This window comes from Alnus glutinosa, chromosome 7, assembly GCF_958979055.1.
Source record: "Alnus glutinosa chromosome 7, dhAlnGlut1.1, whole genome shotgun sequence".
Classification (NCBI taxonomy): Eukaryota; Viridiplantae; Streptophyta; class Magnoliopsida; order Fagales; family Betulaceae; genus Alnus; species Alnus glutinosa.
Window position 1 is genome coordinate 7,862,198 of NC_084892.1, and position 117,297 is coordinate 7,979,494.

General features: G+C 37.3%; 7 protein-coding genes and 1 non-coding gene across 8 annotated transcripts; 6 read left to right on the forward strand and 2 right to left on the reverse strand.

Annotated features, from left to right (window-relative positions):
* Positions 1-5,729: 5,729 nt before the first annotated feature.
* Positions 5,730-8,002, forward strand: LOC133874218 (peroxidase A2-like). Its single transcript, XM_062312087.1, has 4 exons — positions 5,730-6,015; positions 6,104-6,298; positions 6,389-6,554; positions 7,396-8,002. The coding sequence occupies exons 1-4, from the start codon at positions 5,806-5,808 to the stop codon at positions 7,812-7,814; spliced, it is 990 nt and encodes a 329-aa protein (XP_062168071.1). The 5' UTR covers positions 5,730-5,805; the 3' UTR covers positions 7,815-8,002.
* Positions 8,003-35,361: 27,359 nt separating this feature from the next.
* Positions 35,362-36,025, forward strand: LOC133873979 (11 kDa late embryogenesis abundant protein-like). The gene is made up of 2 exons (XM_062311792.1): positions 35,362-35,539; positions 35,639-36,025. The coding sequence occupies exons 1-2, from the start codon at positions 35,444-35,446 to the stop codon at positions 35,801-35,803; spliced, it is 261 nt and encodes an 86-aa protein (XP_062167776.1). The 5' UTR covers positions 35,362-35,443; the 3' UTR covers positions 35,804-36,025.
* Positions 36,026-63,140: 27,115 nt separating this feature from the next.
* LOC133873505 (uncharacterized) lies at positions 63,141-65,540 on the forward strand. Its single transcript, XM_062311213.1, has one exon. The coding sequence runs from the start codon at positions 63,894-63,896 to the stop codon at positions 65,157-65,159; it is 1,266 nt and encodes a 421-aa protein (XP_062167197.1). The 5' UTR covers positions 63,141-63,893; the 3' UTR covers positions 65,160-65,540.
* A 12,845-nt stretch (positions 65,541-78,385) lies between these two features.
* On the forward strand, positions 78,386-80,293 carry LOC133874064 (homeobox-leucine zipper protein HOX11). The gene is made up of 4 exons (XM_062311897.1): positions 78,386-78,809; positions 79,115-79,434; positions 79,532-79,611; positions 79,712-80,293. The coding sequence occupies exons 1-4, from the start codon at positions 78,506-78,508 to the stop codon at positions 80,064-80,066; spliced, it is 1,059 nt and encodes a 352-aa protein (XP_062167881.1). The 5' UTR covers positions 78,386-78,505; the 3' UTR covers positions 80,067-80,293.
* A 3,802-nt stretch (positions 80,294-84,095) lies between these two features.
* LOC133873557 (protein trichome birefringence-like) lies at positions 84,096-88,044 on the reverse strand. The gene is made up of 5 exons (XM_062311279.1): positions 86,897-88,044; positions 85,989-86,181; positions 85,674-85,867; positions 85,400-85,558; positions 84,096-84,863 (listed from the first exon to the last, which is right to left on the reverse strand). Exons 1-5 carry the CDS (start codon positions 87,904-87,906, stop codon positions 84,503-84,505), a joined length of 1,917 nt encoding a protein of 638 aa, XP_062167263.1. The 5' UTR covers positions 87,907-88,044; the 3' UTR covers positions 84,096-84,502.
* Positions 88,045-105,391: 17,347 nt separating this feature from the next.
* LOC133873118 (thioredoxin-like 3-1, chloroplastic) lies at positions 105,392-108,034 on the forward strand. Its single transcript, XM_062310840.1, has 5 exons — positions 105,392-105,850; positions 106,101-106,175; positions 107,415-107,481; positions 107,582-107,599; positions 107,691-108,034. The coding sequence occupies exons 1-5, from the start codon at positions 105,549-105,551 to the stop codon at positions 107,787-107,789; spliced, it is 561 nt and encodes a 186-aa protein (XP_062166824.1). The 5' UTR covers positions 105,392-105,548; the 3' UTR covers positions 107,790-108,034.
* A 146-nt stretch (positions 108,035-108,180) lies between these two features.
* On the forward strand, positions 108,181-108,262 carry TRNAS-GCU (transfer RNA serine (anticodon GCU)). Its single transcript has one exon. It is a non-coding gene; the product is annotated as a tRNA-Ser (tRNA).
* Positions 108,263-111,911: 3,649 nt separating this feature from the next.
* Positions 111,912-113,476, reverse strand: LOC133873772 (uncharacterized). The gene is made up of 3 exons (XM_062311526.1): positions 112,376-113,476; positions 112,219-112,298; positions 111,912-112,097 (listed from the first exon to the last, which is right to left on the reverse strand). The coding sequence occupies exons 1-3, from the start codon at positions 113,249-113,251 to the stop codon at positions 112,004-112,006; spliced, it is 1,050 nt and encodes a 349-aa protein (XP_062167510.1). The 5' UTR covers positions 113,252-113,476; the 3' UTR covers positions 111,912-112,003.
* Positions 113,477-117,297: the final 3,821 nt, after the last annotated feature.

Consider the following 117,297-nt stretch of genomic DNA (forward strand, 5'->3'; position numbering starts at 1 on the left):
AAAGCCAAAATCTTCCATCCAACCCAAATATGTAGAACCCATTACAATTTCCATCCAAAATCAACCGAAAAATTGCTTAAGATCCAAAACTCAAGAAAGCAACCCAAAATCGAACTTATCTCCCTCTACACAGACACAAAAATCACCGAAAATCTCTCTCTTCTCTCCAGCCAAACAACCCACACACCTGAGCTTGACCAACTTGGGCATGCCTGTCTCGGCGATTGAGCTAGAGTTCACCGGAGCTGGTGCAGTGGTGTTCGTAACTGCCATTTTGGTGCTTGCTCTTTACATTAGAGAAGAGACAAGCAGCAGGGAAAGGAAAAGAAAAGAAGAAGGAGAAGAGTATGAGAGAGAGATTTGCAGAGAAAGAAATAAATTAAATAATGATACATCTGTGAACAGTGCAACGCCACATGTGGAGTTGCACTGTTCACAGATGTAAGGAAACTCTATTGTAGCTTTGCTTTACATAAGCTGATGGAGGATGATTTTAAGAGTTTTGTTACCTATTCTAGCCAAAAGTGGGTTTTACATAACCCACTGTGAATGCTCTTATCGAACTCCACAATCTAGTCAAATCCATAACCTTTGAGATTCACAATATAGATGACTCACTCTCATAGGGTGATGTTGATTTTATTTATGTTGCCAAATTTCATTTGGGGAAAATTGTACCATTGGTCCATGTGGTTGGCGTAAATTATAAATTGTTCATTCTGGTATCAAAATTAATTCAGATATTCATGTGGTTGGTTTAATTTATAAATCACTATCTGGAGTCAAATTTCGTTAAAATTTTTTACAAATTTTGTTAGGCGCCACGTTAGCGCTAATAAGATGGTGACACGTGTCGATCATAATAAAATATATATAAATCTATTGAAAATATAAATAAATAAAAATTTAAAAAATTATTTAAAAAAATTGAAAAGAAAAAAAGGGGGTGGCTGCCCAACTTTGGGAGTGGCGTACGTGGCCCGAAGGCCACCCCTAGATGCATTTCGAGGTGGCCCGAAGGCCATTCACATTGGTTAGGGGTGACTGCCCAACCCATTTTTTTCTATTCAATTTTTCTTTTAAATAACTTTTTAAGTTTTATTTATTATTTTTTAATAGATTTAGTATTTTTTATTATGATCAACATGTGTCGTCATCTTATTTACGCTGACGTGGCATTTAACAGAATCTATTAAAATTTTTAACGAAATTAGACTCTAGGGAGCGAATTGTAAATTAAGCCAACTACATGGATCTCTGAATTAATTTTGACACAAGAGAGAGCGATTTGTAATTTAGGCCAACCACATATACCAATAGTGCAATTTTTAGTTTCATTTATTACCTCATTTTTGTTTTGGTGGTTTGTATTTTGGTGAAATTATTACAAACAAGAACGCTCTTAATTAAGAGTAAATTAGAAATTAAAAAAAAAAAAAAAAAAAGATTAGTGATTTCCGTGTCTGCCTCTGACTGTATTTGAAAAAGTTGAGAAATTACAACAGTTGGGCGTTCCCGCAATTGGGGAAAATGTGAATTTCGACTAGATGCAAACTGCTTTTTTCACTGGTTTAGACTTTAGACACGGTGCAAATGTTTCGTCCAAACAAATACAAATCTATGGCACTAAACCAAGTCTTGGATTCCTTAGTAACCAATCCTCAATGAAGTCTATCCCACTCTCGAAATCGGATCCTCTCCAGTTCAATTAATCGGCTCGAATCCTCAACGAGCCGATTTGCTCTTTTTTTTTTGAAGAACCGATTCCTCTCCCGTTCAAATCAATCGAAAAACAATCCCGTTCCCCCTCTCTCTCTTTCTCTCCTATTCTTTGTCAAGCCACTCAAACACAGAAGGTGTACATAGCACTGTGTAGCATGGGAAGGTCGATCGTGCGGCTGAGCTTGCACCGTTTTGGGGGATAATCTGGTACGTAGGAAATTGTTACGGACGGTGCTGGATTGGAGAATCGAATGCAAGAAAATTTATTGCTTTATCCTTTTGTTTTAACTTTTCTAGAAGCTAGGGCGGTCTCTTTCTTTCTAGATCCAATATTTTAGCTTCTCCAAATATGCTTTTTCTTAAACAAACAAAGTAAGATTGCTACGGATATTTCAACGAAATTTCTACTACATGGCACATACATAGCTGTTCTCAAAAAAAGAAGCATCGACTAGCTTGAATTGTCAAAACACACAACGTGCCTAACTAATTGCCTCACTTTTATTTTGGGGAAATAATCGTTTGGCTGCTTGTGAGATTTGTCTCTCAAGTATGGTCTGGAAACATCATGTAAGAAAAGAAAAAGAAAAAGAACATCAATCAAAACTCTATTTATGACACACAAAATTGTGTCTTTAGTTATGGTATGAGCGGTTAAATTCGCATTCCACTTGACATGTTCAATTCTCCACGATCTCAGTTGGCTCAGTCTAGATTTGATGCGATCCACAATGTGTACGTCCAAATTTGCTGCAATTGTTGCAACTGCATTTACAATCTGTAAAACATCCTCTTCCAAAATGACATCAGTAAATCCCATCTCATTACAGGACTCCACGGCATGATAAGCTGTCAAAGCTCCAGCAAACCACATGCAGGAGCGACCAAAAAATTATTCGTGGTGCTTCATACAGCTACAACTGCTCCCTCAAAGTCTCCGAGACTTGGTTCACAGCTGCATCCCAATTAACATTGTCATGGTCGTAGAATTGGTCATAAGAATTAAGCAGGAAATTGATCCTCTTATCATTGTCATGGCCATATAATTTATTCCCAATGGATAATTTCGGATAAAATATCAAGGTCTACACTTAACTACCATGGCAGACGGCACTGCACGGCACATATATATATGATCGATACATGTTATGATCCATTTGATTTGCCCATTTGTGGTCCGCCCAGCCTAATTATATATATATATATATATTCAAAGTTGTTGTAAAGCATCAACTACTCCTCACCGAACCCATGTGTGTCTTTCTAAGTGAAAGCGAATAGCATTAATTTGAGAGAGAGATATACGGCATACATTTTGTGAAAATTATTACAAAAATCAAATTTATTTTGACTTCTCTATTTATATTTGAGATCTCTTGTTATTGAGCTGGTAGAATTATTCAACAGTCCAAAAACAACAAAGACATTATACCGTCCATCTGTCTTGAGTACACCTAAACAGGTGTACTCGACACCCTAAACTATCCGGAACAAGTAAATCTCGCAACCTTTTCTATTAAGCTACGACTAATAACAAAAAATTAATTCATCCGCAGTAAACATTACTCACTAATCAATTTTCTTTGTCCAAAGTCCCTAATTCTATTGTAGAAAAAGTAGTAGGGAAATTTCTTTAAAAGTGAAATATCTATGGCATGTGATCTTGTCGGTGTGGAGTGGCCCAAGACTTTCTTATTTTTTTTAAAACAAGTGCGGACAGACATTGTCACTCGACATCCTAAACTGTCCGGAACAAGTAGATCTCGCACCCTTCTCTATTAAGCTGCGCCTAATAACAAAAAAAAATTTCATCCGCAGTAAATATTAATTACTCACTAATCAATTTTCTTTTTCGGCAATTTTCACTGGCAAAGTCCCTAATCGTATTGAAGAAGATAAAGCAGAAGGAAAATTTCTTGGAAAGTGAAATATTTATAGCGTGTGAGCTTGTCGGTGTGGACTGGCCCAGGACATTCTTTTTTTTACTAGTGCGGATAGATATTGTCACGGCAGAAATAACACTGTCACATCAATAAAATAAGATCGTAGAATAAAAATATAACATTTAACATTTCTATATTATTGCAGTTCAACTTCAGTAATCAACCTTCTAATTTCAGTGCAATTGTCTAATCAACAACATTGATATTGTAATTTCAGATAAAGTAGAGTTTACGACTTTGCTTGCCACACTATTGGCCGCTGCTTTGTGGACAACGTAAGTTTGATTGAAAAGAAAGGCAAATAATAATAAAAGCACTAAATACCATAAAAGATGATTGATACCCTTCACCTTCTATCAAACATATATATGATTCTAGGGAATCTCATCGTCATCATCACAGCCCCATGCATGGTAACAATATGTTAATCATGAAAATACTTATAATTATATGAATTTCCCAAAGGATGATATCCATGGACGTCGACCCATCAAACGCTGCCGGCCTCCCTCTGATTGCGGAAAAATATTGGAGAATTATCAACGCTATATTGGGCAGAATTATCAACGATAATTTGGTAGTGTAGAGCACTAGTACCCCCTCCTAGCTATAATGATTATGAAAGTGATTATTCGTGGAAATCATATTTGTGTATTGATTATATATTGTCAAACGAGTATTTCATGGGATTGAAAATTGCTAGAGCTCGAAATATTAATTGGAGTGATTAGTGGAGTACTACTAGGCTTGTATTACACTCTTTAAGTGTCCTACACAAAGACGGCAATTGAAGACTGATAAGTGAGTGAAGTCGGAAAAAGAGAAATAGTTACCATCGAGTCAATGTCAATAAAATGTCTTGCAAGCAGACAGTTTTTAATGGTAAGTTATATACAGATTCCATAATCTCCCAAATTAATTATATTCGTAATTCATTTTCATGTATAATTAATCTCTTCTTATATTTGTTAACGGTGTACTACAACTTTTACTATAATTTTCTTATAAATTCGTGCGGCCGTTCATATTTTATGAAAATGAATGTTGCACGTACATACATGACTCCCACATCAACTTGTAAATGTGATAATTAAGTATTATGTGAACTGTCACGTGTCAGTCCACAATTTAGTGGCTGACATGATAAATGTCACATAGACTACTACGTTAATTTATGAAAAAAATAATAATAATTAATAAAATCTGTAACATTTCTAATAACAGTACTCCCGGTGATATTTTAACCTTGGGAGAAAGCGAATTGATCTAATTAATAGTGAATATTCATTGAACAACGGTAATAAGCCAATGTAAAAATAGTGAATGTTCATCGAACAACGGAAATAAACCAATATATTTGAATTAATTTGCTTCTTAATTTCTTTCTTTACCTTGAGAGAAACCGAATCGGTCCAAATGTTCAATCAACAAAGGGGGTTCCAACTTCCAATGAAATCTCTCTACTCTGAATTTTTTACTCTTCCGCTGCACCTAATATGCTTAATATAAAGTTTGAACTTTATAATAAAACAAGATATGGGGATAAAGAAATTAAAGAGGCCCCATGAATTTTGAAATTAATTAGTGAAGAAGCAATCAAACTTTAATTTGTTGACTATTATGCTTATGCATGAGCTCATGTTCTGGCTGGCTTTTCGCTGTCTGAGTGACAACGTACAGATTGTTAAATTAATTTAGCCTCTAGACTGACATCGAGTTTTTATAAAGTATTATGAGCAAAATACTTAGCTTATTTCGTTAGTCTTGGTAGTTATGTTGGATGAAAAATAAAATTTGAGTAAAATATTTCGAAAATACCCTTATTTTGATCATTGAAATACCAAAATCACCCTTTGTCTTTTTCTACTAATTAATAAATAAAAAGGGTAATTTTGATTTTTCAATGGTCAAAATAAGGGTATTTTCAAAATATTTTGGTCAATTTTGATCTATTCATTACCTAATGCTTTATAAAAGAAAACTGTTAATTAATTAAGGAAGCTAAATAATATTTAACCATTTCTATGTGTATATATATATATATATATATATATTGGCCACACAAGTCATCACCAGTGCCACATATCAGAAAATTGGAGACCCCCACTTTTCTCACTAGTTAAGTAGAGAAATTAAAACAATGTGTTCTACCACTTCCTTGGCAGTGGCCACCATTTTTTTAGCTCTATTTCTTTATGAATCGAAAGCTCAATTGAACGCCACCTTTTATGGTGACACATGCGCAAATGCATCCACCATTGTGCGTAACGCAGTTCAGCAGGCTTTGCAATCTGATTCCAGGATTGGCGCCAGCCTCATCCGACTCCATTTTCATGACTGCTTTGTTAATGTAAGATCCAGCTCTTAAATTTGTCAAAACTTAATTGCTTTCCTGTTTCGATCATCTGTGAAAATTTCTGTGTTCGGTTTTGTTTTAGGGATGCGATGGTTCAATCTTGCTAGACAGGGGTGGAAGCATTACTCAGAGTGAGAAAGACGCTGCTCCCAATGCTAACTCCACTCGAGGCTTTGACGTTGTCGACAACATCAAGGCTGCTCTGGAAAGTTCTTGCCCTGCTGTTGTTTCTTGTGCTGACATTCTAGCCCTTGCTGCGGAAGCTTCTGTTTCTTTGGTAAGTCTCTGTATATATTATATATATTCTCAGGGAGAAAAGAAGAAACGTAGGACTGATCATCATATATATATATATATATATATGCAGTCAGGAGGTCCAACATGGACTGTATTATTAGGGAGAAGAGACAGTCTAACTGCAAACCAGGCTGGAGCAAACACCTCCATTCCCTCTCCTGTCGAAGGCTTATCAAACATTACATCCAAGTTTTCTGCAGTTGGTCTAGACACCAATGATCTTGTTGCTTTATCGGGTAATTATTCTTTCTAGCTCTCTAGTTTTTTCAACGAGAGGGTTAGCTCGAATTGTCGATTCGCTTGCTTAATTAATATTAAGAGATCGGCTGTTTGAGTCCGATAAACGATTCTTGTAGGTGGAATCGTGTATCCGGAGTTTATCCTATAGAAAAGGGTCATGCTTTGAAGAGTTGCGTGTCAGTTAAAATGATATTATACGTTACTTTTTATATAATTAATTGTAATTAGGTTTAATGGTAAAACAATATGTATAATATCATTTTAATTTACCCTTTACAATTTCTAATTTTTTCTCACTTTTGCAATTATACCCTCAAAATTTAAAAAATGTCAATTTAGGGTCACTATATTTATATTTTTTGTAATGTCAATCCTCACATCCAAATTCAACGTTAAATCAAATGGTTGACAAGTAAAATGTCCCTTATACACCTAAGATGTTTATAAAATTACAAAAACACATTGATTTAATAATAATAAAAAAAAAAAAATGAAGTGTGGCCCAAGTGACACAAGATGGGTCACAAACTGACCCACCGGTGGGTATTTTTTTTAAGAATGAATGGTATTTTGGGAATTTCATTTTTTTCATTAGGATTTAACGTTGAATTTGCACGGGAGGGTTGACATTGCAAAACATTGAAAGATGGTGAACGTAAATTAATGCTTTTTAAAGCTTAAGAGTATGATTGAAAAATGATAAAAAAATAAAAATAAAAATAATTAAGAACGGTAAGTGTAGTTTTTCAAAAAAATAAAATAAAAAAGGGTAATTTGAAAGTTTCTTTCTCTGCACTAGTTACAGATTTTATTCACAAGGTTTGATAACTTTCACAGGTGCTCACACATTTGGACGAGCTCAGTGTCGCACATTCATCGGTCGGCTGTACAATTTCAATGGCACGGGCAACCCAGACCCAACAATAAACTCGTCATACTTGACCACTCTGCAGCAAACATGTCCACAAAATGGGGATGGAACTGTTCTTGCCAATCTTGATCCCACAACCCCAGATAATTTCGATAATAGCTACTTTTCTAACCTTCAAAACAATCAAGGCCTTCTCCAATCCGATCAAGAGCTGTTTTCCACCACCGGCTCTTCCACGGTTTCCATTGTTAATAGCTTCAGCAGCAACCAAAGCGCTTTCTTTGAAAGGTTTGCTCAGTCCATGATAAACATGGGAAATATTAGCCCCCTCACGGGAAGCAATGGGGAGATTAGGTCCGACTGTAAGAAGGTTAATGGAGGTTAAGCTACCTCAGTTGTTGGATCATTTGGGAAGCACATATATCTTCTGAGTTATAAAAAATAACCAAAAGTAAAACAGTTTTTGATTCACTTTACAATAGTATTTCTTTTAATGCTATAATATAAGTTGGTGGTTATTCCCTTTAGAACAAGAATCAATAATCATTAAAGGGAGAGATTATGATGGTGAAATGGTGTTCATATTTACCTTTGTGTGAAATCTTATTCCTTGCATCCTATGAATATATGGTGTTCATATATGCCATCCTCTTAATGTTGAGAATGTTCTAATTTACCTTCTTTTCTTCTTCCTTTTTTTTTTGTTAATTTTTAATTTTTAATTTTTATGAATGGTTCTAATTTACCTTTAGCTCCCCCAAAAAAATAATGTAATTAAAATAACATATGGCATCTTATGCATATGCATGGTGGCGGATTACTTGTGGGTAAAAGGATAGAATCATAGAAACCCAAGATTAACATAATACAACAAAGTCAAAACAGTACAATATTAATGTCACATCAAAAACAGCTTTTTTCACATCTTTGTTAGGCACTTGGGGAAATTGATGTGATCGAGACCATTATGATTGGTTGTAATAGGTTTTTCGTATGGTAAGAGTATTAACATCATATTTTTTTAAATTTAAGAAATTGATGTGAGGCAGAATTAAGATTATTTTGATAACACATGATAGCAGCAGAACCTGTGAATTGAAAATTGAAAATAAGATTTAGAAAGAGAAAAAAATAACAAATAAGAAAGATAAGGACTCTAGTTGCCTCAAATAAGCAAACAGAAAAATAACTTTGAAATACTAATATTTAATTAATACTTCAAAATTTTCTTGTGCCACTGAGTGTGTATCCATTATATATGAAAAAAAAATAAACAAATCCTAGTTTAAAAAGAAAAACCCAATCCTTAATGGAAAAGGAAAACACAATCCTTATTGAAAATCAAAATTAAAACACACATGTATAATTGGAAAAGTAAAACTACAACACCATGCATAAATAAAATAACATTAATGTCAATTTTCTCCTGCATCAGTTTTTCTGAGTTGGAAAGAACTTGCCCTCAAGTTCAAGTTGTCTTTGCCTCAATCTTTTGAATATCCAATATTCAATCCAACCCATCACAACCTGATTCTGAATACTGAATTTTCTCGCACCAACTTGAGACAAAATATTCTTTACAAACTCTTGATTGGTTGTCATAAACTCATTCTCTGTAAAAAAAATTTCAAAAATGATCAGTTCTTTCTTGACCATGAAAAACCAAATTTTCCTCCAACATGCAAAAACCAACGTTAAGATTTTGTTTAGGAAAATGAGACAGAAAATTTTCAATCCTAAGAAAATCAACATAATTAATTTTCTCAAGACACCACTGAGATATTTCACAAACTCCAAAGACAAGTTAGCATAAACGTATGTGCGAGAGATAGTAAGGCTACATGGAGTGCCCATTTCCATTGTGTCGAACCATGACCCACCGTTCACTTCAAAGTTTTGGGATAGATTGCACGGTGCAATGGGAACAATGCTGAATTTTAGCACGGTGTACTATTCGTAAACCAACGGCTAATCCGAGAGAACTATTCAAACCCGAGAGAATATACTTAGGTTGTGCGTGTTGGATTTCAAGGGCAGCTGGATACGATACTTGTCTTTAGTTGAATTTGCTTACAATAACAGCTTTCAGGCAACTATTGGTATGGCACCGTACGAAGATTTGAAAGGGCGCAAGTGTAAATCGCCATTGTATTGGGATAAATTTGGTTAAAGACAACTATTAGGCCCAGAAATGGTGCAGCACACGAAAGAGAAAGTTGCAATCATCCGGAAGCGGATGCTCTGCGCCCAAAGCCAACAGAAAAGTTATGCGGATAAGCATCGCCACAAGCTTGAGTTCGAGATTGGCGACCTTGTGTACCTCAAGGTGTCGCCAATGCAGGGCGTATGATGCTTTGGAAATAAGGGCAAGCTTAGTCAAAGGTATGTTGGACCATTCCAAGTGTTGAAGCGTGTGAACCCTCAAGCGTACAAAGTCAAATTGCCTCTTAACTTGGCGAGCATTCACGACGTCTTCCATGTCTCTCAGTTGCGAAAGTGTGCTCATGATCCCTCACATGTTATAAGCTACGAGCCTTTTGATATTCAAGCAAATTTGACATATAAAGAGCTTCTAGTGCAAGTTTTGAATCGCAAGAAACATCAATTGAGGACCAAAACCATACCGTTAATGAATATTCTATGGCAAAATCACGGAGTAGAATAAGCTTCATGGGAGCTTGAGCAAGAGATGTCGGATCGATATCCTCATTTGTTCAAGTAAAACCAGGTATGATTATTTTGTCATACCGCTTTAACACATTCATTTAGATAAAATGCGTACTTGTAAGCTTGTAAAATGGCTTAAAATTTAAATTTCGAGGACGAAATTCTTATAAGGAGGGAGGGATGTAATGTCCAAGTGATTAATTAGGCATTAAAGTCGTGAATTTGACTAATTAAGTAAGAAATTAAGAGAAAACATGGGAAAAACACTTAGAAAATGCTTAAAAGAGACTTTTTGAGTAGTTCGTCCAGACAGACCCATTTGGTGTCCAAACAGGCTTGGCAAAAACTTGGTGTCCGCTACTGTGTCTGGAAGGACCTGCAGACGAGATTCCCTGTCACGCCCCAATTTTGGGATATAAGGGGATACACGAACTTGAGCATAAAATAAATGAAATCAACCACAAAACAACTAAATATAGCAATGGACACAAGAACATAGCTTTAAAACTTACATTCTCATTTCTTTTACATATATATATATATATATATATATAGTGTTAGTATTTTATGTTGGGTACATTCTAAATGACAAAAACACTTTATGTAACGGTTGCTTTTTAACAAGATTATCGGTTCTATTCAGAGTCTTCAAGTAATATGAACAATGTCTCATTTCATGCCATGTGTATGGTCACAAGTTTCTAGAAGATGTCCATGAAGATTCCTTACAAATTCCAAGCCAAATCAATCGATTCCTATGCAATCGTCCGGACGAGCCTTTGAAGGCGTCCAGACACCCCGTAGTGTCTAGCAGATTACGTCGAAGACGTCCGAACGACAGAGCAACACCGTCCGGACGCTAGGTCAATCATTATTCTACACTGAGTTAGATTTCAGATGTTGACATTGTTAGGGAAGTCTCTACGACGTGGCAACACGTCCGGACACTGTCCAGCATTTCAGAATATTCCAGTGTTCCGTTTGAATACGAAAAGGAGTTATAGCGAAGACCGTCCGAACGCTCGGCCAAGTTGTCCGGACGTGGACCTGATAAGGATAGAATTGCTCTGTTTCTGAAAGGCAATCGCAGAAGACCGTGGGTTGAGCGGTCACATTCGACCCAAGTGCCCCCATGTACTTGTTCAGAGGTCTAAAGTGAAGAAGGAGTTGCCAAAGAAAGATTCTGCTAGCACCAGACCTCCTAGGAAGCATCAGGCTCAGAGGAAATTATCATGGTATGCTCCACCAGTGCATAAAACTCTCATATGTCACCAATGTGGAGTTAATAGTCATGCCAGACCTAGGGGTCTTCAACCTCAGAAATACCCACCTAGAAAGTCTGGACCTCATGCAAGATATCATGCTCCAAGGCATCATTGACAACAGCAGAAGTTTGTTTCTTTAAAACAGGCCTGGTTGCCAAAGAAGAACAAATCTCAGCATCATGAGGAAAAGCTGCAAAAGCTTAAAAAGGATCCATCCTATGAAGAATTGCCCATTGCTGGCAGCTTTATGCGGAGCTTGATCAGATATATGGATCTGCAGCCAAAGGATGAAGGTCAGGATAGGGACATTCACTTCCCTAGGGGGAGCAGACCCACCTGGTAGGTGAGGTCACACATGCCTAGGAATGAGGTTCCTAAATCCTAGGGCATGTCAGGTACACTTGCATTGCATCTTTTATATTGTCATATCTTGTGCATGCTATGGAACCATTTTTTTTTATCCCTATATAGTTTCTTTTGTTGCCTTGAGAAATATCTGCAGGTATTTCACAGGGATGACAGACAAAGCACGTCGGGCAACTGTTGTTCTGTCTTGGTACAAGTAAACCTCTCTCCCTGAGGTCACGTTTGTCCTTACCTTACATGCTTGGACTGATTGTCTTTTATTTTCCTTTTATGCATGTTGATTTGTTTTTAATAAAAAAATAGGGATTTGATGCAAGGTTTCTTCTAAAGTTTTCAGCTATCTCATGTATATTTATCTGTTTTGACAGTTCTCTGTGCCTTGATAGAATATACATTCATATGGTTAAGACTCTAAATATGATATGTGCTGAGTTTTCCTACTGCATCTTTACTAGATAGTTGTTTTTCTCATGCGATGAAAAATGTGCACTATCCAAGGCTCTCCTATGGTACATTTTTTTCCTCTCTGACTTTTAGCTTCTGGAAATTCTAAATGAGAGAGATTTTTGTTGTTAAGATTGTCAAATTGACCAACTCGCTAGTTGAACATAAAACACATAAATTCTGGCATTCTTTCTAGGTTGCAGTACCAAGTGATAAAAAGCATTCAAATCTGAATAAATATGGATAAATAAAAAGATCCATTGCTTTTGTGCTATAAATCTGTTCTTGAACTTGTCCCTATAGAAATAGTCAGTGACCAAATCATTGCGGAAATAGACGGTCACTAAAGGACGAAGTTAAAGAAAAGTGCTGCACTTTAGGGGGAGTGCATCAGATAAGGGTGGCTAGGCCCTAGTAAAATAAGGTTTGACCTTTGACTGATCTAACATTGATTTCCTCTCTTATTTAGAAAATTCGGGTGATTTAAGTCATATCAGTGAACTTCATACCTTATTGAGAAAGTCTTCACACACACACACGCATTGCATGAGTTTAGTTGACTATTGAAAAATTTCCGTCTGCAAGGAAATTTATGTTCATTGATTATTGGACTCTTCTTTATATGTTTGCATATTTTTGACGAGCTATCTGACTGTTTTCTTAGGTTTAGATACATGTGTGTGCTGATTTCTTGTTGAAGACCTAACCTTGTTCTTTTCTCTTTTTTGTTTTATGTATGGTTTTTCTTTATACTTTGTTTACCCTTTGTCCGTTTGTGACAAAAAGGGGGAGTATTTTTTGTTCTTGGACCGGGAATGTATTTCGAAACCGATCAAGTGTTTTTTGTCCTAGAATGGCCAAAGGGGGAGTTTGTTAGTATTTTATGTTGGCTACATTCTGGATGACAAAAAAACTTTATGTAACGGTTGCATTTTAACAGGATTATCGGTTCTATTCAAACTCTTCAAGTAATATGGACAATGTCTCATTTCATGCCATATGTATGGTCACAAGTTTCTAGAAGATGTCCATGAAGATTCCTTACAAATTCCAAGCCAAATTAACCAGTTCCTATGCCACCGTCCGGACGAGCCTTTGAAGGCGTCCAGACGCCCCACAGTATCTAGCAGATTACGTCAAAGACGTCCAGACGACAGAGCAACACCGTCCGGACGCTAGGTCAATCATTATTCTACACTGAGTTGGATTTCAGATGTTAACACTGTTAGGGAAGTCTCTACATGTCGTCCGGACGATGTGGCAACACGTCCGGATGCTGTCCATCATTTCAGAATATTCTAGTGTTCCGTTCGAATACGGAAAAGAGTTACAGCGAAGACCATCCGGATGCTTGGCCAAGCCGTCCGGACGTGGACCTGATAAGGATAGAATTGCGCTGTTTTTGAAAGGCGATCGCTGAAGACCGTCCAGACGTGGCTATCTTCCGTCCGGACATTCGACAGCCAGAGTCCGAATCTCAACAGATTTAGGTTTTCTGTAAGCCTATAAATAGAGGGCCCTAGGCTTTTCAATTGTAAGAATTCTGTAACGAAATCTATAGTGCTTAGAGAGGGTGTTTAGGGAGAATTGAAGATCCACTAACTCTCAAGCCGTTGCTGGTGTGTGCTCAATAGTTCGTGTGCTCAAAAGCTCGTGTGAAGTCTGTCTTAGGGATCGGCCCTAAGGTAAAGGAATCCATTGAAGACCCTTTCAAGTAGGAGACTTAGTTGGGAAGCGTTCACGATGGGCTTCGTGTCAGAGTTAAAGGTATGACTACTGCATAAGGGTATGTGAATATGAGTGTCTTGTAACTAGCTTTGTTTTCAGTATAGTGGATATCCTGGGTTTGGCTGCCTCGGAGTGGTTTTTCTCTTCACAGAGTTTTCACTTCGTAACAAATATCTTGTCTTCTTTATATTCCACATTTAAGATATTTTATTGCACACAAACACACACACACTTGGCTGTTAGAAGTCAATATTTATTTTCATATATCATTAGCAGTTAGTACATGGTAGGCCAGGGATTACAGGATTACAAAACTGAATAGTTACAAAAGTAGGCTTGGTTCACGCTCTAATACATGGGGGTCTTTCCCCCTCCTTCTATGGTCGTCCATCCCTGTAGTGTTCTACATTACACATAAATACATAACAAAAGGGTATATAACAAAAATGAATCCTTGGCCATCAGTTATTATATATCAATAAATACAAGGACCCATTGGTCCACACTAGCTGACCAATACTCCGGATCATCATATGTGATCACCCTCAGGGGTACTTTGCCCAAAAGCACGATAATAAAGAGGGCTATCTGTAAGATTTGTAAGGGTAAGGGGTGAGTTCGACAACTCAGCAAGGGACACAACTTAACACAAGGCAGCATAAAAATCACAATTTGGTATTTTTTTAGAATTTAAATTTATATATAGAAAATATTGAAACAAAACAGATAAGTGTATATGCATTCATCAATCATAGTGTGTATGTTTTATAAACCACTGGTCCAGCCACCTCATTTTAACCATGAGTGGCACACATTGGGCACGTCCAAAGGACCAGTCGTGTAGGACTCATACGCTTATCTTGTGGCCACAGGGGAGAGCTGCTGGGTTGGAAAGCTCCCTAGGTGAGGAACCCCCGCCTATAGCCCCACTACCCACCTCATCATAAGAAGATTCGGATTACCATTATGGCTTGGCGTTGTGGGATAAAACTTGTGTGGTGTACACAAAATATACATCCAAGTAAAAGAATTATAATCTCATCATATACGTAAGTTAATCATATAGGTGTTCGATCACATTTCATAAGAGAATCATCATAAAAGAGCAAATGATATTAAAGTGAAAGAATCATTTGAAAATTTTTGACAATTTTTTTTTTTTTTTAAAAAAAAAAGAAAGTTTTTAAAAAAAATTGGTTGAGGTTTTTAAAGTTGTGTTCCCTTACCTAGTGCTTTTTTTTCTTTTTCTTTTTTTTTTTTTTTTTTTTAAGTGTGACTAGTACCTCCTACCTAGTTTGGATCACAGAAATAGATTTTTTTAGAGGATATCCAAGAGATAATCAAATTTTAAAAATCAAGGTAAAGACATATATCCAAAATATAGCTTAAAATTTCTAATCTATCACACATGGGGTCATCGCATATTCATGCAGAAATAAAATTTCAGAACCACAAAACTTTTAACATAAGACTTTTCTTGTATTAAAAACCAATATACAACAGAAACTCTTAAATGAAGTAATTGCGTAGTCCTCTTGCATAAGAAAGGGTTAAATAGAGAAGTTTGAAAAACAAATGAAGCATACAAAATGAATATAATTTACAGATTACCCAAAAAAAAAACATGGTCATTATTTTAATTATGTATGAACCGAAACTATGCAAGGCTAACAGGTTTGTAATTATCCCTTCTATTGCAACATGTAATGTAAGGCTAAAAGGTAACTTAATGCATCCTTTCTCTTGGGTTTCCAGAATGAATAAGAGCTTAATAATACTTATTGGAACTTCAATTTAGCAAGACATTACTCTCATAATCAGCATATTCTGGATAAGTTAACCCCTACTGTATGATTTCCAGAATTAATTCAACAGAGAAATTGCATGATAACCAAGAAATAATGGATCTGTACAGAATTACTCTAAAGAATTAAAAGGATATAATCTGAGTATAATCATAGTTCCAACAGTAATCTATTCACGGGAACTTTCTCAAATTTGTGTGAAATCCTCCTAGACGTATGATCAAACAAATCCAAAGAAATCAACACTCAACCAGAATCAGTCTAATAATCACAGTATTGCCTTAGTTGTCTACAAACTTTTCTCCAACAATTCAACCCAGGATAATTTTTTTCAACATAGTAAAGCTAAAAACAAACACCAACAATTAACAGAAAGAAATCAGACCGGAAAGGAAGAATTATACCTGATAAATTTTTTCCAAAGTCAAAATTCTTTCTAAATCAGTTAACCCAAAAGAAATTTCAACCCCTTCTAATAAGAATCCGTAAATTGGATTCCATGAAATCACCCTACTAAAACCTTAATTTTTCCCCAATTAACTAACCTAAACCTAGAAAAGATCAGAACCCATAAATTATTACTTACAAGAGGGTGGATTTTTCTCTGTTTTGGGAACCCAAAAACCACCGGAAATCTATTCTCTGGTGGCATCATTGGCGCGAGGCTGTGGCCTATCGACCGGGCGTCGTCGTCCACCTAGTCTGGTGGCTAGTCCACCGATTGGGTCTTCTCCCTCCCTCACTCACTCGGTCTCTCCTTCATCTCTGTCTCTCTTGTTCAGGTAGCACAGGGTAGGAAAGGAAAGAAAAAGAAAAAGAAATGGAAGGGAAGAAGAAGAGAAGAGAGATGCCTGGTAAACTCGCGTGATAAACCTTGTGATTGTTGGTTTGTAATTGGCTGCATTCTGTTGCACAAAATCACTTCCATGTAATGATGCTTTGAAACAAGGATTCAATTATTTTCAGAATCTTTATATTCAGAGTTATACTTCTAGAAGATTCTGCACAGATTCCAAGTCAGAGAAATTGGATCCCTTGCATCCGTCCGAACGACGTGATATTCTGTCCGAACGCTCAACTGTCCAAGCATCATCCGTCCGAACGACGAGAACTTTCCATCCGGACCTTCCTCTGTGTCGAGAACCTTCGAACTGTTCCTGGTTACATCTGTCTGGACGTCTCAGCAACACGGCCGAACGCCTTTTAGTGTTCGACAGGGAAAAGGACTTTGTTCCAAAACACAGATATCGGAAGACAACTGCAACCGTCCTAACGATGTGTGTTCCCGCTCGGACGCTATCCTTGATAAGGCAAGGTATGTATACAAAGTTCAACCGCCCGAACAACAGTATCCATGGTCCGGACGCTTATGCCTTAATATGAAAATTGCGTGCAGTTGAAGTGCAACCGTCAGGACGCTAGGGCAACATTGTCCGGACGCTAGGGCAACACCATCTGGACGCGGCTCTATTCTGGAAAGAATTTCAAGCAAATTTAGAAAGCCAATCGTACAGTTGTCCGTCCGGACGTCGCCTAGCTAAATCGCATCAAACGCAATTTAGGTTTCTGTGGCCTAGAAATAGAGATCCTTAGGCATGTTGGCAAGAATTCGGTAATGAATTTTGTAGTGCTTAGAGAGTTTATTTTTAGAGATATTGTGATGATCCGCTCACTCTCAAGCCGTTGCCAAGTGTTGTTGCTGTACTGAACTGAAGTCCATCTTAGGGGTTGGTCCTAAGTTAAAGGATTCCATTGAAGACCCCTTCAAGTAGGTGACTTGGTTAGGAGACGTTCGTGTTGGGTTACACATGAGAGTGCTAGATACGATCGCTGCATCGGGTATGTGAGTGTTACTGTCTATGTACTAGCTTTGTCTTCTAAATAGTGGATAACCTGGGTTTGGCTGCCCCGAAGTAGTTTTTTTCTTAATTGATTTTCCACTTCGTCAACAAAATATCTATCTCTTTATTTTCTGCATTGTGATATTTTGTTGCACACTATTGCACACACTTGATAAATTAGAAGTCATATTAATTTTCAATTGGTATCAAAGCTTGGTGCACTCTATTTAAGATTTAATTCTTGAGTGTTATCTTCCCTTTTGACTTCTAGTTTTATTTCAATGTCTCAAAATCTTAATATTGTTCCTGCCTTTGATGGTACGAACTATGGCTATTGAAAAGCTCGTATGCGATTCTTTTAAAAATCCATTGACTGTAGGAAAATTGTTGAAACTGGTTGGACTAAACCAGCGGATGTAACTCACGAACCAGTCACTAAGAAAAACGCACGACTTACCAACGATAAAGCCCTCCATGCTCTATGTCAAACACTTTCACCGCCTGAATTTGCAAGAATCTCAAACAGTGAATCTGCTAAAGAAGCATGAGAAATCTTAGAAACAACATATGAAAGCACCAAACTTGTTAAATCTACCAAACTTCAAATGTTGATTTCTAGATTTGAAGAAATTAAGATGTTGGAAGATGAGACATTCGGAGAGTTTTAGTCCAAAATGAGCGACCTAAGAAACTCAATGGTGAGTATTGGGAAAACTGTCTCGGATGTAAAACTCATCCATAAAATTTTAAGACCTTTGCTTGAGCATTTCAAAATCAAGGTAACTACAATTGAAGAAAGCAAAGACTTGGAAGAAATGAAGATTGAAGAGTTAGTGGGTTCTCTTCAAACTTATGAGCTGTCCCTACCCCTGGTCAAAAAGGTGAAGACCATTGCCCTTAAAGCTTCCAAGAAGAAAGTCGAAGTCTCTTCTGAAAACGACTCTGAGGATGAAGAAAAAGTTGTGGCAATGCTGGCCAAATTTTTTGAAAGATTAATGAGGAATAATCAGTTCAAGAAGAAATTTTTCAATAGACTGAAGAAGGCCCTAGAGAGTCTAAACCTGAGGAAGCTGAGAAGAAAGATCCCCGAGGCCCAAGATGTTTTGAATGCTTGGGGTTTAGGCATATGCGGGCTGACTGTAGGAACCTCAAGCAGGGAAAAGGGAAGGCATACAATGTGACTCTTAGTGAAGAGTCCGAAGAAGAAGAAGCTCTTGAGTAAGAGAAATTTCTAGCCTTTGTGGCTCCACATGTAGAAGAGGAGGATTTTTACTACTCAAATTACAGTGATAAAGATGGAGAAGAACTCAAGGAGGATTGTGTAGAGTTCGTGAAGTTGAGGGGGGCTAGCAAGCAACACATTCATTAGCTGAATAGCTTACAAACTGAGAAGAGTTCGTTGCTACTAAAGATAAAGGGACTAGAGGATAAGCTACTGGAGACACAGCTACAATTGGAGAGGGTCACCATTGAGAAACTAACTCATATGCTGTCAATCCAGAAAAGCCCAACAGACAAGACTGGACTCGGGTATGTAGCTCCTCCCTCTAACATTCCCTCTACTTCTATGACTGTCTTTGTTAAGCCCACAGTCCCCGAGTCTCCACCCATAGTTTTGGATAAAGGGAAGGATATGATCAATGGAGATCTACTGGTCACTCAAAAGCTCCCTACTACTAAAAGATCTCCCATATGCCATCACTACGGATTAAGCGAGCATGTTCGACCCCAGTGCTCCCTTCTCAAGGCTCAAAGAGCGAAGGTCAAGAAAGAGGTGCTCAGACAAGCAAATTTCAGAACAAGATCTCTGGCCCAGTATCAGACCCCATGGAATCAAGCTCCGAGGCATCAAGCTCCCCATTAGGCTTAATGGAATCAAACTCCAAAGCATTAGGCTCCCCAATATCAAGCCCCATGGCAATAAGTCTCAGGGCATCATGACCCACGACACCAGGCTCTCCAGCACCAGCAGCCTCAGCAGAGATTTGTTCCTGCCAATGAAAATGGCAAATCCAAGACTAACAAATCCAAGCACTTAAAAAAGCTGTAGAAGGTGGAAGATGATCAATACTGCAAGGAGCTACCTATTTGGATGCAGAACATGATACAATGGATGGATCATTAGATGAAATCCTGCCAACAACCACCACCAGGAAGGCAGGCATGGGTCAGGAAGAAGGAAGACATTCACCCCTTGAGGGGGAATGGACTCACCTAGTTGGTGAGGATATTCATGTCTAGGATTTGGTTCCTAATCCTAGAGCATCAGGTTTGATTGCATTGCATGATCTTCTACTTTTTATATCTTCTGTTTGCTTTGCAATTTAGGAACCACTGTAATTTGCCCCCTATTTCTCTTGAGAGAACTTTGCAGGTACTGTTTGGGGAAGACTGAAAAAGCATGACGGGCGACTACTTTTCTGTATTGGTAATTTTGATCCTTCTCAGGTTTGATCTTGCCTTACATGCTAGTCTTATGATATTTTTTTCCATATAGTATGTTTTTATTTTTTTAGTAAAAAATTAAAAAAAAAAAAAAAAAAATTGGGGGAGAAAATGCAACAAAATTTTTATTTTTTCTTTTCTTGGCTATTAGATATTGCATGTATTTTTGTCTGATATCTCAGTTCATTGCGCATTAATTGACTATGCTTATATATGATTGGGAGTTTATGCCTAATATCTACCAAGTTTTTCCTGTGCATCTAAAATGATAGATAGTTACTTTCTTCATGCAATGAAAATGTGCACTATCCAAGGCTCCCCTAATGTACATTTTTTCTCTCTCTAACTTTTGGTTTCTGGAAATTCTGATGACAGAGATTTTTTTTTGATAAAATGGTCAAATTGACCAATATGCTAGTTGAACCTAGAACCTAAAAATTCTAGCATTCTCTATAGGTTGCAGCACCAAAAAGAAACAACCAATTGTTTTTCTGAATTCCTTGTTATATGCTTATATTCACTGCTTCTGTGCTGAATTAGCTTTATATCTTGTCCTTCATGTTGCAAGTAAAAATTTTATCTTGTCATTCATTGAACAAGTAAAACAATTAGGTGCTGCGTCTTAGGGGGAGTGTATCTGATGAAAGTGGCTAGGCCCTAGTAAATAATAAGGTTCGACTTTTGACTGATCTTTCATTGATTTTCTCTCCTGTTCAGAAAATCTGGTTGCTTTAAGTCATATCAGTGAACTTCATATCTTATTGAGAAAGTCTTCACACACACACGCATTGCATGAGTTGAGTAATCTATGTAAAATTTCTATCTACGAGGAATTTTTGTGCTGATTGAACTCTGAAATCTCTTTTATTTCTCTGCATATTTTTGAGATGCTATCTGACTGCTTTATCAGTTGATTATACATGTGTGTTCTGAAGCTGACATTAGGGAAAAAAAAAAAATTTGTAAATTTTCCATCAGTTTCTGTTTTCTTAGTGTGAAGCGTCTGGACGGTCTCCTCTTGCATCCGAACGAGTGCGGCTCAGACAGCCGGACGGTCAGGTGACATGCTGGACGTGCGAGGCCTTGTCATATGCTTATGCAGCAACGCGCATCCGGACGGGTTTGTGATATGTCTAGACGGGGACCCCACAAGGTTAAAAATCGCTTTCTCCCCTAGCCGCCGCACCTCTTTGGCTTTTCTTCTCCTATTTTGTCTCGTTTGGTGCGATTTTCTAGGGATCTCTCACGATTTCTTGGTGTTTTTTGTCCGTTTGTGCATTTTTCTCTTCATTCCAGGTACTTTTCCTGTTCCTTTTATTCTTTTCAGTGTTTTATTAACTGTTAGAATATTGAATCTTTTGGGGAATATGTTTTGAGATTAAAATTGCATATTTGTGATATCTGCTATGTTGAGATTATCTGTTTTGGCATTCTTGTGGACTGTATTGGGTTATTTACTATTTGTAATTTTTGAAAAAGTTCATTTTACTACCATTATAATGTCGGATTTTTTTTTTGGAAATAACAAGAACCTAATTGCATACCTTGTTGGTTATTTTTGCAGAATCTTTTCTACTAACAGTCTACAGCGCAGAGTCCGACAGAGGACAGAGGAGGATGTGGCAGCCTCCAGAGCCAAGATTATGAACAGGCCTGTCATTCCTGAGAGGAATGTTGTTCGAGCAGACATTATGGTTGCTCCATGATGAGTGCCAAAAAGCGTATATTTGGACCCCCTTAATTTACATTAGTTAAACCTTTAGCTTTGTTATTTTCTGATGTTTTGGTTAGTTTTGGTGTTTTTGCAGGACATTAAGAGAAAAATGGTAATTTTCAAGTGAAAATACATAAAAAGCTGGAAATTTAGAATTGCTAGGAAGTCGATCGATCGAATCTCAAGTCGATCGATCGAAAATTGCCCGAAGTCAATCGTTCGATTATAAAATCGATTGATCGAATTTATGCGGAGCTGGAATTTCAGAAACCCTAGCTAACTCTATAAATACCATTATTTTCTCATTTTTGAAAGAGGAGGCCGCTTGGGAGCACCCTAGGCGCTGTTCTCACTGTAATTTAGGGCTTTTGGGTTGATTTTGACCTAGAACTTCAATTCTTTGTAAGTTTCTTTAATTTTTAATGCATTCTTGTTGTTTATTTATGCTTTCTTTAGTTATGTGTTGCTGAAATTTCGTCTAGGGGTGAGGATGAAACCTCACCATTGAAGAGAAACTGAGTTTCCATGCTTGTTTATGCTATTTGAGTTTATGGGTTTTCATTGTTCTACTTCGATTATTGAGATTATTGTTGGATATCTCTTGTGATTTCCAGATACAAGTGATAATTTGATATAGTTTCATTAAATTGATGGCTTGGGTTTTCATTTATCAAAATGTTGGATATTCGTTGTGTTTCATTCCATGGATACAATTGATGATTTAGTCAAAACTAGATATCTTTTGTGATTTGTTCAAGTATGGATTCATCGAATGATTTAAACAACTTTTGAAGCAAAGTAGAGCATACCTAAGTTTTGCATGTGAAAACTTCAAATATATGTGATGAGCATGAGAATAAGTTGCTATGATTTGGTGAGTGTGGATTCCAAAACCCTAGACCCCTTTATTTTCATTTTTTTTTTTTTTATGTTTTCTTTTGTTAAAAATCACTAAATTTGGAACTAGGTTAAAATAGAATTAGTTTGAATAGAGATTAATTTTTGCAACACAATTCCCTGTGGGATCAACCTCGCACTTACAAAACGCTATATTGCAAACGATTCGTGCACTTGCGAGTATTATAATTTGCACAACACTCCACTGGATAGTATCCATAAGATTATCTAGACCTATCACTGGGGATACCTCCACAACTGCGCTTGCATTGTGCTCACCACACTAGTCAGGCAGTTCTATGCCCATCTCGAGGTAGTGCAGAATGATGACCATGGCATTGTTCTACAGTCCTGCATTGCAAGGCATGTTATCATGGTTGATCCTCAGGTCATCAGCTAGATCATCGGAGTGCCAGTGCTTCAGATTTCGGCCAGTCCATTCAATGACGTTGTTTTGGCTCCGTCTTTGGATGAGCTCCATGTGTTCTTTCATGCCGTCCCATAGGGCGAGGACCGAGCCTCTACCATCAGGATTGGTGTCCTGCCTCCTTCGCATCGCATGCTTACGAAGATCGTCCAGCACAATCTCTGGCCTATTGTTAAGCGGAGTATTCTGATTCTGAAGAAGGCACAGTTTGTATATGCCATCTGTCTGTGCTTGCCCTTTTACCTATGCAAGTATATTATGGGTGTTATGCTAGAGGCTCAAGATGAGAATAATACTGGTCTCCCTTTTGGCTGCCTACTTACTCAAATCATCTTGCAGTCTGGCATTGATGTGGCTGTAGAGCCGAAGATGAAGACCCAGGATCCCTTCAGCAAACAGACCCCGATGAAGTCCAATGCACAACTGAGGCGTGATGATCAGGATGACGACCTTCCGCCGCCTCCTATTCATGTTGAGATGCCAGACATTGCTCCTTCATCTCAGACTGCTCCACTGCCTCTACAACAGGATGCCAGTTATACACAGATTTTGGAGGCTTTGGCTTCTCTACAGGGGGCCATGAGCATTATGCAGCTGATTGTCTCTTCTATGTAGCAGACGATGTCATCTATGCAGCAGGAGGTTCACTCTATTAACCTCCATGTGGACCAGAGCCAGCTAGACATCCAGGAGTGTCTCAAGCACCATCATTCGTCTAGCGGTAGCAATGATGACGAGGATGATGCGCATATGGCTGAGGCTATTTGAGCTTACTTTGGTGCTTGGTTTTGCTTTATTTTGAGACGTTTTATATTTCTATTTTTGGATAATTTGTAAAACTTTATAACGCTTGGATATTCTTTACTTTGTTTACCCTTGTCCTGCTGAAACATTTAGGAGGAGTAATTATTTTGTGATTTCTCTTAATACTCTGTTTTACCATTTGTCCTTTGTGACAAAAAGGGGGACTATTTTTTTTATATGGACCGGGATTGTATTTTTAACCGGTCAAGTGATTTTTGTCCCAGAATGGCCAAAGAAAAAGTTTGTTGGTTTGTAATTGACTGTATTCTGTTGGACAAAATCACTTCCATTAATGATGCTTTTAAACAGGGATTCGGTTATTTCTAGAGTCTTCATATTCAGAGTTATACTTCTAGAAGATTTTGCACAAATTCCAAGTCAGAGAAATCAGATCCCTTGCGTCCATGGACAACATGATATTCCGTCCAGACGCTCACCTGTTCAACCATCATCTATCCACACGACGAGAACTTTTCGTCCGAACCTTCCTTTTTGTTGAAATCCTTCGAACCGTTCCTGTTAGTAACCATCCGAACGTCTCAGCAACACGGCCGGACTCCTTTTAGTGTTCGACAAGGAAAAGGACTTCGTTCCAAAACACAAATATGGGAAGACAGCTACAATCGTCTGGACAATTTGTGTTCCCGTCCGGACGCTATCCTTGATAAGGCAAGTCATGCATACAAAGTTCAACCGTCCAGACAACAGTATCCATTATCCGGAAGCTCAAGCCTTAATATGGAAATTGTGTGCAGCTGAAGTGCAACCGTCCGGACGCTAGGGCACCACCGTTCGGATGCGGCTCTATTCAGGTAAGAATTTCAAGTGAATTTAGAAAGCCGATGGCATAGTTGTCCGGCCGGATGGCCTCATCTACTGTCTGGACGCCACCTAGCAAAATTGCATTAGACGCAATTTAGGTTTCACTGGCCTATAAATAGAGACCCCTAGGCATGTTGTTGGTAAGAATTCAGTAGTGAATTCCGTAGTGCTATTGTTGATCCGCTCACTCTCAAGCCATTGCCAAGTGCTATTGTTGTGCTGAACTGAAGTCTATCTTAGGGGTTAGCTCTAAGGTAAAGGATTTCATTGAAGACTCCTTCAAGTAGGTGACTTGGTTGGGAGGCGTTCGTATTGGGTTACACGTCAGAGTGCTAGATACGATCCCTGCATCGGGTATGTGAGTGTTACTGTCTATGTACTAGCTTTGTCTTCTGAATAGTGGATATCCTGGGTTTGGTTGTCCCGAAGTGGTTTTTCTCTTAATTGAGTTTTCACTTCGTCAACAAAATATTTGTCTCTTTATTTTCCGCATTATGATATTTTGTTGCACACTATTGCACACACTTGATAAATTAGAAGTCATATTAATTTTCAAAGATTGTCTGAGAGTGTGATGAAAAAACTGCAAAAACGCTGGTTAAATAAAGGAAGAAGATAGTATCATGGTTGTAAGGCTTCGGGCATGACTTCAACGGGTCGTGCCTAATCTGAGATGTGGCAAGAGTTTTGCAAATGTATGTAGCTTATTTTCTGCAATGTGTAGGTGAAGGTAATACAATTTGTCGCGAAAGAGAAGAAGAGTGGAGGGAGTCGTAAGGGTTTCTTATTCTTCACTAAAACAACCCTGTTTCAGGCTTTGTGTTTTATTAATACCACGTGTTGTTCTACATATACATGTTATTTTTTTTTTTGTATTTTTTTTATTCTCTTTAAATAAAATATGCCAAAACTCATATAAACATAAAAATTTACCCAAAAAAAAAAAATCTTTTTAAATAATAATTCTAAGGAGACCAAAAAATATCCTAAATTTTTCTGGGGTGTTATATTCTCAGTGAGTCCCGATTCCTTTGCATGTCCAGACGGACCAATGTTGCGTCCGGACAAGCCTTATAGAAAGTTCCTATTGCGATTCCTCATGCATGAGTTCGGACAGGCCTGTGTTAAAATTGCTGAATGGCGATTTTGAGCTCATTTTCTCTGGATCTTTCTCCCCCTTACGCCATTCTCTCTCACTTTCTTAGGGTTTTGCCCCCAAAACTCTAGATCCTAGTAGATTGAAGCCTTCAGTCTCAAATCCGACTCTGAAAACATGATCCTTGAAGCAAGATCTACGTTTTTACCGATTGATTTGAGGTAAATCCAAAAATCCTAACTTTGCTAGATTTGGAGTAAATCCTTAGATGTTTGAGCTTGATATCTCAAATCTCTTTAGGTATTTGGTGTTATCGAAGCATTCTAGAAAGCATTGGGTTTTATTTTGGTGAGAAATCAAGGTAAATCCCTAAGCCCTAACTTTTGTCTAAGTGGTTTAAATTATGATTTTTCGTGTCCAACCCTCAAAATAATCTTATGAGTTAGCATTGTTAGTTGATGAGTTGTCAAATGGAACCTAGGAAATTCTATATGTTTTTCATGGGTTTTAGTTATTGATCAATTCAAGGGCTGAGTTGGGATTTGAAGTTAGAAATGCTATATGTTAAGTTTTAATGTGTCATGCAATGTGTTAATGCAGAGGTACATTGCAAAGCTTTGGTTGGGGATCCATCATTAAGCCATATTCTGAGCAGCCAAAATGAGTATTTTACTGACTAAGAACTTGTTGTGTTCTATGAGAATGTTTTGATAATCTCGAACCAATAATAGTTTGTACAATATACGCATGTGAAATGCTTTTATTATGTTAAATTGATGATTTGAGGAGTTATGAGCTTTCTAGTTATATTTGAGAACATGTGGGTTAAGAAATGTTGTATGATCCATGTATTGATGAAAGTTTATGAAAAAGTATGAGATGAGATGAGTTGCATGTGTAATAGCATGAACATATAACACATATAGTGTTGAAGCACTAGAATAAAGAAATCATGAACATTGAACGTTAAGTCGTGGATTGAAGCCTTGCAGGCAGAGCAAGTGTAAGACCAGTGACTTGAAGCTCATGGCATCAAAAACAAGTCATGGAGTTGAAGCCTTGTAGGCAAAGAAACTAAGAAAACAAAACAAGAACTTGCATAGCATAACATGATGATGTGTGGCATGTTTTAGAAAAGGATTTCGTTTTACACGTATTAATATGAATATGTTTCTTGGTATGGGACGGAAAGCATATGTATAGTGATATTCGACTATAGTGCATTCACGTTCTATGAAGTGTCGTATATTTGAAGATAACCACTTTTGCTCCCATAGATTTAGGATACAACTTTTGATTCCCTCAGTTTGGGGAACAACAAGACAATCTGTTTCAATGGGTCTTTTTAGGATTTTTCCCAACATTTAAGGAAGTAAATGAGTTTTTAAGGAAACTGTTGTTAGTACTCTAATATAATAGGGCAATTTATGTGAGAGCAAGGGGCGGGTTTCACTTGTTTGGACAAGCGTTCAAACAACTTAGGTTTCACCTGCTCGAACGGTTTAAACAATTGTCTGAATTGAAAAAATGTATTGCAATAATTTAATTTAGGGTTAATTACAAAAAAGCCCCCTGAACTACCAGGCACACCACTCGAGCCCTACAAACTAGAAAAGAGTACCAAAAATACCCATTTTGTCGAAATATTCATATAATACCTTTACCACGTGTCATATTTTCAACTTAGAAATTAATAAATTAATTTTTTTTTTAAAAAAATAAGTCAATAAAATAAAATAAAATATGAAGGGGTGGCTGAGGCCACCCCCATTTTGGCCAAGGGGGGTGGTTCGACCACCTCTATGGCCCATGGTGCTGATTCGGCCACCTCTAAAGAACAAAATGGGGAGCCCCACCCCTAAGAGCCTTTAGGGTGGCTCGGCCATCCCCATTTGGCTTGGGGATGGTTCGGTCACCCCCAAGGCCAAAAAAAGAAAAAAGAAAGGAAAAATTACACTTAACTCTCTAAAGTTGACACCAATTCACAATTTTGGTACCAACGTCTCAATTGCATGAATTGCTACCCATAAAGTTGAAAAGATTTTGAAGTTACCCCCATCCGTCCAAAATTGACGATCGAAAATACTCTTATTTGTATTTAAAATGCCGCGTTTGACTAAAACACTTTGTCCACATCCACGCCGTCGTCTTTTTCCCAACTGTTTCAAAGCTAGCATCAACGAAAACTGCCTTCAAGTCTTGGGGGTTTCCTTGCAGTGCGATAGGAACCTTCACGACGCCGTCCTCATCCAACTAACACCATTACTCTGTTATCATATCCTCGCTTCAAAAACCAGTATAAATAACTGTTTATGCACTTTCTCTTGTGTGTGGTTCTGAAAATTCCTTTCAAGATAAGGCTGTGAATAAAAAAAAGCTTCAAAGAATCATATTTCAAATCCCTTTGCTTCTACATACGTTGCTCTGCTTTTGTTGTTTTTTGTCTTCTCTTTTAAGTGAATGTGTTTTTTGTCTACTCACCCAATTTTTTAGCGTTTGGAGCTACACAGATTTCTCTTCCTTCACCGTCACTGTAAAGCAGAAGAACCCCTCCATTACAACACTTTTCTCCATATGGGTTGGTAGGGAAGACTCTTCAACCTTCTTTTCAATGATAAACCAGTCCTTTTAACTTTCTTGCACTTTCTCTCTTCAACTTTCTTACTCTCCAAATGCTAAGCTAAGCTCCAGCTCTGCTGCCATGGACGGCAGTGACGACGAGCCCCTGTGGTGTATCCTTCGAGGGTACACGTAAAAGTTATAAAACTTTCATGTGTGGATCCGCAAGACTTGCTGATAAATCAAACACTGAGAACGGACACCCGTGTGCACGTACACCACTGAGAACGGACTCTCCCCTAAGTTGACGAAAGTCTTCTCCTCCAAATACGTCCTCATTGTGAGGAAGAGAGATGGGAGGAAGAAGAAAGAGGACAAATGAAGTTGTGGAAAATATATAGTGTTGAGAACTTTCAGACTTTGGGTAGGTGATGCAACGAAAAAAGAAATAAAAAAGAGATGAAGTTGTTCGTTGGGAAGAGACGAAGTTGTTCACCTCTGTTTTAGAACTTGAAAACAGAGGTGAACAGAGGAGCAACAACTAGAACTACAACAAGAACAAAACTCTTCATTCTTGCTGGATGCTCCGTACTGTGAGGAAGAGAGATGGGACGAAGAAGATGAGGAACAAGGAGAGGTTGTACAAGGGGAGAGTGAGATAGAATCTGCTATTTGTGGAAACAGAATCTGCTATTTATGCGGCTCGTCGGGAGGCTATGGAGTGGATGCTCAAGGTCAATGCCCATTACAGATTCTCATCTCTTGCAGCAATCCTATCCATTAACTATCTTGATAGGTTCCTCACAAGCCACCATTTTTAGAAAGACAACAAGCCATGGATGATCCATCTTGTGCCTGTGGGTTGTCTCTCTCTGGCTGCAAAAGTGGAAGAGACCCAAGTGCCCATTCACTTTTGGCTGCAAAAGTGGGCATGGGCATGGGCAGTCGCTGCATTTCAAGATTTAAACTCAGCATCTTTGCCTTACTAGAATACAATTTTTTCAGGTTCAATTTTCGATCCTGTAGCAACCTCACTAGACTTCTATTTGCATTTGCTCTGAACGGACAATTCGACGCCATGAAACAATGCGGATAAAAAGATCTCTGACATGTAACAATTGATTTGTTGGCTATCTATATTTGACTAAGCCTGTGAATTTGCTCCTATAAAATACAATGCAAAGAGGAAGCACGCCCTATGTGACCATGTCTGAATTTAGGTCAATACTATACAAAATCATCCTATATACCTTGTTTCATTGTTATATGAAGCTTGAAAGATTTTGAAGCTCTCTCTGACATGTAACAGTTGATTTGTTGCCATCGTCAAGGTTGTACACCGAACATTCTTATTCAGATAGGAATGATATCAAAGCAGTCATGAAAATACTACTCCGGCATTTCACATAGAGGTAGAGAGGTAAAGACCATGCTCTGTTTTAGAACCCCCAAAACAGAGCACAAAGTAGTGGTAGTGGCAATAGTGGTGAACTGCTGGTACTAGTGGCGGTTGCAATGATGGTGAACTGAGTCGAGGTGGACTCACCCGGTTCTGCTCAACTCTGGACACATGGTTAGAAGCACTTCTTGAGGGAGTTTCTTGGATGACCTCGACGTCCGTCTCGGCCTTGTCGAACTCGATGAGGAGCGAGATTGCATGGGGAGGGAGGGGGAGAGAGGAGAAGGACGGAGGCCAGGGGAACGTGTGAAAATACATGAGGGTATTTTAGTCTTAATTTCTCACTAAAAGTCACCTGCCGCGCATTTGGTTGGACTTCCATGACTTAAGACGGCGATTTTGGACGAATGGGGGTAACTTGAAATTGATGCAATTGAAGCATTGGTTCCAAAATTGCGAATTAGTGTTAACTTTAGGGGATAAAGTGTAATTTTTTCAAAAAAAAAAAAAAAAATGAGGATTTGGCCTTTAGGGGTGGTCGAACCATGCCTAGATTGACCAGTCTAGGGGTGCCCGAACCACTCCTAGGGCCAAAAATAAAAATAAAAAAAGTTTAAGGTTTGGCCCTTAGAAGTGGCCTAACCCACCCCTAACCCAAATGAGAGTGGCCAAACTGCTCCCAATGCTCTTAAGGGTGGTTTCGGCCACCCCAAAGGCCAAGGGCCATGGTCCAGTTAGGGGTGGTCGTAATATGTGAACCGTGTCGCTACGTACTGTCTGCTTGCCAAAGGGACTCATCTGCGTCTCGATGGGCTCACTGGGCATTCGCAGTACCAAAGACTTGCCTGCGAGAAGGGTGATGAGAGTCCAGAGTAGAGGAGTGATAATTTGCTCGACATCTCATAAAAGACTCCCCTCATGGCATCCTTCCAAAGTCAACATGTGTGAACGTGCACAAAACATAAAGGAGTCGTGCTCTCAAAGTGTTCACAATGGCTTAGTGGGAGATAGGCAATAATAAAATTATCATTTGTAATAGTACGAATTCTTATAGGATATGGTTATATTAAGAGTGTCGAACCTTAAGGACTGCGTATGTATTTTTATTATGCTTTTCGAAATTAAATATAACTTAATTTAATATATGTTTGATTTGATTTTATTTATAACTAAGTTAAATGCATAAAACTAAAGATATAAAAATAAACTGGAGGTTGCCGAACTACCCCCATGGCCCTTGGGGTGGTCAAACCGCCCCCAAGGGCCAAAAACCTCACAATTTTTTTTTTTTTTTTTCTCTTTGGCCATAGGAGTAGCCGAACCACCCCCATGCCGGCCAAGGGGATGGCTAAGCCACCCCTTTTTAAAAAAAAAAAAAAAAATGTCTAAGTTTAAATTTTTTTTTTGTAAAGTTTTATTAATTTTAATTTTTAAAATTATATATATATTGTGCTATGTGTCAACCCTCAGGGGTTGACACATGACAGACCGTTAAATTAATATTGGACGGAAAAATAGATGGGAGTATCAATTCCATTTTTTCCCAAGATCCACGTACTATTTGTGATGCGAATTAAAATTGAGGTACCAAAAACTAAAGTTTTGAAACTACATGTACCAAATATGTATTTAACCCAAAAATTTATTGGATACTTGTCTTCCCTATGGGTTCAATTGTTCATATCCTATTTATCACAAAAAAATAAAAATAAAAAATTGAAAGCCTAAAAGGCGATAAGGGCCAACTTAAACAATGACCATCCAAACGAATCGACACGACATGCGTAGCAACTTCCCACTTCACGGGGATCTGGACCCTCTTCAGTTCTAATGAATTGGAGAGGAGTCGGTTGATGGCCTGAATCTCTTTAAAGAGATCCAAGGCCAAAAACCGGCCATGTTCTCAAGAAAATAAAAAACAAAAACAAATTTAAACTATCTAGCATTCCAGCCTGGTGCTATCACCCAAAACTTCTGCGAAAAACCCAAAATACACTAGAAAATCCTCACCTCTCTCCAGACCGCCATCTCCCTGAAACCCATCTTCCTCGGCTCTCTCCAACAGACCCACAAACACCGGTAGGTTTAGGAATCGAGTGGGGATCATGAAACGCTTGCGATCCTGGCCAACATACACAACGAGATTAGGGCCGGCAATTTTGACACGACACGAGAACCCGACACGAACACGACACGAAATTAGAGGATTTGGGTCTACCTTAAACGGGTTTAGGTCATAAACGGGTCCGTTTATGACCCGTTCATCTCAGTTAAACGGGTCGTGTCACGGGTCACCCGTGGGTGACTCGCCAGACACGATTAACCCATTTTTTTTTTCTTTTATTCTTTTTTTCTTGGGGGATTTGATAATGGGCCATGGCTGAATGGGCTTATAAGTTATAGCTTATTAGTAATTTAGTTATTTAAATTATATTATTTTAGTAATTCTGATTGTCTGATTTTATGTTTTAACTTTTAAGCTTTAATCACAAAACAAATGTTCAAAAATCACAAAACAATGAAAAGACAAAAGTTCAAAAATCAAATTTCAAAAGACGACTAAAGCTATCAAATTGAAAACCCTAATCTTTTCCACAGTTCCACGATCTTCCACTTCACCGCCCTCCAGCAGTTCAGCCCCTTCTCGATCTTCTTCTTTCATCTAATCATCTAAATATCTAATCATCAGTTCAGCCCCTCTCTGACTCTCTCCAAGACTCCAACAAATTTCCAATGTCCAAGCAAGTTAAGCAACGTCTCTCTCCACCGGCCGACAAAATCCATCACGGTAAGAGTCCAAAATTTGTTCAGATTTCAAACAATTTTCAGATTTTCATCAAATCTATCACCGGCAAGTCTAAGATTTTCTCTGTGGTTTCAGAGCATGACTTTTGTGGGTTGTGGGTTTCGGTCCTTCGGAGCATGATTTTTATTTTTTACTCTTTGAGTCTTTGCTATGGCCTATGGGGTTGTGGACCGTCGACGCTCTCTCTCTCAGTCTCTCTAGTCTCTGATCTCCGGCTCTCCGCTCACTGCCAACTGCCGAAGGCCAACGCTCGCTGCTAACTGCCAACGCTCTCCCCATCTCTCTGCCGCTCTCTCTCTCTCTCTCTCTCTCTTCCGCCGATGTCGCATCAGGTACCGCCGGTATGTTAATAGTTAATTTCCATTTTTAGAGCATTTTGATTTGTTTCGGGAAATGGATTGTCATCTTAGATTCTCAGTGGTGTTCTTACTTGTTAGTGTGAAACTGTGAATAAAGGCCCCTTCACTGCCTTTTCCAAATACAAGGGGATCTCTTTTTCTTTTCTTTTATTTTTCTTCTCTTCTTCGGAGTTCAAAAAGGCAAAATTGCTTGGATTAACATTAACTGATTAAGAGTCAAGTACTTCAACTGTAAGGAAAAAAAAAGGGGTTAAACGGGTCGTGTTGACCCGATATGACCCGTTATGCTTAAAGGGTCGTGTCGGGTCATGCCGACCCGATATGGCCCGTTATGCTAAACGGGTTTCACGGGTTGTGTCGGGTGACCCGTAAAATAGCCGTGTCGTGTCTGGAGCCTCGACCCGTTAACATAAATGGGTCGTGTCTGGGTCTAGCTTAAACGGCCCGCGGGTCTTAACGGGCCGTGTCGGATACCCGTTTTGCCAGCCCTAAACGAGATAGCCCTGACGAGGTGCGCCGGTTCGTACCGGAATCGAAGGATCAGGATGGGTCGGTCCAAAACTGAAGGCTCATGTGTGAGACAAAGTAGTGGCGATCGAAGTGCGACGTGGTAGCGAGACAGATCATGATGTCGGCGACGAAAAGCACTAGAAATGAGAGGATTTGGACCATTTTTTACTGACCCGTGTGCTTCTCTACGGTTTCTTCTCCATCTCCAATCCTATTGCTAATCCGACGCATTGGGTAAGTTTTTTTGTAAGTAGTCAACGAAGGACTTCCAACTTTGATTTTGGCCTCCCATATATTGGGTAAGTTCAAAATTCATAATTCAAAATTTTCAATATCCAAATATCAAACGTTATTGCACCCCCAAAGTGGTCATAATCAATGATCATTCTTGCATCAGCCCAAAAGATACTAGTAATCAACTCTTCAACATCCAATTGAAAAGCATAATAATATGAAGGATTTTATTTAAATTGACCCCTGAAATATCTTTCCAAACTTGCAGCTTCCCCAAACTTCAAGGCTCTTTGTCGCTTATTACGTAGATTGTTCTTATGATCTTGCTTGGTAAAACCAAGGTTATCACCTCCATCAACTTGTTTACTTATAAGCTGATAAGAATCCTTTAGTCTTAAATCTAATTCATATGCCAAATCAAACTTTATGATTATCTTTTCTCTGTCTTTTAGTTGGCTTGTTTCACACGTTCCCGCCCATTTTTTTCGGAAAAGCAGGCTTCAGTTCACGGCAGAGACGGAGGGAGGGGGGGGCCGGTAGGGGCCATGGCCCCCCCCCCCCCCCCAAATTTCTTGAAAAAAAAAATTATAAGGTTAAAAAAAAAAAAAAAGTCTAAAAAAAAAAAATTATTTCTAAGGAGCCAAGGAGGAAGACGAGAGCACGATCGACTACTTAGTCTGCTTTGCTGGGCACAAAAGAGCCTGGGAGAGCAAATAGGGGGAGGACAGTGTCATGGGGCGTCTCTGGAAAATGGAAAATGCCGAAGCTTGAAGAAGATGTGAGTTAGAACTAAAGAAGAAGGTGAAAGGTAGTGTCTTGAGAATAATCGAGAGAGAAAGCTAGATGTGGTGCCAGCTGCGACACGTGGCAGTGTTGTGGTACAGCTGGGCAGCAATGGGATGGTCCAAAACAGTGCATGGAGGGCTAGTTGTTCATGCGTTTTATGCTTTCAGGCTTATTGTTTTATTCCTGCGTTTTGTGTTTATTTGTCTACATTTAAGGGGGAGTCCATGTAGGCCAGTAGTATATAAGGCCATTAGGAGTTCGTTAGAAGAAAATCTTTTTCCACCTTCCAAATTAATCTCAAATTTTAAATATTGTACCCAATTACCAAATAATTTTATCAGTTAACCATATATTCATCTTAAGCTAGTTATGTTCTATTAAAAAAAAAATGATTTTTTTTTTTTTTTTTTTTTTTTTTTTTTTTTTTTTTTTTTTTTTTTTACTTCAAAAAGAGTGGAGGAAAAATAATACATAAATATTTGTAATAAATACAAGAAAGAAATTAAAAATGAGATAGCATTTAAAAAAAAAAAAACATAATTTGAAAATCAAAGTAAGTTTCGACAGCTTGGCCCCTGCCCATAATACTTTCTGACTCCGTCCCTGGTTCACAGGCGCGCCGAATCACGTTTTCAGAAAAGAGAAACTGAGTGACAGGACAGGTGCTCTTTAGAGATATTTTTCCTGTCCTTTAGAATTATTTTTTCTTTAGGACGTGGCCGGTTGATGGCCTTGGATCTCTGTTCTACTGGAGAGGATCCTATGTATTCCGCTTCACGGCAGCGAGAGAATCAAAATATGTCTCGGACGCGTGTCGAGTTGTGACGAGTCAGAAAGAAGAAGAACCCAGAACATAATTCATTACAGCTGCCACCTTGCTTTTTTTTTTTTTACCCTTGCTACGTGTCTCCACGCGAGACGGCCTGAAATCCTATTTAGTCCAGAGCCAATGAACGAGCTCTTTCATTGCTAGTGTGTGTCTATACCCAAGCAACTGAAGTGAATAACAATTATCCACAGAAGAGAAAGAAAGAGCGAAAATGGAGGCAGTGAAGAATGCAAAGGAAGCGGCAGCCAACGTAGCGGCCTCCGCTACGTGTGCCGTGGAGAAGACCAAGGCTGCTGTAGATGAGAAGGTATGTTTGTTTGTTTTTTTTCTTTTGGTTCTTTATACAGTAGAAGGAGAACGATATTCTTTTTAGTGTAATAATGGAATTTATGATGTGGTTGAGCAGGTGGAACTGGCGAAAGCCCATGACCCAGCGCAGAAAGAAGCGGCCACCAGAAAGAAAGAGGAGAGAATAATCCAGGCTGATCGCCAAGAGCAGGAGGCGCGTGCATGTAATGCAGCAGCCAAACTGCCGGGAAAGGCTGGCACAGGGGGGCAACATAATGCTTGAAGTTGGATTAGAGCATGAAAATGGAGCTAGGCACCGTGAATGTCGTGCACTTGTAACTGTTGTTGGTTTGATGTTTTTTGTACTGTTTTTCTTCTCCTGTTTATGTTTATCCCGCATTTAAGGTGGTGATTTCAGGCAAACCTTAATTGCTCTAAGCCTCTTAACTATGTAGTTCGGTGCTCCATTTGAATAAAAATACAATGCTTATGCCATTAATGTTAAGTACGTATGGGTTGTAATGCTAACTTGGTACTGTAAATTAATTCCAGAAATTACGATCTAGCCGGATAAAGTTGAACAATAATGTCATGTTTGGATCTGACTAAAACCATGGCCTGGGTAAAGTCATTAATATGTTACTGGAACTTTGACTGAAAGTTGAAAAGTTCTGTCCATAAAAAAGAGAAACCCAAAAAAGAAAAAGAAAAAGACAGACAATATGGCAGGGGATAGGAGAGTTGCAGAGATAACAAATTTTATGAGGTTTGAAGACTTTGATGCCACAAAAAACCAAAAAGAACGTCTCAGAAGGGCGTAGACATCGATAAAAAGAAAGCCAAAAGTTACAAAATACCAAACGGCCGTACGTAAATGAGCGAAATCATGTCGGTTAATATATATATATATATATATATATATATATATATATATATATATATGATAGAAGGTATTTATTTTATGGTTATATGATTATAGCGTAAAATTTGTATATATAAAATTAATGTTGATGCGTTTTTAAAAAAAATTAAAAGTAAAATGTTTTCGTTACATTTGAAATTAACAAAAAAATTTGAATGGAATTGATGAAACTAAAAAAATAATTCGAAAGATTAATATATTAAATTAAATTTTTTTTAAGTTAATGAAAATAATTATAAAAACGGCAATAATAATTTAAGAGAGTCGAGTAAAATTTTTACAAAATTAAATAATGTATACTATTATATATATTGACTTTAAATTATGATAATAAAATGGATAATATAGGATTCTTGTCCATAAACATAAGCATCAAGAATATTTATGAGTGAAATTCTGAAATTCAACCGTAGGAGCAATTGCTCCAAACATTTATTTGAGAATTTATGTAAGATTTCAGAAGAGCTAAACTTGGATGATAGCTAAATATGTGCTTTTCTCCTGTTTATTATGCCTTATTAAATATTAGTGTTACGAGATTACTTCAACAGATTACCAACAATCTCCCTTGGTGATAAGATTAGGATTAGGAAAAATAATTCAATTAGAAGAGATAATTATTTTTTTGAGTAAGGTTATAGATAGATTCAAAAGAGATCAATAAAATATGCTGAAAAATTATAATGGACAACTTCCTTCTTATGAGGCCTAAATGATTCCCATTATGCGCTTTCATACAAGCATATAACCTGATTATTTGGGTTAGGTTAAAATTTTGGGTATTAAAAATGGAAGGTCCAGATTTACTTTTTTAAAACACTGTCGTTTCACTTACTATAAAATAAAAGAAGTAAACGGTGGCTAACGTTCTTCGTTTGAGTCACATTCGGGCTCTTCTTTCACAGCTAAAGGCTGAATTTTTCTTGTCCCTGGGAACTTGGGTTCAACGACTCATCCCTTAACTTAGAGATCCTGTCGTTTCCTTGATTCTCCTTCTTCTTCGTAACCTCTTTCTCCCTCCTATTCTCCCTGTTGTTGGTCCTCTATTCCTTTCTCTACTTCATTTCTCCCAAGTCCAAATCCCATCTCAGATTTCCTCATTCTCAACCTGTTATTGGTACTTTCATCCACATCATTCAAGCACACAACCAAGAAATCATGATTTTCCCTCATTTTCCTGCATTTTCCCCCTCATATTTTCCTGCATTTTCTCCGCAGCCAAACGAACCCTCAAAGAAAAAGAAAAAGCAATGGTGTAAAGCTTACAGCAAATTCCACCGCAACAGAATGCCGACACCAAAGCTCTCCTTCAGGATTGAGCGTACCACCATGTTCGTGTTTTGTAGAAACATTTTCGAGTCTACTATAGTGGGCATCAATTAAAATTGACTTTTTCTCACCAGTTGCTGAAAAATTTCCACCGAAAGTAGATAATGTCTGAACAATAACTGATCTAAGACCCAAATGGAGGGAGGATTCATTGAACTGGAAATGGGTCTCTTGGCGAACTGATGGTGTGGATTTGATGACCCAGATGGTAAAGAAGGTGAGAAGACGACAGAGGAAATGATTGTGAAGGAAAATACCAGTAATCTTGTGGGTTTCAAGGAGAAACTTCGTTGCTTCTCCATCTCTGCTTGGGTGTCGAGACAGAGAAGAACGCTTTAACAAAGAGTCAAAGACAGATAGTATAGATTTGGTGCCACGGCCGACTAGAGCTCGGGAGTGATGGCTGGCTGGCGAGATCTACTGGAGAGAGAGAGTGCCCGAGATGAAGAGAGAGAGAGAGGGGGGGCTACCAGATGTGACTCAAACGAAAAACGTTAGCCACCGTTTGTTGTTTTATTTTTCAGTTTTGTTTACATAAATTACATATAAGTGAAACGATGTGTTTTGAAAAAATAAATGTGGACCCTTTATTTTTTTACAGCACATCTAGTTTTAAACTATAGCACTGAAGCTGGATCCGAGCAAGACAAACTGGCACGGGAAGAGAGTTGCAGAGATAACGCATTTGATGAGTTTTGAAAACTTTGAAGCACTCTTGCTGCACAACTTGTACACTCATACCAGACACAAGAGAGAGTTGCAACAACCACTCCTCTAAAAAGAAAGCCAAAAGTTACAAAATACCAAATGGCCGTACGTAAATGAACGAAATCATGTCGGTTAATATATATATATATATATATATATATAAAATTTATTTTATGGTTATATGATTATGACCTAAAATTTGGGTATCTAATTGTATATATAAAATTAATGTTGATACGTTTTTTTTGAAAAATTAAAAGTGATATGTTTTCATTACATTTGAAATTAACAAAAAAATTTGAATGGGATTGATGAAACTAAAAAATAAATTGAAAGATTAATACAATAAATTAAGAATTTTTCAAGTTTATGAAAATAATTGTAAAAACGGCGATAATTTAAGAGAGTTAAGGAAAATTTTTACTAAATTAAATAACGCATACAATTATATATATTGACTTTAAATTCTAATAATAAAATGGATAATATAGGATTCTTGTCCATAAACATAAGCATCAAGAATATTTATGAGTGAAATTCTGAAATTCAACCGCAGGAGCAAAAATGCTCCAAACATTTTATTTGAAAATTTATGTAAGATTTCAGAAGAGCTAAACTTGGATGATAGCTAAATATGTGCTTTTCTCCTGTCTATTATGCCTTATTCAATATTAGTGTTACGTGCTTACTTCAACAGATCACCAATAATCTCCCTTGGTGATAAGATTAGGATTAGGAAAAATTATTCAATTAGAGATAATTACTTTTTTGAGTAAGGTTAATTATTTTATCTTGCTAGGATTTACTTAATTAGTAGGATTAATGTTATCTCACTTTACTTTGTAAGTCTATTTATAGATGAGTAATTCTTATGAGGCCTAAATGATTCCCATTAATATGCGCTTTCATACAAGCATATAACCTGATTATTTGGGTTAGGTTCTTCAAGGCCAGCAATACGTTCGCTTTGAATCAATTAAATTATAATATAATCGATGCTCGATAATAAGTCAGGCTAAAAGCATAAACTCCAACAGAGAAATCTTCAATACAGAAGCTTTGAAAATATAAGATTTTTGTACTATTTAAGCATAGGTTAAAAAAATTTATGACTGTTCAATCTCCAATCATTAGCCTGAGTTCGCCAAATTCATCATATATATATATATATATATATATATATATGTATAAGCATTAACTTTAAAAACATCTAGTTCTAGAAGGCAGATTATGGATAATAAAGCCTAGCTATGATAGTTTTCGAAATAAACAAGAATCTCAAAAACTCAGATGTCATAATCTCATCAAATCCGCTACGTACGTTGCATTGCATAACATACGACAATCCAAAACAGATCTCACTAATACAACACCGCATAACAACTAATGCCATGAACTAATCAAGGGAAGCCACAAATTAATTAACCTAACATAACTTATTATTAAGAAAATATAAGGTTTAGACTACTTAAAAATAACCTATTAGAAAAATAAAATCAAAATATACAGCTTATTATTAAGAAAATAAAAATGTAAAGTTTCTTAACATATTATTCTTATTTTCTTTGATTAGTCTCCTTCTTGTTGTTGGACTGATATTTGCTCAAATAAAAGAAAAAAAAATAATAATAGAAAAAAAAAAAATCTATATCCCCAATAATCTTAAATCGGCTTTTTAGTCTTGCAAGATAGAAGAAAATAAATAAATAAATAAATTATTGGATATGGCGGTTTGTGAGACTAATAAAAGAAGAAGAATAAAATAAAAAAGAAATTGATCCATTCAAAAAAGATTGGTTCAAAGGAGATAATTAAAGGCGGCTAACAACGACCATCCAGCGGACATGACACGTGTAGTAACTCTCCGCTTCATGTTGCCATGTAGATCTGAACATCCATAACTGTCATGTCAGAGAGAAACATGGATTCCATATGCATGGGTCTTATACCGATTGTTAGTGTGTGTACAATGTATGGGTGTACAAATATCATTTTCGAATAACTTCACAAAAGGGTATCGAATTATACGCCGTTTTGAGATAAGAGTACTAAAGTAACAAACGTCTCAAACTAGGATATCCACGTTTCCAAATGTCTCACTTAAAGGTACTCCATTAGGATTTGCTGTTAAATCCTGCCAAAATGGTGCAAGGGGATCCAAGTCAAACGATGTTGAGCTGTCAGATTGCACATTGATGGCGCTGGGTTACCTGGAGCAGGCAGATCAGTGCAAAAGTGACAAGAAATCGTAATCTGACCTAATTGAGACAATTTCTGGGTGCGCTGCTGTATTTTGGCCATAACTTTGGCTACGAGTATCCGATTCACGCATATGACCCCAATTCGGAAAGCTCTATTCAGCATGCACGTCGTGGCCACCCAAATATGCTCGGTGAGCCTCGTTTCGAGCCCAAAATCCGTTGTTTTTCTTTCTAAAACCCTAATTTTAGATATTTTTTACCATATATGGTAATTTTTCGTTTATTGTTTAGGAGGTGATTCTGAGCCCGATTTGGGCCAGATTTTTGGCAGATTGCTTATTTTATTCCGTATTTCGTTTTATTAGGGTTTTTCGGGATTTTGCTATTTTTGGAAAAATTCTGCTAAAGACCGAATTTTCAGCTATATTAGCCTGTCTTGTGGGCGTTTTCCAACAATTGTTGATTATTGATAATTTTATCAAATTCAGAGTTTGTTTCTGTTTTTCTTGGGGTAATTTTCATGTTTTCTTCCTTGCAAATTGCTTGTTGATTAGTTTGCAGAATAATCACTATTTTGTCAGGCGTCAGTTGGTATCAGAGCTTCAGCACTTCCCTGAGACGAGTTCTTCATCAGTTTTGATGGCTGGTGGTCGTCGTGGGTAGGTTCTGAATGAGGAAGCTCCGCACCGTGATTGTAATGTTCAGGATGTGATGATTGAGGATTTGCAGAGGCAAGTTGCAGAGTTAGCCCAGCACCTTGCGTTGCAGGAATTCGGCAATCGTGAGATGGAGAACTCCGATTCCAATTCCACCTTCGACAACGCGTATCACAATCTCGCTCCAACCCAGGACCACCGTGGATGGGAACGTCATCATGGAGCCCTTGGTTTCAAAGTAGACCTGCCTGAGTTTTCTAGCACATTACAAGCTGAAGGTTTTGTCGATTGGTTGAATGAGTTAGAGCGGATTTTTGAATATAAAGAAGTCCCCGATCACGACAAAGTGAAACTGGTCGCCGTCAAATTAAAGGGTAGAGATTTGCATGGTGGGAGCAGTTGAAGTGGTCAAGAGAGAGGCAAGGTAAAGCCAAGATCATCGATTGGGAGAAGATGAAGATCAAGTTGAAGAGTCACTTCCTTCCTTTTGGCTACACTCAAACCCTGTTTCAGCGACTTCACTCGTTGAGGCAAGGCATGAGATCGGTGGATGATTACACCGAGGAGTTCTATCAGTTGGTCGTACGAAACGATCTATCTGAGACAGAAGAGCAGATGGTGGCGCGGTATTTGGGAGGATTGCGACAACCCCTACAAGATGCCCTCAGCCTGCACTCATTATGGACCTTTTCTAAGGCCCATCAGCGTGCACTTGTCGCAGAGAAGCAGCAGAACAAGCGGCCAGTGGTCAGAAGCGATCAAGGCAATCGTTCGGTTCTGCCCTAAGAATCTCGTCCTGTCCAGCCCCCAACGCAGGGTAATTCTAACCCTAATATTAAATGTTATAGATGTGGTGAACAGGGGCATAGGGCAAGTGATTGCAGGAAACCTGCTAGCCAGAAGGGCAAGAACCTCCTACTTGAGGAAGACGTGGTAGATTACACATATGAGGAGACTGGAGATCCAGTGTATGACGAAGATGGAGATGAAGATGTACTGTATGGGGACGGTTAAGAGACTCTGGTCATTCGTAAGAGTCTGCTGACTCCCAATGGGGACTCTGGAGACGATTGGTTAAGAACTAATATTTTCCACACAACTTGCACAGTGGCCGACAAAGTTTGCAAGATGATCATTGACAGTGGCAGTTGCGAGAACGTAGTGTCCGACGAGGCTGTCCAGAAATTGCAGTTAAAGACAGAACGTCATCCAAAACCATACAAGCTGTCGTGGCTCAGCAAGGAGAGTGAGGTAAAAGTAGATAGACAATGCCTAGTGTCTTTTTCTGTTGGCAAGAAGTATTTTGATAATGCTTGGTGTAATGTAGTATCTATGGATGCTTGTCAGATATTGTTAGGTAAACCTTGGCAGTATGATCGCAGTGTAGTGCATGATGGCAGGAAGAATACATATTCCCTTAGCATCAAAGGGAAGAAGATTGTGTTAGCACCTCGTCGGGACGGAGTCAATCCTGCCCCGGTAGCCGATAATACTAACCTGCTTTCTATGTCTAGGTTCTTAGTCGAAGTTGAGCGTGAAGATAGAGTTTATGCTTTACTGCCTTGTGGGAATAGTGCAGTAGATGAGACTCCAAATTTGCCACCAGAGGTGCAATAGATGCTAGCAGAATTTTCTGACCTCATGCCTGAAGATTTTCCTCTTGGACTACCACCTATGCGAGATATCCAGCATCAGATTGACCTAATAGCTGGGTCGATTTTGCCTAATAGGCCAGCTTATCACCTCAGTCCCAAGGAAGCGGAAGAATTGCAGCGACAAGTGGTAGAGTTGCTGGAGCGGGGCTACATCCGTGAAAGTATGAGCCAATGTCCAGTTCCTGCCCTGTTAGTACCAAAGAAAGATGGTTCGTGGTGAATGTGCGTTGACAGCAGAGCAATCAACCGGATCACAGTAAAATACCGGTTCCCAATTCCTCGCTTGGATGATATGTTAGATCAGCTGTCCGGCTCTTAGGTCTTCTCAAAAATTGATCTTAAAAGCGGCTACTACCAGATCAGAATAAGGCTTGGAGATGAGTGGAAGACGGCATTCAAGATGCAGCATGGGTTGTACGAGTGGATGGTGATGCCTTTTGGTTTGTCCAACGCACCCAGGACTTTTATAAGGTTCATGCATCAGGATCTGAGGCCTGTTATGGGAAAATTCGTTGTGGTTTACTTCGACGATATCCTCATCTACAGTCCGACTTGGGTGTCACACTTTGAGCACCTTCGTGTTGTTTTCAGTATGTTGAGGACAGAGAGCCTCTTCGTCAATTAGAAGAAGTGTTCTTTCTTCACTACTTCTATAACTTTTCTTGGTTTTGTTGTATCTACTGATGGTGTCCATGCAGAACAATCCAAGATAGATGCAGTTTTGGAGTGGCCCCAGCCAAAGACCTTGCACGACGTCATGAGTTTCCATGGGTTTGCGTCCTTCTACTGCCGATTCATCAGGAATTTCAGCACCCTGATCACTCCCATCACAGAATGTCTCAAGGGTCGTGAGTTCCAGTGGTCTAAGGAGGCAGAGATCAGTTTCCAACTTGTCAAACAAAAGATGACCAAGGCACTAGACTTGGCACTCCCTGATTTTGAGAAGGTGTTCGAAGTAAACTGCGATGCGTCCGAAGTTGGCATTGGGGGCGTTCTCAGTCAGGAGGGGCGTCCCATAGCTTTTTTTCAGCGGGAAGCTATCGGGATCAAAGAAGAATTATTCCACTTATGACCTGGAGTTCTATGCCATCGTCTAGTCTTTGAAGCATTGGCGTCACTATCTAGTATATAAGGAATTTATTCTTATTACCAATCATGAGGCTCTGAAGTACATCAATGGTCAACACAAGCTAAGCAGACGACATGCCAAGTGGGTGGCATGCTTATAGGAATTCACCTTTGCACTAAGGCACCAAGCAGGAAGTCTAAACCGTGTCGCAGATGCCTTGAGCCGTCGTACGATGCTCCTCACCACCATGAGTACTAAAGTTGCAGGGTTCGACGCTTTTACTTTTATGTATGCAGCCAACCCTTCCTTTGGGAAGATAATTCATGAGGTAACAAATGGTCATCGTTCTAATTTTATTTTGCATAATGGTTATCTGTTTCGTGGGTTACAGTTGTGCATTCCAGATTGTTCACTAAGGCAGCAGATTATTAGTGAACTTCATAATGAAGGCCACTTCAGGCGGGACAAGACGTTGGCTTTTATCTCTTCTGAATACTATTGGCCCAAGTTGACTAGTGACGTAACTCACTTTGTGGGGCGTTGTTATGTGTGTCAGAAGTCCAAGGGTGTTCTCACCAATGCAGGCTTGTACACCCCATTAATGGTTCCTGACACTCTTTGGCTCGATGTCAGCATGGACTTTGTGTTGGGCTGGCCCCGTACCCAACGGGCTTGTGATTCCATTTTGGTTGTGGTTGATAGGTTTTCCAAGATGGCCCATTTTGTAGCTTGCAGGAAGACCATGAATGCTGTTCGGATCGCTCATCTCTACTTCAGGGAGATTGTGCGTCTCCATGGTGTCTCTCGATCCATCACTTCTGATCGGGATACCAAATTATCAATAGTTTTTGGAGGAGCCTATGGGGAAAACTAAGGACAAAGTTGAATTTTAGCAGTGTCTACCACCCCCAGACGGATGGTCAGACAGAAGTGGTGAACCGGAGTTTGGGCAACCTTTTACGGTGTTTGGCAGGGACTAAACCAAAGCAATGGGATTTGGCTCTACCTCAAGCAAAATTTGCCTACAACAGATCAAAGAGCAAGACCACAGGGATGAGCCCATTCGAGATTGTCTATGGTCAGAATCCATCCGGAGTACTGGACTTAGCTCTTGTTCCACGTGTAGGTCGTTTGAATCCTAAAGTAGATAAGCTGGCCGACCATATTTGAGGCATCCATGAGCAGGTGAAACTAGCCATTCAGGAGAGCAATGACAAGTACAAGGCTCAAGCGGACCGTCATCGTCGTTAGGTACTTTTTGATGTTGGTGATTTTGTTTGGGCAGTCTTAACTCGTGTTCAGTTCCTTGTTGGCGAGTATAATAAGCTTAAGGAGCGGAAGATTGGACCCTGTGAAATATTGTAGAAGATCAATGACAACGCGTACAGGTTGCGTCTCCTAAGTCATTTGAAGACTTCTGATGTCTTTAATGTAAAGCACTTGAGTCCTTGTTTTGTGGATTCTGATGATATTGCTGTGAACTTGAGGACGAGTTCTATCCAACACGGGGTGACTGACGCAGGGGGATCCGAGTTAGACGATGTTGAGCTGTCAGATTGCACTTTGATGGCGTTGAGTTACCTAGACCTGGAGCAGACAGATCAGCGCAAAATTGGCAAGAAATCGTAATCTGACTTAATTGGGGCAATTTCTGGGTGCGCTGTAGTATTTTGGCCATAATTTTGACTACGAGTATCTGATTTGCGCATATGACCCCAATTCGGAAAACTCTCTTTGGTGCACACGTCGTGGCCATCCAGCTAGGCTCGGTGTGCCTTGTTTCGAGCCCAAAATTTGCTGTTTTCCTTTCCAAAACCCTAATTTTAGATATTTTTTCACAATTTATGGTATTTTTCGTTTATTGTTTAGGAGGTGATTCTAAGCCCGATTTGGGCCAGATTTTTGGCAGATTGCTTATTTTATTCCGTATTTCGTTTTATTAGGGTTTTTGGGATTTTGCTATTTTTGGCAAGTTTCTGCTAAAGACTGAATTTTCAGCTATATTAGCCGGCTTGTGAGCGTTTTCCAACAGTTGCTAATTATTGATAATTTTATCAAATTCAGAGTTTGTCTTTATTTTTCTTGGGGTAATTTTCCTGTTTTCTTCCTTACAAATTGCTTGTTGATTAGTCTGCAGAATAATCGCTATTTTGTCCGGCGTCACAAAATTCCTAAAACACCCCTATGTTTTTTTTTTTTTTTTAAAAAAAAAAAAAATTATTAAAATTTTCAAATATTCAGGCATGGGTATTTTGGCAAATTCCGTTAAATTTTGACCAACACCTAAATCCTAGCAATTTTTTTTCCTTAAAAAAAAAAAGGTATTTTGGGTACTCCATTAGGATTTAGCAGCAAATCCTAATGGTGTACCCTTAAGTGAGACGTTCGGAAATGTGGATACTTCAGTTTAAGACGTTTGCTAGTTCAGTAATACCCTTATTTCAAAATGACGTATAATTCAATACTATTTTGAGAACTTAACCCTATCATTTGTCTAATATATATAAGACACGCACTACAAAAATCCACGTCATTAGCGACGTGGACTTGGCGTCGTGCATGCGGGTCATCCACGTCACTAACGGGTATTGACGTGGCGTTAGCAACGTGGACCACGCGTCGTTGATCAGGTTGTCGCGAAATGTCGGGTCGCGACGTGGTAAAAATGTCGACATTGCCATATTGTGACATGGCACTTTGTCCACGTCACGACTCGTCAGCAACGTGGTTCTGTACCACGTCGCTACAATTAACGATGTGTCTGTTGGCCACGTCGTTGCTTGTAGTGACGTGGACAAAGTTCCATGTCACTAGACTTAGTGACGTGGCTTAAATGCCATGTCACTAATGGATGACGTGGCAACTTGACCACGTCACTTGATGTTGCCAACGTGGGGAGCAAGCCACGTCACCAATATTAGTGACGTGACATTATTAAATATATTTTTTGTTTTTTGTTTTTGGCATGTATCCTATAGACAATTTGCCTTTCAAAGAATCCATCAACAATAACAACAATTTACATTTTCAAAAATTGTCAACATTATAATTACAACGATTCAAATTCAATACAGCAGTTTCAACGAACTTACATGAAATATCTGTCATAGTTATTAACAAATTATTTATAGCACTAACAAAACACAAGTTATATTGAAATTAGAAAACAACAACAAAAAATACATTCCAGCCACTTCTTCACGCTACTTGATTTTCAATACCACAATTTACCGGAACGTTTGACGGCTGCCCAGCGGGCGTCGCATTACCTGCAAATAATAAGAACAACAACATTAAGAAAATAAGCTATATGCATGATAGAATGCATATCAAGTCCAAAGCATTGAGCTACGAGAGAGTTTACACAAACGTAATCATACCTACAGAACCACTAGCAACAGACGATTTCATACATTCCAAGAGCGGGGTCCTACTTTTTGATTAAGAATATTATTGTAAATTTAAAATCTCAAAATTTGATTAAGAATATTATTGTAAATTTAAAATCTCAATTTTTTTTTTTTTTTTTTTTCAAAAATACCAAAATTCATCTACAAACATAGCACCCAAAAAATATCTCTAATCTTCTGACAGCAACAAATACAGCAAAAAAAAAAAAAAAATCCTGAAATGCTTAAACACCCATAAAAACCCAAAAAATCCCAAAAAAAAAAATCTCACAGCAACAATTTAAAAACACACACACACACACACACGCACAACACATTTAAACAACAACATCCAAAAAAATCAAGAACAGATACACGTACTGATCGAACTAAAAAAAAAAAAAAAAAAAAAAAACAAAACAAAACAAAAATTACAAAAATTAAAATACATGTAAGAGGATAGTGAGTCGGCCAGTGGAGACTCACAGTGGCATTGGTTGGGCTTTTCCGACTTCAATCAGTGAACCTGAGATGAAAAAGAGAGAGATATTCTAAGTGAGAGAGAAATCGATAGAGAGAGAGAGAGAGAGAGAGAGAGAGAGAGAGGAAACTGAGAGAGAGTGAGAGAGTTAGAGGTCGTGTTGTACCGGTTGTGTTGTTGTCCCGGTGGTGTCGCCGGATAGTGGGCACCTTGGTGTTAGAGAGAGAGAGAGAGAGAAGATGAGTGAGATAGTTTGAGAGAGAGGGACGGCTGGTGTTGATTTTTCGCCGTCCCTCCTACCTTAGTGTCCTATCAACGATATACAAAATCTCTATCTACTTTTCAAATAGCTTAACTAGTGGAAAAATCTACGATATTATAATAAATAGTATATTTATTAATACTATATATACACTATAAATTTAAACCCTAATACTACTATATATACTTTATATAGCACATTATATATTATATGTATAGCATACAAATGTAAAGCTTAACCCTACGCATACTATATATAGCACAAATCTAGAATTAGGGTATATAAATAGAATTATACATGAAGTATATAGTTTTAATTAAAAGTTGTTTTATTTTGTAAAGTATATATATTATATGTATAACATACAATGTAAACCTTAACCCTACGTTTTCTACATATATATATATATATATATATATATATATATATATATATATATATATATATATATATATATATATATATATATATATATATATAGCACTAATTTAGGGTTAAGGTTCAATAAAAAGAATATATACATGATGTATATAGTATTAATTAAAAGTTGTTTTATTTTGTAAACTACATATATTATATGTATAACATACAATGTAAACCTTAACCCTACGTTTCTATATATATAGAACTAATTTAGGGTTAGGGTTCAATAAAAAGAATATATACATGATGTATATAGTATTAATTAAAAGTTGTTTTATTTTGTAAAGTATATATATTATATGTATAACATACAATGTAAACCTTAACCCTACGTTTTCTATATATATATAGATAGCACTAATTTAGGGTTAAGGTTCAATGAAAAGAATATATACATGATGTATATAGTATTAATTAAACGTTGTTTTATTTTGTAAAGTATATATATATATTATATGTATAGTATAAAATGTAAACCCTAACCCTACGTATACTATATATAGCCATATTCTAGGGTTATGGTACATAAACTGAATATATACATGATGTATATAGTATTAATTAAAAGTTGTTTAATTTTTTCAAGTATAGATATTATATGTATAGTATACAAATGTAAACCCTAAGAGTCCATATGGACTCTTTCCTTTAAAAATTTCACCAAATTTTGGTGAAAGTTCTCAAAAAACCCTATGCACACTACACAAAAAAAAAACAAAAAAAAAAAAAAAAAAAAAAAAAAAAGGTCTTTTTAAGCCGTTTTTATTAGAGCCGTTTTTGAAAAGCGGCTCTAATTTGAGCCATTTTTAACTAAAAAGGCTCCAATTAGAGCCCTTTTAAAAAAGCGGCTCTAATTAGAGCCGTTATAGATAAAACGACTCTAATTTGAGCCGTTTTAATAAAAACAGCTCTAATTAGAGCCGCTTTTTTAAAACGGCTCTAAATAATTTTGAGCCGTTTTCCGTAAAAACGGCTCTAATTAGATCCGTTTTAGTCAAAACGGCTCTAACAAAAACAGCTCTAACTAGAGCAGTTTTTACGGAAAACGGCTCAAAATTATTTAGAGCCGTTTTAAAAAAGCGGCTCTAATTAGAGCTGTTTTTATTAAAACGGCTCAAATTAGAGTCGTTTTATCTATAACAGCTCTAATTAGAGGCGTTTTAGTTAAAACGACTCCAATTAGATCCATTTTAGTTAAAACGACTCCAATTAGAGCTGTTTTGATAAAAAAAAAAACGACTCTAATTGCAACAATTAAAAAAAAAAAAAAGTCTCACATAAATCGTACCACGATCGATCATATTGATCGTATCACGATTGATCACAAAAATTGTACCACGATCGATCACATTGATCGTACCACGATCAATCACATAGATCATTCCACGATCGATCACATGATCGTACTACGATCGATCACATGATCGTACCACGATCAATCATAGAGATCATACCACGATTGATCACACATGATCGTACCACGATTGATCACACTTAGATCCTACCACGATCGATCACACTTAGAGCCGTTTTTCTAAAAGGGCTCAAATTAGAGCCGTTTTTTATCAAAAGGGATCAAATTAGAGCCGCTTTTCTAAAATGGCTCAAATTAGAGCCTTTTTTTTTTTTTTTTTTATCAAAATGGCTCAAATTAGAGCCGCTTTTCTAAAACGGCTCTAATTGCAACAATTTTTTTTTTTTTGTTTTTTTAAAAAAAAAAGAGGAAAAAAGAAGAAGAAGAAGAAGAAGAAAAGTCTCACATAAATCGTATCACGATTGATCACAAAAATTGTACTACGATCGATCACATTGATCGTACCATGATCAATCACATAGATCGTTCCACGATCAATCACATAGATCGTTCCACGATCGATCACATGATCGTACCACAATCGATCACATGATTGTACCACTATTGATCACACATGATCGTACCACGATTGATCACATTGATCGTACCACGATCAATCACACTTAGATCCTACCACGATCGATCACACTTAGATCCTACCACGATCGATCACACTTAGATCCTACCACGATCGATCACATAGATCGTACTACGATTGATCACATAGATTGTACCACGATCGATCACATGATGGTACCACGATCGATCACATAGATCATACCACGATCGATCACAGTGATCGTACCACAATCGATCACATAGATCGTTCCACAATCGATTACATGATCGTACCACGATCAATCACATAGATCTAAGGTTGGCAATTCGGGTTCAAGGGTCGGGTTCGTGTCAACCCGACCGACCCGATTACATAAACGGGTCTGACATGAACCCGACTTGGTTATTAATCGGGTTGTGACACGTGACCCAACACGACCCGATAAACCCGACTATTAACCGTGTAACTCGTTAACCCGACCCGACCCGACACCAATTTCACATGTTTCAACATTCAATTTTAGTTTTTACCTTCAAGTCTTCAATTGCCGTTTCTTTCTTTAATGTTTCTTTTCTTTCTTCATTTTCCACTCGGGTCCTTCACTAATTAATTAGCTTATAGTTAATTTGGTGCCAATCATATCCTTCACATAATTTTTTGCAAGTTTTTAATAACACAATCCTACAAGAAACGTTTTATACAATTTGGTGCCAATCATATTCTTAACCTATGGACACAAGTTTCAGCCAACTTCATATGATGTTAGTCGTTAGACAACTAGTGTTTTCTTACTTTATTAATCATCCTTCACAACTTTTAAAAGTCACCCTACCGCTCTTTATTTTTTCTTTTTGGTCTTTTCCTGTAGGTATATTTTATGGTGAATTAAAGTTAAAGCACCTTTTTTATAGGAAGTCGAGGGACTTGAAAATGGGAGAAAAATTAGACCTTTATGTTGAAGAAGATGAGTTGGAGATTAGTGGGAATTTGTTGAATTGTCTGATAGATCATAGATATAAGATATGTATGTCAAGTGTGGGGAAATGAAGAAATCAGAGGAGCTTGTGGCTATATGTAAATCTGAGCTTGTGGCTTGCACTACATGGGTTAGTGGGTATTGTTGTTCAATACCCATTGACCGAACAAACAACAGAAATGGCTAAGCTATTCCTTTATCAAATATTTAATATTTAATTATCTATATTCTGTTAAAATTTAAGAGGAATACAAAAAGAAAAATGCTAAGCTATTCCTCTCAAGTTAAACTTAAGTTAACTAAACATAACTAAAAATTTTACAACTAGTAAGGGCAAAACATAAGTTACATAATTCAGTTTCAATCAATTCGTAAGGGCAAAACAAAACCCATAATTAAAACAAACCCCATAAAAAGAACGCATCCACATATAAGCCAATGTCAAGGAATATTAATAGAATTTGTTCCTGATGAACTTGGAACATCATTGGAATTGAAATTCAAAGTCAAAATATCTTCTTCAGGCTCATCAAACTTCATTTGTGTCAATTCTACATCAAAAGATAAGAGGAATTAATGTAATAAAAAAAATAATATAAGTTAATGAAAAAAATAAATATACAAATAACAAATATTACCTTTCTCTTCAAATAACCAATCTCGAGTGCATATTAGTGCCTCAACAATGTCAGGTTTGAGCAAACTCCTATATTGATCAATTACACGTCTACCAACACTAAAAGTGGATTCTGAAGCAACAGTAGAAACAAGAATGCTCAAAATATCACGAGCCATAGCGGCTATTATAGGATAACGAAATTCATTTCCTTTCCAATATGAAAGAATGTCAAAATCTCCATCCTCAGCAATTATCAATCTGGGTTCATCCAAATAAAGTTCTAATTGACTCTTATTTGCTTGAGCATTACTCCCACTAGAATTAAAAAACGCCTACAATTAAAACAAAGATAACGTGAACATAATTTACTAAGTAGTTAGAAGTATATATATTATATTCTAAGTTACTAACAATAACACATAAATCACAAAATAAACATATAATTTTACCTTCATCGTTGCAGAAGTCCGCTTGACAGCCTTGACTTGTGGTTGGGATACTTGGGAATTAACATTTCTTGTATCAAGAGATATGGCGCTTGAAGATGTAGATGAGGAACCACCATACTCCAAAAAAAGATAGATCATTTTATCACGAACATGACAATACTCTCTACAATTATCAACTCCATAAAGCCTCGTCTAACAGAAATTTACAAGTTCAAGCTTGTAACGAGGATCCAACGCAACTGCAATAGCCAATACTACACTAAATTCTGACCAATATTTCTCAAATTTAGAGAGCATTTGTGTTGACATTAATCTCTTATATTCATCTTCGCTCTCAACTTCTTCCTTCAAGGTTACATAAATGTCATAAATCACAGGAAAGTAGAGGTTGGCTGTGGGATACTTGGTACCAGAAAACTCACATGTAGCATGGTAAAAAGGAGCCAAAAAACAACATATATGAGTCGCTTGTTCCCACTCGTGCAGTAGGGCAATGCTTATAGTTTGAATCAATCATCTCTAAATAACTAAAAGCACTCCGATAATGAATAGCAGTCTCAAGCATAAGATATGTAGAGTTCCATCTGGTTGGCACATCTTGTTTTAGCCCATTTCTACTATCCAATGACATTTTAATCACAGCCAAAAGGAAATTTTGTTTTCTTATTTGTGATCCTCTAACATACTTCACACTGTCACGGATCTTTTGAAGAGCACTATCAATCTCTTTCAAACCATCTTGAACTATCAAATTAAGAATGTGTGCACAACAACGAATGTGAAAAAACCCGCCTTCACAAACAAGGGCTTTCTTGATGTTCAATTGATTTCTTAATAAACTAACACAAACATCATTAGAATAAGCATTATCCAATGTTATACTGAAAACCTTGGTCTCAATCCCCTACTCTTTTAGCAAATTATACGTCTTTTCACACAAAGATACACCATTATGTGGTGGGGGAATAAATGAAAAGTTTAACACCCTTTTAGTTAAGACCCAATTCTTGTCAATAAAATGTGCTGTGAGACACATATATCCATCAGTAGTCAAAGAAGTCCACAAATCAGATGTTAAACAAATCCTACCAGGACAATCATTCAACATAAATTTAACCTTTTGCTTCTCCCTTATATGCAAATTTTTCAAATCAGCCTTAAGGGTATTCCTAGAGATAAGAGGTGCATCAGGATGCAAGTATTTTATCATCTCTCTCCAGCCCTCATACTCAACAAATCGAAAAGCCAAATCATGCTTAATGACCAAAGCAACCAACAGTTCTCTAAATTTTTTGGGACAAAATTTAGAGTTACTTACAGACAGAGATCCCTGACTTCTAGATAAGAGCATCTGCCTAACATCACGAGTGTTTCTCCTCGGACAATTGTCTATGTGGCGCTTCAAATTTCCAGTTCCATAAGTACTTGGAGCCAAGTACACAGTACCACACAACTTGCATTTTGCCTTTAACTTCTCACCATCCTTACCACGAATGGCATCAAAATGATCCCAAACGGCTGAAGTCCTCCTACGCTTGTGGCCTTTTTTCTCTTTCTCCGCACAAACAGAGTCATTTTCTTCTTCTATCTTAGTCAATTCAATCACATCATCCTCAAAGTCTCTAACAATATCATCATCACCAAGTACTTCATTACTCATCTGCACATATCATTATTAGTAAATTAGTTTTTCAATCCAAATTAGATAGTACATAAAATCTAGCTCACAAAGACAACTTGAAACTTAAAAGGCTAATAATCTTACCTGCTCAGGCTGCTCTTGATCTTGATTCATGATTGGACACAAGTCACACAATAGATGAGCTGTGTATGCTACTTCGTTTGTCTATAAAAGCTACACAAATTGCAAAAGAGTATTAGCAATTAGCTCTATTATAGCAGCCTTTCTTTATAAAAATTTGTCAATTTTCATAAGAAAACAATATTTTTAATCAGTGAAGGTAGTCTTACTAGCAACTAATTCCATCAAACACCCAATGTCCCAATCCCACAAAGTTGTGCAGCCAAAAACATTACAAAATTTCATGACAAAGCATCTTTTCCAAAAAAAAAAAAAAAAACCTGTCTATGTTTACAAGAATATTCTCAAATTTGCTATGAAAGATTAAAGCAGCATGCTTCTCAGAATGCTTGATATTTTGGAACTCAAGAACATCAACTTCTCACCCAAATTAATTTACAGAACAAGCTTCAAGACAAAGTATGGTATACTACTAAATACCATGCTTAGCTAGATTCTAACTAAATTTGATTACAGATTAGCTGCTTAGCTCGGAATGTACTTTGTCAATATCAAAGATTAATGGTAATACTATACTTTGCTAAGCAGTGTTCATTACAGATCTATACTAATCATACTCATTTCGATATACTAAATCATTTAAACAGAATCTTATTATTATTTTGCCATATTCTTAAACAGGAAAAATAGAAAAAGAGCAAACTGATAATAGAAGAACGACTTTTTCCAGTCTAGAGGTATACTTAGCAGCAAAAAAAAAAGCAACTGTCTATGCTTTTCGACTCCGGAACATCATATTTAGCGAAAACCAGGAAAGACTGTTTTGAAGAGATAGAAGTTTAATTAACACTACATATCATAAACACTAACCATCAAGCTGAGGCTAAGATGTCTAGCATGCCCAACTTACTCAAGGCTAAATGAAGAACACTAGTGGACACTTCCTTTGGAAAAGTGAAAACAGACCGGTTGTGGTGTCATTCGGGGGGCGGAGCCGCGGAGGTGACCAAACCGCGTGAGGCCCAGCGAGATCGGCCGGATGGTGGGCGGCGACACTGACGGTGGTGGCCGGGTGGCCCGGGTATTTGGTGGTGGGTTACGTGGGTAGGAGAGGGGGGAGGGAAAATTTAAAAGATTGGCGTAGAGAGAGGGGGAAAATCGGAAAAGGCCGACTGGTTGGCGGTCGGGTGTGCGGAGTGCGATGGCGGGAGTGCGGGCCGGCGGGCGGCGGGCTACTAGGCTAGGGTTCCAGAAATCAGAAATTCAAATTCACAAATGGGCATTTTTCGGGTTAGAGTCAGACTAAGTCGAGTCGTCGACCAACTGCCTTTTTTTATAATAATAAAAAAAAAAAAAAAAAAAAAAAAAAAAAAAAAACCGAGTCAGGGTTGACCCGCCAGACACGAATGTAATCCCGATTATGACCCGAACCCGATTACAGTAAACCCTAACCCTATTTTCTCGTGTCGTATTCGTGTCAGGTTCGCGGGTCATGTCAAAAATTGCCAACCCTACATAGATCGTACCACTATTGATCACACATGATCGTACCATGATTGATCACACATGATCGTACCTCAATCGATCACATTGATCGTACCACAATCGATCACATTGATCGTACCACAATCGATCACATTGATCATACCACGATCGATCACACTTAGATCCTACCACGATCGATCACATTGATTGTACCACGATAGATAACTCTTTAGATCCTACCACGATCGATCACATAGATCGTACCATAATCGTGGTACGATCTATGTGATTGATCATGGTACGGTCAATGTGATGGATCGTGGTACGATCTATGTGATCGATCGTGGTACAATCTAAGTGATGGATCGTGGTATGATCATATGATGGATCGTGGTATGATCATATGATGGATCGTGGTACGATTTATGTGATCGATCGTGATACTATCAATTATGTCAATGTTCCCCCAAATGACAAAAATACCCTTCATAAAATTATTAAAATTAAATATATATATATATATATATATATATATATATATATAAGATAACAAAACATTATAGGAAAAATAAATAAATAAATAAAACTAGTTTTAATTTTTTTTTTCGTTTGTTTATTTATTTTTTATAATTTTCAGTTTTTTTTTAAACAAAAATTTGTTTTAATTTTTTTTTTTTTCCTTTTTTTTTAAATTTTTTTTTTTAATTTCTATATATTTTTTTAGAATATTTTTTTTTTTTTTTTTTTAAAAAAAAAAAAAATTATTTTTGTTGAACCCTTTTAGGAGAAAACGACTCCAAGTCGTTTTGGTCGTGTCCCGCGCACCCCCTCATCATTTTGTTCAAAAAGTTTCAAACATTTTTTATTTCTTTTTCTCTCTTATAAAATGAGCCCACTGGGCACTGCCCCACACGGCCACACGACTCTTTTCTTTCTTCTTTCTTTTTCTTCTTTCTCCTCTTCTCGCCTGAACTCAGAGATATGAAAAGAGAGAGTTTGAGAGAGGGTGAGACTGAGAGATAGAGATCGAGAGAGAAGAGAGTCTGAGAGAGGGTGAGACGGAGAAGGAGAGATCGAGAGTGAGGGAGTTTGAGAGAGAGAGCTGGGAGCTAGGAGAAATGCCGCCGGTAGGAGCAGAGAGGAGATCCGGCGAAACCTTGACCCAGAGACCTGATTTTCTCCAGATAAGCAGAAAATCCTCCAGCAGCCTATAGCCTACAACAGCCGACTCCCTCTCCTTGATTTCCTCCAGATTCTCCTAGTCGCCTGACAGCATCGACTTGATTTTTGCAGAATCTCATCCCTGATTTCCTCTTCTTTATTTCCATGTTTTCTCCATATTTTACTGCATGATTCATGGGATGTGCTGCCCTTAATGAGCCTATATATTGTTCACTCTTGTAACTGAAGAATGTAACGAAATCAGTGAAGATGTAGTCTTATTTTTCCTCTTTGTTTCTCTGAATTTGTTTGTTGCTGTTTTTTGCTCTGGCCATAGTAGAGTTTTGTTTCATAGTGATTACCTAATTGAATTGGGCTTATTTTATTTTTTGTTTTCAGATACCGGACAACATCAATCTCTTCTGTCAAACTCAAGATAACATCCACAAAATCATGAATGAGTATGTTGCAAGCCATGCTTAATGTTTTCTTCAAATGTTCTAATATTCTCTTCACTTATTACACTGGTTCCTGCATGGGTTGATGAGGATGTGAATACTAGTATTTTTCTTTTACATCTGAATATATTTAGCTTAAATGTTCATGCAGTCGATATTTTATGGCCATCACCAAGATTTCGATTCTACTGGCCTTCTCAATAATATTAGAGCATTTGCCTCGTGCATACCAAAGGTTGCATAACCCCATCCATCATTGGTGTTGTCTTGGTCAACCACTACAAAAAACTCTACAATTGGCCGCGTGTCTACAGTACCTGTTACTGTAGACACGCGTCCAATTAGCCACGTGTATACAGTACACGTGGCTAGAAGGGGGCGCATCACAGTTGGCCGCGTGTAATTAATTACACGCGGCCAACTGGACACGTGTAATTTATACACGCGGCCAATTGGCCGCGTGTATTTTATACACGCGTCCAATTGGCCGCGTGTATTTAATACACGTGGCCAATTGTTTTTATCAAATATATATTAATAAAAACAAATTTTATTAAGTTTTGTATATGGCCGCGTGTATTTCTTACACGCGTCCAAGTAGCCACGTGTATTAAATACACGTGGCTAATTGTTTTTATTAAATATATATATATATATACCGCTCGGATGGCCAGAGGAAGCGTCTGGACACCCACCAGTGTCCGAATAGTTCAGTAGACGCAAACCACAGGGACTTAGTGTTCGCACAGTCGTCCGGACAACCCAGCGGACACAACCCACCAAGAGCACTTGTTCCCACAAGTATCAGGACGCAAGTGTGGTAGCTACGAACGGTGAAATTCTTATGCTAGTGTCCCGACGCTAGGGCTAAGCCGTCCAAACACACGTCTGGAGAAACACGGTTTACTGGGGTATTTTGGGGATAGTAGGGTTTCACTATATATATGTTGTATTGTAACCCAAACTAATGATTGAAGGAATATAGCCGCACTCACTCATCTGGACATAGGCAAATTGTCGAACCACATTAAATCTGTGTCTTACTTATCCCTTACTTTCTTCTTGTTTTGATTCTATATTATTCATCATTATTGTGCACGGTAACAAAATTTGATATCAGAGCAAGGCTCATTACAATGACTGGGGTTGGCACGTCTTCTGTAAAATTTGACGTGATGAAGTTCGATGGAACAAGCAACTTTGGGTTATGGCAGCAGGATGTCAAGGATTTGTTGGTGCAACAAGGGATGGTGAAGGCGTTATATGGAACGAAACCAGATGATATGCCGGACATAGATTGGAAGGAGCTTGAGGCAAGAGCAGTGGCTACTATTCGGCTTTGTCTAGAAGATGACGTGATGTATCATGTCATGGAAGAAGAATCCCCGGCGACAGTTTGGTTGAAACTGGAAAGCTGGTATATGTCTAAGTCATTGGCGAACAAGCTTTATCTAAAGCATCGGTTGTACGGGCTAAAGATTGGCGGAAGGCTTGGAATTGAGCCAACACATCGACGTATTAAATCAGATAATTAGTGATTTGAAGAGGGTTGATGTGAAGTTCGAAGACGAAGACAAGGTGTTGATGCTGTTGAATTCACTCTCAGCTTCTAACACGCATGAAAATTTGGTTACAACTCTAACACCGGGGAAAGAGTCCTTCGAGTTAGAGGATGTTACAGAAGCTCTACTGGCTTTTCATCAAATGAAGAAAGTCAGTGACGAAAGTTCTCAAGGAGAAGGGCTAATTGTGAAGGGCAACCAGGAAGATGGAAGAAGTAGTAACAAGAGAGGTTCGAAGGGAAAAAATTCTCGGTCAAAGTCCAGGAAGAGGAAGGACGTCAATTGCTACAAGTGCGGAAAGAAAGGGCATATAAAGCGGGACTGTCAAGACTGGAAGAAGAACAAGGACGACGAGAAAGAAGGTTCCTCAAGGTATGCAAACGTAGTGGAGGAAGACTTAGACGCTACTAATGGTGATATGCTCTCTGTTGCTTCAACTTCAGAGCATCTTGTGGATTCTTGGCTTCTAGACTTAGCATGTTCGTTTCTCTTGACGTCCAATAGATATTGGTTTGACACCTACAGGTCAATTAATTCTGGTATAGTTACTACAGGTAATGGTGCACATTATAAAATTACTGGCATAGGTAATATCAGAATTAAAATGTTTGATGGTACGGTTAGAACATAATATGATGTTAGCCATGTACCAGATGTAGAAAGGAATTTGATTTCTTTGGGTACTTTAGACTTTAACAGGTTTAGTTATAACTTTGAAGGTGGAATAATGAAGATAACTAAGGGTGCAATGGTTGTGATGAAGGGGCAGAAAAATTCAAAAAACATCTATAATTATGGAGTACAACTGTAGGTGGAGTAGCTTTTGTGGAGTCTAAATCTGATTGTACTGTTTGTGGCATATATGGCTGGGTCATATGGGTGAGCGGGGCATGTTAGAACTTCATAAGAGAAATCTGTTGAAGGGTGTCAAAATGTGCAAGCTTGATTTTTGTAAGTTCTGTATTTTAGGGAAGCAGAACCGGGTGCAATTCAAGACAGCCACACAAAAGACCGAAGGTATTCTAGATTATGTTCATTCAAATGTTTGGGGACCAGTGAGGGTAGCATCACAAGGTGCGCACATGTATTTCTTAACTTTTATTGATGATTTCTCCAGAAAAGTTTGGGTATACTTCATACGGCACAAGTCGGAGACGTTTGCCAAGTTCAAGTTATGGAAAGTTGAAGTGGAGAACCAGACTAGGAGAAAGATCAAGTGCCTCAGGTCAGATATTGATACTGAGTACAAAAATTACAAGTTGAAGGATTTCCGTGTGCAACATGGCATAAAGAGACACTTCACAGTACGCATGACACCGCAACAAAACGGTGTGGTGGAAAGGATGAACAGGTCAATTGTAAAGAAAGCACGATGTCTCAGGTTGAATGCAGTGAATATGGCTTGCTACTTGATAAATAGGTCACCGAGGGTAGCACTAGAAGTTAAGGTTGTAGAGGAGATGTGAACAGGTAATGAGGTAGATTACTCTTGTTTGGGAGTATTTAGGTGTCCAGTCTATGTGCACATACCTAATGAAGAAAGATCAAAACTTGACCCAAAGTCTGGACAGTGTGTCTTTCTCAGATATGAGAAAGGGGTTAAGGGTTACAAGTTGTGGGATCCGAAGGCAAATAAGATGGTGATCAGTAGAGACGTGGTATTTGATGAAAATTCCATGTTGAAGAGTATTCAGGGTGAAGAGCAGTAAGTGCCAAAAAGCAGTAGCAGTGATAAGTAGGTGGTGCAGGTGGAGCTAGATACTCCTGTACAAGAGAACATTTCTCAGGGTATAGAGACCTCTACTTCAGACTTTGAGGAGCAACACAATATAGCCACAAACAGACGCAGGCGCACTATCAGACCACCAACTAGGTGGTTTTGAAGATATAGCTTCTTATGCTCTTGTTATTAGCAGCGGAGATCCTACTACTTTTCAAGAGGCTGTCAATAGCCAAGAGAAGAGTAGATGGGTGGGTGCTATGGCGGAGGAGATGGAGTTTTTACATAAGAATCAGACGTGGATTTGGTGGAGCTTCAAGAAAGGAAGATGGCGATAGGGTGTAAATGGGTGTTTAAGAAAAAGGAAGCAGTATTAGAAAAAATGGGGAAAAGTTCAAGGCTCATTTGGTAGCAAAGGGGTACTCGCAGCAGAAAGGAGTTGACTATGAGGAAATCTTTCCCCCAGTGGTTAGGCATACTTCCATCAGAGCGGTATTGGCATTGGCAGCTCATTATGACATGGCACTGGAGCAGATGGATATGAAGACAACTTTTCTCCATGGTGACTTGGAGTAACAGATTTACATGGAGCAACCATAAAGATTTAGTCAACTTGGACAAGAACAGTAGGTCTGTAAATTAAAGAGTCACTTTATGGGCTGAAACAGTCTCTGAGGCAGTGGTATAAGCGATTTGACTCCTACATGATCAGAATTGGTTACAGGAGATCTAGGAGTATAGTGGAGGTCAACAAGTTGAAGGCCTTATTGAGTAAAGAATTTGACATGAAGGATTTGGGCACAGCCAAGAAGATTCTTGGGATGGAGAATCGCAGGGACAGGGATGCCAGGAGATTGTGGGTATCTCAGGCTGGCTATGTGAAGAAGGTGCTGGAGAGGTTTAGTATGGAGATTGTGAAACCAGTGAGTACACCTTTGGCGACTCATTTTCGTTTGTCTACCAATGTCCAAAGACAATTGAAGAAACTGAAGACATGTCTAAGGTCCCATATACCAGTGTAGTGGGTGTCCCATGTACGCTATGGTATGTACTAGGCCAGATTTGGCTCAGGCAGTCAATGTGGTGGGTAAGTACATGGCAAATCTAGGGAGACAACATTGGGATGCGGTCAAGTGGATTTTCAGATATTTGAGAGGTATTACAGACTACAACATCACTTTTGCTAGACAAAAGAGTGATTTGTCAGTTGTGGGGTAAGTGGATACAGATTATGAAGGGGATTTGGATGACAGGAGGTCAAGCACAGATTATGTGTTTACTCTTGCAGGAGGACCTAATTGTTGGAGATCCATGATTCGGTCTACTGTTGCGATGTCCACGATTGAGGCAGAATACATGGCAGTGGCTAAGGCTGCAAAGGAAGCTTTGTGGCTGAAAGGGCTAGTTATGGAGCTGGGTATTCAGCAATGTGGAGTTCAGTTACATTGTGACAGTCAGAGTGTCATTTATTTGGCAAATAACCAGGTGTATCATGCGAGAACTAAGCATATTGATGTGAGGGTTTACATGATCAAAGAATTGGTTGCTGCAGGTGAATTGTTACTTGAGAAGATCCACACTTCTGAGAATGCAGCAAACATATTGACGAAGCATGTTACCACAGTCAAGTTCAAGCATTGCTTGGACTTGATAAATGTCTCCAGGTGCTAGAAATGAGAGCAAAAGAGGCGGCATCCCCAACTTACCAGTTCCAGGTGGAGGTACAATACTTGTTTATCTTCAAGGAGGCAAATATTCGCGCAAAGTGGAGATTGTTGAAACAAGTGGCTCATATTCTTTTGAGCCTAGAGAGAAGTTTAAGAGTACCAGTAAAGCTGCTAGTGGGCAACCGTCCGGACCGCCAGAGGAAGTGTCTAGACGCCCGCTAGTGTCCGAACAGTTTAGCAGACGCAAACTACAGAGACTTGGTGTTCGCACAACCGTTCAGACGACCCAGCAGACCCGACCCACCAAGAGCAATTGCTCGCACAAGTGTCAGGACGCAAATGCGGTAACTGTGAACGGTGAAGTTCTTATGCTAGCGTCCGAACGCTAGGGCTAAGCCATCCAGACACGTGTCTGGAGAAACTCGGTTTACTACTACGTTTACTAGGGTATTTTGAGGATAGTATGGTTTCACTATATATATGTTGTATTGTAATCCAAGCTGATTGATTGAAGGAATATAGCCGCACTCACTCTTTTGTGGACATAAGCAAATTGTCGAACCACGTTAAATCTGTGTCTTACTTCTCTCTTACTTTCTTCTTGTTTTGATTTCATATTATTCATCATTGTTATGCACGATAACAACATATAAATTTGTCATAATTTTTTAATTAACATATGAAAAGCACATAATTTTTAATGGAATTACTAACAAAATAATATACATAACAATTTTATGCTGTGAGTTTGAAGAAAATTCCTCCTTAGTATGGAGGATATTTCTCTCCCGAAAAATAAAAACACCCAAATGCTATGCCACACGATTTTTCCTTCTCTCTCCATTTTCTTCGTTGTGACTTTGCATTCGTTTTCCACACTCATCTAAACCCTCTGTCATGAGCCTCATCTCTCTGTGTGTGGTCTAGATCGCTGACCTAAAGGGAGAACCATCCATTGCGAGACGACTCGGAGAAAACCCAGCTCAGGAGGTGGCCAGTTTGTCCTCGGACTCAGAATGAGTCTCAATTGAATATCGAGATCGATCCTTAAAAACCCAGGTGTACAATTTTCTTCTCTACGTTTCAATTTTCACTCTGTCCACTCATAAGCCCCTAGATTTTTATACACGAAGTGTTAGCACAAGACCCGAGATGTCAAAGTCATCATGTTCATGACCTAAACCTAGTTTAAGCTCCCAATTTATGCGTCACTGCTAGGTTTTTGTATCTGGGTGTGTAAAGTTTGTGTTGAATTCAGGGGTTTCGTTTTGGGTTTCTTCAATTTTGTGATAAGGTTCGGATTTTTTTATATTGGGTTTTGTTCCTTTTTTGTATATAATTTAGGGTTCTTGTGTCGAATCCTTAGTAATGCATAAAAAATTCGGGGCCTTGTGATTTGGGACTTTTCAATTGTGAAAATTGAAATAAAGCTGAGTTTTTTTTTTATCTGGGGACGTTTAATTTGTGTTAAAACGAGTGTTTTTAATAGTGTTTGGTCGATTTGTGATGGCTGAGGAGACATCTGATACAATGAATCTTGACTTGAACCTGGGTCCTATTCCCGAGCCTCAAGCGGGATCGCTACCCACTGACCCTGTGAATTTGGATGATTGGGTTGACGATCCTCCTAATAGATTAAGGGAAGCTATTAGGCTCAGAGCACGGCAGCGGTGGAGGAGATGGCGGCAGGTTCAAATTCCATCTGAAGCTCGGAACATCTCAATGGAATTGAACCAATTGATGGTCAATTCTGGCGATCTGAGTACATTGCAGACAGGCGAGGGTAGTATGCCCGCAGAGGAAAGAATGAATGAGGCCCCGAAAACATGCGACAATAAAAATGGGATTTTGGAAGATGAGAAGTTTGAGAAAAATGATGCTGTTGAAAAGGCTAGTAGCAATGATGGGAGCTTTTTCGACTGTAATATATGTTTGGACTTGGCTAGGGACCCTGTGGTGACTTGTTGTGGCCATTTGTTTTGTTGGCCATGTCTCTACCGATGGTTGCATGTCCATTCGGATGCACAGGAATGTCCATTGTGTAAGGGAGAGGTGACGACCAAAAGTGTGACCCCAATTTATGGTCGTGGGAATGGTGTTCGTGAGCCAGAGGAGGACTCGAGTCTAAAGATCCCTCTTAGGCCAAATGCACGGCGGGTTGAGAGTGTGAGGCAAAGCCTTCAAAGAGCTGCATTTAGTTTCCCTGTGGAGGAGATGATCCGTCGCCTTGGAACTAGGTTTGATTTGACACGGGACTTTATACCACCACAGGAGCCTGAAGGGGCACACGAAGCAGTAGAAAGAACCAATTCCTTGTTGAATCGGATTTTGACCTCTCGCGCACGCAGGGAGCAAAGTTCAGTGGCTCCCCCTGATGATGTTGTGGATTTAACTCAGAGTGACATGAGTAGCCCTGAGATCAGAGAAAACCGCCGGCTGCAGTCCCTTTTACTTCGACGAACACAATCTCATAGAACAACACTTTCTTCTCTTTCGACTGCATTGACTTCTGCTGAAAGGTTAGTTGAGGCATATTTCCGTAACCCTTCTATAGGTAGAAATCAGGAGCAGGCCCAACCAGTTGACGATAGGGATTCTTTCTCAAGCATTGCTGCTGTTATGAATTCAGAAAGTCCGGTGGACACTGCTATGGAAATCGATTCCTTGGTGTCCCTCTCAACTTCGTCGTCGCGAAGAAGAAATGACGCTTCAAGGAGTTCAGATGTGGACAGTGGAGATTCTCGTGCACCTAGAAGAAGACGGCTGAATTAAAAAGGATTTCTTTTATCCTAGTATTTAATCATCGTGCTGTTACTCGTGAAAATACTCCACCTATGCAAGTGCTCCTTGCCTTAATATTGCTTTCACTCTACAATGTATTTAACCTTTGCTACCCGCCGTCGGCTATCATGAGGTTGTTCCAGCTTTTGCTGCATACAATATCTGGCTTGAAATATTATCTTTCTTCTTCAAGGGGTCTGTGCTTTCAATTTGTACGGGAAATCATATTTGTAGTGGAACATGTGGGATGCTCTAATAATTTTTCCTGTACATAACCTCGCAAGCAGTTCCATTTGTCCGAGGATGCTTCTTAATTTCTTTGTTTCTTCTGAACTTTTAAAGTTTAATGGAAAAGCTTATAATTTATATCAATATTGGATAATTATAGATATAATTGTTATGCTGGCATTATTGTTGCATTCAGATTTTGGTTGACTTGCTTATTTTCTTGGTTTTAATTTATCCCTCTAGTTCAAGATTTAGTGAAAAGAAATGCCAAAATTATGGTGATTAGTATTTAGTTTTTTCTGCTAGCGGTAAAGCTTCATTTTGGAGGTTCATTATGTCATAATGTTATAAACTTTTAAGCTCCTTAAGTTAACTTTGCATAGCTTCCGTTTTGTTTTCTCTTTTCAAAACAAAAACATTAATAAACAATTCAAAACACAGAATACTCAAAATTGTTTTACCTTTATATCACATCAAACTTTCCTTGAAACACATTAAATAAACATAGCTTAATCTTAATAATTTTTCAACTTTGAGATTATTCTTGGATATAGGACTTATTTGGTTATGTATAATATATTCACTGGTCTCCTATTTTACCCCACAGTTCAATATGTACGTAGTACTTTCTTCTAAAACTTCTATATGTAGATTTCCTATAGCTATTGCATAGACATATCCCAATCACATATGCTCATATGTTCTATATGATCAAATGCTTTTAGGTCAAGTTATTTTTAATCAAACTGTTTTAGATAGTTGAAAGTTTAAGGAAAAATCCTCCAATCTCTGCTTGTTGACACCAAATCGAGGCAGCTGGCGTCAATGAATTAAGTATTATCCTTTAAAATCATACCAATTAAATTGGCTTATCCTTTTGTTTTTTTATATCACACATGCTAGTCGTACATCCAGGATTTTGATTAACAGGGAGCAATTAAAAGATAAAATTAATAAAAATTAATTAAAGAATATAGTTAACGAAATAAATAAATAATTCAACAAAGCTGTAATTATATATATATATATATATATATATATATATATATATATATATATATATATTTCTTACAAGATTTAAGAATTTACTGGTAGATTTACTAAATTTACCTCAACATGAGCTCCTTTAAAATTCGATTGGAGCTTGAAAAAATAATTATTCTTCATAATCTTAGGTAATTATAAGGAAAAACTTCACTAACCACCCTTAATTTTTAATCACTTTTACAATCATGCTCATAAATTTTATAAAGTGTTAATTTAGTATATCTATTTTTCAATTTCACTCTTCTGTTAGAATTTTCCGTTAAATCCTAACAAAGAAGTGTCAAAAATTTTAAAACACCATTTAAAAAAAAAAAAAATTGCAAAGATTTAGATGTTGGTCAGATTTAATAGAATTTGTAAAAATACTTGTGCCTAAATTTTTTTTTTTAAAAGAAAAGTGTATATATATAAAATATATTTTGGGAATTTTTATAAGAATAAATGGATAATCCTAACAGGGTAGTGAAATTGAAAAAAATTAAAATATAGATACACTAAATTGACACTTTTTAAAGTTTATTGGTCAAGACTTAAACAATCTGCAGCAGTTACAGTATTTTTAATTCCATCCATTCTAGTATCTTTAACCAAATCAGTGTTAAATTACCACTTATCCCAAAATTTTAAGCTCATATGTGGGTTCGAACTCCATTTCAATAAGTGAGGTCAAACACGTGAAATATTTTAATTAAATATGAAGTAAATTGACGAAATAATAGTTCGCACTCATGACGTCTGACTTTAATATTACGTTAAATTTCCGCTTACATAAAAGCAACTTGCAAAAACCTGCAATCCATCAACTGAGTCCAGATAGCTACATCAGAACATCTAATGAGCCACGATAGGATCCAATTGACCAACTCTACTTGGATTCAGACTTCAAAAGACTCAAACCCAAGTCCCCCACCTGACACATAAATCTTCATTTTTTCCTTACTCTTATTGAAGCAACACGAGCAAACAGTTTGAACCCAAGGGAAACATGGAGCCCAAACTGAGGCAAGTTGGGCAAGGTGTGTACTAAGACCCAACATATATAGATTCGAGCTGATGGAGATGGAGTTTGAACTGTTAAACTCGAATCTGAAAAGTCCAGTCCAACTTTTGATCTTTTTGTTTGTTTCTTTGTTGGAAAGTCCCCCACACGAGGTTGAACAGAACAATCAACGGACACCAATTTCAATGTTGAGCACGGGCGATTTGGCCATATTTTTGGCACCCTAATCTCTCTTAACCCTGTTTTTCAATCGCTTGGTCCCACTAACGTTGTAAAGACATGATGACGAAGACGACGACGACCATGATGATAATATTAATAAGCATGATGGTTAAGGATGTGATGATGATGATGGAGAGTGGTCTCGAAAGTGTAAGAAAAGGCAACGCGACGAAATGATTGGCGGACGCAGGGAGTATGATTGAGCACACGGGAGAGTAGTATGTTTCAAGCCATGTCCGCTGGGCTACAGACCTCATCATTACCCAAAACCATACGACAAAGCTTCTATAAGCACTCTCTGGAGGACAGAACTCAGCTTTATTGGAGAGATGGTCATCATGATTAGCCATTAGAGTGAATTTCAATAGGATTTACTTGTCTTACATGGAGCAGGCCTTTACGAATGGCAGCCCATGAGATGTTGTAGAGGAACCAACAAAGATGATCACTCCCTCGATCTCCCAATACAATTAAGCTTCCTCTTTTATTAATTTGTTGTTTAACGGTCGTAAAATGATATGAAACGGAGGGAAACGGAAGCGCTTAGACACACTTATCCTAGCCCAAGCTTCCTCTTTTTCAAAAGCAATAAGAGAAAAAACGATAAATTTAATTATTTAATTAGCGTGACTTCAATGACAAGATGATACGAATTAACAAGTTGTAAAAGAAATTAGTAATTTTAAGTTGATTTTGATCAGGTTTCTTTTAGGATTTTTCATTCCTAATAATATTGTAGGCACTAGTTACATTGCGGGTTGGTTTGTAATCTACTTTATTATGGTTTTCTTACAAGTTAATGTGACAAATTTATATATTTGATCTAGAATAAAATAAGTTAATCACGCACGAAGAGTTTGAATCCAACTTTGAACGTTACAAGACAACGATAGTTTGAATTCAACTTTGATCATTCGATTAACGCATGGTTTTAAAATAATATAACATTATGTTTATAAAGAAATTCGTAATATTAAAACGGGTAAAAAATTGTATATTAGGTCCACCGCCATTTTTTCATTTTATTTTTATTAAAATATTGGTGTTAATCATACAAGACATTACACATCTAGCTACAATCTCCATAAACCCAATTATGGCCTAGAGCAGGCTCCTCGGGCTTGGTTCTCCCGCTCGAGCCCACGATTGATTGAGTTGGGTTTTGAAGCATCCAAAGCCGATTCTTCCCTTTTCATTTTCCGCTAAGATGGCCTATATATCCTAATCTCTTCTTCTTCCTCTATCTCCTCTGTTGCTGCTGATAATTAATCTCATTCATGTTTTGATCTAAAACATGTAATTACATGCATGCCAAGCCCCGGCCGGCCTAGTCAGCCATGGCTACTTCTCCTGGCCTCCTTTATCTCAGCTCATGGTGGGTGATCGATCGTTCCAGTTACGAACGAAGCTCAATGTTCATCAAAAGAAGTTCAAATATTATTAGATGGAAGTAGCTTTTGACTTATATTCACTATAAGATTAATAATAATTATGAAAGCATATGAATAGCAATCAAACCGGCCAACGAAAGAATTACAGGATGAAATTTGCAATTGTGAGGGTCCGTTGTCGGATTGTGCCCCAACATCACACAGCATTCCAGGATAGAAAAAAGACACATGCATTTGAATGGTGATTATGATCGTCGTGATGATTATCGTTATCATAAAAAAAATAAAATAAATAAAATAAAATAAAGAAAAGCTTGACAAAGGCGTAATAATGATGTCCAAGGAGGGAACAAAGATCCTTCCATTTCCAGGGTTGCATGCTGGGTGTCTGATCTTACCTTGCTCTCTCATCTTGGTAATCACAAAAAGGTAATCATTTGTTTAATAAAGTTCTTTTTTTAGTCTACATTTATGAGTGCTGCACTCTGCAATCATTTATATGATTAATTATATCATGCTTGCAAGGACTCTAACTCTTTGAATTTGCACACTTATTATGAAAAAATAAAATAAAAAATTTAAAAATAAAACCTCTTTGAATTTGCACATTAGCAACTCATTAATTTCTACTATGCCTATTAAAACCAACAAAACCTAGGCCACGAATCATTACTCTCTCTCTCTCTCTCTCCCTCTTTTTAAGGTTAAGGCAGGTGATATGAACAACGTAATGACTAATAATAATATGTTTTATTCATTCACGAATCACACCTAGGAGATGTGTGATACTTGTTTACCATCTTGATCAATTATATTACAGTAATATAATAATTTATTAGATAATATTACTTTTATATATTAGTTGGACAAAATATATATATATATATATAAAAACCAAACTTGAAAACCCTACCTTGGCCTTATATGTAGTTCCAAGAACCGATACCACCACCACTCGAGAAAAGCCAACATCCTAGCCCATCTCTTGGCACGCCTACCCTCAAGAATAACTCCATGTAATGAAGTAGTTGATTCTCTTGTTTATTCCTTTGATTAATCGTGATTTACACTCATTTATTATATCAATTATATACCTGTTAATGTGTTTTAAGGAACTTCTTTATATTAATTACTTTAAAGATTATAAATATTACCCTTTTCTTTTCTTTTTTTCCTTTTTTTGGTGTAAAAATCATCATTGCAAGCTACATATATTTTTATTTGTTATTTCATTAAATGGTAATTTTCATTGTCGCGTCAGTGAACATTTGGGAGTATGGTGAAAATACGGACGGATAATGATAGCTTGCATTCGCTAACCTTATATGCGGATAACGATTTTAGGATATGCGTACGTGATTATTAACCGTATATGCATACCTTATATATAAATTAAATTCATTAAAATAACATTATTTTGGTATTACCTCATATGCGGATAGCGGTTTTCTTATATTTTTTTTTTCCTATACCCACTATAAATAGATGCTGTAAGAAGCTAAATAATGTATAAAATAAAATTTTCATGGCAAAATGATTATTAAGTGTGATGGAATAATAGTGTTCAACTATATATAATACATTTTTGTGTATTTACTATAAACAAGAATTACAATTTCAATGTCCAAAATGATCATTACCTCATATGCGGATATTGGATTATGAACCTTAATAACATAACGTATACGAATTTTTAAAAGTGATTATAACCGCATTATATGAACGTAAATATTATAAATAATCGTATCCGTATTTTTACCGTACCCCTAATTAGAGAGTATATATTTCTAAAAAACAACTTAAAACACATCACTCAAGTCATGTAAAATGAGTAATAAATTAATGAGATGAGTTTTTTTTTATCTTTTTTGTATTTTGATAAAAATAAAATAAAAATATGCCCGCATGCAGGAGCGAAACGATTTGGCAGTGGAAATGTGTAACTTGGTCGTTGACTATTTGAAGAGCAAAATCCAGTTCATTTTCAACAAGTTGTGAAGAGAAAAGTCTGAGGGAGTTGCTGCAATATTCACAGGGCTGACAAAAAGGCCCCAGAAAAAATAACACTCATCATTGCAATACTACTTGACAGCTCCTCCTCCTCCTCCTTGGGCACTCCCCGAGAGTTGAATTTTCGCCCACAGCTACCACCGTTACTAGGGTCCCTCTACCCCCTACCCTCCCTCTATCTTCCTTCACATTCTTAATTCCCCCATTTCTCCTCGTTCCAGCTTCTTCCTTCTCCCTTTTCCCTTCTCACACCACCGAAACAACACGAACAATCTAGATATTCAGGGACATTTTCGGTATTTTAACATTGAAGGCGTGGAAGAAACTATATATATAAAATAATTACTCCCTAGCTTAGCTTAGCTATCTAGCCTATCTAGCATCATCTATCCGATCATATGCTTCTTAAAATCTTTTATCCCCGCTGACTTTCTTCAACAATATCCTGGAGCAATAATTGCTAATTAATATTCTCAATTAGCAAGCTATCAATGCCACCATATTCAACCAACCCATTTTATGATATAAATTAAATTTTACATATCTAACTCTAAAATAATTTAGCACCAAGACTTTATGGATCAAATATAATTGTGGTATATATGTCAAATTAATGATTGTACGAATCTAGCTGGTTTATGTTGTCTCATGAGCACTGAGACTAGATATTAATCAGCTATTATCCTTTCTTTAGATTAATTTGAGCATAAAATCTGTAACCTGTTGAATTCAAGCAAGTTAATAAATATGTAACCTCTTGAAATCCAAATAAAATATTTTTCTTATTTACTTTTTTTATTTTTTTTAATTTTTATGAACAACTATCACTCTAGTAAAAACCAGAAACAAACCCTAAAAAAAAGGGGAACAAAACAACACCTAACAAAAAAGATTTTATTCATAAAAAAAAGGGAAAAAAAAATATATATATATATTTCCTATTTACTTTGTACTACTCATTATGGAACACAGATCATATGTCCTATAAACAGATCTAGCTCGTTATTGTAAAATAAAGCCAATTCACTAAAAATATAGCCTAATCGAGTGTTTTCAATAATGAACATATATATATATATATAATAGATCTCTAAGACTCAATCAGTTGAAAAAATTGCATATAATATATATTTTAACTTTCAAATTCATACATAAAATATACTCTTAAAAACATAAAAGTAATTTTCATTTTTATGTCATCTCATAACATATATTTTTCTTTAAATATATATATATATATATATCCTCTAAACATATTAACAAACAAAGTCAATTTTTTTTTTCTTGAGTTTGAGAGGATGTTAATATAATTAATAACATTTTTGGCTTTGTATTTTATAAACCAGACTCATTTGTAATACATATTTAAGCAATAATTCAATATGCTATAAAATATTTCTCTATTCCTCCAAATATTGTAATGCATATTGGATTAGAAGCATATATATACATCAGCATGACTAGCTCGTTCATTGTCACAATAATTAAAGCTTCTTTGACACAGAGAGTCACATGTATATTTAGTTGATGGAATTGATCAAAATCAGTCTTATCATATCTCATTATCCTCTATTAACGTGGAAGAATTCAAATTGAATACGAAGATATTTATATAAATATAAAAAATATATATAAAATAGGGTAGGAAAAAGCAGGAAAACGACGAAGCAATGGTAGAGACTAGACATAAGACATAAGAATGAGGTAATAATGAAGATGGGGGAGCGGGGACCCACGAGGAAAACAAATAATTCACACAGAATGAAGCCCCCCCACGTACAAATGATTGCTGTTGTATAAATTGTCTCCTTAGGACGCTGCAGGGGTGTCCCTCTGCTTTGGTCTTATCATTATCGATCATTGGTCTCTGTTTTTTCACTTCGATCTCTTCTTCCTCTTCCCTTCCCTTCCCTCCCTCCGCCTCGCGCCCATAACCATTTATCATATTTTATTATATATATTTCTCGATCGCTTTCTCTCCGCCTCACGTCATTCCTCTGACTCTGTGGTGTCCCAGCAGACGCTCATCATTGCTCCACTCACGCCTTCCTCACGTGACTCTTCCATCTTCCCCTATTTTCTTCCTATACCGTTACATCACATCGGTGATCGGACCATGCTGCCCCCTGCATGCATCCTTATACGTACATAGTACATATAATATGTATGTACAGCGACTTTCTACACCGGTCGTATTTCTACTGCGCCACCTGCTACCACCCCACCCACTTCCTGTCCTAATCCTTTGTGCGTCATTCATATTAATTATCTTCTCTTTTTCTTTTACTTTTTTTCTTTGATTTTCCGTTTTTCTAGGCAAAACGCATGCCTACTTGCTTTTTGTGTGTTTATTAGCATCTTATTTTATTTTAAAAATAATCATTATTGTATAGCATTATATAAGAATTTACTAAATAATATTTATGTGTTTTAAATAGGCTTAGTTTATTCTGTTGGTATAAATTATTAATCTCACTAACTTAATAATAAGTGGAAGTAGGGAATTAGCAAGGAATTCAAGAATTATTTTGGAAATAAAATGTGTTTCTTGGGGTGTTTCCTTGTTTTTAAATTATTTTTGACGTGGCATAGATGTAAAATTAATTTTTCTGTATTGAAGAGTGTTTTGAATTTTGAGTTATTTGTTAATATTTTTTTATGGATCTAGATCTGTCACGAGTGATGACAATGGATACCGAAAGTTCGAACTAGTTACACCCGTAATGTGGGCTTTAACTGTCATCAATTTGCTTCGAATGGAGGTGATTTTTCTAGCAACAACAGGGTTTTTCAAATATCACGGAAAGGCCGGAGAAATTGCTTCTTTTTCTTTTTTTTTTTTTTTAATTTCAATAGTTTTCTAATGCTGCACTATTTTTTTTATATCAAACATGGTCTGTAAAAGCTATTTTATAGCTTAGAATGTATGTCATCTCCTAAATCAAGTAGAGGCTCATATAACGTAGAAGCATCTTCTGTTGTCTAGGTGAATCTTATAACAGCTGTGGTCTGAAATGGCCTGAGTTTGACTTTACCTAGGTGTATAAAACTCTACCCCTACGCTTCTGACTTAGTTTATTAGGGATTCTTTGTAACCTTGGACATTAGACCGTTTTGTCTCTTTTATATATATTGGAAGGGATCTTTGAATTAAACAAAAAAACAAAAGATAAATATATGTTTGTTAAAAATTTTGTTTTCTATCTTGTATTTTATATTTTCAAAACAAAAACATTAAATAACAATCTAAGATGGGATAACTTTATATTAAGCATTTCCTAAAAATAAAAATAAAATAAAATAAAAGAGATATCGGTTGATATTGAGTTATCACGTGTTGTGTGAACCCATAGACCCTTACCTTGCAATTTGCATGCCAAGTACGTGAACAAAATAGGATCATGGGATATTGGCGGCATTTGGCCAATGAATCTTGTTCAGAATTAATTTATGATCACAGTCAAATCCAAATACCACATCAAACTTGTTTTTATATGTATATTCTCTAGCTCTCCAATTTTGTACTCGTACAAGTCGTAATAAATATGCGTGGACGGAGCTGCTTGGACTTTTATACATCTGAGTTAAGACTGAGGACATATTACCATCATAAAGAAGCCCGTGGGTTTGATCGTGTTCTCATAATATCAGGACCAAACTCACGGGATAATTCAATACACATTAATGATTATACTTGACTTTTTTTCCTTCTTTTTTTTAATTTTCTAGGAATTAAGTTATAGTATATTGTCTAGCACAGTGGTCCACAATGTGAGGAGGTGACCCGTTCATAGAAACGACTGAGATCGAGGAGGTTATTTTTATTTCTAAGGGAGGAAAAATCATGCAAGTTAGTCAAAAGAAGCGTTCTTATATAATTACGACGTCCTTAGTCACAACAATTAACAACACATAATATAATTACAAAACCTTTAAAAAAAAATTGCTGCTTAAACTATAGTATCCATGAGAAATAATGTTAGAACTACTCGCAAACGTTCAAAGAGGGTGAACGATTAATATATATATAGAGAGAGAGAGCTTTGACAATCTTGGAAACTTCAGGAGCAATTTGAATTTACTTTTCAAAGTGTGTTTGAATCTTGAATAAGTATTTGAATTCTAGGACACGTCCAAATTCATGGGTTTGAACTTTGAACCATAGGTAACGGTATATATATCACATGCATACAAGTATAATTAGTCAAAGGATCCTACGTATATACGTATACTTTCTTTGTTTGCTTTTGTGGGAGTAAACAAATTAAAAAGTTAATTAATTAATTAGCAAATAAATAAGGAGCTCGATCGATCGATCCCATGGATTATGGCTGGTTTAAGGGCAGGCTTTTGGGAACATTTTGATTAGGAAAGGGAAGGCATGAGGTGCCACTGACAGGCATTGCATAATCGATGCAAGAAATGATTGGCTTTTTGATATTCCAAAACGGGACCATTCACCTAATATGGGGGGAAGTCCATCTTATATCAGAAACACATGGGGAATTCAGGATGCCCATTCATAGCATCAAGTTATGATTGGTGGGTTTGCTGTCTTTTGATCAGCATATATGATCATCATCTATGCGATGTATATTATCATATATATGCCCCATTAATTAACTCAACTACAGGAGTTTTGGGCATCCAATATACAAGTAATGATGCAATTTTTTTTTTGATGATGCTGACTTTTCAATTCATTGATTAGAATTCTCATTTGGAAAGGACTAAAATAAATAAGAGGCATTACAGCAATAAAAATGCATGCTGATCTATCGATGCCCTATTTATATAATTAGCTTCACTAAAAAATTAATGTACAAGGCATTGATTGAGGGGTACAAAGAGCAATTCTTCTTGCTTTGGACCAAATGATAACAATTATTTGCAATATTAGCAATCCCCATTTCTAAGACATTTTAAGACTAATATCAAATACGACTTTTAGCTATAAAGAAGTGCATTAATGATCAAAATCATTAATACAACAGCACTGATAGATTTTTCTCTTTTTTAAAAAAGAAAAAAAGAAAAGAAAATCAATAGATGAGGTTATTATGATTGTTAATATGTTTTGGGAGTTTTTATAGGACTAATTTGTTCAATCAAGTGGACAAATTGTCTTAGACTTGTTTGAAAATTAAGATAGATCTCATGAAAGTTTTCTCATAATATTTACTACTATTTGACTTTATTAATAATTGGAGTAATTACAAAATTGATTATATCTATGAGAGTGCATCCCAGTTGAAGAGGATCAGGATCCTCTCAAATTATTTGTATGAATTTGAAAAAATATGGAAAGGTAATTATAAGATACCGCTTATAAAACCCACCTAACCAAAAAAAAAAATTAGATTGTCCAATTATTTATTCGATCAGGTAGATTTCATAAGTCACTTTTTGTCACTCTCGTGTCCCTCCAAAAATAAGACGACTTTTAAAATCACCATTAATTGAGCTTGTGATTGACCATGTAGTAATTTTAAAAATCACATCATTTTTAAATGGATATAAGAGTAACTTTTAGAATTACTCTTGTCCAAATTATCTCAAATTTAATCAAATAATTTGAGTGAAGCCCACTTCAATTGAATAACAACATAAGCAAAAATGATGCCTGTCTAATTGATTTGAGTAAAAGAAATGAAAAATGAGACCAAATGAGTTGAAATTGTATGGCCTTTTATCAGTTGGCTTGACCAAATCACTAGTTGAAATTCCCATCTGCTTAATCATTGCAAAATGGTGAATAGGAATGTAAGATTGATTTAGGAAGAAGTAGTTGGGGTGGCTTTTCCATGGGCCACCTTTTATCCCACGGTTCTCAGGGTCCACTCAATTATTCACTCAATTATTCACCCATCTCTCTCCCTCTCTCTCTCTCTCTCTCTCCCTCTCTCTCTCTCTCTCTCTCTCTCTCTCTCATCCAACTTATCATTAAAGCCTGCATGACTTCAATAATTGCAATGATCCCAAAAGCATGACATATCTGACCTGGTCACATCATCTAGATGTGAATTTTAATTACGACTTGTTTATAAAGCTAACCCACGCGCGTGGGACCACACCCCCCTCCCTCCCTCCCCTCCTCATTTTAATCAAACATCATCCACCCAAAACAAAAAAAAAATATATATATATATATATATATATATATATATATATATATAATAAATAAATAAATGAAACCAGGGCCTAGGTCCCACTATTGTCGACACATTGGATACCTACATGTTGGTGGCTTTCACGGTAGTTCAAGGATTCATTGCTAGCTATAGCCCCTCAAAAAGGGCACAAAAAAGAAGCCACCTTCAATTAATGTCAAAGCAAAATTTTTGAAAACAGAACTTTCCTCCAACTCGGAAAAGATGGTCGTTTTGTCTTCCCATGTAAAAACGTATTATTATGGTCAAATCTCGTTCCAATCTGACTAATCCTTCCCAATGTTTTTGTTTTCCCTTTTTTTTTCATTGCTTCTCTCTCACGCTTACTTTTAACTTTCAAGATTGTAGTTCGTATTAACATATATATTAAGTATATGAATATAAGATTATATAAATTAAAATTTATCTAGCTGTAGCGTGTTCTGGTTGGCAAGTCAACGGGACGAATCATACGTTGTTGATAATTAATGTTTATTAACTTAAGAAACTGCAAAACCTTGGTTTAATTGGTTTCCATCATTTGAAAACAGACAAAACCAACAGTTTAATGCAGTATATATGATTATTGTGAGTTTGGTAAGAACACATTTAATCATATTCTCAAATTATCACTATCATGATGATGATGATGATAATAATATAAACGATTTAGTCAATGAAACAACAGGGCCCGAGTGGTTCTAGCCGTTGGATGGCTTATCATTTTCTCCGTGATGATGTGGCCGTTGTTTGGTAAGAACACAATAATTTAATCACATCGGGGAGTAATAATCAGCATCCATTTTCAAAGAAGAAGAAGAAAAATAAAATAAAAAATAGACACGTCTTGGATCCTTAGACTTTGTACGTAGACTTTAATATAGACCGATCCGAAGGCTATGTTTTAATAAAACATTCTCAAGCAAATTCTGTGTTCTTTTTTTACTTGTTTTTCCAAAAAAGAAAGTAAAACCTGAACTGACAATAAACTAATTATTAAGCTTGATTAATTAGACAGAATCTGATTATATATAAATTTTCTTCCTAGAGTGTGAACCGTTGTATAATTAAATAGAATCACGTGCTTTTGTCAACGTGGATTTGTCGGTCAATCTTTACTCGCTCGCACAGGGCAAAAAGAAATATAAAGGGAAGTGTTTAGGGTTTCTGTTTGTGCGTTTACATCAAAAAAACATAACAAAAAGGGTTCAGAGGGTTTCTCTTTTTAAGTCCCAGCAACTCCTGCTCACCAACACAAGGACCTTTTTTTATTTCTTTCTATACCATCAGATGGAGCTAGCTTTGAGCCTTGGAGATTCACCGAAGCCGTACGCTTTTCTTGACAAAACCACGAAGATATCTAACAAGGATCTAGGGTTCTGCATGGGCTTAGGAAGTGGTTCCGGTGGGAGATCAGACGAGAAAACAGATTCCCGTGACGGTGAAGGTAGGAGGAGAGAAGTGATTAGAGATGAGGGTGAGAGGAGAAGAGTTTCTTCAGATCCACCGCTTCAGCTTGAGCTTCTACCTTTCTCGCCTGTTCCTCGCAGCCAGCCACCTACACAGCTTCGCTTTCCTTGGCTTACTGATAACTGTAAATATCCACTTCCCCCCCATCAACGCTTTTTTCTTTTTCTTTTTTTAATTTTTTTTTTATCTAATCACTGTTTGGTAGCTAAGAAATCGATGGAGAAGACAGAAAGAAACGAGGAAAAATTAATTACCCTGATTTGGGTTTTGATTTTTTTTATTGTCCTCTTCAAATTTTCTTGGCAGCCAAACATGGTTATTATTAATTTCTTGATCCTGTTTGTTAGGAAACCTTATTCTAGTATTTTAAGATCTGGGTTTCGGTGGGTTTGCCGTACATAGCTGATTAACGGTATTTGCTTGTTACAGTGGTCTCTGAACCGGGTTCTTCAGATGAACCGGGAAGATCAGGGTTAAACGTGAACCGATTCCCGGCGGTGACGACGGAGGAGGCGGACGATGGGGCGGCGCTGTCCTCCCCGAACAGTACGGTTTCATCGTTTCAGATGGATTTCTGTGTGAGGAATAGTGGACGAAGCAAGAGAGATTTGGAGATTGACACTGAAAGAGCGTGCTCAAGAGCAAGTGACGATGACGAAAACGGGTCTACGCGGAAGAAACTCAGGCTCTCCAAAGACCAATCCGCTTTTCTTGAAGAGAGCTTCAAAGAGCACAGTACTCTCAACCCTGTGAGTACTCCAAGCTTCAAAAAACCAGTACTTTTATGGATACGAGTCGTTACAAGTTTGATTGTTTGTTTAATTTGCTTATTTCACATTTGTGTAGAAGCAAAAGCTGGCCCTGGCAAAACAGTTAAATCTTCGTCCTCGGCAGGTGGAAGTTTGGTTTCAGAACCGAAGAGCAAGGTATTTTCCAGCTCTTTTGTTTCACATTTTTGGGTATTTCTGTGAGTTAGTTTGTTTTGAACTAACATTTTCTTGGGAAAATTTTAATGGAAAATGGCAGGACAAAGCTAAAGCAGACAGAGGTAGATTGTGAGTATTTAAAGCGATGCTGCGAGACACTGACACAGGAGAATAGGAGGTTACAAAAGGAACTGCAGGAATTAAGAGCTTTGAAAACGTCTCAACCATTCTACATGCAGCTTCCTGCCACCACTCTCACCATGTGCCCGTCTTGTGAGCGCGTGGCCACCACCACCACAAACTCTTCGACTGCCACTGGCAACGGCGCCGCTAACGCCACCGCAACGACAGCCACAAACTCGGCAGCTTTATCACTTTCCAAGGCAAGATTATACCCTTTTCCTCAAGTCCAAGCTCACATGCAGCAGGCCCAAACTCACCAAGCTGCTTCATGAGATGTCGCTACTCGCGCTAGTTTATCTACTCGATCGATCACCTTTTCCTGTTGTATATACTTTTGGCTTTCAGCATTTTCCTATTTTCCTTTGGACCATCTTGTCTCTAGTGGGTTTCTTGTCAATGTTTTGGACGGAAATAGGTTACAAGGGTGATATATATTTGTTGATTGATGAGAAAATACAGAAGATTTTACTAGAACAAAAAAAAAATCGATCTCTCTATCCATCCGGCTTTAGTTTTCTCATATATTTTTCCATTGCGTTTTCTTTTTGAGATGATTTTTTTCGTTTGTGAATGACTTTTGGAGTATAATTAAGTTATATTTGTATCCCTAGTACACAATATTCGACAATTTTCCTTTTTTCAGTTTCATAGGACTAGGTTGGGCATATTTGATCCTAAACTTATGTTTCATGCAGAAGATAAGATAAAGAAAAGTTACCATCTGAGATAAGATTCGAGAAATCTTTTATACAGATATATATGCCTTGACAACTTTTACTGATCTGTTAAGACCACATGGCAAGATTGAAAACAGCTCCCACATTCTTGAGGTATTTGGATTCAACACGTCAAACATTAATGTTCCCGAGAGAGAGCGAGAGTTTTCTCTTTGTTAGCATGAAATAACACGTACTAATTTTGGTCCCAAATGGTACCAAACGTTCTACAGTTGCGTAAAAGGATTGTTCAACTAGCAACTAAAACGCCATGAGTCATCCTATGACTTCTGTCTTCTGCTGTCATTATCGGCAAGAAAAACGTTATAGAGGGAACGATTAATATATAAATATAATACACGATCTTAAGCATGTTTAAAGGCCTTTTGTTATCTCCAATATATGGTGACTATTCTAATTTCTGTAGGAAAAACCATTATTTTTTAGTTCTAAGTTCGATCTCGTAACTGCAGTGAAAATATAATCCTATAGCAAGCTGGATCGATCCAATTAATTACCACACTATCTAAAGAGAAAGGGAAGAGAATCACATATACATACTGTAAAAAGGGTGTCATTTCATTTCTCTAAACTGACTAAACTTAAGAAAGAGGATTGATTTTCACATCAATTGTCGAAGAGAAATGGACAACATTGCATGAAAAGCAAGGAAAACATGGTTAGGTGGTGAAGTTAAATTGCTGTGCATGCGTGTCTGAAAGAGATCTTTGTATGTCCAAACATGAGGCCCCACAACAAGCCTGGAAGATCTGTAAGGAATGATGTTCTAATGAGTTTTCTTGGGCCATTCTCTAACAAAGTTATCTTTAAGCTCAAATTGAGCTCTCTGGTCAAGCTTAATTACTCCAAATTCAAGCTCTTCAGCTTTTCACCACCTGATTGCATATCAGTCTAAAGCCATCCCCATTAGTCTAAAGACCACTTTCTATCTTTCTATAGATTAGACTCTCTCTTTTTTGGTTCGGGATTAACTTAATGCATATTCACGAGTACATCAATTTCATGTGTTGGAATACAACAATACTGCTTTACTCAAGTAGACATGCTTTGCAGGGACGATTTTGAATGCCATAAAACGCTTTAATTGACTTCTTTCATTGAACCCAATTAGTTTTAAGATGAGATTGTCAAAGGCACGATCTAACATCAAGTATAAATTTATAATACTACGCGGATTAGAGCCAGGACTATGAGTTCGAGTTGCGGGAGCGTCACGTTGAGAGAGATTGTTAGGGTGCAACAGTACCGCTCTACTCAAGTGAGTAGCTCCTAGAACATGCCTTGCAATGTATGATTTTCAATGGACACCAATTAATTTTTAGATGTGATAGTCAAAAACATGATCCAACATCATGTATAAATTTATAATACATGTTTTGGTATAATTAGGGGTTAATAGGGAAATTGGTAAGGAATATTATATTGGGGTAAATAGGGACATTAGCTAGGGAAAATTAGTTAGGATATTGGGCTTGTTTGTTAAGATACAATCCAGTACAGTGTAGTGGGTCCCACTCCACAATGTAATTCAGCCTTTTAGTTCCACATTTACTTCCATCACATGATGCTCCTTCTTTTAAGGTGTTCCTGCAACGGTCAAGTAAATTGAATCCCATTTCGCTCCTGAAGAAGACAGCAGACAAGAGAAGAAGAAGATGTGCGTTTTTTGACTTGACGGGCGAAATGAGAATCAACTTACATGACCATTGCAGGAACACCTTAAAAGAATGAGCATCACGTGATGGAAGTAAATGTTGAACTGAAAGGCTGAATTACACTGTGGAGTGGGACCCAGACGCACTACACTGTACTGGATTGTATCTTAACAAACAAACCCATTGCTTCTTGAATATGCTTTTAGAGTCTATAAAAGGAAACCAAATTTGAAAAGAAAGAGATGAGAAAGAATTATATGAAATTGATCCCTTTTAGGAGAATGGTTGTTTTCAAATCAGCTTGGAGACTTGGGCATCTCGAATAGCCCATTATCTTGTTCTTATTTCATCATCTTCGATCCATTATTCATCATTCCAATCTCATTTCCATACAAAAATCCCAAAATATACATAGATCCAACAAGGTACATAACAGATTACCTCAATTTAGCCTTTCATTTCTATTTTAAAAAAAAAAAAAATACTTCCATAATTGGAACGGATTTGCTGATTTACCACCTTGTCGTGCAGGTAGTGAAATAATATTATGAACAAAAAATTGCAGATAATTTCTTTTGGAACTACAGTTTTAAGAAAACCACAAGTTTACATACATAATCTTAATTTTCCTCTTTCTGAATTTTCTAATTTGAAAAAAGTTGAATCAATCAGCTCTTTCTGAATTTTCCTCGAATGTACACCATTCATCTGCTATGCCAGTTCTTTAGGTACTGTAATTTTCAGAAACCTAAAAAATGGTTAGGAGGCTGGGCAGTCAAACCAATTGCCTTGATTCCCCCCTGCCTATATATTGGTCAAGCAAGGATAGGAACTCTCATATTCCCTTGATGAGGTATTGATGCTAATGCATACCAGTCTTAGTAAAGCGGCATATCTTATGATTTCGACATCATATGGAGATAAGCTTTGTGCCTTTGTGGCGTCGGAAAAGTTTATTTAAAGGGCAATAATTTGTATTTTAGGAAACGTTTTCAACTCCAACTTTTACTAAGTCAAAACAGGCTGTCAATAGAAATCCAAAAAATCGTTTCAAGAAGTTTGATTGCCGAAAAGTGATGATCAAGATCCACCAAGTAGAAATTCATGAGAAGTTCGATCGATCAAACTTACGATAAGGGCAGTTTTCTATTTTTTCTTTTCGGAATTGCAACTCTACTTCTATTTAAGCCGAATAAAACGGTCCGGCTGTCCAGTTGATGTATTTTTAAATTTTCTCAACTAGGGTAGCTGAGCCCAGATCACCTTGAACCCAACTTCCAACAATTTGGGCCCTTCCTGCCCAACTGGGGTGGAGGCCCAAGCCTAAGGTGCGCTTAGTGCACCCAGCTAAACAATCAAGGTATATATATATATATATATATATATATATACATAATCTTAATGATGAGTAGGGGAAGGAAATTGATTAAAAAATAAAAACCATTAAAACCTAGGAATTATCCTTAAATCACATGGGGTGTAAGTGCATTTAAGTATCCTTAAAACCCAAGTATCTTAAAAAAAAAAAAAAAATATGGAATCTTGGGATTCCTCACCGGCCGGCGGCCACCATCGACAAAAGACATTATTATCGTACGCAGGTTTAAATGCAGCAGCTCAAGCCTAACGCTAAGAACATGAGAAACGCCGACAAGTAATTTTTTGACATAATAAATCATGACTAGATTTAGTGGGCAAACATCCCATGTGACAACATCGGAAAAAGCCCAAGGCGTGTATTTGAAGAATTATATATATAGTCAGTCGTCATCTTCAAGCTAGAATTCCCTGTTCAAAACAAATAACATTGACTGGAGCTTCCAAGTTAAAAGAAAGGATTCCATGCACGAGGTTGGAAAGTTTGACCATCACATCTTTGACAAGAAGATCGTAAATACAGCAAGGGATATGAAGGAAGAATACTCACAGCTGATGTTTTATTTCAAACAAAACAAAACTAATAAATAATCAGAGATTTACAAATTACAATCCTCGAAGCCTTTTGGCTAAAAGAATATGAAGTGGAGGCAGGGTGACAATTTCCAACTATAAATTAAACCATAAGTTGGAATCTCCCCCCCATCCCTTGTTTTTCATTCATATAAACAACGGGAGTTTATTACAGCACAGATTGACCTCTTCCAGCAGTATTCATTTCTTTTATATCTCCTCTCCTCCATAATTTATAGGAAAAACACCCTTTACCGAGTCATCGATCTCTTGTATCGTATTTTATACTATAATTCCAAAAAGTGGAAAAAAAAAAAATTACGTGTGATTGCAACCCAACAATTAATTAAGTTTGTGTAGTTTTACCTAAGGTCTCTTCTTCTGCTCATGTTGCTGCTTCTTGTGCTGTTTAACTAGGAGCTCAGCGAAGAAAACCTCATTCCACGCATCAGGAACGCCAGGAAGGCACCAGTGGCTGCAGTCCTGGAAACTCAACGGTGATCTCCTTTCCTCCTTCGACAGGAACTGCTTCCGGTAGATTGAAGGGTGGCCATCCTTCCGGAAATCTGTCATTCTTGTAATATTCAGGTAGGTGACATGAGTTTTCATCCCCTTGAGCACCTTCTCCAAAACGGTCATCTTAGGTGGATATGGCCTGAGATAAGTCTCATTCTTGATAGGCCGAGTCTCGCTGTCACATTGCCCACCAGAATTCCACTGTCCACCACTGTAGAAGACAAAAGGCCAATAAATTTTTTAAGTATTTTTCTTGTTGCAACTTCAATGATGCCGAACTGTAAGCACATTGCGGGGGATAACAACAAATGGCTCATTTATCTTTGCATTGTTCTTGATCGGAATATCGTTATCATTTATGAAACCTTAAATGCTGTTAAACGAACAAGAGTTTAAAACAAAAACAGAAAATCATGCCAATTGTGAAGGGGAAATGGTTAACCAAAAGTATTCAAGGGGAAAAAAAACAAAAAGCATGACCCAAATTTATTCGGTTGCGTATACACGTGTGAGAGTAAAAAGACTATGTTCCACATTAGAAAAATGTCACGAATTTGTAGGAAATTTCGATCCATTTATTATAACGTAGTTGAGCCCAAACCTAGAGGCTTAAGCTTTTGGATTGAATGGTGTCTTCATGTATTATATTATGGTCTCCCTGACAAACTCCTCTAGGTGTCATCTCCTTAACATATTCAGCCAAAAAAAACCTATCTCCAATTTCACATTGATTTTATTTCAAATTACCTGAAATGGGAAGCAGAATAACCCCTGAAGAAGACCAGAGACTTTGATGGATTTATATTGGCATCAACCCATCTGGCCCATGTAGTTAAGGCTTTCCTAAATGCCTCAAGAACATTCAGTTCACCATAGACATGGCTTCCTTCTTGATAATAGTCTTTCCTGCGATTTTGCATCATAACATTAGTTTACTCTACCGAATTCCAAATTAGAAACTATCTTATATAATACGAACAAAATGCAGCCACTTCCGATATTTAAGTAACATCGAACTCACCCTTTGGAAGTTTTTTCATGAGTCCACCAGTGTCCAGTGTTAAAGATGATGAAATCTGCCCCTTTATATTGATCAGAAGATTTCCCCACTAAATCAAGACGAAGCGTTTCCTTCTTTGATCCATTTTTGTCTGGCATTTCCCATTCTTGAACTAAGAAAGGAGATACAAAGAACTCTACAGAGCAGTCATAATCCTACCCATGCGTCCATCCCCAAACCAAAAACAGAAAAACTAGTAAGAAAATGATGCAGATACTACAAAAATCAACCAAATTGATGCAGTAAATTAATAAGTAGAGGTGTTCATTAACCTACTTTGAATATGAAAGAGTATGAAACTTCCCCTCGGAAATGGTGTCTACCATTTGCTTCATAAACCTTGCTCTTATCTTTCACTGAGTTCCTCAAGATGCAAACCAGAGATTCCCACATATTCCTATTCAGAGAATCACCAACAAAAACTAGCCGCTTGCCTCTCAACAGATCCAACAAACGACTCCCGTCCAACCTATAAATGACAATTGACAATTCATCTGCATCATTCTCATTAAAGAAAAAAAAACCCAAAAAGTGAACTCAAGGTCCGTTTGGGTTTGCGATTTAAAAAAGTGCGATTTAACGTGATTTTAAAATGTACGATTTGAAAAAAAAATGATTTTTAAAAATGCAATTAAGCGTTTGGAAAAATCTCAATTTAGCGTTTAAAATCACAAATTAGCCTTTAAAATTTTGCGTTTTAAAAAAAGCATCATCTTATCTGCAATTTGAAAACGCAAATTTTTCTGCGTTTTCAAATCACAATTTTTAAAAACGCAGTTCTCAAACGATTTATGTTCTACTTGATTTAAAATCACACCTCTTGTCTACGAAATCACGAAATCACAATCTCAAACGCGCCCTCAATTCCCATAGAGGTATAGGGTTTAGAAGAAAGCCCAGAATTTAAAACACTAAAAATAACTAAAAATGCTGGAGCTCTTACCTACTACTCTATCTAAGCATAACAACCCCCAGATACAAAAATAAATTATCATCAAATCAAAGTTTTGAATACAAATAATACTAAAACCATCTATACTAAAAGGAATTTTTATCTATATACAACATGTCAATCTCAGGAAACAGAATCCAGAATCTAAATTGAAAATCAATATAACTTCAAAATTAGAGAAACCTTAAAATAAACGATAAAAAAATAAAATCATCAAAACAAATCTACATACCTTGGCAGATTGCATCCCTTAGGCTTCCATTTCATTTTCTGGTAATCTTTATCAGGCCTGCCATTCAGAATACAATTGAACTGCTCGTCGATCAGCGAGCAAGACCCGGGTTTGTAAAGCGGATGTGAATCATCCCTCACCCACTCCCCATCAAATAAATCACAATTCATCAAAGACTCCAACAAACTATCCTTCCCCTGCTTCACCGACACCCCTGAATTAGTCCCATTGCCCCGTTTCTTCAACAGAGAAGACGTATTATTCGATATCTCACCCTTCCCTGCAACGCCTTTCACTTCTTTCCCAGAATTGCTCTTCAATGAAGAAGCCGATTTAACTGGCGGACTCGCACTCTGATTCTTAGCCACCGGAGCTTTTGGGGCAGCGGTCGTAGTCTGATTTGCGTTCAAACCATTCACTTGACTAGAATTCTCTGAGCTTTGAGTTCGATTCTTCACAAAATTCACACTAGGAGCCGAACTCACCGGCAAATTTGCGCTCTGATTCGCTGTCACCGTGGTTTCTGGGGCAACTATTTTAGTCTGATTTGGGTTTGGGACTTTACCCTTATCAGAATTCACTGTACTTTGAGTATGGTTTGTCACGGTGGGCGGTGCTTGATAGAGATTGGGAGATTGGAATGCGGTATTATTAGATCTAAATGTGTCGGTTTGTGGAGGAGGAGAAGCAAAGTTATGAACTTCTTGTTGTAGAGATGAGTTGTCGGGAAAGAAATACGAGAAAATAGGAGAGAACTGGGATCCGTTAGAATCTGAACTAGTACTGCTACTGCTACTGCTAACGCTACCTTTGAAGATGTTGGTGAACCAAGGAGAGACGGAGTTGGGAGAGGGACTGAAGGCTAAGAAAACAGTGAAAGCAACAAAAGCCAACACGAACCCATATGCAAAAACAACGGTTCTTCTGGTTCTGATGATGGAAACGAGGCTCTTGAGGTCTGAGATCAGAGTTCCGCCAGTGACTGGCGCGTGCTTTGCCGCATCCACCATGGCCACGGACGAGGAATTTTCTTGTTTCTGCCTATTTTGCCAAACACCTCAAAAGTGGAAGGAAACGGAGACAGAGAATGGTGCTTCTAGAGAGAGAGAGAAGAGAGAGAGAAGAGAGAGGTGGGAATTATTATGAGTAGACGAAGGCGGAAAACCCATGTCGGCTTAGTGAAAAGATCAACTTGTTAAACACTTTACACATAATGTGACCCTCGTTCTATATTTAATTACACAAGCGCCACTGCTCCGTTTAGCGAGGGGCGGTGGGCTTCCAGGAACTTACACGTGTCACTCTAGAATTTTCTGTCGTTGGGTTTCAAACAACGGATAATTTTCTGTCGAGGCTTGAATTTGAACTCAACTCAATTTCTGATTTAAAAATTTATTTCAAACAAATACATATTTGACTGATTTCAAGTATTTCTGAGAATTGAGAGTTAAAACAAAACAACCTAATTTTATTATTTTTTAAAACAAATACGTATGCATATATGTTTATATTTATATTATACTTTAATAAACTTTAAACGAGTTTAAATCAAGTCGATTTACAAGCGAAAGCCAAGTTTATACTTAGGCTTGTTTGCCACCTTTCTCTAACTGTAACGGCTGGGGTTTTAAAGATAAAATTTGGTTATTTAAAATCACTAAGGATAATAAAATAGAAATGCACCATGAATCGTAATAGGCTAAGCAGGGTTTTGACCCAATTGTCTTTGCTCAATTGGGAGTTGAAATCTTCACTTTAGGACTTAGAACCTTAATTTCTAAGGCAAAGCGCCCCATCCAGACGAGCGAGAGCCTCCATTCGAACGAGTCAAACAGAAACTTGTAGAACATGATTTAGTTGGGTCAAATTCGCACTAGAGAATGCTTTGTTTGAATGAGGACCAAATCAACGGCTGAAATTCAATCACATGCGGAGTGGATTGATCTGATGGGCGTGCTGTGTTTGTGTGAGCAAACGAGGATACAAAATTATCGTCCGGATGAGCTAACAAGGCTCTAACGCAATCTCGTGCTAATAAGCTTAGTAACCCATCCAGACGAGTGTGAATAATGCACAATAATTATGCCTAATTAAAGGCTAGGGCTAAAGAGGAAAATCTCACAATTTTGTTTCCATGTCCAAGAGATGTAAGGGAGATGGTTTAGAGAGCAAACACTTTTGCTTTTGTTAGTGAATGAGGAATACTCAAAAAGAAAGTTCTTGGAGTAGGCTACAAGTGGTAACCTATTACACTCTCTTTGAATCCTATTTTTAACTACGTTTCTATATATAGTTTCATTGAGGTTTTGATGATGTTGTGGTATTAGGAGTGTTGGAGACAATGTGAAAACTAAGTTTTTCCCTTAAAAGGAAGGATTTTCACATAAAAGTTTGTATTTTTACATGCATGTTCTGTTGTAGTGAGTGGTATGGTGTAAATGAGGAGTTTTTGATGTGTAAGAAGTTGAGTTGGGATAAATTTTTGAAGGGAAAATGAGTCTTTGCACTGTCTCATCCAAATGACCTTCAAAGTTAGTTCGGGTGAGACCATGACGAGAAGGTCTCGTGTAACGACCCAAGAAAAGTCAAGTTTCATCTAGTAACTAGGCAATGTGAGACTTAGTACCAATGGGTATCTTTATAAATCATTCATCATATGTGAGTTATTCATCTCTTCCTAATATGAAACTAGAGTGTTATACATCGGTTGGTGTTTTGTTCAGACCACGTCCAAACTAAGAGTGAGTAAACTGAGAGCCAAAACTGTAATACTCTATACTAAATTAGGGTTGAGAAAACCTTAACGAGGGCTTAGAAATTTATAAGGGACAGGGAATGATGTGAGGATTAGGGAATATAGGCTCGGATAACACTTAGAAGAAATTTTGGCTCAGACCAATCTATCAGTGGGTAGGCTTGATCGATCAATCTGACTCAAAAACCCTATCGATCTATCACTATCCAAGGTGATTGATTGGTTTGGTGATCATAAATTGTAAATTTCAAAGAAACAGTAATTGATCGATTGCCCCAAAGTACTAATCGATTTATGTAGCATGAGACACGTTACAAACCCTAGGATCAATCAGTATAAAGCTGCTGATCGATCGGTGTGGCGCGATGACATGTCAGATTTAACTTGAAATCCTAGTGATCGATCAGCAATAGACAATATGCGATTTAGATAATTCCAAACTTTCTAGAAACAGATAGATAGTTATTTACGACACATATAGCTTGTTTCCATTCTAATTTTTGAGACTAATCTTGTATCTAATTCTATTAACAATTTTACACTTTTTAATTTTTTATGTGATTGACATTCTCCCTGGCATTCGAGCAAATTAAAATCTATTTTTCCAGCTAACTTTTTTTTGTTAGAAAAATTTGATGGAAATATTTTTCAGTCTATAGGATAGCTATATGGTCTTGTTACAAGTAGAAAATAATGGTTGGATCACTCTTGATGACTTGGTCTCAATTATATATGTATATATTGTAAATTGGATGTAAAAGTTTTTTTTTTTTTTTTTTTTTTTTTCTGCCGCTTTAGCTAAGTCAATAGCAGATTTTGAAAATAAATAATTATTAAAAAATAAATTATAATAATTTTGAAATTACAGATTGATTGCGATAAAATTAGAATTCGAAACAAGAAGGAAGGAGGAGAGACAGTGCCAGTAGTGGCAAATCTGTAATTGTGAGTCCTATTTTATCTGAAAGTGGAGTCCAGTTCATGCGGCTTCCACTTCTCAGCGGTTTTCTCAACGGTAAATAAATGACATTTCTTGTGGTCGTGGGGACCGGACACAAATGTTTCCTGTTTTCAGTCGTACTCCCTAAAGTCCGTAAGTATCGACACGTATCAAAAGCTACGGTGCAGATCTAAGGAGGTCCAACTCCTCAGACGCACGTATGACCATAAGTGAAAATCTTTGACACCGTGTCAATTCTCATTGGAAAGCGATAGGACAAAAGTTGACGGATCGGACGCAGAAACCAATAGTACCTTATACCGTATTTTCAAGTACTGCTTAGTTTTTGTTGAATAGTTCCTATAATTTAAAAAATAATGTATTTCAGTAAAAAGTACATAATTTTTTAATAATATTAATAAAAAAAATATAAAATTTGTACATTTATAAAAAATAAAAAAAAATTTAAAGGCCTGAGGGTAGAAATTTCTACAACCCACTTCTGTCCATTTTTGTTTGTCTATATTCTCTCTCATGGGTAACACCGACGGGCTGTCGTATAGTAGCTGCTTGTCTGCGGCTAGTTATCGGATTCTGTGTGAGACTGAGACAAATGGATCCCTTTCATGAATGGATTTGAGGAAATCACAAAGTTGATTGTACCATCTTCCTTTACTTATATTGCGAAAAATTATAAAAAATTTAATCCTTTGCCGGACTTGTGTGAGACTTCCACCGGTCTCCTGTGGTGGTATGCTTCTCTTCGACATTTATTGTTGGTGTGAAGACCCCGTATCGGCTAGTGAATATTTATCGCTAGCACACTCTGCCTTCCTCCGCCATACTTACCTCCGACCAATGGCAAATCTATATGGGGGCCAGCCCCCCAACCCCCAAATTTTTTTTCAAAAAAATTCTAATAAAATTTTTCAAAAAATAAAATTTTTCCCTTAATTTTATTTATTTATTTAGTTTTGTCTTCCTAAATTTGTTTTTTTTTCAATTTGGCCCTCCCATATTTATAAGGCTGGGTCCGCCACTGCCTCCGACAATTTGTTCCGAGTTTTTGCTTTGCTGTTTATGGATTAAGGTTTCTGTAGGAGACATTTTCTTAAGAGTTTTTGTTATGTTTTTGACAATGTCCAACCCCCTTCAACTCCTGCACTTGGGCTGTTGTTTCCATTATTAAAGTAGTGCCCGCCTTTCAATTCCTGTAGAGGGATTGTTCTAGACATGGTAGAAGGCTTTTTCGAGGGTTATGTATATGCCTTTCACTATTTTGATGCTTTATCCGTTTTATGGAGCTCAATTTTTGATTTATTTAAAGTAAAAAACACAATCATTTTTTAACCGGTGTTTCGAGTCTTTGGTGCTATTTTTTTTTTTCTAGTTTGGATTTATTGTTAGAAATCCCTCCTCTTGATTTCTTTATAACCCTGCTAATGTAGAAGAATGTTAGATATTTCAATTTTTTTTTGTCAAAAGTTAGTTTCTAAATAATGATTTATGACACATCATTTAAGAACCAACTTTTAAGAAAAAAAAAAAAAAAATGAAATGTCTAGCATTATTCTCTAATGTATATTGTACTTAAAATAAAAAAATAAAAAATACTGTTAGTAATTTGGATGAAAATATATTTCATACATGTTGTTGTACGCCTGTACCCCATAAATGCTGGATGTAGACAGGCCGCAATTATCGTAGGTTCTAATCCCCAGTGAAACCCGTGACTACCGCAATAATGCAATAATGCAATAATGCAATTAGGCATAAATTATTGACTTTTGTTGTATATTATTTTTTAAAAAAGTAAGAATAATATAAAAAAAAAATGAATTTTTTTACCCGTACAGGAATTGGAATTGAAAAGAACTAATTTAATATTATTATACAGTTTAGTGAACTAATTTAAACATTAATTACTTGAATTGGACAAGACAGCCCACAAGTGACAAGACCTCCGTACAACACGGCTGGACTTCTGAGCATACGCGTCAGCCTGAAAAATCAGCGTTCGATACCCCCAACAGTTGATTCGTTAATAATGATTTTTTATTGAATAATCTAATGCCTGGCGAAAATGGATGGCAGGGGCACAGACTCTTCGTTCTACCTTCGTGAATCAGCGACACGTAATTCCGGAAAGCAACGCAAGTTGCCTTGAGATTTTATGATTTTGCATTATTGGATATTGACTACCCTGAAAAACATTAACGTACACATAATAATTTTTTTTTTGACTTACTATTTTCTCTCTCTCTCTAGGCACTAAACTAAGAAAAATTATATTAATATTTTTAAAATTTTAGAAATAATTAATATGCTAATCACATTCAATGTACTAAAATTAAGAAAATTATTTTATGGATTTATAGAATAAGAAAAGGCAATGATAAAAATTTGGAAGGGGCAAGAAGAGTTTCAAGCATTCTGATAATTTAAGAATTAATGCAGTGAGGGGCAATGGCAATTGGCAAATGAGATATCCATCTCACGAATTAAAGAGAGAAAGAAAGAAAGAATTCATTAGGAATCATTCAACATGAAGAATATTTGACTATATATGTTTTTCTTTAAAACGACTTCGTAGAAGCTACCTGGATACCTCGCTGTCTTCCTTTAAAGCAAAGAAAATCAATAAAGAGGATAGTTTGGTCCATATTTTCATCCAAAAGGGATTATCCCAAGAAAATTTTCATCTTATGATAAAAGCTTGCCGTTGAAAACTTTATATACACATACTTAAAAGAATATATTTAATTAATGTAAGACATTTAGAATTGTAACATGCCATCATGTTTCATATCCAACGTCTATGGCGGTCCAATTTATCGACAATGATATAATTGTAGCTACTCTTCTTTTAGCAACTCTATCCACTTATCAATATTTAATTCTTTAACATTATACACATACATGATACCAAAATATTTTAATCCAGTGTATAATTCGCCCCCTCCGTGACTCAATTATAAAATCGCAACACATTCAATTCTATATTCGACGTTATGCCTGATTTCAATATCAAATGATACAATCCTCGAATAGAACTCAATTTTAAAAACTAATAATATTCACCAATTTCCATACGGCTGAACCCTTACAAGAACACATAATTTAAAAAAATAATAATAATAAAATAAGGTGGTGGTTCGGCTTATGACCTACGTCCACAAGTTAAAACAATTTTATTTTTTTTTTACTACATATTTCCTTGATCAAGACTCTGTTTATAAAAAATAAAAATAGCTCCAACATTACAAGTCTTTTTTACTTCACATTAATAACATTGTATTTAATGTACACAAACATTCTTGCAATTTTTGTCCCGATAACCCTATAGGAGGAATATTTAAGCCTTCCATAAAAATGCCATTTATCATTTTTCAGGGACAAATAGAAAAGGGCATTTATGAGAAAGGAAAATGACAACTAATAAAGAGGGTCCGATTCATTTAAGTCCCATACAACTCACCCGACCACTTTTTCTCCACCGACGGTACACCTTTACGACTAAATCGGACTTTAAAAGTTTTTGATTATTAAGGAAAAAGATAAACTCCACATTTCATCTCTTAACTTGCTATGGCTTGAAAGCCTCCACGCATGCAGTTTTTTTTTAAGCCACACAATTAGGATTTTTGCCTTAATTATGTCATTGTTAAACCAAATTGTCATAATTGTTTCTTTTTTTCTTTGATCATAAATTCATGGGAGTAAAAAAAAACTTTATTTTCGTACTTATCTAAAAACTTTATTTTCATACTTATCTTGTGATATATATATACATATACGACGTTGGACAGAATATTGATTATTTTGTAGGCTCGTCAACGGGCAGTATGCAAGGAAGAAAACAGAATAATGACCCCAAAACACAGAGAAAAACTCTGAGAAAAAAATATTGTTAATCAAAATTGTCTGCTGAAAAATACCCACAAGCCGGGCTATTATAGCTTAAAATTGCCAAAAATAGCAAAACCCTAATAACCTTATTAAAACGAAATATAGAACAAAATAAGTCGGCTGCCAAAAATCTGGCCCAAATCGGGCTCATAATCACCTCCTGATCGATAAACGAATACCATAAAAGGAAAAAAAATATATATATAAAATTAGGGTTTTGAAAAGGAAAACAATGGATTTTGGGCTCGAAATGAGGCGCACTAAGTGTAGCTGGGTGGCCACGACTTGCATGCCGAAGAGAGCTTTCCGAATTGGGGTCATATGCGCAAATCGGATACTCATAACCAAAGTTATGGCCAAAATACTGCAACGCACTCGGAAATTGCCCCAAATAGGCTAGATCACGATTTCTTGCCAATCTTGCACTGATCTGCCTGCTTCAAGTAACCAGCACCATCAATGTGCAATTTGATAACTCAGCATCGTCTGACTTGGGTCCCCCTGCATCAGTCACCCTTGGTTGGAAAAAACTCGTCCTCGAGTTCACAACAATGTCATTGGAATCCACAAAACAAGGACTCAAGTGCTTCACATTAAAAACATCAGACATCTTTAAATGACTGGGGAGACATAACATGTAGGTGTTGTCATTGATCTTCTGCAACAAGGAACCGATCATGAGTTAAGACTGCCCAAACAAAGTCACCAACATCAAAAAGTACCTGACGACGATGACGGTCGGCCCGAGCCTTGTACTTGTCATTGCTCTCCTAAATGACCAGTTTCACCTGCTCATGGATGCCCCGAAGATGTTCGATCCGTTCGTCTGCCTTTGGATTCAAACGGCCTACACGTGGGACAGGAGCTAAGTTCAGTACTCTGGATGGATTCTGACCATAGACAATCTCGAACGGGCTCATTCCTGTGGTCATACTTTTTGATCTGTTGTAGGCAAATTCTACTTGAGGTAGGGCTAAATCCCATTGCTTCGGTTTAGTCCCTGCCAAACACCACAAAAGGTTGCCCAAACTTCGGTTCACCACATATGTCTGACCATCTGTCTAGGGATGGTAGGCACTGCTAAAATTCAACTTCGTCCCCAGTTTTCCCCATAGGCTTCTCCAAAAATTACTAATAAATTTGGTATCCCGATCGGAAGTGATGGATCGAGGAACACCATGGAGACGCACAATCTCCCTGAAATAAAGATGGACGATCAAAGCAGCATCCATAGTCTTCCTGCAAGCTACAAAATGGGCCATCTTGGAAAATCTATCAACCACAACTAAAATGGAATCACAAGTCCGTTGGGTACGGGGCAAGCCCAACACAAAGTCCATGCTGACATCGAGCCAAGGCGCTTCAGGAACCAATAATGGGGTGTACAGGCCTGCATTGGTGAGAACTCCCTTGGACTTCTGACACACATAACAACGCTCCACAAAGTGAGCCACATCACTGGTCAACTTGGGCCAGTAGTAATCAGAAGAGATAAGAACCAACGTTTTGTCGCGCCCGAAGTGACCCTCATTATGAAGTTCACTAATAATCTGTTGCCTGAGTGAACAATCTGGAATGCACAACTGTAACCCACGAAACAAATAGCCATTATGCAAAATAAAATCAGAACAATGACCATCTGTTACCTCCTGAATTATCTTCCCAAAGGAAGGGTCGGCTGCATACATATCAGTAAAAGCATCAAACCCCGCAACTCTAGTACTCATGGTGGTGAGGAGCAACGTACGACGGCTCAGAACATCTGCCACACGGTTTAGACTTCCTGCTTGGTGCCTTAGTGCAAAGGTGAACTCTTGTAAATACGCCACCCACTTGGCGCGTCGTCTGCTCAGCTTGTGTTGACCATTGATGTACTTTAAAGCCTCATGGTCAGTGATAAGAATAAATTCCTTTTGTACTAGGTAGTGACGCCAATGCTTTAGAAATTGAACGATGGCATAAAACCCCAAGTCATAAGTGGAATAATTCTTCTTTGACCCCGATAGCTTCTCACTAAAAAAAGCTATGGTACACCCCTTTTGACTGAGAACACCACCAATGCCAACTCCGGATGCATTGCAGTTTACTTCAAACACCTTCTCAAAATCAGGGAGTGCCAAAACTGGTGCCTCTGCCATCTTCTGCTTGACCAGTTGGAAACTGGTCTCTGCCTCCTCAGACCACTGGAACTTATGTCCTTTGAGACACTCTGTGATGGGGGCGATCAGGGTGCTGAAATTCCTGATGAACCGGCAGTAGAAAGATGCCAACCCATGGAAACTCCTGACATCGTGCAAGGTTTTTGGCTGGGGCCACTCCAAGACTGCATCTATCTTTGACTGATTTGCATGAACACCATCGGTAGATACAACAAAACCCAAAAAAGTCACAGAAGTAATGAAGAAAGAACACTTCTTCTGATTGACGAATAAGCGCTCCGTCCTCAGCACACTAAAAACAGCTCAGAGGTGATCAAAATGCGCCGCCCAAGTCGGGTTGTAGATGAGGATATTGTCGAAGTAAACCACAACGAATTTCCCCATAAAAGGTCGCAAAACCTGTTGCATGAACCTTATAAAAGTGCTGGGGGCATTGGACAACCCAAAAGGCATCACCATCCACTCGTACAAACCATGCTGTGTCTTGAACGCTGTCTTCCACTCATCTCCAGGCCTTATTCTGATCTAGTGGTAGCTGCTTTTAAGGTCAATTTTTGAGAAGACCTTAGAACCGGACAGCTGATCTAACATATCATCCAAGCAGGGAATTGGGAACCTGTATTTTACTGTTATCCGGTTGATTGCTCTACTATCAACACACATGCGCCATGAACCATCTTTCTTTGGTACTAGCAGGGCAAGAACTGCACATGGGCTCATGCTCTCACTGATGTAGCCCCGCTCCAGCAACTCTACCACTTGCCGCTGCAACTCTTCAGCTTCCTTGGGACTGATGCGATAAGCTGGCCTATTAAGCAAAATCGATCCAGGAATCAGGTCAATCTGATGCTGGATATCTTGTATAGGTGGTAGTCCGAGAGAAAAATCTTCTAGCATGAGGTTAGAAAATTTTGCTAGCAGCCGCTGGACCTCTGGTGGCAAATTTGAAGCCTAAACTACTGCACTATTCCCACAAGGCAGTAAAGCATAAACTCAATTTTCACACTCAACTTCAACTAAAAACCTGGACATAGAAAGCAGGTTAGTAGTATCGGCTACCGGGGCAGAATTGACTTCGTCCCGAGGAGGTACCAACACAATCTTCTTCCCTTTGATGCTAAGGGAATATGTATTTTTCCTACCATCATGCACCACACTGCGATCATACTGCCAAGTTCTACCCAACAATATATGATAAGCGTCCATAGATACTACATCACACCAAACATTATCAAAATACTTCTTGCCAACAGAAAAGGACACTAGACACCGCTTATGTACTTTTACCTCACTTTCCTTGTTGAGTCACGACAACTTGTAGGGCTTGGGATGACGATCTGTCTTCAACTGCAATTTCTGGACAGCCTCTTCAAACACTACGTTCTCACAACTGCCATTGTCAATGATCATTTTGCAGACTTTGTCTTCCACTGTGCAAGTTGTGTGGAAAATATTTGTTATCAACCAATCGTCTCCAGAGTCGCCCTTCGGAGTCAGTAGACTCTTACGAATGACCAGATTCTCTTGTCCGTCCCCATACAATACATCTTCATCATCTCCATCATTGTCATTCACTGAATCTCCAATCTCCTCATACGTGTAGTCTACCACTTCTTCCTCAAGTAGGAGGTTCTTGCCCTTCTGCCTGGCAGGTTTCCTGCAATTAGTCGCTCTATGTCCCTGTTCACCACATCTAAAACATTTAATATTAGGGTTAGAATTACCCTGTGCTGGTGGCTAGACAGGACGAGGTTCTTGGGGCTGAACCGGGCAATTGCCTTGATCGCTTCTGATCACTGGCCGCTTGTTCTGCTGCTTTTCTGCGACAAGTGCACGATGATAGGCCTCAGAAACGGTCCACAGCGAGTGCAGGCTGAGGGCATCTTGTAACGGCTGTCGTAATCCTCCCAAATATCGGGCCACCATCTGCTCTTCTATCTTAGATAGATCGTTCCGTGCAACCAACTGATAGAACTCCTTTGTGTAATCATCCACCGATCCCATGCCTTGCCTCAACGAGTGAAGTCACTGAAACAGGGTTTAAGTGTAGCCGAAAGGAAGGAAGTGACTCTTCATCTTGTTCTTCATCTTCTCCCAATCGGTGATCTTGGTTTTGCCTTGCCTCTCTTTTGACCGCTTCAACTGCTCCTACCACGCAAATGCTCTACCCTTTAATTTGATGGCGACCAATTTCACTTTGTCACGATCGGGGACTTCCTTATACTCGAAAATCCGCTCTAACTCATTCAACCAATCGACGAAACCTTCGGCTTGTAACGTGCTAGAAAATTCGGGCATGTCTACTTTGAAACCAATGGCTCCATGATGACTTTCCCAACCACGGTGCCCCCGATTTGGAGCAGGATTGTGATACGGGTTGTCGAAGGTGGAATTGGAATTAGAGTTCTCCATCTCACGATTGCCGACTTCCTGTGCTGCTAGACGCTGGGTTTACTTTGCAACTTGCCTCGGCAAATCCTCAATCATCACATCCTGAACGTTACGATTACGACGCGGAGCTTTCTCATTCGGAACCTGCCCCCGACAACCACCAGCCATCGAAACTGATGAAGAACTCGTCTCAGGAAAGTGCTGAAGCTCTGATATCAATTGACGCCGGACAGAATAATGATTATTATGTAGGCTATTCAACGGGTAGTATGCAAGGAAGAAAACAGAATAATGACCCCAAAACACAGAGAAAAACTCTGAGAATAAATATTATTAATCAAAATTGTCTGTTGAAAATACCCACAAATCAGGCTATATAGCTGAAAATAACCAAAAATAGCAAAACCCTAATAACTTTATTAAAACGAAATATAGAACAAAATAAGTTGGCTGCAAAAAATCTGGCCCAAATTGGGCTCAAAATCATCTCCTCATCGATAAATGAAACGTTACCATAAAAGGAAAAAAAAAAATCTAAAATTAGGGTTTTGGAAAGGAAAACAGCTGATTTTGGACTCAAAACAAGGCGCACCGAGTGTAGCTAGGTGGCCACGACGTGCGCGCCGAAGAGAACTTTCCGAATTGAGGTCATATGCGCGAATCGGATACTCGTAGCCAAAGTTATGGCCAAAATACTACAGCGCACTCGGAATTGCTCCAATTAGCACTACAAGAAATTACTGCATTTATGTCCTTTTTAAAAAGACTACAAACAAAGAAATAGGACTTAAAAAAGGTGGATGTCCTTTTGATGTAGTCATTTACAAAATGTAGTGAACCTTTAGTCTAGATCACGATTTCTTGTCAATCTTGCGCTGATCTGTTTACTCTAGGTAATCCAGCGTCATCAATGTGCAATCTGACAACTCAGCATCATCTGACTCGAGTCCCCCTACATCAATCTATATATATATATATATATATAAACTAAAATGTAAACAAATTTTGTCTATTTAGTTTTTTTTGGTAACTTCAACATGTACCCAAGTAAGTACAAATTAGTACTCAACTCACCCCACATCACAATCGGTCTAAGCTTATTAGTCAAATAATTATCTTCTTTCTTTTACTTTCTTTTATTATTATTATTATTATTGATATGAAATTGCATGGAAAGTTTACAAAGGACCAAACAGTGAAAAATGACTGACCCGGTCCTCTCAACTTATCCAAAAGACAAAAACCATCTTATAAAAATCTTGAATAAGACTTACGTTTTAATTGAGAGAGTATAATTCGTTTTCTGCTTCTTTGGTTATAATGTGTTTTTGTTGACAATAATAGATTTTTCCTTAGAATAAAAAGTTTCATGCTACAAACAGAGAAAAATAAAAAAATAATCCATCAAAATAAAAAGATCTTAATATGAAAATATATATATATATATATATATATATCAAATTTTAATGTGTAATTAAAAGCAGGATTGACAGCACTTACAAAAAAAGAAGAAGCAAGGATTGACAACATTAATTAATGCCATTCAATTCATTGGTGGAGCACACCTTATGAGATTGATTTTGTTGTTCAAGGTTAATAATTACATACACCTACTTAACTTCAGTGCTATATGTGCTACGTTATGGTTATGGTTATGTTTATATTATGCTTCCTTTTCAAGGAATACCAAACTTACCTTTATATATATAGCATTGTTGAGTCTAAACTTATAGATTTAAGCTTTTGAGTTGTGTGTGATGTCTCAACGTGTTATATTATGAATTCACTTAAAAAAGACGTACTTTTTTAGGTATTCTCCTAACACATACAACCCCTCTCACCCAACAAGTTAAAATAAACATAAATAATAAATTCGTTATTCAAAAGGGTATAATGACCCTTGTTATAAGTTATTTGATGGTTTGATTTGTTTCTAGCTTATGAATAAATTGCTTTGACGGCTACGATTTGTCCAGCATTCAAAGTTAACCTGAGTTACATGGACTTTCTAATCTATTCGAAACATGCCAAGGCCAAATGATATTATATTTTTGTCGTGGATAACAATCAAACATTTTGAACACTATTAAAACTCTTAGCAGAGGAACACGCCAATGCCAGATTAAAATCCGACATATAATTTTGGCCCCGGTGAATCAAACTCCATGCTCCGCTGCCAACTGCTTGAGATCCAAAACGTAGGAGACAAGGAATATTTTAGTAACAACTCCAGGCTTGGTTCACGCCTTGGACGGTGAAAAGGCTTCCCTCCATTGACCCACCACAAAAGTTTAGTCTCTAGCTAGGTCTAAAGACTAAAGTAATCATTATTAATGGAAGCTTACTTTATATTAGTGATTAGATAATTAACGAAGAGGCAGGTGATGATCATGATCATGAGGGGCATACATCCCTATATCTTAAAAAATAAAAAATTTGTGCCGAATGATTATTAAATTGCATAGACACTCAACTATATGTGACAGAAAGATGGAGGCCTTAAGATTCATAGAAACATATATGGTACAAATAGCTATCATTCTGCCTTTGCTTTCAAACCTTCAGTCAATGAGTTTCGTGATTCATGAAGATCAGAGACTCCCCACTACCACCAACTCTTTCTTTGCTTCAGCTGAAGCAAGAATATTCATTGATCAGCCCCTCCACGATATGTACGTAGTGCAGGTTAACATCAGAGAAATTGTCCAGAAGAGGACAGCATTAGCTTTTTATATATATATTTAAGCATATATATCATTGCTTCAACGTTGGATTAGGTAAACGAAAACTTTCTTTTATTTAAAGCAAAGAAAATGAATTGTTAATTAACTGATTGTGTGAGCAGATCATCATTCCAATCCATAAAAGTGATTGGAACATGTTTCCTGGTGCAAGCGCTTGACCTTAATTTATTAGTCAAACAAGTAAACCGCAGGCTTTGATCCACTGCTAGTATTTAAAGTGCTTTTCTTCCTAATAATTCCTTGTAATCATGTGATTATGCTTCGAGGAAACATGAAACTTTAAATTAAGAGTGTCAATTCGTGTTCCCGTGTCGGGATACGGTTGTCTCGATATAGAAGTACAAAACTATATAACTCAACTCTAAGCCGACTATTTTAATTAATTAAACAGGTCAAATCCATTGACCCTAACCCTCTAATTTTGTATTGGATTCGTGTTGGGTTTGTGGGTCATGTTAAAAATTGCCTATCATTATATCGCTTGTGGGGTTCAAACTGTGTCGAAGTATAAATATTAGACTATATAAGTCAATCCTAACCCAACTCATTAACCGCGCTTAGGCCAGATGTATTTTGAAAGTCAAGCGAGATTGAGTACTAATGAAAAACTGCAAGGAAATAATCGCAGTGATAAATTTATAAAATAGGAAGGGGTGATGCATCAAATTCACCAAATTCACTAGGGATAAAATTCACCAACATGAATTTTAAAAAATAATAATAAAATAAAAATATAAAATATTTAGTTTAATGTATAAAGCATGGAAACACAAGCAGTTTTGTTCACTTCATCGTATTCCAACATTTGTACGTGGGTTGAGCCACAATCCAATAAACAATCAAGATTTTGACTTTTGAGCCTAAGAGCTTACATCCACAATACAAAAGCCCAAAGCCCAAAGGCCTATATCTTTCTCTTGAACTGATAACATAGTACAACGAACCCATATTTGAAATGGGATTTCCATAATTTAAGGACAGAAAGTCAACTATTAATTTATATTTTATCATATATTATGCCTTGAAATTTAAATCCTAAAGTAATATAATTAACTACTCAAATCCCAAGATTTGCTCTTAACAATCAATTTCTTGATTTACTCTAATACTCTCATAATATATGAAAGTAAGGCATGGTTTGTTTTGGAGTCAAATATTTTTTTGTCAAAAAAAAGTTTTGAGCTGAAATATATATATTTTTTATGTACTTTTTTATATAGAAAAAGTGGCTATTTTTTTGCTGTTTCTCTAAAATTGATTTGATATAAAAATTCGGTGATTTGCTCGTATGAAAAATCGTCAAATATTTATTATATTTTCACGTAGTCTAAAAGAGTTAGAATAAAAAGATCATTTTACGACTTGCATGTCCATACCATATTGTTTGCAATTTGGGCAAACAATTGTGAGAAAGCCTTTGTGGAGTCCACCTGTCCGGTTGAAGAGTTGAAGATATAACATCTAGGGGCACAATTTCGTTTCTTTGTCCTTTTTTCATTCTCCAGGTACGTACACATTAACCATGCGCATTCGTTATATATATAATGACAGTTTAAGATAGTCTAACCGCTCGTGAATTCGGTTCGATTAAATTTGATTTTGTCTCGAGTTGAATAATAAATTAGTTGTTCGTATACATAATAATATGTTAAAATATTAAACGAGACATACTCGTATAAATCCAACTTGATTCGAATAAGCTTGTACGTATAGCTTCATTTTTATAAATTTTTTAAATATTATTTTAATTTTGTAATAAGAACATCTTAAGTAAAAGAGAATTATTTTCCTAATATGATAGATATAACTTGAATTATTATTGTAGTGAGTTTAGTTTTAGAGATTTGTGAGTATATATGTGCTTGTGTATGTGCATAATGATCAATTTATATGCATTCATACTCAATATTAGATTATTTAAGATTCAAGTTAATTTATTTAATTAACTCAAATTATAAAATTTTAACAATAATTAATTAATTAATTATTAGTATAGATTTACGAAAAGAATAAACTAATTAATTGAGGAGCTCATGATAAGCTCAAGCTTGATTCGTGTTCAAAATAAACCAAATGAGTTAAACTTGAACAAAATATATAACTCGGTGATGATAAGTTCAAACTCGACTCATATTCAAAAGAAAATTAAATGATCGGGTTAAGCTTGAACATTCAATACTCAGCTCAAATACAACCGTATTTATGCATGTGTGTAGGTGTATTGGTATATTAGTGCTGTACGTTTTTTCATTTTCTGATCCAGATTTGGTGCATATATATATATCAATGGTATGGTGATAGGAAGCTGGATTGGAGAAGAGAAACCGTTTCCACTGAAGAAAAGACGATCAAGCTTCACAAGAACATTGTTAAACAATATTGAAACAACAAGGGAGCAAGCTAAGAGAAGAAAGGTACGTGTAGGCAGTCAAACGGGAAGAAATGGAGGCGTTGGCAACGGCCTCTTGAGGGTTCTTCTCTGTGCAAACATCACGTGGATCAGGCAAGGCTAAGGAGGAACAGGTGCTTTTCTAATGGAAGCTGCCAGAATAATCAAAGGCAAGGTGCATGGCTGCAGCATTTGTAAGCCTAAGAAGCTCAAGATTAGTTCCTACTTTGACGATCATGAGCATGATAATGAAGATGATTATAATATGGGATGTGAGGTTCATAAGAAGAAAATGAAGGTTGGTTTGGTGAAGGCTCGGTCGATCAATACGCGTGCAGTATTACTATCCCGGCTGGAATCTTCCGTTCCAGCCGGCGACTCTTTAGTTTTACATTATATTATGGCAAATCGCAATAGTTATATTAGCAGGTGCTTTTTTGTGAACATGAAATAGTACCCTTTATTTAGCTTAGCTGAAGTGATAATTTTCTTTGATATTGTTTACAGATTTCAGAATTTACGTACGGTAAAAGTTGATTAATGGATCGTTAATATATTTATTTGGTATTAACGTTGCTCTAACCGTTTTTTTTTAAAAAAAAAAAAATCAATTTAGCCATAGGCTGGTCGAGTGAAGTTTTCCTTAATTTGATATCCTAATTTTGTGTAAAAATCTCCGATAATTAGGCTCTTTGACCTCTTTGACAAAGAAAATGCTTGGTGTATTATAGTTTTTACTACAAATTTTTATGTAAATTTCTTTTAAGAATAAAAATATTAAGCAACAAAATTCAACAAATAAATTTAATTATTTAATTAATTAAGGAGGATTATGACTTATGACGTCAAATTTTCCAAAGGCGCGCTTCATAGTCCTGGACGTTGAACGTGCTATCTTCGTTGGCGGCGCGACTCTTAAAACAGCAGAAAAATAAGTGGTCGTATCGGTCCTACATTAAAACGACATGTCGCTTACGTTTACCCATCCCGACTTGAACTCGGTAGGTCGTTTACATCTGTATTGAAACGGCATGGAACTCGGTGCCATTTATGCCGTCACAAAGAGGACTAGCGTAATCACTAAGTCATGAACAAAACAAAGATCAACAGCGGGTGGCCCCCATGCCCTGTTTTGCGTTCCCATCCCCAAACTCACCTTGCGGATAAGCTTTCCATTCAACCATCTCTCAAAAGCATAAAAAACAAAAATATTTGTAAAACTATCTCCAAAGAATGATATTTATCAAGCTTTCTTCTTACCCATCACCCTGAACATCACCTTAGTTCCCTCTCCAATCCTCTTTCCTCTTAATATTTTTATTCTCTTTTAAAAGGTTTGGCGGGAGAGAGATTCAGATAGGTAGAATGTCTGTGTTAGCAGCGAATTCTCATATTCTGTACAGGGAAGTTTACCAGCGAGACCAACAACCGCAGTACTTACTGAGCAGTGGGAGCTTTTTGCTTTGGGGAAGAAGTTCTGGGTGCTGGGCTGATCGTAGAAACAGAGACTGCAAGAAGATTTTGAGAAGAGACATCAGAGTGGACGCGTTTTGGCCGGATTTGTCAAGGCCCACTACGGTGGAGATGGAACCCATCAACGATTGTGATCATCTTGATCAGATTCTACTCCATGCAAAGCAGCTCTCCCAGCCCATTGTCATCGACTGGTATTTGTCCCTCTCTGTCTCTGTCTCTGGTTCTTAGCATGGGCAAGCTTTTTGCAAAATGGTGTTGTGTTGTTAGGTATTTGGATGTCCTAAACAGAGAAATTAAGTTAGAAGATGGCAAATATGTTTTCTATTTTTCTGATGCAGTAGTCAAAATGCTTTTCTTGGTTGGCTTTAAATAACTCCTCCTCTTCTTCCAAAATTGTGATTTTAAAAGGTTGGCTTTTCCTATTGTTGCCACTTGCTGCAGGATGGCTGCTTGGTGCCGCAAATGCATTTACTTGAAACCTAAATTGGAGAAATTGGCTGCTGAGTATGATACCAAGTAAACTCTCTTCTCTGTTCTCTCTTCTCTCTCCCCCTTGTATGTGAAACAAACATATCTAAATTAGGTATTAATGGTTGTTTTCTTGACCATCTATGCCAAATTAGGGGTGACCATTTGTGTTTGCGTGTTGAGGCATGTGTATAAGAATATATAGGTTAATCTTAACCTCAAACCCGCAAACCCTAACTTGCTAATTTCAAGTTAAATTTGTGTCTGGTTTGTGGGTGGTATAAAAAAATTGATAGTTATGCCTAAGTTCCATAGCAGAAGCAGCATTGAATGCCTGAGTTCTTCATTCTCAGATATTTTTTTGACCCCACGTATACCAAAATGTGGAACCACATCTAAAATTCCAGGCACCGCATGCTCACATTATATAGCAGTCATTCAAAATGGTCCCAGTACACCAGAATGTGCATATTTGGGCATAATTGGCAAGGTTGACTGACTAGGAGTGAGTGGCATATTCCAATTTGCATTTGCCAATATTTAGGCTGCTCCATCTAATTTCCTAGTCTGTTAGTGTCTTGCAATTTACAATTCACAGATACAAGGACAAATTAACCATTTTGGTATTATTACCATATCCATGAGAATGAATTTTCATGCTGAAATTCGTCTATACTGGTGATGAGAGCAGTCAATGCTCATGAGGCATTATGGCTTGAAAACAGATTTCTTTACAATATTTCTAGCATTAAGGAATGAGTTTTAACATCTGCTTGAGTCCTCCCGCCGTGATTTAGTCCTATCATTACTCTTTTGTCCAAAATCTAGACATCAAAGGCCAGTAACCCGTCTTTAAGTTCATTGAGTTAGAGGTCATGTTTGGTGTTCTTCTTCCTAGCCCCTAGATTGAAAAGAAGTAAGAAATCCCAGCTGTTTCCTATCCATATCAGGCTAGGAGGTAACCAAGGGTTCCCGCCTTTCTCCGGTTTCCCTACCTGTAATCATTTGTCCCTCCAATTACTTCATCCATATGAAGTTTTTGCTCTCTGCTTCCCACTTTTCTTGATTTAGACCGATCCAGGTTAGCTGTGTGCACAACAAGCTTGTTAGGCTTGATCCTAAGCACAAACTTTTTCACTTCCTTTCTGGAAGTCGGGTACAATCTAATGTGGGTAGCTCCTTGTCATGGATTAACCAACTACTAAAGTTTTAAGATACATATATACAGCCTCTTTATGTTGTCCATCATCTAATTCCCATTCATTCTTTTTGATCTATTTACAATAGAAGCAAATTTTACTACGTGGATGTGAATAAGGTACCTCAAGCTCTAGTGAAGCGCGGAAACGTCTCTGTATGTATAATTTACACAGCATTCATTTATTTGTCCTGTTAAATGTCTTAATCTTATTATATGCATTCTAATGATGCGTTCTTGTATTCTCTTTGAGCAGAAGATGCCAACAATTCAGGTATGCCCATCTCTTAGATTTTGCCTTGTTTATCGACTTGAGAGATCCTTATAAGGAAAGGTTACAAACAGATTGTATAAATCTATTGCAGCTATGGATAGATGGAGAGATGAAAGCAGAAGTAATTGGAGGGCATAAGGCCTGGCTTGTGATTGATGAAGTTAGAGAAATGATCCAAAAGTTTGTCTAATCATCCAAGTTCTTGTATATAGCTTGTTTTTTTTCCTGCTCTTATCATGCAGTCATGCGTACATCATATATATAGTAGAGCAATATTTCCTTCCTCTAGTCCATAAATTTTGAGCTTTGGAGGGATAAGCCAACTAATTGTAGCACGTTATGGACCATTTTTGGGTATTTCAAATTTGAAATGTAGCAACAAGAAAAATAGTTTATATAATTGGGGTTAGAATGGTTTGAATTTTTTTTGCCAAATGGTTAAGATACACTGCTGTAATTAACTATATTTTAAGCCACAACGACAAGTGTACAGCCATTTTAAAAAGGAGTTACGTCACCTAACAAAAAAAGAGTAATTACATCACGTTAAAAATTGTGAAAAACAAGATGGTCATCACAACGTCGCTTTGGCCGAGTGGTTAAGGCGTGTGCCTGCTAAGTACATGGGGTTTCCCCGCGAGAGTTCGAATCTCTCAGGCGACGATTCCATTTTTATTTCCTACAAAGGCATCGTGCAATTTGCTGCCAATGAATGGGCGCTATTTTCAAATGAATTTCTATTCAATATTTTTTGTTTGGGTGTTAGGAAGTCAGTTCATTAGAAATTGCCTTTGGATTGATTACCGTAAAAAAAACTATACTACCGAAGGGTGAAAATAGGGTGGATAATAACCGTCTGCATCTGTTATTTGCACGTGTAGATGCGGATAGTAAAACCATTGTCCATATATGCGGACGCGGATAGCATGTGCTTCTCACATTTTTTTTTTTATTTTTAATTAAACATGTTTTTTTTAATAAAAAAACAAGTGTTTCTCACATGCTTTAAAAATATAAGTCACTTTATCATACTAGTTGTTAAGAATTGGTCATAGACCAGTTTGTAGCTAATGTTGTTCCTGTATATAATGTTGTTGGATTTCATTACTATAAAACTCTTCTAATTTGTTCTGATTTAACTGTTCTTATATGTTCTTCATTTATTATTATTTTTTTTCAAATATTTTTTCCTTACACCAATTATAGATAAATAATGCAACAAGCTAAATAATATATGAGATAAAAATTTCATGACAAAATGATTAGCAAGTGTGATTTGAATAACTATAGATAATACTATTTTGTATTTACAAAAAGCATAAATTAAAGATTCAATGGCCTAAACGTTTATTACCTCAAATGCAGATAACGAATAATAACCGCATTTAATAACCGTACGAATGCAGATAGTAATTACATTAAACATATGAAGATACTTAAAAAGTGATAACCGCATTATGCAAATGCAGATATTGTTAGTAACCGCATCTGCATTTTCACCCCTAATAATACCTATAAAATAAAGAAACTACCCTTTAACAATTTCCTTTTAGCAGTTGATGGATTAGGTGGAAAACGGTTGGATTTTCCATTTTCCAATTTTATTTCTTTTGGGTTTTTCTTGTACTTTAGAGACTTTAGTGTACTAGTTTGAAACTTTTGAACACAGTTCACACCATAAATGGAAATCTCATTTTAATCATTAAAAGAAAAAAGTGTACATGGCGGTATGAAAAGGAGTGATTCGAATAATCTTTACCACTACCACCAGGCCATGGGAGTGATGCTCAACTCCACTCTAAAAGCAAGTTGTTGCATCAATAAATCAAAAAAAGACCCTCTCACTTTCTCAAAAGCCTTTCAAGGACTAATTGTTTGGAATAATTTTGGGTTTATTGCTAACGATTTTATTCATCCACCTTTTAAATAAACTTCTCTTTATACTCAAGTGCAACACCCTGCTCCACTGAGTAAGATAATATAATATAATATAAGGCAATAACATTGAACTAATTATAATTAGGGAAGAAAAATGTTAGCATGTGATTAGAAGGTATTAAAAAAAACAAAAACTGTGACTAACATGTCTCCAATCACGTACTAGTTAACATATCTGTAAATTGTAAAACAGTTGTAGATCTAGCATTACTCATAGTGAAAACACAAAATAATGTAGAAATAACAAAACTTTAAAGAGTTCTACTACAAACACTACAAAACGAAAAGACAAGATAACTCATGTCACTCTATATCAACACACATAACAAGTCATCTGCTTGAACCAAAACAAGGCACCTTAGGGGTGAAGTCATGGGTCTTTGTTGCACATTACAGTACAGAACTACAGATGAATTTTCTCATTTCGTTTCAACCAATCCCACCTGTCTTTTCAGAGAAAGTAAAACCCTACTGCATCAGTACCCAATGAACTCCTTTCTTGTTCTACAATATCTCATCCCCCCACCTATTTGTCCTAACCTTCTTGCCCAGTTGCCTGGGCTTCGGTTTATAACTACTATTTGGCTCATGTCATAGATTTCTCTTTAACAACCTCTCCCCAAGTCTCAATAAACTAAACCCTAACAAGTTTGGATGCATAGTATAATCCATGAATATGCATAATCATATCAACTTAAATAGATATGATTATGTCGTTACATAATCGTCATGCATAAGTTACATCTTACATATCCTGTCCTCACTTGGATCTCAAAACCATCTCTCTCAAATGTTCAAGCTTTTAATACTAGGTGAAGCTCTGCCATTTCTTCCTCTTGAGGATTACACAGTGCCCCAAAGCTCAAAAGTTTCCCCCAATTGGAACACAAACTATCCAGGACATACGCATGATGGAGACAATAAAAGATCAACACCACCAAAGATTTTAAGCATTCCATCTCCCTTTCTCTCTCTTCCTACCCTCCCCCCAAGAAGAAAGAACCACAGAATAAACAAACATAAATCATATCCAAACCAGTGAAGCAGCCTAGCTTGCAGTCTTTCAAACACAAAAGGTTGCCACCAGTATCCTAAAAGGTTTCCCCAAGAACACACAAACCAAAAACTACAGCATGAAGGTACACTAAGAGCCTTAAACATGGTTAACATCTCAAGGACTAGGCTAAAATTGACAATGTATTGCCACAACATATGCATGATGGAGACAATAAAAGATCAACACCACCAAAGATTTTAAGCATTCCATCTCCCTTTCCCTCTCTCTTCCTCCCTCCTCCCAAGAAGAAAAAACCACAGAATAAACAAACATAAATCATATCCAAACCAGTGAAGCAGCCTTGCAGTCAAAAATTTTCAAACACAAAAGGTTAACACCAGTATCCTAAAAGGTTTTCCCAAGAACACGCACATCAAAAACTACAGCGTGAAGGTACACCAAGAGCCTTAAATATGGTTACCATCTTAAGGACTAGGCTAAAATTGACAATGTATTGCCACAAGGAGACTCCCAACACATATTTACCACCAAAAACCACAAGGCAATATATTTCCATTCAACTTTTATATGAAGAAAAAACAAGCTGGCTTAATGGAAGTCGTTCTCTTAGTGGCAAGAGACCTTCCAATCATCCCTATCTCAACCAACATCCATCAGACTAAGATAGTAATACACCTGCGACACTCCCATAATCTACCATACTAGCATAGACCCATTGGCCAAATCAACCACAGCGTTTGAACAACTTCCTCAAGATCTTTCTGATTTATCAAGCAATACTAAAGCCAAATCCTCATCAAAAGTTCATCTCGAGATTGAGTTTAAGGTTTATTGTTATCAAAAGTTAAGCCCAAGATTGAGTTAACAATTTACTGCCGGTGGAAAGCCTTAACTAACGGGATTGAACATAGACCTATAGAAATTTATTTATTTGTTAAACAACACAAGCAATGATATGAATATCAATTTTCATACAACCATTTAAAAATCATCCAAGGGTGGTTACTAAATACTGGAATTGCTCAATAACATTGACAGTAACGACCAACAACAACAAAAGAAATTCATATGTAAGAAAAACCTCATGGTTTTCTCTCCCCAAACGTGGTAAAAAGGCACTAATGTATTCCAATATCATGAATGCAGTATACAACAAAACAACATGAAGGACAACACCAAAGTAGGCAGAAGCATAATCTTAACAAGACACGTCTCTCCCATTGACACCAAATTTCTAAGTTCAACAATGAATTTTTTTATACTAAAAACACGAAAGGAGTGATGGTTCAGTTCGAAAGACAGTCTAGACACAAACCACCCTATCAAGACATTCCACAACATTCAACAATGTGTCAATTAATCCAAATACTTTCAGTCATATTTCATTGCTGGAAAAAGAGCGAGATCAACTAAAATTATACAGTCGACCCACATTCTGTCTCAAAATCTCATATTCCAAAACCAAAAACTGCCCGTATCTTGTTGAAAATAAGATCCCGCCATCCCCTCTCGGTGTTCTCCACCACAGTCGAATTCCCATATCTGCAACCAAAAACAATACAAAATACAAGACAATCAGCTCACCATCAGAGAAAACAATAAACCTCCTATACAACCGAGCAGCGAAAGATAAACTAAACGAACCCATCAAACCAAACCCCACCTGTCTTCCTCAGGAATATCAGTATGCGTCAGCTTGACAACAGTAAGCCCAGGTTCCGGTTCATCCAAAGCGAGTCTCACCTGCAACATTCATCAAAAACCCAGTCACTAAACCAATTCCCATCAATCAGTCATAACCAAATCAAACCAAAACTCACAGTGGAATGAATGCCATCGACCCAATTCCCGAACCTCCACTTCTGCACAATCAATTTCCCATCCTGCAACTCCACATTGGTCCCAGTCACCGACCCATCAAAGATACTGAACTCCCCACCCACCTCTTTGCTAATCCTCGCATTACTCTGCGTAAAACCCTTCCACCGATTCTCATCCATCAGAATCTCATACATAACCCCCGCTCTACAGCTAAACTTCTCCGTCAAAGTTATCGTCTTGAACCCCTTCTTCTTCGCCTCCTTCTTCTCCACCAGAGGCTCCTTTGGCTTCGCCGTGGTCGACGCCGCCGCCGAAGAATTCGCGGGCTGAGCCTTGGGCGCGACCTTCTTGAGCTCCAAATCGTCCTTGGCAGGCCCACCTTTAGCCATGCTATCCACGTAGACCCTGACCTTCTCCAAAATCAAAGGCTTCCCTTTGGCCAGCATGGCTTCCTTGAGCGTCTTCCCAATGGGTCCCTCGTCCTTGACCGAGACCCTCAGGTCCGGGTCCTCGTCGGCGTTCTCGTCGGCGATGTAGGGGATCTCGACGAACCCATCGGCCTTGAGCAAGGACTTGCCGTCGGCGTCCTTGGCCTCGCCTTCCCAGGCGAGCGTGACGCTGATCTCGTAGCCGGGGATGATCTTCCCCTTGCGCACGTTGACGTAGGCCTCGCCCTCAACCTTGTCTACCTTCTTGGTCTTGATGTAGAGGTTCCCCTCGCCGTCGAGGACGGTGAGATCCGAGAGGAGCTTGGACAGAAGGTTTCTGGACCACTCGATGCAGTCTGTCTCGGACCAGTGCCAGTTGTGGACGTTGGCGCCGTCAGGCCTGTCCTCCACGATCCATCGCTTGTCGCCCTCGCCGTACTTGGCCATTGCTCAACGTTAAAGAACCGCAGAAAAAGAAAGAAACAAAAAGATAATCAAGCGCTAACTTCTTTCAATTCTGCGTGTGTGTACGCTCCGCGAAAGTGAGGGACAGTGGGAGAGAAAAAGAAGGCGTTGGAACTTGTCTGGAGGGTTCCGAGCCTGGAAGGATCTAGAACAGCTACAACAGTTTTTTCCTTCCCAAAAGGGTTGGAGAAAGAGTTTGCAGGGTTGATTCTGGGCCTTTTGCCGGTGGGCTTGAGAATTCCAGACTTGACATATGACGGGCCCCGTGGCATCCCCTTTCCTTTAATGCTCCGTTTATTTCAGTATAAAATGATTTCGACATTTTACAGTGTTTGGTAGGGACAAAAATAATGGTCAACGAAAATCATTTTCGGTTTGACCGTAAAAGTTTCTTTAATTTTTGAAAAACGATTTAAATCATTTTTCGAAATTAAACTCTTTGTCTTTACACGCACGTTTGATATCCAATTGTCAGAATTTGGCAATAGTCGATCGTCGGAATCCAGGCGGCATCGAAATCTGGCAACATCCGGCCACCGGAATACTGCTGGCGCCGGAATCCAGCTACATCTGGCCACCGTCGCCAGATGCCAGCGAACCAGATTCCAGCCAAATCTGGCCGAATATGATCGGATCAGGAAGAGTCCGGCCGGATCTGGCCACACATGCTCGTCGGAATCCGGCAATGGCGACCGGACATTGCCGGATTCGGGCGACAGTTGCATTTTCACTTTTCTTAATTTTTTCGTGCGAACCAAACGCCGAAAAATATTTTTTCTTAAAAATGATTTCGTCGAAAATATTTTACGACGAAAACTATTTTATATCAAAACAAACGGAGCATAAGTATGAGGGAATTTTTTTTTTTTTTTAGTAATTGTAAAAAGTGATTGATGTGATATAAAGTTGAAAAAAAAATTATATGGAAAAATGAAAAAAAAAAGTTGTATTGTAATAAGTTTTTTTTATTTAAATAATAATAAAAAATTGTTGATGTGATATAAAAATGAAAAAATTTAAGAATGTTTTAAAGTTCATTTTTTTTAGAAAAATGAAAAGGAGGAAAGGGAGGAGAGGGGGTTGCCAAACGGAGCCCATATTGAATTCTAGATTTTAAGAGTCGGCCCTATTTACGTCCATTCACAGTTAATATAAAATTAATGTATTAAAGTTAAGGAGTTTGGCCTATGGGTGCAGTAAACAAGTAAGATTGTAAATGGGTAGAGAGAGGAAATATCAATTTTCTCTGTTCTCTTTCCTCTCCTGATTTTCTTGTTGTGTAAACCAACTTGGGAGGAGGCTGCTTGCTTCCCTCCCCATCTCTTCCTGTACCGCCTTACCCTGTACTTTTTATCTCTTCTAAGGTATACTATTCATTCATCGATCTACTGCATCAAAGGAGTTGGAAGGAATGTCAAAAACTCCTCTTCCATCCCTTTCATGAACTCTTTGCCTCTTTTGAGGAATCTATCTTGCTAGAACTTTTTCTAGTCCAATCTATGTTTTTTCTATACCTTGTTTTTATTCAGCAGCTTATTCCAGTTTGCTCCATCTTCCTCCACCAAGTGTTATGTGATTTTTGGATAGATTGTAAGTTTGTTATCTTTGAATTCAGATCTACGTTCCTCTGTTCATCTTTGCATGACATGCACCTCATCAATGGGTTCGTCGGTGTCTTCTGCTTCCACCGATGGTTGTTGCACCTCCATCCTCCGCCCACGCACCGGCGCGTGGCCCACACGCGCATGGGGGAGTTTCTCTCTTTCCAGCGCGCGGTGGCTCCGCTTGTCTCCCCTGCCTTTCTCCGCTCAGGCTTTTGGTGGATCCAGTCGGCGTCGTCTTTTTCTGTTGATGAGAGGCCACTTCTTGACGATGCGTGGATCTCACGCGCCGTCAAGGCCGGCTCCCATTTCTCCTCATTCAATCGGAAATCTGCTGTTTATGTTACTGTTTCTGTATTTTTCTGTATTTTTTTTGTTGTTTATTTCTAGGCTTATTTGTGTTTTCCCCTTGTAATTCTCTGTTGCTACTGTGTTTGGAGCCTTTGGGTTCTGTAACAATACCAAACCACCTTAATTGGTGGCCTCGATTTTTGACATCCGTGTCACGAATCTTTAGGCCCGCTTCTTCAGAAGCATTGCCTCCGCGTACTTTCATTCTTAGTTTAATTTTCAACTGCCCATACTTTATATTGTTTGTTAGATTCTCCACTTCTTTTTCTTTTTGGATCAGAAGTGGTAAGGATCCTCTCTTGTAACCCTTTTTCCTCAGTCAATTAGAAAAAAAGAAAAAAAAAAAGGAGTTTGGCCTATTATTTGGTCTGAAAGTTATATTTTTATTTAATTAATAGCTGGATTATTAATCAGATTGTTTAAAAAGTTCTTATTAGATTCAAATTGAGACTACTACAATCCCGACAATGATCGGCAGAAACTTGAGATTGATTGTGCAAAGTTTTCTAACCCTGACAAGAAAGTGGAGACAGAGAAAGTTAATGGACGTCACTACTGGTTTCTTAAACAGTTTCAACTAAGTCCGATCCTAGTGAAACTAGGAGTATTATTTGATTGGCCCACGTTGTTATTAGCAACATAAATACGATTTTGACCCATCATCCTAAGGCATCCAATTAAAACTTTCCAGTAGAAAAAGATGTAGAAAAGTTCTGGTTTTATAGGTTGGCATATAAATAAATAAATAAATAGAAAGGAAAAAAATTCATCATCATCATCATCATCTTCTTCTTCTATTTCTTCTAACTTTTCCATCGGCCAGAGCATAGAAATAATGATTGTAAAATTGATTGTTAGAAACACCATTGATAGAAACATGATTACGTTATTAATTAATTAAGAGATTCGAAAAGTTAGTCTTCGAAAAAAAGGTATGCTCTAGGCGTAAAATTCAGTATGTTGTTCATACGGTATGAACCTATTTATAAGTAAAGAAGTAGAGTCAGACTTGAATTGAGTTTATTATTTTCACTTAAACTAAAAGTGTCTGATATTTAATTTAGTCTGAGAGTCATATCTCCATGACAGAGAAACCTAATCCTATTCCAACTCTTACTACCCGTCGGCATGGTTCGTAGTTTAGAGAATTTTATGTTACCACCCTAAGTTACAAGTTTCCTTTTCGCTTAATTAGCATAGCACTTTTGATATTATTGTGAAGGAAGTTTGTTGAAGCCAAGCTTATTTTTTATTTTATTTTTATTTTTCTTTCTACTGCATTAATTGAATTCAGAATTTTTAGTAAGCATAGGGTTCGAGAAATGGGAGGAGAGCAAATTCTAAAACTGTAGGTTAAGCCCATTAAGCCCTTTTATTTGGGCACCAAGATTCCAATTGGTAACTTCTTTTTGGGTTGGCACACTAAGGCCCATCCCCCCCCCCCCCCCCCTGCCCCCCCCCCCCCAAAAAAAAATATATATATATATATATATAGTTATGCCCCTTTTATTAAAAAAATTCAAAAAAAAAAAAGTGTCTAAAATGCTTTAATTGTATTTTTATATCAATTTTTTTTTTATTTATTGAAAGGAAAAAAATAGACCAAAGTCTTAAATTTAAAATCATTGTAATCTTGGGTCTTAAAATGGCCAAATTAAAAACAGAAGTCTAAAAGGCAAAATCAAAAAAAAAGAAAAAAAAAGAAAAAAGAAAAAAAGAATATATGAGGGTTCTCATAAAAGAAAAAGAAGTCTGTTTTGTTGTGTGCACCAAAAATAAAAAAATCGTGAGTTCATTTTAGAGTTAATTTTATGTAAATGATATAAACGAATTCAATAGAGTAAATTTGATAAGTTTTCTAAAATATAGAAAAAAAAAATACATAATTCCTTTAAACTACTATCTTAATGTTAATATTTTATTAAATTATCAATTGTGTCAAGTTTCTTCTTAAACTATCAAAAAATGTCAATGTTTTCCTAATAACAAAAATACTCTTCATAAAATTATTAAAATAAAATAAAAAATAAAAAAAACAAAAAAAAACAAAAAATAAAACAAAAAAAATAAAAAATG

Excerpts from the sequence above, each read along its gene's own strand:
- LOC133873557 (XM_062311279.1), bottom strand. The coding sequence starts at position 87,906 with ATGGTGGATGCGGCAAAGCACGCGCCAGTCACTGGCGGAACTCTGATC. Across the intron at positions 86,182-86,896 it reads AAGGGATGCAATCTGCCAAG|GTTGGACGGGAGTCGTTTGT; the intron begins GTATGTAGATTT and ends TGTCATTTATAG. Across the intron at positions 85,559-85,673 it reads CATGAAAAAACTTCCAAAGG|GAAAGACTATTATCAAGAAG; the intron begins GTGAGTTCGATG and ends GCAAAATCGCAG.
- LOC133873772 (XM_062311526.1), bottom strand. The coding sequence starts at position 113,251 with ATGGCCAAGTACGGCGAGGGCGACAAGCGATGGATCGTGGAGGACAGG. Across the intron at positions 112,299-112,375 it reads TCGATGGCATTCATTCCACT|GTGAGACTCGCTTTGGATGA; the intron begins GTGAGTTTTGGT and ends TGAATGTTGCAG. Across the intron at positions 112,098-112,218 it reads GATATTCCTGAGGAAGACAG|ATATGGGAATTCGACTGTGG; the intron begins GTGGGGTTTGGT and ends TTTTGGTTGCAG.
- LOC133873118 (XM_062310840.1), top strand. The coding sequence starts at position 105,549 with ATGTCTGTGTTAGCAGCGAATTCTCATATTCTGTACAGGGAAGTTTAC. Across the intron at positions 105,851-106,100 it reads CAGCCCATTGTCATCGACTG|GATGGCTGCTTGGTGCCGCA; the intron begins GTATTTGTCCCT and ends CACTTGCTGCAG. Across the intron at positions 106,176-107,414 it reads GCTGCTGAGTATGATACCAA|AAGCAAATTTTACTACGTGG; the intron begins GTAAACTCTCTT and ends TATTTACAATAG.
- LOC133873979 (XM_062311792.1), top strand. The coding sequence starts at position 35,444 with ATGGAGGCAGTGAAGAATGCAAAGGAAGCGGCAGCCAACGTAGCGGCC. Across the intron at positions 35,540-35,638 it reads AGGCTGCTGTAGATGAGAAG|GTGGAACTGGCGAAAGCCCA; the intron begins GTATGTTTGTTT and ends GTGGTTGAGCAG.
- LOC133873505 (XM_062311213.1), top strand. The coding sequence starts at position 63,894 with ATGGCTGAGGAGACATCTGATACAATGAATCTTGACTTGAACCTGGGT.
- LOC133874218 (XM_062312087.1), top strand. The coding sequence starts at position 5,806 with ATGTGTTCTACCACTTCCTTGGCAGTGGCCACCATTTTTTTAGCTCTA. Across the intron at positions 6,016-6,103 it reads TTCATGACTGCTTTGTTAAT|GGATGCGATGGTTCAATCTT; the intron begins GTAAGATCCAGC and ends GTTTTGTTTTAG. Across the intron at positions 6,299-6,388 it reads CGGAAGCTTCTGTTTCTTTG|TCAGGAGGTCCAACATGGAC; the intron begins GTAAGTCTCTGT and ends ATATATATGCAG.
- LOC133874064 (XM_062311897.1), top strand. The coding sequence starts at position 78,506 with ATGGAGCTAGCTTTGAGCCTTGGAGATTCACCGAAGCCGTACGCTTTT. Across the intron at positions 78,810-79,114 it reads TCCTTGGCTTACTGATAACT|TGGTCTCTGAACCGGGTTCT; the intron begins GTAAATATCCAC and ends TGCTTGTTACAG. Across the intron at positions 79,612-79,711 it reads TTTCAGAACCGAAGAGCAAG|GACAAAGCTAAAGCAGACAG; the intron begins GTATTTTCCAGC and ends GGAAAATGGCAG.